Source organism: Takifugu flavidus, chromosome 14 (genome assembly GCF_003711565.1).
Source record: "Takifugu flavidus isolate HTHZ2018 chromosome 14, ASM371156v2, whole genome shotgun sequence".
Lineage (NCBI taxonomy): Eukaryota > Metazoa > Chordata > Actinopteri > Tetraodontiformes > Tetraodontidae > Takifugu > Takifugu flavidus.
The window spans coordinates 831,996-954,316 of record NC_079533.1 but is presented as its reverse complement, the minus strand read 5'-3'; the positions used below and the strand labels follow the sequence as shown (position 1 = coordinate 954,316).

At 49.6% G+C, this 122,321-nt stretch overlaps 4 protein-coding genes and 2 long non-coding RNA genes across 8 annotated transcripts; 4 read left to right on the top strand and 2 right to left on the bottom strand.

Annotated features, from left to right (window-relative positions):
- The first annotated feature begins 745 nt into the window (after positions 1-745).
- Positions 746-6,129, top strand: LOC130537915 (uncharacterized). Its single transcript, XM_057055049.1, has 2 exons — positions 746-3,436; positions 3,497-6,129. Exon 2 carries the CDS (start codon positions 3,790-3,792, stop codon positions 5,929-5,931), a length of 2,142 nt encoding a protein of 713 aa, XP_056911029.1. The 5' UTR covers positions 746-3,436; positions 3,497-3,789; the 3' UTR covers positions 5,932-6,129.
- Positions 6,130-9,141: 3,012 nt separating this feature from the next.
- On the top strand, positions 9,142-12,008 carry LOC130537637 (heat shock factor protein 5-like). The gene is made up of 4 exons (XM_057054559.1): positions 9,142-10,823; positions 10,905-11,126; positions 11,281-11,336; positions 11,553-12,008. The coding sequence occupies exons 1-4, from the start codon at positions 10,352-10,354 to the stop codon at positions 11,790-11,792; spliced, it is 990 nt and encodes a 329-aa protein (XP_056910539.1). The 5' UTR covers positions 9,142-10,351; the 3' UTR covers positions 11,793-12,008.
- Positions 12,009-13,466: 1,458 nt separating this feature from the next.
- Positions 13,467-14,374, bottom strand: LOC130538241 (uncharacterized). Its single transcript, XR_008953827.1, has 2 exons — positions 14,120-14,374; positions 13,467-13,770 (listed from the first exon to the last, which is right to left on the bottom strand). It is a non-coding gene; the product is annotated as an uncharacterized LOC130538241 (long non-coding RNA).
- Positions 14,375-14,513: 139 nt separating this feature from the next.
- Positions 14,514-68,192, top strand: uvrag (UV radiation resistance associated gene). Of its 3 annotated transcripts, XM_057055625.1 has the most exons (16): positions 14,514-14,816; positions 16,311-16,428; positions 16,664-16,698; positions 18,255-18,416; positions 18,504-18,578; positions 18,705-18,790; positions 22,655-22,760; positions 26,506-26,632; positions 29,046-29,130; positions 30,920-31,007; positions 31,299-31,359; positions 34,533-34,698; positions 42,518-42,593; positions 59,369-59,460; positions 66,222-66,365; positions 66,474-68,192. In XM_057055625.1, the coding sequence occupies exons 1-16, from the start codon at positions 14,712-14,714 to the stop codon at positions 66,997-66,999; spliced, it is 2,052 nt and encodes a 683-aa protein (XP_056911605.1). In that variant the 5' UTR covers positions 14,514-14,711; the 3' UTR covers positions 67,000-68,192. The 3 variants fall into 3 exon arrangements, with proteins under 3 accessions (XP_056911605.1, XP_056911604.1, XP_056911606.1); XM_057055624.1 differs by having other exon boundaries at positions 66,222-68,192; XM_057055626.1 differs by lacking the exon at positions 66,474-68,192 and having other exon boundaries at positions 59,369-59,452; positions 66,222-66,425.
- Positions 68,193-96,649: 28,457 nt separating this feature from the next.
- On the bottom strand, positions 96,650-102,944 carry wnt11 (wingless-type MMTV integration site family, member 11). The gene is made up of 6 exons (XM_057055645.1): positions 102,804-102,944; positions 101,388-101,546; positions 100,715-100,959; positions 99,817-100,094; positions 99,439-99,731; positions 96,650-97,496 (listed from the first exon to the last, which is right to left on the bottom strand). Exons 2-6 carry the CDS (start codon positions 101,468-101,470, stop codon positions 97,322-97,324), a joined length of 1,074 nt encoding a protein of 357 aa, XP_056911625.1. The 5' UTR covers positions 101,471-101,546; positions 102,804-102,944; the 3' UTR covers positions 96,650-97,321.
- A 41-nt stretch (positions 102,945-102,985) lies between these two features.
- On the top strand, positions 102,986-104,367 carry LOC130538246 (uncharacterized). The gene is made up of 3 exons (XR_008953832.1): positions 102,986-103,142; positions 103,398-104,126; positions 104,267-104,367. It is a non-coding gene; the product is annotated as an uncharacterized LOC130538246 (long non-coding RNA).
- The last annotated feature ends 17,954 nt before the right edge of the window (positions 104,368-122,321 follow it).

Genomic DNA, 122,321 nt, shown 5'->3' with positions numbered 1-122,321 from the left:
CTCTCCCCCTCCTCTCCCCTCCCCATCTCTCCTCTACCCTCCCCATCTCTCCTCTTCCCTCCTCTACCCCCTCCCCCTCTCTCCTCTACCCTCCCCATCTCTCCCCTCCCTGTCCTCTCCTCTCCTCGCTTCCTCTACCCTCCCCTCTCTCATCTCTCCCTATCTCCTCTACTCCTCACCCTCCTCTAATAATAACCTCCCCCATCTCTCCTCTCCCCTCCTCTACCCTCCCCATCTCCTCTACCCTCCCCAATCTCTCCTCCCTCTCCTCCCTCCCCCCCCCCCCTCCATCCCCATCTCCTCCTCTCCCCTCCTCTTAACCCTCCCCTCTCTCCTCTATCTACCCTCCCCTCATCTCTCCCGCCCTCCCCCTCTCCTCCTCTCTCCATCTATCTAAAACCCTCCCCATCTCTCCTCTAAACCTACCCTCCTCATCTCTCCTCTTCCCTCCTCTATCTCTCCTATACCCTCCCATCTTCTCTCCTCTTCCCTCCTCTAACCCTCCCCATCTCCCCTCTCTCTAAAAACATTTTCATTGTAATAGACGCTGATAAAGATGTTACACATACCAGCTCACAGGAAAGCCAAGCTAACCATAACCTAACCATAACCAGGTCCCTGTGCCCCCCACACTGCACCCAGTGTGGGGGCACAGTTGCAGGGCACTGGAGCGCTGGTAGCAGACTCTAAAGCCTATGTTGCAGAGGTACTGTTGTGACATAGGGAAGTATTGGGATGGGGATTCAAGTATTGGGATGGGGAGTCGCTTGGGTCCAGACCAGCTGAGCTGGTGTCTGGCCACATTGTGCGTGGTCTTCTTAAGACCTCTTGCAGGAGCAGTTTGTGACTTGTTCCACCACTAAAATTAATGTGCAAGATTTTGTTGCCAGTGCCTGGCTCCACCTTCACTGCCCAACTTGTGGCAGAAAAAAGGGTATGAGACACAGATTATGTTGTGTTATTTCCACTCCTGAAAGCAGGAAGACAGGGTTATATCACGCCACACCCCAGAGACACTGTTCAGGTACTGCAGCAAAGCTGGGAGAGCCCTGCTTCTCTTGTGTATGCTCGTGCATGTGGCGATGGACTCAACATGCCCTCTTGTGGCCAAAGGAGTGGTAGGCTCACAAATCCCCTGTTTCTGTCTGATGTTGACTCCCATCTGCCTGATAATCAGTGATGCGATGTGCAAAGTCTGCTCCTTTTATTTCCAGCATGATGTTGATGTGGATGGTGCTGCTCCCATCCTAACCCTAACCCTAACCCTAACCCTATCCTAACCCTATCCTAACAGCACACTTCCCTCACTTCTGTTGTGAAAAGGCTGGTTATGAACGCAAAAGCGGATGATGCGTTAGCCATGCCTAATTACAGTCCCTGGAGTTCACTATGTCTGCTGGCTCTGATGGCACGCTCCGTTTCTGTATTGACTTTAGGAAGGTAGATGCAGTCATGGTGTCTGTTTCCTGTTGCCACTCATTGAAGACTGTGCAGACAGCATTGGTCCTGCTTCCTTCATCACAAAGCTGGACCTCCTTAAAGGGTATTGGGGGGTTTCCTTAATGCCCCCTGTCATCTCAGTTTTTGTGACTCTTGATCAATATAATTTATGCAGTATTGTCACAGCTCCCTCCACCCGTTTCCCTCCTGCCCTCAGTAGTTTTCCACTTTACCTTTCAGCCACTGTTGTAAAATATCATGAATTGCATTTTATGCTATAGCTATTTTAATGAAAGTAGAGCAGTTTCATGGATAATGTGAGATGGATCAACTGGGGTAAACTGGGAAACTTTATGTGAGCTTGTTTGTGAAGAGAACAGAATAACAATGTGTGATATCTGTTTGGGTTAGGGCTCTCAAGGCTGTGCACCTGTGCGCAGGCTGAGGGCCGCTTCGATATAGCCAAAATATGTGCAACGTGACTGAGCTGATGTAAACTATGTAACCATGGAAACGCCTTTTACCGTGTCTTGTGCTGAGTTTAATAAAAGAACCAACTCTGGTGGGGGAGGGGACTCTCTCCGGGACAGCGCGATCAGCAGACGTGTCTGTGACGGAGCGGAGCCCCCCTGTACAAGGTTGAAAAGCAACGTTGGCTTCTGGTCTCAATTTGTGGTGAACTTGGGTCGTGCGCCTGTCTGAGTACACTTCTGAAGATTTTGACGACAATTTGGTGACCCCGACGTGATCTGCTCCAGAGGAGAGTAGGACGTGCGCGCACGTCGAAGGCCCAGATCGACCGGTCCTTGGCATCATCCGGAAAAGGCCTGACTAAAGAGGTGAGCACTGCCTGTTAAACCAAAAGTGCTGAATGATGTCAAGTGAACCGTGTTGATCGGTGAAATTTTAAAAATAAACGGGTAAAGAGAGGCGTTTGGCCGTTTTGACTGAGAAGTAACCACAGATTGGTCCTGGTTACGGACAGATTGGTCCGAATTTGGTTCTGGACAGCTTGATCTGGATTTGGAGGGCGTTGGTCCTGGTTTTTGGACAGATTGGTCCGAATTTGTAGACGTTTCTCTTGGTTCTGGAGGAGCGGTCTGAATTATGGCTGAGGAACAGAACACTGGGGGCGAGGGGCCCTGCGACAGTTGGCTGGATAAACTGTTTAAACGACATTTGGCCAAAACAACGGATGGTGAAAGGGAGGAAGCGATGAAAAAACAAAATGTTTCGGGACAAGTACGGAGACAGATTCTTAGGGCTAGACGATGGCAAAAAAAGTTTACAGACACTGTGGGGGATTGTCACTGGAAATAAACAGGAGAAGAATAAATGTGATGCGGAGTTGACGAGTGCGAGTGTGTGGGACAAGCGTAACTTAAAAGAGAGATGGAGAGTCACAGATGAAATGAAATGCATGGCACAACATCTACGTGATGCTTGTCTGGCTGCACGGGCAGCTGCGGTTGATGAGATGGAGGATCAAGATCAGCAGAGTAAGAGCGCAGGGAAAGAGGAAAAGAATGTACCAAGCGCACCTCCGAGTCATGGTGAAGGAGGCCAAGCAATGTACCCGGTGTTGACAGGAGGAAATATAGTTGCGGCAGGACAAGAGCTGCATTTGGGGGCAGTTGGAGGCAGCAGAGCGCCAGAGGTAGAAAAGGCAATGTCTAAGCAATGTCTAAGCTGACAGTGTTAGAACAGCCGGCGACTTTGTCTTCACTTAACCCGTTCGGACAGGGCGATGGATGGTTGGCTGCGCAGCGGAGCATGATAGAGGAACAAAAGGGTGTAGCGGATGACACGAATCGTCGGATAGTGAGAATTGGCTAAAATCATGAAGGAAACGGGACTAAATTGGGTGGAGCCGCTTCCATTGGCCCTCATGAGAATTAGACACACTGTAAACAGAGCCACCGGGTTTACACCGTTCGAACTCCACCATGGAAGGCCCTTCCCAAGACCAGGACACCCCATGACTGAGGGAGCAGAGGTACACCCCAAGGTAATGTTTAAAATACTTAACTACATGTGTTCAAGCTTTTCTCTCCAGATCCCACCAGAACCGCAGGAGAAACCCGACCTGATAGGGGAGGAGTACCTGTTATTGAAGGTCCTTCAGAGGAAGTGGCAGGAACCGAGGTGGACAGGCCCACATTGAGTCACAGCGCGCACCGACACAGCGGTCCGGTTTGAAGGAAAGGGAGACACCTGGTACCACCTCTCGCATTGTGCCAAAGTACCGAAAACAGCAGAGGGGAAAGGGAGCAGCAGGGGTCTGCGACGTCAGAAACCCCCAACGCGTAACAGGTGAAGTGCTAGTAACCTCTCCCTGCAACGGCAACGATGGATGCGAAGGTGCAGAAATCCTCGATGGAGGAACATCTGGACCCAGGACAACGCTCAGCGGGACGAATGCCGGAGTGGAGACGATCATTGAATGGTTTATTGATAATATGCATGTCTGTTGTAATCTTTGCATCTATATTGATTTATGTGGATGTTTATAGAAGTGAAATGCTAACTCAGAAGAGCAGATCCTTAAGAGAAGGGAACTATCCACGACCCAAGCGAGACACACCACAAGAGTGCCCCGCATCTATCACATTGGAATATACGATGGGGGCCCCTACCTCTTTTCAATTTGACTTATGTGACGTTATTGACTGTCGTGGGACTTCTACCATGTGGAGAGGGTATGATGTTTACTTATGTTATGAACCGGGTCCTATTCAATTCTCATGCTCGCGCCATGGTTACACCAATGGTAAGTGGTGTTCTGATTGGAGTAGTGTCCGAGTACATACAGGAATGGTGGAGCAACCAGCCCCTTTACGATATGCGGGAAGCGACTCCTATGCTAAAGCAGCTCGTAAGAAAGAACACCTATGGAGGGAGCTAAAGCTCCAACGAGATTTCTCCCCAACAAGCAACCCACTGACGTTATCATTACACTGGGATCAGTCCCCAGTCTGGAGGGGCGCAGCTTCCCCTGTATATCTTGTGTTAGGAGTTGACATAACTGGGTATGATCCTATGGGGTTGATCAAAATACACTTAAAAGCCACCACCACCGTACAGGGTAGGGGGGGTGACGAGCCCCCAAAGGATGAGAACATGAGAGAGAGTAACTCCTCCCAACGGGTAAGAACATTGAACTATTCGGCTCTAAAACCAATAGACATAATTCAAATAAGCACAGGAACGGGAACTGACAATGTTTGGCTAGATTGGTTGGCGAGCGAGGCAAAGGATAAGATCGAAGGGGAATGCATTGCATGCGCGGCAGGGCGGCCACATTTGTTCACCGAGCCAGCTCCTCTCCATTTTGATGACACCTGGGGATGTCAGTGCATGATGGCACTAACCAGAGAGAACACTCCAATAAACTGTACACAATTGGCTACAATTTACCCCCCAATTAGCGACAAGTCCACTGTAGGACCTTTCAAACCACGGAGGGGTGAACCAAACAGGTATGTGTGCTTAATTTCAATCACAGGAAGATCGCGGGAATATGGGGAGATTGCGGAGGATTGGTGCAATCAGACAATTAAGGGTGATGCCTCTCAGATAGGGTCATTAGCTAGAGCAGGACTATTTTGGTACTGTGGGCGGGGGTTACATACCAAGATGCAGGCAGGAGCAAACGGAAGGTGTGCGATGGTGAGGCTGGCGACCCCGGTGACACTGATTGGTAACAGGATGAGTATGAATAGTCCCACAACATCATCAGCTTTAACAGCCCGAAGCCGGCGACACATCCTAAGGAAGAGGAGCTCAGCTAGGTTCGACCTGTCTGTAGGATCTCCTACGTATATCGATGCAATAGGGATCCCTAGGGGAGTTCCGGAGGAGTATAAATTGGCTGAAGTGGCGGCTGGGTTTGAGAATCTTCCAATTATTGCAGCACTCTTCCCGATTACACCGAATAAGAATGTGGACCGGATAAATTATGTGCACTATAATGTTCAAAGATTAGCAAATCTGACCAGGGATGCGGTAGAAGGACTGGCTGAGCAACTGTCAGCAACCTCTATGGTAGCAATGCAAAATAGAATGGCCTTAGACATGTTGCTGGCTGAGAAGGAGGGTGTGTGTTATATGTTTGGAGAAATGTGTTGCACCTTTATTCCCAACAGTACGGCTCCGGACGGCTCCGTAACTAAAGCCCTAGAAGGACTGAGGTCCCTCTCTTATGAACTGGCAGAAAACTCAGGTGTGGATCATGGACTTGGCTCTTGGATGTTCCAGATGTTTGGCAGATGGAAAGGGTTGATTTTTTCTATACTTACTTCTTTAGCCGCTTTTACAGCTGCTGTTATGATGTGTGGCTGCTGTTGTATCCCATGTATCCGAACTTTGTGTGTACGCATGATTACTGTTGCTATAGAAAAGGGAACCACCGATCCGAAGATGATAATGCCTCTCCGGTCGGCCCCTAAGGAAGAGGTGGTGGGGAACTGGAAGCGAGATGGATGGATGTGATCTCTACTTAGAGATCAACAGGGGGACTGTTGTAAAATATCACGAATTGCATTTTATGCTATAGCTATTTTAATGAAAGTAGAGTAGTTTCATGGATAATGTGATAAGGATCAACTGGGGTAAACTGGGAAACTTTATGTGAGCTTGTTTGTGAAGAGAACAGAATAACAATGTGTGATATCTGTTTGGGTTAGGGCTCTCAAGCTGTGCACCTGTGCACAGGCTGAGGGCCGCTTCGATATAGCCAAACTATGTAGCTGATGCAAACTATGTAACCATGGAAACGCCTTTTACCGTGTCTTGTGCTGAGTTTAATAAAAGAACCAACTCTGGTGGGGGGACTCTCTCCGGGACAGCGCGACAGCAGACGTGTCTGTAACGGAGCGGAGCCCCCCTGTACAAGGTTGAAAAGCAACGTTGGCTTCTGGTCTCAATTTGTGGTGAACTTGGTTCGTGCGCCTGTCTGAGTACACTTCTGAAGATTTCGACGTCACCACTCCCACCTCATCAGGCCAACTCCACTCACCTGTCAGCTCAGCTGTATCTCATCCCAATTATCACAGCATATAAGCCTCTCCTGCACTCAACTCCTTGCCAGATTGTTCTACAGCTTTGATGCAAGACTTTCCAGCGTTATTTTCCTGCCTGATTTCCTGTTACATACCCTGCCTGTCTTCGTTTTGCCCGCCTCGCCTGTTCCCCGGAAAACCTACCTGCTTTCTGTCTCCGACCACGCACTCTGCCTCTGTCTCCAGCTATAATCTGCTTCCACGGCTTCGACTCCTCTGCGTGGCCTCAATTTGTCTGCCGCTCGCCCCTCATCGGTACCTCTGCCTTGCTACCTGGCTCTGGACCCCTCCCTTTGGCCGTTCCACCAAGAGTAAGCCCATTCCCTTCCCCTAATCCTAAACCCAGAGACTCCTTTTGGGCCACTGGTCTGAAAAAAGGACTGTTTCCTGAAATAGCGGATCACATCCGAGTTTGCTACTGTTATCAAATAAAGACTTTACCAATTGATCCTGAGCTTAAGTGTACTGCTATTGGGTCCATATGCAACCCGTCAATATACTGTGTATTAGAACAGGTTGTCTCAGGACCCAAAAGCAGGCAACACGCAGTGGGGGTCTTTATTCAAGATGCACGAGGCTCTGCTGGATTGTTGGGCCAAGTTAGCCAGGGGACTTCACCCCCTGAAGTGCAGCATCGTTCCAGCCACTCCTGGCCGCGAGGATGCGGAAACGAATTGAATAGTCCGCCACCGAGCTGGAGCCCAGGCGCAGGGACAGGATCTGCGAGGCCGCCTCGCGCTCTGGACCGAATGCTCGAATACCTGCTTCAGCTCGTCCGTGAAAGCTGAATAGCTGGAGGAAGCGGGTGTCAGGTTCCCCAGAACCGCTGTGGCCCACAGTGCCGCTCTCCCAGACAGGAGATTAACCATGAACGTGATCAGAGGCTGGGGGTAGAAGACTAGAGAACATTGAAGCAAAAAACTGGCACATGCACCAGCCTCACCAGAATAGCATTCCAGAAGAGGAACATGCCCCATGTTCCTCCTGAATCCTGTGATATGGCAGTAACTGGTGGAGGAACTGCCCTCGAAGCCTCCGCGGGTGGGGAAGGCAGAGTCTGCTCTGTCCCTCCCGGAGTGAGCAGGGCTGACACGCTGGCATTGAGTGTCTGGAGTGAGGCCCAGATATCTGAGAGGAGTTGGTCATGCTGTCCCAGCAACCTCCCCTGGGCCTCCAACGTGCGGCGCACTGCGTCTTGGTCCGCCAGGTCCATGCTGCTCAGAGTGTTCTGTTAGAACAGGTTGTCCCAAAAGCAGGCAACATGCAGTGCAGAATAGTGTCCTAAAAGAGACTTTATTCGAGATGCACAGGGTTCTGCTGGGTCGTTCGGAGAATCTCTCATTCGGTCCAGCGTGGAGCCAATGCGGAGGATCAGTCCGGCGAGCAGTTCATGTCCGCAGGTAGGCATGGAGACCTCGATCGAGTGACAAAGTTAGCCAGGAAACTCTTTTGAACAAACCAGGAGTCAGGGTTAGAGAGAATGAAACACTCTGACGCTGGCAGACGGGTGCTCTGTTCCTGATGGAAAATTGTCAGCAGGTGCGTCCACCTGCAGCACCAGCTGTGGAGGATTATCGGCTCCTCCACGCCCCCTGCAGGAAGAAACAAGCGACCCGGAACCTTGGAACACTGTGACGTCTTTTGGCTTGAAAAATGGACCTGTCACATTACAGTGCTTGATGCATTGAGTAATGGGTGATGTTCCAATGTAGTGTGCATTTAGATGATGTGGTCATGTATTCTGACACTTGGCCGGACCATGTGTCCCGGTTAAAAACAGTTTCCAATGGCTTGCTGAAGCTAACCTGACTTTTCATCTTGATAAGTGTAAATTCGGGAAACTATGGTTGTTTACCTGGATGAACAGGTGGACAATGGAAGGTCCGTTCAGTGGATTACAAAATTACAGCAATCTTGAACAATCCAGTTACCCACTAGGTAAGAACTATGTTGTTGCTTAAAGCGGACTAGTTAATACCAGTGTTTCTGTAAAAACCTGTTGGTTGTGGGAGCCATCCAGTAAAGTCCCAAGGTCCCCTGTGTGTGGACTGTTGTGTATCTCTTCTTTGGTGTTTTTTTTGCTCAAAGTGGTGGCTGATGAACTATCCCGTGCCTTTGTTCATGTAACCAAAGAATGAGATCCTCTGCTCTATTGTGCTTTTGTCTCTGTTTAACACAATCCCTGTTTCAGTTGTTACTTCCATCAGATTCATCAGGTTTCTGTCATGCTCTTCCTTACTTTTGCAAAAGACTACAATGCCATCTGCTTTGCTGTCACCCTTGAGCCCCTCCAGAATCTGGTCCATTTTGGCCTGAAAGTGACCTTGAGAAGCACAGTCCAAATGTCATTCATTTCCAGCAGTATTTCATTTTGTATTGTTTTTTTTGTTGTTGTTCTATTGTGAAATTCCTGTTTTATTTTGGTTGTTTGGTTTCCTAGTGTTGTGGCTTTTCCTCTCTGTCTATTTACTTAATAAACGTACGCTTTTCCTAAGTCTGAATGCCTATGCCAGTGCCAATGGGTTGAAGCAGGATTGCCACGACGAAGTCGAATAATGAGTCAGGGTCAGCTGGTTCACGGTCCAATGATGGTTTATTGATGATTCACAATTCACCATGCATGAGAGGTAGCCTGGGCTAAGTCTGAAAACTAGCAAGAAATCTCCAGCTTTTATACAATTTGGAGCCTGGGTTTACTCCTCCCCGGGCTCCTCCTTCTCATTATGCAATTTTTCCCGTTTTCCACCGTTATGTATTTTTTATCATTCTTATCAGAGGCTAGATGTACTTTTCCATGTTTTTTTTTTAAACAGACAATCTCTTGTTCAAACAGACAACCTCTTGTCCTCTTACCACGCCTTTGAGACCCCCTGTCTTATCAACATTTTCAGGCCATTAACAACATATTCTGGCCAGTAAGCATAATGGCAAACATTACAATCGTACAGAAAGAGAACAGCAAACATTGATTAGGCACTTAGTCTGGATAATTATTGATCACGGACACTAATCATCAGATGTCCTTGAACATGCCTGAACATGCTTAAACAGGCTTTTAGACACCTTTACCCTTTACTACACTAGTTGTGAGTGGTTTGTTTTAACATTAAGTGGCTGTCTCGTCTGATGTCACGTTTCACTCGAAACCCTCATCCCTATTTAAGCAGCACCTTCTGGTTTTCGAGCTCTCACCTGTTGGGTCCTTGTTTGACTCCCATGTAAGACTGCTTGGTGCCTGTTTGCCTTTTTTTCACCCGGATTAGTTTTTCTGGATTATGATACCTTGGTTCTGTCTTCCTTTTGCACTTGGATCCACACTCCGAGACCTTTCACCTGGCTGTTTTTAAGTGTTCTAACATTGTCACCCTATTAAAGCAACAGCAACGCAATTTTTTTCAAGTGTTTGGGGAAAAAAAAGCAAATACAGAGCATATGATAATTAAGCCAATAACCCATTTTTGTTAAAAAAAAAAACAAACAAAAATCAGGCCTTTATTTAATAGGGAAAGGACATCAAAAATTTCCTGAGAGAATTCCTATTTTCCTTAATGCCAGTAAACTGCAAGGCAAATTAAGCATTGCCAATGATGAAAAACTGTAAAAATATGTCTTTGCTTAGATCCTTTGATCTTTGTAGTTGTGATGAGAGGGCTTTAATGAGCATTATCGTCAAAGGCAAAAGCATATACCAGCACATTGAACTGTGGGAAAAGGTTAAAAAGTAATTCAAATGTAAGCATTTCAACTAACAGGTAATTAGCGGCTTTATCTTGATACTTATTTTGGGTTAATATTCCTTATTCCTTCAATGTTTGTAAATTCATTCATTCTATCTTTCCACTGTACAGAAAATGCAGGTCCAAGAAAGCTCACTCTTAGTCATTCCCAACAACTTTGCCGCTAATCTTTGGCATGTTGTCAATGATCCAGACATCCCTGCCATTGTATGGGACAGCCAGGGTGAGGTTATCATTATAGATAAGTATAGTATTGAGAAGCAGGTCCTGTCTCCCAGTAACAGCACCTTGAACAGTTGCCATGCTTTTGGTACTATGTCTTTCTTAAGTTTTATCCGTAAGCTTTATGCATACGGCTTCAAAAAAGCTCCATATCCACCTGCAATTCAGCCAAACATTTATCAGTTTTTCAATCCTAACTTCAAGAAAAATAATCCAGAACTTCTTTCACTTGTGAGTCGAAGTGCTCCCAAGTATCGGAGAATTCACAAGTCTGACCCGAGAGCCAAATTTCTGCCTAAAGACAGGACTGAAAAAAAAGATGTATGTATCCAATGTGAAGATGGTGAAGAAACTTTGCAGGAAGGTTAGTGTTCAAGATGAAAATGTATGTAAAGTGTCAACAATCACCTTCTGTTGTGATGTGATATTTTTGCTGATTCTGCAGGAGACAAGTTACATCAGCGGCCAATCAAGCCCGTCCTCATCATGACACCAGAAATCCACGGAAGCAACAAAGGAGGAGGCCCTCCTAGAGTCTACAATAGACCCCAAGTACCTCAAGCAAACTATTTTACAAGCTTAGTCCCATATTCAACTCCTGGGCGGTATCCCAACCTGAACGCAGGAGTTCCTAATATGGTCTACCGTCCTGGCCACTTTGTCCCAGGTGAGCACCAAGTTTGCCTTCCTGTCTGCATTTTTGGGTACATTTGTTGTATTATCAGTCGTATTTTTAGACCTGATCAGTGTTTTTCTGTATGATAACTACATTTTAGATCTCAAACTGAGTTTTACTATATGCATTTTTCTTCTCCTTTAAGCTCTTTGTTGGTACCGGCAGGATCCCATAGCTCCAGGTTTCTGCACTTTTTACCAGGTTGGTGAATTTGAATCAATATAATCTGCAGTTGTTAGATGAAAACATGGTTAATCGCAGCCTCTATGTATATAGACGGGTCCATAAATATAGGGACATCGACACGGTTCTCATCATTTTGCCTCTAAAAACCACAAAATCTGCTGTTGTTACATGAATACATGGTTAATTCTACTTATAAAATAATTCAACATTAACCCTAACCCTTTTTTTTAGATGGGATGTCCAGGCAACACAGTTCCACCCATGTATCCCATAGAACCAGTTACTTCATTTGCGCAGAAGATGCCCCGTTCATCCACGAGTGTTTTAAAGATGAATCCACTGAATCGTCCCTGTGCAGTATCACAACATATCTCTATCATTAGCGGTGACGGAGTAGCCTCCATCTGTCCTCCAATCAGTACTGTCGCTGAAGCTGGAGAAAACGTTCAGAATACAACCACAGAGAAATGATAAAATCAGTAGAGTTCATTAATGTAGTTTTATTAAAGCATTTATCTCTGCTCATTCTCAAAAGAGTATGTCCCTGAACTGTTGCCCTCAACCTGTCCGGCAAATTCGGAGTCTTAATTTCAGCCCTCAGGTCAGGTGTAGTCGAAAGCCTGGACCTTTTTTGCCATCTGTCAGGAATGACTAAATAAAGTTTTAAAATCTGTTTCCAGACTCGGAGCTGTAAGTAAATGGTTGTTTGAATGCTCTCTCTCTCTGGTTGCCTTGTGATCTGCTGGCAACTTGTCCCGGGCGCACCCTGCCTCCACCAGAGAACTGTTCCATCTCAAAGTTTTCAACCTGCCAAATACATTCCAAGTTTCCCAGAAGTGAACTTGCTCTGCCTTATTTTATAAAGTGGTTCAGGCAGGACCTTTCTAGACTTAAGATGATGAGGTATTCCACAACTTCAAAATTATCCAAGAGGCTTCTTTAGTTCTAAATTAACTGGTAGGAACCTCAGAGCTAGATGCTGTGTGCATTTACTGAACGCTGACATTAGTGGTTGGTGGTAATTTGCATTATTACAGGGTCACGATGATCACGATGTTGGGTGTGAATGACTATGAAACTTTCCTGGGAGGGAATCTATCGCCTCATTCAGCAATCACTACTCTTGATTAGGTACCTGTAAAATGTGTCAAATAAGAGGGGAAAAAAATAGATCAACTGCTAAAAATAGAAATTGTTGAGAGTGGACGGATCCTCAGCCTGAGTGAACTGCATCATATTTGCCCCAAAAGCAGCAGACACTGGAATGTGCCTGAGCAAATGCAGCTATAATCAGAGAGCCTCTCAATTCCCATGGTCCATGACATCTCTACAGGGGATAAATGGACCAACCATGATCAGCAAACTGGATCTAAAATGTCGATACCATCAGGTATGACTCATACCTGAGTCAAGAGGTACCCGCACAGTCAACCCTTAGCATGAAGGCGTCATCTTTGCTGTTTCCTCCTACAAGCAACAATACCAGCATGACATTGCAACAGCACTGACTGACACTGAGGGGGTTGAGAACATTTCTATGACAACATTGTTCACTGCCCAGACCGGGAAACACACAATTGGCTTCATGCAATCATGAAGAGGTGTGAGCTGTGGGCTGGCATCAAAGAAACACCATGGTCATGGCACCAATTTGTAAGATTTGGAAACTTCATGCAAGGACTTAAAAGAAGCCAGATTGATGGTCAGTAGCTTTAATAACAAAACACCAATGCAAAAATGGGCATGTAAACAAACAGGTCGCAACGTACCATTTAAGCAAAAATCTGGTAGGTCTCCTTTTTTACCTGTCCTGGGGAGTGGTTTTACAGCTTAGGTGCACATCCTGGGTATGAGTAAGGCCAAGTGAACCAATGGAAGATATGGTGAGGAGAAAGATTTGGCCTGTTGTGGCCAATCAGTATTTGTATTTCCCCAACCGACCATGGGGGCATTTGTAGATGCCACTATGTGGTGCTACTCTACCATGAATCTGTGTTTGTGCATGAATATGGATGTCGTGCAGTCATTTGTGGCTGTTGAAGGAAGTTTGGGGGATGGCTATTGCTTCTTTAGGTCCCATTGCAAATTTGGCTGCTTTGATTGGGCCCCAATGCCAATGTATGGAAATGGCAATAAACAGCGAGGTCAAAGGTCAAAGTTTATTACAGTTACAAATAATATAATACAAGAATATGAGAACCGTTTGATAATAGTGACACAATAGTGATCATTCTTCAGTCAGAAAAGCTCCTAAAGGTGGCCTCAGCAGAGGAAACCCTCATTTTAATCTCCAACAGAGCAGAAGAATCACCAGCTTTTGTTCATCACACGTTCTTCACCTCGTTTTGGCTGCTGGGCTTTTCCTCATGGACATTGTTCAAGTCGTGAAACATAAAACAATGTAAAAGAACGTCGGACTCAGATGATCTGGATCATGCCTCATGTGCTCCTGAAAAGAATTTGGTTATTTTTTCGACAACTAGTTGCAGATATTTTGTCTTTGAATGTTCTCACAATTTACCCATAATTCCATGGGGACATTACTGGACAACGTTACTCTTAATGGCAGTTTCCCCTTTTAATGGGATTAAATTAATGTTAACCTTTAGAACCAGTCCCCTAAATATAGTTTCATTGTTTGTTATTGGGCCAGCAGCACAGCGGAACTCGAGTGTTTTAGTCTATAATAATAACAACAACACCACCAACAACAATAATAATATATGAGAAATTTGCAGCTGAATCTCCCCTCTGACATGAATTGACGGTAGCAGCCGTGTAGCGTGTTTCTATCGCACCTTAGTAACGTCATGTTTTGTGCGGGTGGAGTTATTATGGGATGCCCCTCTGATGGATGCACTTTTCCCGAAGCTGAAGCTTCAGTAAGGGGACTCCGAGGCGACCAGGGGTGTTTCCTGTGACCACGCAACACCGTGACCAACTCAAATGTGGTGTTTGTTGGACAGCAGCAACATCAGAACCGGCACAGATCAAAGGAATCGTCTCTAAAGTCACTTTTTATTCACTACGCCACCCTCGTGGGTCACATGCTTCTTCACTTCCTCGTATTTTGCTGTTGTGACAAATCTCCGGGACTGTAACCAATGGCAACGCAGCTATAGTGCACGCGCGCTCGCGTCGGGTTACACCAATTAGCCTCCTCGATTTCGCGCCTCCCACTTGGAGACGGACTTCCGGCTTCCGGTCCCGAGTAGCAACATAGCATACTTTGTTTACGTCGCGCCGCTCGCTGACAGCTGTGGCCGCGCACCGGGGTGCCCGCGGGTCTGAGCCGGTCGCCACCACCACACGAGCGGCAGCTCGGCGTGCTGATGTCGGAGAGGAAGAGTTTTGCTGAGTGAAGGGGAGCCACTAGATGTCTGAAGGAGGATGAACTCCAACATCGGTCGGGTTCTCGCCATCCCCGCCGCCTCTGTCACCAACTCTGCCACCTCTTCTTCCCGAGCTCTGCATGTGGATCTGGCGTCGCAGCAGGTCAGTCCGGGGTGTCCGACCCCCATGAGTGTGGGCACATCGTGGGGCTCGTCTGGGTCCCCACCTTTACAGAGGCTGTTGGAGGGAGCGCATCAGGCCTGCCAGGCTAGCGTTAGCTTGTGCTAGCTCGCAGGGACCCAGCTTCCTGGAAGGCAGCCAGTGGCCAGTAGTTGACTGATGCCGCGGGCTTTAGAAGGTCACTATTCGCTGTCAAATGCTGTCAGATGTCGGTGTGTGTGGAGACTTAAACATGCGGAACTCTGCCCTGATGATGAGTTTGGGACGGATGATTGTAGCAGTGACCCAAGCAAGCGACCATTGTCCTGTTTACTAGCCTCTTAATAGTTCATCTGCTGTTGTTAAAGATAAACTGTCAGGATAATTACGCGGCCCGTTTGAATCCTCAGCCATTCATTCATCTATTCATTCATTCATGAAAGATGTCAGGGGCCACCTGAGCCGCCTTGGCTCTTATATTGAGCTGTATTAATGCTTACTTATGTTTTAGATCATGTTACATTTGTAGGTGACACTCAGTTCACCTGCTTTGCTCAGGTCTGCATTAATTACAGTTTATAATTAAGTTCTTCATTTCAACATACGTCTCCTGCCCCTGTAGTTTATTCTAAAGTTAAAGCATGCGCTCTATTTATTGTAACCGTCACTATAAATACACATAAAAGAAAGGAAAAAGGGATCAGAGACGAACAACGAGGGACCTTGAAGGACTGCGAGGTAGGATTCTTGGTACGTGGCTGCTGGCGATGACGCTGAGACCATTCGCTCAACCAATCCGTGTCTGCAGCACCTTTTAGTGTCTGAAGGTACCAGGAACCAGGTCCGTTTCCTCGGCTTGGTTGTACAGGTGCGGAGCAGCCTCCAGTCCCCAACACCATCGGAAGCCAATGACCTCCTGATGACGCCGAGCCCGTCCGTGGTGTCATCTTGGAGGCTTCCACGTGTGTTTTAGGGTGCGGCAAAAGGTCCGAGAGAAGATGGAGGGTTAGGAGGGGAAAAGGACCGTGCAATTGATGCTAGTTATGTAGACACCACAGGTCAAACACTACCTGGAGCTTCCTAGACAGACATATTCTATATGTGTCGAATCATCTCAGCCTGGGTTCCACTCACACCCACTCACACTCTTCAAGGGTGGGAGAACAATGACTGTTTCTGTCTGGCAGGCAGTTAATCTGGTAGAGGATCCCATGACTTCGATTTAGAGTTAGGAGAGAGGCCCAGCCCACTGGTCAGCTCACTGGTCAGCTCACTGGTCAGCTCACTGGTTATATACTGTATATAGGTACAGGGTTTGGCAGTTGCCACTAGTTGATGCCCATCACATGACCAGTGTAAGACTGAAATTAGAGCGTGTTTCCTGTACTCAGTGTGTGTGTGTGTGTGTGTGTGTGTGTGTGTGTGGTGTGTGTGTGGTGTGTGTGTGGTGTGTGTGTGGTGTGTGTGTGTGTGTGTGTGTCCTCTCTCTGTCTACAGAGACGATTGCGTCACCTCCGGAGCATTGCTGCCAGGAACATTTTGAACAAGAATGGATCCCCGCTGCTGGACACGTTCTTCACCCTGCACCTGTGTGTAGGAGACTGCATATCTCGAGGTGTGTCAGCGGTCCCACCGCCACCGTCACACCCCCCCTCTGGGTTCGTTAGTGGAGGAGACATCGTATCGTTTGTGATCGCTGACTCAGCTGAGCCGCTCGCCGCTCTAACCCGATTATTCTAAATCTGATCTAGAAAACCTTGATTTATTTTTTCTGCCTCAGGGGAACATTTAATCCACTTGTTTGTGCATCTGTCTGCCCTTTTAATCACCATTTGTTTCTGTCATTTTAGATTTTTACAAGAGTGAAGTCATCCGAGACTCGCTGGTAAGTTGATGTATGTGCTGCTCTGGACAGAACCCGTCACAATTGACCTCTTCCTTCTCCTGGAACATGTCGATCACCTGCAAAATGCTTCTGTTACCAGTGTTCTGTTCTCATTTATTATCCACCCCTCGCATCTACAGTTGTAATAAACGTATGTGAACCTTTGGGATGACCTGGATTTCTGCTTAAATTGGTCAGAAAGTATCTTCAGATCTTCATCCAAGTCCCATCACCAGACTAATACAGCACAGAAATGACCCGTTTCTATGGAACCCACCATGGGAACCTCCCAGTGGAGGCTGGAAACGTGTGAGGCCCATGCTAGTGACTCCTCCAAGAGCTAACTGCAGCCAGCCAAGCTGGAGTCCACAAACCAGCTCTCAGAAGATCTTCCCTCAAGAATCGTCGACCCGTGTGAAGCTGGGAAGGCTTCCAAAGTGAAAAATGAGTCCCCAAGTTCCTCCAGACAGTCTGCAAGAAAACCTAAAGACCATCTGTCTGCAAACTGCAGCTCAGCAGAGGCTTGGAGGGGCAACGGGACAAGGACCCGAAGCACTGGAGGAAACCAGCAGCTTCAACAGAGGAAAACCAGCCTTCTGGAGCGGCCCAGTCAGAGTCCTGACCTCAACCCCGCTGAGGTGCTGGGCCATGGCCTCCAGAGGGCCATTCACACCAGACATCCCAGCAATACGGTGGAACTGAAACACTTTGGGACAGAGGAATGGTCTGAAAGTCCTCCTGACCGGTGTGCAGGTCTGAGCTGCATCTACAGGAGACGTTTGGTTGAGGTTCCTGCTGCCAAAGGAGGTCGACCAGTTGTTACGCGCAGAGGCTCTCACACGTTTCCAGCCTCCACTGGGACGTTCCCATGGTGGGTTCCATAAAAACGGGTCATTTTTGTGCTGCATTAGTCTGGTGATGGGACTTGGATGAAGATCTGAAGATACTTTCTGACCAATTTATGCAGAAATCCAGGTCATCCCAAAGGTTCTCTTGCAGTTATCATATCCTAAAGGTCTCTGTCAGTTCAGCCCAACCTTTGACCTAAAGTGGCTGCAGGCCTGAGACCTTGTTCTGCTGAGCTGGGCTCTCAGTCCTGGAGGAGCTGGGCGCCTCTCCTCCACACTGAGACCACGGAGCCCTGCGGGATCTCCCTCTGCTCCTTATCCTCCGTTCTCTGAGACCCTTCCTGGTGCTGCTGAAACATTTCAGCCGGCTCATCCGTCCGTTCTGCTGACTCCACAGTGCGGCTGGAAACTGTCCCGCTCACTTTGTTCCTGTAGCTTCCCTTCGCTGAGCGTTAAGAGGACGGTGAAGTCTTCCTCCATTAGCATTAGAGTCCATAAAGGCCTTCACACGTGGGGACGCTCATTAAGCTCCTGTAAGAACAGAATGAAGCCCAACAGAGGCCAGAATGGTAGCAGAACGTTTTGCTAGAGTGAGGAGCATCCTGACGTTGCCAACACTCTGATCCCCCTGCTGTGTCACCGTCGGCCCCACCAGCCACCTGAGGTCCGTGTTCCAGCTCTCATCTTTGTTCCCTTTTCTGCTGGCAGAACCCAACCTGGAGGAGCCTCGACTTTGGCATGCTACCAGACCTTTTGGACACGTCAGCGTCCTGCTTTGTTGTTAGAATCTGGGGAGGACAGGAGGAGCAGTACACGCTACTTTTAGAGTGGAAGGTCAATTTAGATGGGCTCAGATACACAGGACAGCAGGTCAGCACTTGTGCAACTGTCAGATTTGAAGAGGAAGTGAAATCTCTGAGTGGAGCTCAACTGTCTCCTGCCTAATTCTGTCCACAGATTCGATCCAGGAATCCAAATGAGATCATATTTGGACTGAATGACGGCTACTATGCAGCTGACTTTGATCAGAAGGTACAAGTTTGGCTCCATTTTCCAGAACATTAGCATCAGAGTGGATGGTGTCTTGCTAATCTTGCTATCTGAGCTTTATCCTGCATCATTTTTGAATCTCTTTTGGCTTCTGTTTGGCTGTTCCAGGATCAGTTGGTGCAAAGGAAAAACGGTTCCCTTCAAGTTGACCAGAGTTCGGTCAGGAACTCCTACAGTGTTTTCTCTCTGCTCAGGTGAGAATTGTGTCTTCTGACTGTTTCTCCACTCAGGAACCCTGATGCTGTCACACGTGTACCCAAGCAGAGGACCTTTCTGTGTGTGGAGCTTGTTTTCACTGTCTAGGTGCCTTAAGATCCCCTTAGTAAATGATTGTTTCAGTGCTTTTCCTGGCTTCTTGTGTCTGTAAGATTAGGTTCAATCCTCCAGGAGGAGGTCTTTCATCATGTCACAGGTCATTTCTACCACCTATCTCAGTTGTCTCCTTGATCAACCCACTTTATGCTGACCAGCTAACTTGTGCTAATAGCAGACAGGCAGGCAGGCACGTGTGTTATGGAGCCTTTATATTGGAACGATTCCGTGTTGAATGTTGCTGCTGTTCTCTAAACGGTCTGTCGGTGGACTCGGCAGATCCACAGTCACACTGTAGTCTTCTCCTAAACACATGACAACCTTCCTCATGTTCCTTCAGTCCTTACATGAGGTGCATCAATTGATAAAAGTCAGGGTCACACAGAAATCCAGAGGAAACGGGAGCATCTTTGTCCAATAGGTGGCGCCACAGGAACGCTTTTCTTTCTGGAATCTCCTCTCTTGCGTCGACACCAATGAATTTAATGTAGTCTACGGTGGATGTGTAGAAGCGGTGAAACTGTCTGGCATTCTTATGGAAACGAGAGCCATCTGGGACAGGAATGTTGACGGACTGAGCTGCTTTAATTTGCTCATTAATAGGTGGTGGATGCTGCCGTCAGCAAGAGTTAAACTGACTGTAACCGGGGCCACAGCTGCCACCACGTGGGGAAAGTTCACTCTGAATACGTCCAAACATCCTCTCTTTAGGAACCAACTAGATTTTACATGAAAAAGACTAAAATCGAGCTGAAACGCAGCGATGCCTCTCAGAGGCTGCCAGCTCGGCACATGCTGCCGTTTCTAGCGCTGTGCTTTTGGAGGGACGTCCCAGCTGATCTTCTCCATCAACACTGGTGCTTCAGTTCACACTCGACTTCTCTGCTGCTGTCCAGCTTTGAAGGAGCAGAAGGAGGAATGTACTGGTGTTGGTGGATGCTGGCCATTGGTCACATTCCTGTTTGTGCTGTGAAGTGTGTCTAATGATGATGATGGTGCAGGTGATGCGTGCTCCTTAGCCCAACACATCTGAGATAGAGAGAGGAAGATCTGCAATCAGCCAGGTTGTGTCTGTGCCACAGATCCTCAGTCAGATTGAGACTCGGGCGTAACTCCCAGGATCACGTTATCTGCCTCTTGGACGGTTGCTGAAGCCGTTAATGCTCCAACAGACTCGGTTCCTATTGTAAAGTCTCCCTTTATTCATCTTCTTCTATCAGGCCCAGTCACTGATCAGGTCTCTCGATACACGACGGCCTGCTGAGCAGCAACAGACTCGGTTCTAGCAGGTTCTTCTCCACAGCAATAAACAACGTCCGGAGTTACAGAACTTTCACTAAACAAACGTGTTCTTGCACTTTTGTCGTGATGAGAGTTGCTCCTCCTGTGTAACTGTGAGATATTAGGAGATATTTAAGAGTTCTGGATTATTTGTCTGAAAAATCCTGGAAATTGTGGGAGCGGCTGTGGGACTAGAGCCCATTTTGTGACTGTCCAGCAGGTCCAGGCTCAGAGTTGGAATGGTGGGTTGCTGCCTGACTGGTGTTGATAAGATCCTGATGTCCTCCGCTGGCGCCAGTATAGATGAAAGGGAGGCGTCTGCATCGGCTGTGGGGCCGCCATTAGTGTGGGGAACAGCGTGGCTGAGGGGACCCGGGCCGGGACCTGGGCCGGGACCTGGGCTGGGACCCGGGCCCTGAACCGGCCCCCTTAATGTTGATGTTTCACCCGTAACATTACTGCTGCCTTTCCCTTCATTATTTACACGAGCTGTCAGTGTCTCTCAGCTCCGTCAGTTCCTCTCAGCTCCGTCAGTTCCTCTCAGCTCCGTCAGTTCCTCTCAGCTCTGTCAGTTCCTCTCAGCTCTGTCAGTTCCTCTCAGCTCTGTCAGTTCCTCTCAGTTCTGTCAGTGTCTCTCAGCTCTGTCAGTTCCTCTCAGCTCTGTCAGTGTCTCTCAGCTCTGTCAGTGTCTCTCAGCTCTGTCAGTGTCTCTCAGCTCTGTCAGTTCCTCTCAGTTCTGTCAGTTCTCTCAGCTCCGTCAGTTCCTCTCAGCTCTGTCAGTTCCTCTCAGCTCTGTCAGTTCCTCTCAGCTCCGTCAGTTCCTCTCAGCTCCGTCAGTTCCTCTCAGCTCTGTCAGTTCCTCTCAGCTCCGTCAGTTCCTCTCAGTTCTGTCAGTTCCTCTCAGCTCTGTCAGTTCCTCTCAGCTCCGTCAGTTCCTCTCAGCTCCGTCAGTTCCTCTCAGCTCCGTCAGTTTCTCTCAGCTCCGTCAGTTCCTCTCAGCTCTGTCAGTGTCTCTCAGCTCCGTCAGTTCCTCTCAGCTCCGTCAGTTCCTCTCAGCTCTGTCAGTGTCTCTCAGCTCTGTCAGTGTCTCTCAGCTCCGTCAGTTCCTCTCAGCTCCGTCAGTTCCTCTCAGCTCCGTCAGTTCCTCTCAGCTCTGTCAGTTCCTCTCAGCTCCGTCAGTTCCTCTCAGCTCCGTCAGTTCCTCTCAGCTCTGTCAGTTCCTCTCAGCTCTGTCAGTGTCTCTCAGCTCTGTCAGTTCCTCTCAGCTCTGTCAGTGTCTCTCAGCTCCGTCAGTTCCTCTCAGCTCCGTCAGTTCCTCTCAGCTCTGTCAGTGTCTCTCAGCTCTGTCAGTGTCTCTCAGCTCCGTCAGTTCCTCTCAGCTCCGTCAGTTCCTCTCAGCTCCGTCAGTTCCTCTCAGCTCTGTCAGTTCCTCTCAGCTCCGTCAGTTCCTCTCAGCTCCGTCAGTTCCTCTCAGCTCTGTCAGTTCCTCTCAGCTCTGTCAGTGTCTCTCAGCTCTGTCAGTGTCTCTCAGCTCCGTCAGTTCCTCTCAGCTCCGTCAGTTCCTCTCAGCTCCGTCAGTTCCTCTCAGCTCTGTCAGTTCCTCTCAGCTCCGTCAGTTCCTCTCAGCTCCGTCAGTTCCTCTCAGCTCTGTCAGTTCCTCTCAGCTCTGTCAGTGTCTCTCCTCAGCTCTGTCAGTGTCTCTCAGCTCTGTCAGTTCCTCTCAGCTCTGTCAGTTCCTCTCAGCTCTGTCAGTTCCTCTCAGCTCTGTCAGTGTCTCTCAGCTCCGTCAGTTCCTCTCAGCTCCGTCAGTTCCTCTCAGCTCTGTCAGTGTCTCTCAGCTCTGTCAGTGTCTCTCAGCTCCGTCAGTTCCTCTCAGCTCCGTCAGTTCCTCTCAGCTCCGTCAGTCCTCTCAGCTCTGTCAGTTCCTCTCAGCTCCGTCAGTTCCTCTCAGCTCCGTCAGTTCCTCTCAGCTCTGTCAGTTCCTCTCAGCTCTGTCAGTGTCTCTCAGCTCTGTCAGTGTCTCTCAGCTCTGTCAGTTCCTCTCAGCTCTGTCAGTTCCTCTCAGCTCTGTCAGTTCCTCTCAGCTCTGTCAGTTCCTCTCAGCTCTGTCAGTGTCTCTCAGCTCTGTCAGTGTCTCTCAGCTCTGTCAGTTCCTCTCAGTTCTGTCAGTTCCTCTCAGCTCTGTCAGTTCCTCTCAGCTCCGTCAGTTCCTCTCAGTTCTGTCAGTTCCTCTCAGCTCTGTCAGTTCCTCTCAGCTCTGTCAGTGTCTCTCAGCTCTGTCAGTTCCTCTCAGCTCTGTCAGTGTCTCTCAGCTCTGTCAGTTCCTCTCCACTCATGGATCCACTAAGGGATCCACTCATGGATCCACTCATTTATCCACTAAGAGATCCACTAAGAGATCCACTAATGGACCACATATCACCCTGATTGTCCTGAAGAGTCTTTGTGTCCCCTCACGTCTGCAGACTCCACACAGCACAACGAGCCATCAAGCAGACCCAAGTCACGGTGCAGAAAATTGGGAAGGAGATCGAGGAGAAGCTGCTGACGACAGCCACGTGCACCGGCCGGGTGAGTCCACCTCCCCACCTCCTCCTGGCTCCCTAGCTAATGAGCAGCACCGGCCGGTGAGTCCACCTCCCCCCTCCTCCTGGCTCCCTAGCTAATGAGCAGCACCGGCCGGGTGAGTCCACCTCCCCACCTCCTCCTGGCTCCCTAGCTAATGAGCAGCACCGGCCGGGTGAGTCCACCTCCCCACCTCCTCCTGGCTCCCTAGCTAATGAGCAGCACCGGCCGGGTGAGTCCACCTCCCCACCTCCTCCTGGCTCCCTAGCTAATGAGCAGCACCGGCCGGGTGAGTCCACCTCCCCACCTCCTCCTGGCTCCCTAGCTAATGAGCAGCACGGCCGTGTGAGTCCACCTCCCGACCTCCTCCTGGCTCCCTAGCTAATGAGCAGCACCGGCCGGGTGAGTCCACCTCCACACCTCCTCCTGGCTCCCTAGCTAATGAGCAGCACCGGCCGGGTGAGTCCCCTCCCCACCTCCTCCTGGCTCCCTAGCTAATGAGCAGCACCGCCGGGTGAGTCCACCTCCCCACCTCCTCCTGGCTCCCTAGCTAATGAGCAGCACCGGCCGGTGTGAGTCCACCTCCCCACCTCCTCCTGGCTCCCTAGCTAATGAGCAGCACCGGCCGGTGAGTCCACCTCCACACCTCCTCCTGGCTCCCTAGCTAATGAGCAGCACCGGCCGGGTGAGTCCACCTCCCCACCTCCTCCTGGCTCCCTAGCTAATGAGCAGCACCGGCCGGGTGAGTCCACCCCCTCCCCACCTCCTCCTGGCTCCCTAGCTAATGAGCAGCACCGGCCGGGTGAGTCCACCTCCCAACCTCCTCCTGGCTCCCTAGCTAATGAGCAGCACCGGCCGGTGAGTCCACCTCCACACCTCCTCCTGGCTCCCTAGCTAATGAGCAGCACCGGCCGGGTGAGTCCACCTCCCCACCTATCTCCTGGCTCCCTAGCTAATGAGCAGCACCGGCCGGGTGAGTCCACCTCCACCCTCCTCCTGGCTCCCTAGCTAATGAGCAGCACCGGCCGGGTGAGTCCACCTCCCCACCTATCTCCTGGCTCCCTAGCTAATGAGCAGCACCGGCCGGGTGAGTCCACCTCCCCACCTATCTCCTGGCTCCCTAGCTAATGAGCAGCACCGGCCGGGTGAGTCCACCTCCCCACCTCCTCCTGGCTCCCTAGCTAATGAGCAGCACCGGCCGGGTGAGTCCACCTCCCCCCTCCTCCTGGCTCCCTAGCTAATGAGCAGCACCGGCCGGGTGAGTCCACCTCCCCACCTCCTCCTGGCTCCCTAGCTAATGAGCAGCAACCGGCCGGGTGAGTCCACCCCCCCACCTCCTCCTGGCTCCCTAGCTAATGAGCAGCACCGGCCGGGTGAGTCCACCTCCCCACTCCTCCTGGCTCCCTAGCTAATGAGCAGCACCGGCCGGGTGAGTCCACCTCCCAACCTCCTCCTGGCTCCCTAGCTAATGAGCAGCACCGGCCGGGTGAGTCCACCTCCACACCTCCTCCTGGCTCCCTAGCTAATGAGCAGCACCGGCCGGGTGAGTCCACCTCCCCACCTATCTCCTGGCTCCCTAGCTAATGAGCAGCACCGGCCGGGTGAGTCCACCTCCCCACCTCCTCCTGGCTCCCTAGCTAATGAGCAGCACCGGCCGGGTGAGTCCACCTCCCCACCTATCTCCTGGCTCCCTAGCTAATGAGCAGCACCGGCCGGGTGAGTCCACCTCCCCACCTCCTCCTGGCTCCCTAGCTAATGAGCAGCACCGGCCGGGTGAGTCCACCTCCCCACCTCCTCCTGGCTCCTAGCTAATGAGCAGCACCGGCCGGGTGAGTCCACCTCCCCACTCCTCCTGGCTCCCTAGCTAATGAGCAGCACCGGCCGGGTGAGTCCACCTCCCCACCTCCTCCTGGCTCCCTAGCTAATGAGCAGCACCGGCCGGGTGAGTCCACCTCCCCACCTCCTCCTGGCTCCCTAGCTAATGAGCAGCACCGGCCGGGTGAGTCCACCTCCCCACCTCCTCCTGGCTCCCTAGCTAATGAGCAGCAGCGATTGTTTCTAGACTAACACCCAATGCTGTGAGGTATTTAGCACACAGCAGAAATCAGAGGAGGCCTGCTGGAGAGTCCAGCCCGTTAGTCCGTTAGCCCGTTAGCCCGTTAGCCCCGGGCACCAGCACGGAGGGCTTCCGCTGCTACTTTAGTTTGGCTCCTCTCCACTTTGGCTTCCTTCTAGCTTTATACCCCCCGTGAGCACCACACAGACGCATCGCTAACATGTTTGGAGCCGCACGGCTGTGAAAGCCCGTCTCAGGTCCCGGCTTTATTGTAAACATGAAACGCGTCCTGTCGGCTGTGCTGCTCTGCCGTACTTGGGCCAGTCTCAAGTCCAGTTCAGGTAGCGTCGGGCGGGGTTAAAGCCGGCCGGGGGTGGGTGGGAGACCTCTGCGTCCTGTCTGCTCAGGGCTCCCTAATGAATCTAAAGGTTCCGTTTGTTCATAAATCACCCAATTTGCTGATGACACAGCTGTCCTTCCCTCCTCTTAGATCGCCTCCCCGTGACTTCCCTCAGAACGCCGGGGCTCCGCTCTGTCACCACAAAGGCTCTTTCACAGACCTGGCTTTGATACTTCCCCCCTCCCTCGCTGGAACATTTCTTAAATCCCTTGTCCCAAATCTTATCAGCTATTAAACCACATAATCCTCGTCCCCTCCTCGGTAGCCTGGTTCTAAATGGACTATTGTGTCTCTGTGAGGCCTGTCCAGTCCTCAGCCTACGTCCCAGCAGCATCAATCACGGGGTGGAGGGCACGTCCTCCTCACAGCCTCGCCCACACCCCGTTCTTGCCCCCCACCATGAACACTGCCTATTTACTCAGCTGACCCGCCGCTGCTTGATGTTCCGTGGGAGCACAATAGGCCCGTTAAGGCTGCGGTTGCACGTGCGCTCCGCAGCAGCACTGGGACCGCTGGTCCGCAGCGCACGGCGAAAGTGTCGGATCCTTCGTGCCAAAGCCAGAACGCAGCGAAAAAACATCCTCGCGCGATAAGGTGGAGCGATGGTGGCGTTATCTCCCCTCCTGCCTACATGTGTCACACTCTTTGATGTCCCGAACCTGCGCTTGCTTTGATCCGTCCCGTGATCACTATCTAAGGGTATTTGGGAGATGCCGCTCGCGCACATTCCTTCCTCAGACTCCTCCGCACGTGCACCTTTCTTTGCTCCTTGTTGCCCCGAGGCCGCAACCGACCCCGTGCGTTCAGGGTCAAAGGCCACGTAACCTCTGAAATGTCCTGTTCGCCTTTGAGGGGCCCGAGCGGAGGCGTCCCTGTAGGCGCTGCGTTGGAAACTTTGGCTTCACTCATCGGAAGTTGAGGTGCATCGTAACTAAACCAGCGACTTTAACCATCTACGTCACCGGTTTATGGATGTGGGCGGGTGTTGCCTGGTCTTCCCTAGCATGCACGCTAATTGATAGGTGGGAGCTGCTAATGGCCAGTCTGGGTTTGGGCGTGTACGCGGAACATGGCAGCCCTGAACTGTTCTTTATTGTTTTTCCTCTATTGGGTGGCCTCGTCTGCTGCCGCAGGATCGTGACCTTTAGCCTCCGCGAAGCCTTTTTACCTTCTAGCGTCCCTTCGCTAACTGTAGGCTTGGAAGGTTAATAATTCTCCTATTGAGTCCCTCTCACGCTGGATGATGACGATGGCTGTGCTCTCCTCATGTCTCACCCTGCGTGTGCTGGCAACAGAAGAAGGAGCGCGAGGCCATGCTGCTGCGTATCGCCATGATGCGGAGCGAGCTGCAGCGGCAGAGGAAGGCGCTCGGCCGGGAAATGGAGCTGCGGCAGAAGGAGAGGACTCAGCTCCAGAGGAAAGGTAAATCCTCTCCCTGTCCTGTCCTGGTCCTGCTCTGATGCAGGTCAGAGCCCTTGTTGCATGTGAAGAGTCACTAAATGTGTGTGTTTGATCACAGCCAGCATGGCCAGGGTGCTGCAGCAGGGTGCTGTGATGCTGCTACTGTGTTCTAAGCAGGAATGCCAGTCCTAATGCAGCCCATGTGCTCTCCTGAGGAACCGCTGCCTCTGCCTTTGGGGCCACGGCTGAGCTGCAGAACCAAAGGCAGGGCTGCAAGGGATCAGCAGAGGCTGTTTTATGGCTCCCTCTTTCATTTGTGGCTCTCTCTTTTGCTGAGTTCGACCCGTTCCAGCTCAAGGGTTGTTTGCTTTCCTGTAAAGTCGTAACTCAAAAGGCCCAAACAGCCGCTTGTGAGAGGGCGCCGATTCCGATAGAACGCTGATTGGTGAGAAGAGTCGCGCCAGATGCTCTCTCTCTCTCTCTCTCTCTCTCTCTCTCTCACCCACACACACACTTGGCATTACAGTGTGTGTGACTTGGTGTAGATGTGTTTGCTTTAGTGCTTTAACAGCGTCATCTCTGACCAGCTCACGGTGCGTCTGCTCGTGGTCGACACGCTAACGTGACCTCGGGCTTTGCTTCCAAAGACTTGGCAGCCGCTTTAACTCGTATCCGTGGATTTTCTTGTGCAGCGTATCCTCAGGGCATCTCGCTCAAACTGCTAATCTTCAGTCTTCGTCACGCTCGTGAACGTGAGCTCTTCTCGTCTCTCACGTGGTCAAAAGGCACCATTAGGAAATAACACTTATCAGCCTGTTATTCTCAGGAAACTGGGCCTCTCTCCAAACAAGGGGCCCGCAAACCCCAAACACAGGCTCATGGGTCTGCAGGTGAACGTCTGCACGCACGCACGACAGGCAGATAACAGGAGCAGAAGGTTCACGTGCCCAATGCTAACGCTAATGCTAACGCTAATGCAGCACGAGAACGATCCCAGTGAGCCGGAGAATTCCACGAATGCCACTGAAACTGTAGCCTTGAGTAAGGCTCTGCTTCCTGCTGGTGCTACACACACACACACACACACACACACACACACACAGACATTAACACACACCAGCACGGCTGCTTCTTTGCTTCCTCTGATCTCCTTTAAGCCTTTCCTCTTGCTGCTTGGCTTGCTCTCATTTTCTACCTCTCCTATCACGGACGACATGAATCAGCTCTTTGAATGGCATGTGTTGTCCTCGGCAACGTCTCTCCATCTGTGATGCAGGCGAGGCCTCCACTAATAAATATCCCCGCCGAGCTCTGGAGTGTGACCAAAGCGGCTTCGATACGGAGCTTTGGGTGCCTGGAAGGTCTCATATTGAAGTCATCATTATTAGAGCTCTTTTACAGCATCGCACCTTTAGCCGTGACGCCATTGGCTCGGCTGCCACAATAAACAGGGCTCCAACGCCCTTCAGCGACGTCTATCTGTCCGTCCGTACAGGCCCTTCTGTCTCTCTGGGCTTCAGTATTCTGGGATGAACTGGATGACGGGCTGAGGCCAGGCTGAGCAGATTTAACGGCTTTGGGCGTCCAATAAAGGAAGGGTGGCGTTGGAGGGCCTCACGCTTCGGTGCCCTCGGAGCGCCTGGCGCTCCCTCTCATCTGTCTCTGATGGAGATGGTGGAGTCGTTGATTTCCTCCATCTCTTCTGTCCCGGTGACAGTTCAAGTGGAACCGGTGGAAAAGATGAAAGCGGACAGCAGTGACGTCCCTTTGATGCTTGTGAGGGTCTGGACGGAGAAGCCTTTAAGTTATTGAGACGTCAGGCCTCTTTATGTAATGTGTGCGTCTCCTCACAGCGCCTCACATGTTTCTGAGCGCATGTTTGCTCCCACAATAAAGGAAAACAGGTGCTTTTCCACTTAGTGGGGGGGGGGATGTCTTCGTCCAGCCTTGAATCCATGCGCCGTCTTTGAAGTGATCAAGCATGTTTAGTTTTAAACGGCCTTATTTCAATGATGGGATGCTCTGTTTGGTGGGGAAAAGCTGCCAGTTATTTCAAAAACGTTGCTAACGAGATGTGAACGCAGTTTATTATCTCGAGCTTCGGTGTAGGTCGGCCCTCGTTTATGAGGCTGCGAGAACACGCATTCTTTTCCAAGCCCAAATTATGGGCTGTTTGTGGCTGCGTGGCGCTCACGTGGCTTTGCCAATCGCATTCATCAAATGTGTGTGATTTTATTTACCGGCCGTCATCTGTGTTTACGGTCCCGGATCCTGCCGCTGGAACAAGCGTGTTTGGGTTCTGTGGTGTGAAAAGGAAACGTTCTGTGCTGGATCACAGGGCTGTTTGATGGTGCTGTGTGCTGGAGCGGAGCCAGGGGAGCACCTGGCCGCACACACCTGATCATTTCCTCTCTGCTCTCTCTGTCTCTGCCAGGGGAAGCCTTCTCCGCTCAGTACCAGAGCCTGAAGGAGGAGAACGAAGCCCTGTCCCAGATACAGAAGGAATGCGCCGCCAAGAGGTTTGTTGGACCTGTAATTAGCACGGGCAGCATTTGTAGCAGCACACAGAGGAGGGGGGCAGACGGGAGTGGGGGCTGTGGAGGTGATCGTGTCCAGAGACCTGCCCCCCCCCCCCCCCCCCGTCTGAGCCTGTGCCACAGTTGTTGGTGTTCTCATCTCCCCCCCGGCTCTGTGGGGAGCTGATGCCGGTACCGAGGAGCCGACCCTGGAAACACTTACGTTAGCCTGAGCGGTCCCGGGCTGAATCGGTATTCCAGGAACAGCGAGCGCCGTCTCTGTTGGCCACGGCGGGCCGGGACGGACGGCGAGCAGGAAATGAACACGGACATTTGCACATCTGCCTCGCATCTGCTGCTTGGAAACGGCCCTGTTTTAAAAAGGTTCTGGGTTTATTATCTGAAGGAAATGTCCCCACACGTCCAGTGGCTGCATGTGTGTGTGTGTGCCACACCTTAATGCCTCCTAATGCTGAACACACACTCTTAAAGGTGCCACTTTAGCAGCTCCACCTCTTCAGGTTCTGGTCTGAGCCGCTGATCACGGCTCATTCAGGCTCTGAGGCCTGGTTGTTGGTGCCAGCCCGGCGGGTCTGAGTGGGTCAGAAGCTGCTGAGCCTCTGGGATGTCCACCTCCAGGGTCTCCAGACAATGGTCCCAAACAGGGAGGATACCAGCGGTTGGTTGGATGGAGATGGGGTCAGGGGAGAACGACAGCCTGGTTCAGATGATGGAGAGGCAGCAGGAACTCTAATAACCACGGAATGAAGAACACCCAGCAGGTGGAACCTTGGAGAAGACGGGCTGCAGCAGCAGCAGGAGACCAGATGGTGCCCCCCCACCGTCAGCTCGCCGCAGGAACCCGAGGCCTCACTGCCCTCCCCAAAGCTGGACCAGACTGTAGATATGAGTGGAGCATCGTGAAACCTTGAGATGATTAACAGCAACTTGATTAAACAGCCTTTTATTCATGGATAGCACAACCTTTGGAGATATTAGCTAGTTAAAGGTCGTCGGGCCTGAACCTGTCTCCCATAATATAGAATAAACATCAGAATCCCACCAGATGATCATCCACCTTCTCAGCTGGAGCCCGTCCCTGCTGCCTGGCCGCGGCAGGGCGAACGACCCCGAGAGAGCGCTGAGCACCCCGGTCCCCCGAGGACTCCGAGCCAGAACCATCTAACCACTGTTGTTGCTCCCAGAGAGCTCAGCCTTTCCTATTGTGAAGAGTCAAGCGCGCCAAGTTCACCTCGGCTATCTCCGTGTGATGGACCAGATCCATCTGTTCCAGCCCTGCCCAGAGCTCTGGAGCCCATTAGAGCGTTAGCATTTAGCTGGACCCATGTAGCGTGTGTGACAGAGCTCTCCTTTATCTCCAGGTCAGTCCGCATCATCTGAACTACGCAGTTCAAGCTGGATCTCTTCTCTTTTATGACGTTCGGGCCACGTTCTTGGCTGAGCGCTCCAGCTTTTGTCAGATTTGATTTGTTGGCTCATTTCTTCAGCAGGGGGGGGGGGGGGCGTAGGGGTCTCCGCATGCTTAAATGCCACGAGGGACAGCTTACAGTGCCCTCCCGGGATGCTACCTTTGATGATGGAGATGGAGATAAAAGTGGTGCTGCTAATAAACACTCTTTCTTCTCTGCCCTGCACACTGGTGGAGGAGCAGACCTCTGGCGTTCTTCTGCCTCTGCTCTCCCCAGCTCCACTTTGAGGGTGCCCAGCTCCACTTTGAGGGTGTGCCAGCGGCGCCTTGGAATGTCTCACCTCTGTCCTCTCTGTCTCGCAGGGAGCAGTTCCTCAAGGCTAATGCCCAGCTCACCTTCCGCTGTCGTCAGCTCCTCTACGAGCTCTCCTACATCTATCCCATTGATGTGGTGAGTCCGGGCTACCCGTCCGGTCCTGCACAACACGTTTCTGTCGGCAGCCAACTGCAAAGAATTATCTGGTGTCAAACGAGGGGCTTTGATCCTGCACGCAGGATACACATAGTTGCAGAGCGGTTTTAGTGGGACGCTATTTCTGCGTGACTGTTTGACATTTTGGAACATGTCATACAAAGGAAGCGGTAACTACTAGCACCAGTGGACACGGAGCAGCCCTGACAGCGTTGTCGGTCCCCACAAGTCTGGTTATGTTAATGCAAAGCCTGTCCTTATCATCCACAGACCAATCAGGCGGATTACGTCATCTGTGGCGTGAAGCTGCCAAACTCTGAAGACTTTCAAGGTAATATGCTCCAAAAGAGTGTGTGTGTGTGTGTGTGTCTCTGTGTCTCTGTGTGTGTGTGTGTCTCTCTGTGTCTGTCTGTGTGTGTGTGTGTGTGTGTTTATGAGACCTTCTGCAACCTTCTGCCTATAAGTCTGTGTGTGTGTCTCGGTGTGTGTGTCTCAGTGTGTGTGTCTGTGTGTGTGTGTGTGTCTCAGTATCTGTGTGTGTGTGTGTGTGTTTATGAGACCTTCTGCGACCTCCTGCCTATAAGGGTGCAGGAAGCCAATGCGGAGGTGGCGGTTGCATCTTCTTCTGGTTTAGCCCATGACTGACCCCTGTTATCATTTGTGTGAGGTCTGTCCCAGGAAAAGTCTGATCAAGTCCAGATCCGTCTGGATGCATGTGAGTTGGTCTCAACAGGCCTCCAGGGGAGGATGTTCCCCATTAGAGACCAGGGTCAGGGTTGGTTGAGCCCTAATCCTCTTCAGGTGAAAGAGGAAAAGGGAAGCACTTTGTTGAGCCTATTTAGCTCTTTAAATGAAACTAAACCTTTCCTGTCAGCTCTGACGAGCTGAGGAGACGTCCACCTCTGCCACTTCCCCTCAGGTGGTTTTGGGATTCTATCCATCCGGTGACCTGTTGCTGGATTATTCCAGCATCTAATAGCATCCAGAAGCTCTCTGCAGACCTTTAGAGGAGATAAAAGGCTAAATGACATTAGCTTCAACCAAGTTATAAAAAGGCTTGGAGAGGAGACGAATAAACACCTAAACGGAGAACTCTAAACATCCCATCATGTGATGTGGAGCCACGTCTGTGCCAACGGGAACGCTCTCAGGGAAGCAGAGCCGTGGAGGAGCTCCAAAGGTGGCCCAGGAGACCAGGAGGAGAGCTCTGTTGGAGGCCTTCTGGGCTCACGGAGGGGGAGGGGGGGGGTCCGCTGATTTACACCCCCGACCAGCACGTTACTCAGACGCATCACAGTCGCCACCAACGTGTCCAGGTGGGATAAAGCTCAGGTTTCTCCTCCCAGTGTTGGACCAGCCCAAAGGTCCCAGCTCCACCCAGGCCGAGACAGCGCACGACAGACACACGACAGACACACAACAGACACACGGAAAACACACAACAGACACACGGAAAACACACGACAGACACACGACAGACACACGGAAAACACACAACAGACACACGGAAAACACACGACAGACACACGGAAAACACACGACAGACACACGGAAAACACGACAGACACAGAAAACCCACGACAGACACACGGAAAACACACGACAGACACACGGAAAACACGACAAACACACGACAGACACACGGAAAACACGACAGACACACGGAAAACACGACAGACACAGAAAACACACGACAGACACACGGAAAACACACGACAGACACACGGAAAACACGACAGACACAGAAAACACACGACAGACACACGGAAAACACACGACAGACACACGGAAAACACACGACAGACACACGGAAAACACGACAACACACGACAGACACACGACAGACACACGGAAAACACGACAGACACATGGAAAACACGACAGACACACGGAAAACACACGACAGACACACGGAAAACACACGACAGACACACGGAAAACACGACAGACACAGAAAACACACGACAGACACACGGAAAACACACGACAGACACACGGAAAACACACGACAGACACACGGAAAACACGACAGACACAGAAAACACACGACAGACACACGGAAAACACACGACAGACACACGGAAAACACGACAAACACACGACAGACACACGGAAAACACGACAAACACAGAAAACACACGACAGACACACGAGAGACACACGAGAGACGCCCAACAAAGAGCACAGGTGAGGCCCCAGCTGCGTTAGCTAAGCTGTCAGAAACATCAAGTAAAGGTCGTGAAGTGAGGAAACATCCAAACATTTTGGATGTTTTCACATGTTCACTTCTTCACATGTGGCCAAACGGCCGTTAGGTAGCGCGGCGCTCCTCGGGACCTTCCGCCAGCTCGCCGCCACTCTCACCACGTGTGGGTGCATTCTGAGCTGGTTGTTCTCACACACACACACACACACACACACATCACTACACAGCACAGCACAGAACCCACTCGTATGCAGAGCTTAGTGCCTCCACTCAGAAATGACCCATATTTTTGTGTCTGGGCTCGTTGGAACCAAAAGACTTTCAAATATGTGGCTGCAATATTCTGAGCGATTACGTTAAATGGAGCAGAGAAGAAGAACGCGTTGGGGAGAAACCCTGAGTCAGCGGGAGCAAACCACCGCTTTACGGAGCGCTGAGCCATCTAGAGTTTAGAGGCTGACGTGTGTGAGGTGCCTACAGAAACAGGCGGCACACACACACGGCACACACAGGCGGCACACACGCCTACAGGCGGCACACACACGCAGCACACACACACGGCACACACAGGCGGCACACACGCCTACAGGCGGCACACACACGCCTACAGGCGGCACACACACGCAGCACACACACACGGCACACACAGGCGGCACACACGCCTACAGGCGGCACACACACGCCTACAGGCGGCACACACGCAGCACACACACAGGGCACACACAGGCGGCACACACACGGCACACACAGGGCACACACACGCCTACAGGCGGCACACACACGCCTCCAGGCTTTCTGTGTGACTGTCCAAGGGGTCTTGTGGTGGTTTATCCAGCAAAGGTGGAATCCTGTAATCCTGGCTCCTGTAAACGAGCTTTGTTAATTAGCTAACGAGCTAGCGCAATTAGCACAGCTCAGCTTCAGCTGTTAATCAGCTCCAGGAGGTGAGTGAGGCGCGTCTGACACGATCCGCTTGAGTTCCACCTCATTTTGGTGGTGGTCTCGGATGTTCACAGCTGCTCCAACGCCTGGAGCAGGAAGTCCGTCCGGGTCGGTTTACTTTGATGTGGATGAGACTGCTGATCTCTTATCTCAGCCCCTGATGCTGGTGTAAATACGGGTCCAGTGTGGGTCCAGCAGCCACGCGTGAGTGGCCACTCCAGCAGAGAAGGAAGGTGGTTCCCAGACATTCAGGCAACCTGGGACGGTGTCTTGTTGTTGACCTTTGACCTTTGGATGAAACGCATCTCTGCCTTCCTCTCACAACTTTCCCTTTTTTCATTGTTTTTGTCCTGCAGCAAAGGATGATGGGAGTGTGGCTGTCGCTCTGGGTTACACGTCCCACCTGGTCCTGATGATCTCGTGCTTCCTGCAGATCCCTCTCAGGTATCCCGTGATGCACAAGGGTTCCCGATCCTCCATCAAGGACACCATCACAGACAGGCTGAGCGAGAAGGAGCGAGAGTAAGTTTGTGACGGCCAAGCTAACGCTAATTAGGATTATTAATTAGGATCAAGTGGTGGCTTTGGAAGGAACGGCTCCTCCTAATACCACCATGGCACCAGCAACCACACGTGGACGTGGACGGGGGTTTCCAGCCTGCAGCACTTTAGGTAGTTTTAGGTGAAACCTTGATTTGTTTGTTCTTCTGTGTAAATAGTTGGACTGGCCGAAGAGTTCCCACGTGAAAAAGATTTTATTTATCAAACATCTCAACCACAAGGTTATTATCAGGAAAATGCTAAAATAAACCCACACACTCTTGTGCGGAACACGCTGAGAGCAATTTCCCAGTTTCACTGTTCTCACCGCCAGTGAAAGGCGCTAACGCTATGAGCAGCTAACGGTAGCTGCGGTGAGGGCAAGAGCAGCTAACGGTAGCTTTGCTGAGAGCAAGAGCAGCTAACGGTAGCTGCGGTGAGGGCAAGAGCAGCTAACGGTAGCTTTGCTGAGAGTAAGAGCAGCTAACGGTAGCTGCGCTGAGAGCAAGAGCAGCTAACGGTAGCTGCGCTGAGGGCAAGAGCAGCTAACGCTAGCTGCGCTGAGAGCAAGAGCAGCTAACGCTAGCTTTGCTGAGGGCAGGAGCAGCTAACGGTAGCTGCGCTGAGGGCAAGAGCAGCTAACGCTAGCTTTGCTGAGGGCAAGAGCAGCTAACGGTAGCTTTGCTGAGGGCAAGAGCAGCTCTACAACAACAGGTCCTGAATTTTTCCTGTGGTCAGCCAGTTTTCTCAAGAGTTCTTGCATCACACCGTCTTTAAGAGGGTAAAAAGTCAATATTGGCCTCTGCGTAGGTTCCGTTGGCTGGTATTTACTTTATTCTCCATTCCAGTGGTGGCTTTTTCATCCTTCATGCCTGGTTGCATTCCACACGTGCACAGATCAAGCAGAAGCTTGTCCAAATGTGGGCTTCAGAACCTGTCCTGGTGGCTGCATGAAAGGCTGCTTCCATCTCCGCTCTGGTCCTGCACACATTGGTTTGGTAGCAACTTCCCCCTTTTTACTTCCCTTTGGTGTCAAGAAGTTTTATGGAGTAAATAACAGTCGCAGTACAAACATCTGGGGCTCTTATAACTTTACGATTTCGATCATTTGAATATGTTGGCAAAGAGAGAAAAAGTCGGAACTCGCCTGGAGCAGCTGCAGAGCGTTTGGTGTCATTCCTGATTAGGTCAGACACCATAATCAGAAAATGGCCCAATACCTGAAATTACTGTTTGGAGCTGTTATTCTTCGGTAACTATGCATTAAATTAGCATAAAAAATTCCCTGCTGTAATAGCTCCTCACAATGATATGCTAGGGAGGCAGCGCAGCGGCTGCTGACCTTTAGAAGTTGCGTGTTTGTTTCTGAACCTGCCTCCCCTCATACCTGAGCTTCAGCCGGCTCCTCCTAGCATCCGTTAGCTGCCCTTAGCTTCAGCTAGCTACCAGTTCTGTGGGGTCTTTTAGTAGGGATGTGATACGCCGACGTTGACCGTCAGCTCATTGATGGGATCAGCCTCGCCGATACTGTTGGGGGTGTGTGTGTGTGTGAGCGTGTGTTTAAAGCACTGACAGAGCTCACGGTGCCCTTGAGCAAGGCACTGAACCCCAACCAGCTGTGTCTTTGTATGAATTGAATCGTGTGTAGCCTCTGACTACCTGGGCACTATACAGGGGTGGTTGGATTTGCTGCCAGATGTGGTCTCTAGATGTTCACATCCTGGAGGTGGCTGGAAACAGGAGAGGTGGGCCGGAGGAACCGGTGCTGACACCCAGGCCTTGAGGCTTTTAGATGTTGTTGAGCACTTATTCACCTCTTGATGAACCTGGCAGCAGGCTGTGGCGCACCAACGTCTCTACACGGCGTTAATGGTGACAGGGTGCACAAGGTCCCGCTGCAGAGTAAAGACCAAGAAGATGTGTGCAGGATGCCGAGCACGCTGGCGTCCTCTGCTCCCACCCAGGGGCCCTGCACCACTGCATATTTGGGGATTTTCTCCCTTATTGGATGTGGCGTGTGCACGTCTGGACAGTTTCTGTTGGAGTTCTAGAATTTCCTCTGTTCACACAGAACAAAGGCTGCTCCAAATCTCACACACCCTCACACTCACCCTCACACTCACCCTCACACTCACCGCACACACCCGCACACGCACCGCACACGCACACGCACACGCACACCACCCGCACCCGCACACGCACACCACACGCACCCGCACACGCACACGCACACGCACACCACCCGCACCCGCACACGCACACCACACGCACCCGCACACGCACACGCACACAACACGCACCCGCACACGCACACGCACACGCACACCACACGCACCCGCACACGCACACCACACGCACCCGCACACGCACACCACACGCACCCGCACACGCACACCACACTCACCCTCACACTCACCCTCACCCTCACACTCACACCACACTCACACCACGCACCACTCACCCGCACACGCACCCGCACACCACACTCACCCGACACCACACGCACCCGCAACCACACTCACCCTCACACCACACTCAGTCACACTCACCCTCACACCACACTCACACCACACGCACACCACACGCACACGCACCCGCACACGCACACCACACGCACCCTCACACCACACGCACCCTCACACCACACGCAGGCCACGCCACCGTCACACCACACTCACCCGACACCACACCACAGGCACACCACACGCACCCCACACGCACCCGCACACGCACACCACACGCACACCACGCACACGCACACCACACGCACCCGCACACACTCCACACGCACACCACACGCACCCGCACACGCACCCGCACACGCACACCACACGCACCCGCACACGCACCCGCACACGCACAACAACACCACACGCACACCACACGCACCCGCACCCGCACACGCAGACCACAAGCACCCGCACAACGCACCCGCACACGCACACGCTACCACACAGCACCCGCACACCAACGCACACCACACGCACCCGCACACCACACCCACCCGCACACGCACACGACACCACACGCACCCGCACACAACACGCACAGCACACAACACGCACACCACCCGCACCCGCACCCGAACCCCACACGCACACCACACGCACACCACACGCACCCGCACACGCAACCACACTCACCCGCACCCGCACAACACAGCACCCTCACACTCACACACACAGGCACACCACACGCACACCACACTCACCCCACACCACACTCACCCTCACACCACACTCACACCACATTCACAACACACTCACCCTCACCCTCACACCACACTCACCCTCACACCACACTCACACCACACTCACACCACACTCACACCACACTCACACCACATTCACACCACATTCACACCACACTCACACCGCACTCACACTCACACCGCATTCACACTCACACCGCACTCACACTCACACCGCATTCACAACACACTCACACCACACTCACACTCACACTCACACTCACACTCACACTCACACTCACACTCACACCACACTCACACTCACACTCACACCACATTCACAACACACTCACACTCACACCACCCTCACCCTCACAACACACTCACACCACACTCACCCTCATCCTCACACCACACTCACACTCATCCTCACACCACACTCACACTCACACCCACACCACACTCAGTTATGCTCACACTCACACTCACACTCAGTTATGCTCACACTCAGTTATGCTCACGCTCACGCTCACACTCAAATCCCTGCAGCAGCCATTGTTTGCTCCATTTCTGGTCTGGCCAAACATCTTGCAGTGCTAATTCAGAACTTTGTGTTTTCTATGAAACCCTTTTAGCCAGAACATCAACTGTTGTGTTGATGATGTGTTGACTTTTAGGCTTCTGGAAGGCAAATTTGTTTTGATGTCCTGTTCTTTTGGATTCTAGAGGCAGGAAGCAGATGAATGGTTGGGAGAGAAGATGCAGACCACATGGGGAAGATAAATAAGCTCATTATGGTAGGGCCGGGGCTGGGGCCGGGGCCAGGGTCTTGTCAGGGACAGGGCTAGGGTTAGGGTTAGGGTTAGGGTTAGGTCTGGGTTTAGGTCAGGACCAGGGTTCGGTCTGGCTCTGGGTCAGGGACAGAGCCAGAGCTAGGGTTAGATCTGGGTCTGGCTCAGTCAGCGTCCCAGCAGGCTCCTGAAAAGCAACAAATGAGGTGTTTGGAGATGGAAAACAGCTAGAGAAGCTCTGAAACTGAACAAAAAGGGTCATTGAAGTGTCGTAAACAGGCACCAGGAGGTGATAAGGGAGGTGGGTTAGTCCTGCACAAAGTCTTGTTTTAATCCCAGGTCCAACCAGGTCTGTGGTAGGTTTCAGCTCTGGGTTATTATCATTCTTTGATTTCAAGGAGCTTCAAATAACATCTGTAGCTGCTGCAGCTGTTGCTGCTGCTGCTGCTGTTGCTGCTGCTGCTGTTGCTGCTGCTGCTGCTGTAGCTGCTGTAGCTGTAGCTGCTGCTGCTGCTGCTGTAGCTGCTGCTGCTGTAGCTGCTGCTGTTGCTGTGCTGCTGCTGCTGTAGCTGCTGTAGCTGCTGCTGCTGCTGCTGTAGCTGCTGTTGCTGCTGCTGCTGTAGCTGCTGCTGCTGTAGCTGCTGCTGCTGCTGTAGCTGCTGCTGCTGCTACTGCTGTAGCTGCTGTAGCTGCTGCTGCTGCTGCTGTAGCTGTTGTTGTAGCTGCTGCTGTAGCTGCTGCTGTAGCTGCTGCTGCTACTGCTGTAGCTGCTGTAGCTGCTGCTGCTGTAGCTGTTGTTGTAGCTGCTGCTGTAGCTGCTGCTGTAGCTGCTGCTGTAGCTGCTGCTGTAGCTGTAGCTGCTGCTGCTGCTGTAGCAGTGCCAGAGGGGCCAGCATCATTTATGATCCAGCTCCTGATCCTGACTTTTCTGTTGGAGTTAGTTTCTTGGTAGTTTTGCTGGATTTAGTGATGATGTGAATCCAACGGCTCCTCAGATTGGTGTCCCAGCGGATCCCTCAGGTTCTCCCCACAGCCGAGCAACTTTGTCATCTGAAAGAAAACAACTTTCAGGATTTCGGACCCCAATATTCTTGTTTATAGGCTAAATGTTACGGCCCCGGCAGTGATCCTTGGGGAACCCCACGTCTGAGTGCTGGCCAGTGGAGAATGTGCTGTAGGGATATACTGGTTCTGAGTCCATATGGTTGTTTACACAGTGCATCAGTGGTCCAGTCCTGGATACAGTCCTGACAATAGTGAGGACACGTATCTGCAGGGTAGGACCTGCTCGTCTCTCGAGGGTGATCCAGATTCAGCATGTAAACATCGAGTGTTTGACCAGAAAGGCTCCAAACTAGCGATGGCGATACTCTGGTTTGGTCCGTACTTCAAATGTTCTCCTCAAGTCTTAACTGGCTGAAACTGACCCAACCGTCTAAACGGCCTGGGTGGATTCCAGTGGTTTGACCCGGCCGAACACCCCCTGGTGGAGTCTTGGGTGTGTGCAGGAGACCTCCTCCTGTCATGAGTGAGGGACATGGTAAGAGTAGCGACCATCGGGGGCGGCACCACACCGCCACGTGTAATAATGATGGGATGGAGTCCATAGTTTTGACATTGCTTCAGTTGCCTTTGATCGCCAGAGAATCCTGCTGCTGGATTTCCCCTCCTGCTGCTCCGGCCCGGTGGTGGCCGCCTCGCCACCGGGCCGGAGCTTGACACTGTCCCTGTCAGGTTGTTTGAAAGGAACGTGTTGAGGAGGACGGGTCTGTTTGTGTGCGTTGGCCTTTTCTCCGCTCTGGTCAGATGTGTTCGCTAAAATCAGTGTTCTGAAACATGTTGTGTCCACATTGGGTCCTGTGGTGAGTGCAGCTCCGGTGTTCGTGATTGTATGGGGGAGAACTGGGGAGAACTGGGGGAGATGCAATCCAGATGTTCAGCGTCTGATTGAGACCAGAACAGGACCATGAAGCAGTGCCTGAAAAAGTCATTTGTCTGAAGGAATTTCAGTTTTTTCCTTTTTGCATGAAAACTATTTCTCCATTTTATTTTAATAGCTGATCCAAAGTTACCGATTTCTGGATGTGTACCGTACGATCCGGTGCAGCTTCAAGTGTTAGTGGAAGGACGGGTTAGAGTCCTGGGCCTGGGCCTGGGCATGGGTCTGGGCCTGGTCCTGGTCCTGGTCCTCGGCCTGTTCCTCAACCTGGGCCTGTTCAGGGCCTGGTCCTCAACCTGGGCCTGTTCAGGGCCTGGTCCTCAACCTGGGCCTGTTCAGGGCCTGGTCCTCGGCCTGTTCCTCAACCTGGGCCTGTTCAGGGCCTGGTCCTCAACCTGGGCCTGTTCAGGGCCTGGTCCTCGGCCTGTTCCTCAACCTGGGCCTGTTCAGGGCCTGGTCCTCAACCTGGGCCTGTTCAGGGCCTGGTCCAGCTAAAGCCTGTTGAATTCAGCTAAATCTGTTATTGCCCCCCTGAGAGCTGCAGAGCTGCTGGTGGACCTGGAACCACATGAGTGACGGTCCAAAGTGCTGCATGTGAGGGTTTAAAGCCACATGTGGAGCAATCTGGAGATATTACTGCTCTCATCCTGTAAATGTCTTTTCTGCTCGGTACCCAGTGCTAACGAGCAGCTAACTGAGAGCAGAGAGGAGCAGCACCAAGTTTGGTGGACTTCCTGGGTGGTTGGAACATCTCATTGAAGAGGCAGAACTGCGTTGATGTTCCTGAGCTAAGCTAAAAGCACCTGAATATTTGGTTCCTCTGTTGACCACTAGGAGGCTTCATGCCGTCACTGCCTTACCCGTTAGCCTCATTAGCCTCATTAGCCTCATTAGCACCAGACTGTGACTCAAGGTGAGTGGATTCAGAACAGGGCGCTAACGTGCTAATGTTAACGTGACACTGACTGAGCCGGGCCACAGTTTGACCTCCGGGAGGCTGCAGGTATTATGGGATGGCTGAGGGGGCTTTGCTGTCAGCAGTTCCTATTGCTAAAGGCCCCTGGAGGTCAAGGTAAGAGGGGAGGTACGGGCCTCACACCTTTCAAATGGCGTTAGGAACAGGCCTGACTAGAACGGTGAGGGACCCCCCCCCCACACACACACACACACACACACACGTCACACCTACTGTCACACACACATTTACATGACACACAAGTGGATGTTCACCAGCTGCACGTCCTCATCAGAGTGGACAACCATGAGCTCCTCAACCTCCACGCTGGCCTGCGACCCCGGAACATTCAGGCAAGGCGGCGTTGACCCCCCAGGATAAGGGCCTTTACTGGTCTCTTCTGGTCTTTGGAGGTTGAAAGTTCACTGAGCTGGACTGTGACTGGAGACGTTGCCATGGAAACACTCGAACCACCCTTTGGCCTGTGCCATTTGCTATGAGTCTAACTGGCCTTGAGTCCCGGGTCTGGAAGACCAGAACTGGAAGTCTGTTTACACTCCTGCGTCAGCTGGTCCGATATCGGCATCCAGCCGACGCAGGAGCAGCAGCCCCAGATACCAAGGTGGCCTGTGCCACCGGGCCGAGTAGGGCGGGAACACGCCGCGGCGCTGAGGCTGCTAGCCCACTGGCTAACCTCCTTATGGATCCATGAGGTGTAACATAAAAGGTCAGCCAGTGCGGCCCCACAACAGCCACAACCAAGTAAAACAGATCCGCCCTGGTGGGGGGGAGGGCCTGACCCCCTAAACCCTCTAAACCCCCTACTACTGCAAACTGCAGGTGCACCGACCTGAGTCCTGTCCTCTTGTCCTCCTGTCCTCCTGAGGATGGACCATCCGTCTAATGTGGTTCTTGTCTTTCTCCAGATTCCCTTTGTACTCCAGAGGAGAACGGTTCCATTTTGAATATGGAGTCTACCTGCTCAACAAGAACATCGCCCAGGTAAGAGCTGTAACAGGACTGTCGGGTCCATGAAGACACACGCTATGCTACGCTAAGTTGTTCCTCCCACCCCATCAAAAGGCTTTTTAATCCCTTTAGGCACGAAGTGGTCTGGACCATCTTGTTTATTATTCCTTGAAAGGGTTGGGTATGAGTAGGACCAGGGGTATTGATTCAGGGAGCAGCTAGCACGAACAGAGGGAACAGCTGAGGCCTGTGCTGTTCATTCGAGCCCCTCGTGTGTGCTGATTCTAGCCGTGTCGGCTTTAGCCCACACATCAGGCTAACGCCTTGTGGTAAACACTCATCAATGCAACGTCTGCTAGCATAGAGACTGCACATCTGTCCTGGAGAGAAAGTGCTAAACATGGATTCAATATTGCCTAGATTCTCTTGATCCAGCTGGATTTGTCACGCCACCATTAGTTTCTTCTCAAATAACATTTGACTCCATACTGTGACTCTTAGCCGCATACCGAGAAAATCAAAACCACGAGCAGCAGCCTTTTGTCTTTTGTGTGTCTAATGATTGCATTGGAGAGCATGGCTAGCTTTGCTACTTTACAGCTAGCTTTGCTACTTTACAGCTAGCTTTATTACTTTACAGCTTCTTTTGCTACTTTGCAGGTAGCTTCATTACTTTACAGTTACCTTTACTACTTAACAGCTAGCTTTATTACTTTACAGCTACCTTTGCTACTTTACAGGTAGCTTCATTACTTAACAGTTACCTTTACTACTTAACAGCTAGCTTTATTACGTTACAGCTATCTTTACTACTTAACAGCTGCCTTTACTACTTTACAGCTACCATTGCTACTTTACAGCGACCATTGCTACTTTACAGCTGCCATTGCTACTTTACAGCTAGCTTTATTACTTTACAGTTACCTTTGCTACTTTACAGGTAGCTTCATTACTTTACAGTTACCTTTACTACTTAACAGCTAGCTTCATTACTTTACAGTTACCTTTACTACTTAACAGCTAGCTTATTACTTTACAGCTACCTTTGCTACTTTACAGGTAACGTTATTACTTTACAGCTACCTTTACTACTTAACAGCTACCTTTACTACTTAACAGCTACCTTTGCTACTTTACAGCTAGCTTTACTTTTACTTTTCATCAATAATAAATTCCACTGTGCTTTTTCTGAAATCTTGTCATCCCTTTTGGTGTGTGTTTAGTGGAGGAGACGAGGCTGTTCGGGGGTGTTGGGGGGGCTGTTGGGGCAATGCTGCAGACACCAGTGTGGAGCAGGAGTGAGAGCTGGGGGGGCGAGGGAGACGTGGATGCCTGTAGAGCATTCTAAAGAACAACTTCCTGTTTTTGATTGACCCCTCTGTACCATAGCAGTGTGCCCCCCCCCAGATGAAACCCCAACCCTCCCTGTTCCTCCCTGATGGTGGCAGCAACATTATTACAGCCAAATGAGCAGGTTCCAGTGGTGCCGCTCACACACACACACGGTCAAACACACACACACGCCGCCCTTCGCATTCGGAGGCTTTAGCGTTGACGTGCGTGTGCACGTTTGTGCACGGATGAACTCTTTTCCCTGTTATCTGACCGTCTCCTCTATAAATAACCCTTCAGAGAGGCCTGAACTCTTGACCTCTTCCACTTTATTCGCTTCTATCTAATGAGTTCCTCCCCAGGACACTTAGCGGGCCCTACATTCCTGTCCTAATTCCTCCTAAGGAGGGACGTGGTGAGCCTGTAGAGACGAGCAGGTGGCTCACTTTAAACAGTTGAAGTGATCTCCTGAGGTCCATGGCAGCTGAAGCAGAGGAGACACATCTGGAACACAGCAGCACCGCTGACATAAGGAACCTCCTAAGGAACCAGCTCCTCTGCCCACCCGGGAGAGAACCTGGGACTGAACACGAGCTACCTGCAGCGGCTCTTTCTGAGGCACCTGTGTCACCACTCAGCGCTGCCTCTCCTCTGCTGGGAGCAGCAGGTGAAGCACCTGAGAAGCACCTTTCACCTCCAGCTCCGTCCTCCTCAGCTGCTCTGCTCTCCTGGTTGGAGAGAGTCTCGACTCTTTTTCCTGACATGGTTTTGATCTCCTCCTCTTATCTCGAATCATCTTCGCTTGAGTCAGACTTTATTAGTTAGCTACTTTGCTGTCTGGTTCTGGTTCTGGTTCAGAGTTCTGGTTTTAGGGCAGACTGAACTGCTGGCTGGCGGCTCTGAGCCGAGTGGGTTGCATTAGTTGGACATCTTAAATTTCCCTCTGTGGCCGTGTTTGAAAGTGATCCAGGCACTTGAGTTCAGGATCAGGGCCACAGCGCTCTACGCCGCTTTGATGTGGCAAAGGCAAAAGTTTGCTTTTATTAGGTCTCATGTCATGAGGTCAGGGGCTGCTAGGAGCTAACACCCCCCAGAGGCTGAGAGCTTCTCAAAGTTAGTTTAGCTGCGTTTGTTCTAAAGCACAACGTTAGCTGACGATAGCTTCACTGGGTTGACTTGGCTAAAACAGCCTTTCTTCGTTCCCAGTCAAGGTGGCAGATAGCCGCGTCACGATTAGCTGTGGGTTAGCATCAGGCAGGATGGAGCAGGAACCAAGATTCAAGATTCACAGTGACCACATGTTGCCGTGCGCCACGGCTAACACTAGCTGGTAGCTGTGTAGCGTCAGGTGGCTCAGTGGCCAATATGGGGATGGATCCAAAGCAGCGAAGCCACTCGGTGCTGGTAATTAAGACTGTGTCTGCTGGGCAACACTGGTGCTCCTCCCACTGAAGGTGCCCCTCCCACTGAAGATGCCCCTCCCACTGAAGATGCTCCTCCCTCTGAAGATGCTCCTCCCTCTGAAGATGCTCCTCCCTCTGGAGGTGCTCCTCCCACTGAAAATGCTCGCTCTTATATGTACCAAACCATTTCAGAACGGCTCCATTACTTGATTGGACTTCTGCCTCTAACCTCTAGCCAACTCTAGCCAAGGACCAGTGCAGGTGCAGCAGGCAGGGCCCACACCCCAGAAACCAGCCCAGAGCCTGGACCACCAGGGCGGGAGAACAGGGTCCCGAGATGGGATCCTGGAAGCAGGGGCAGCGTGGCAGTGAGGCAGCGTGGCAGTGAGGCAGCGCGTGGCAGTAAGGTAGCGCGTGGCAGTGAGGCAGCGCGTGGCAGTAAGGTAGCGCGTGGCAGTGAGGCAGCGCGTGGCAGTAAGGTAGCGTGGCAGCGAGGCAGCGCGTGGCAGTGAGGCAGCGCGTGGCAGTAAGGTAGCGCGTGGCAGTAAGGTAGCGTGGCAGCGCGTGGCAGTAAGGTAGCGTGGCAGTAAGGTAGCGTGGCAGTAAGGTAGCGTGGCAGCGCGTGGCAGTAAGGTAGCGCGTGGCAGTGAGGCAGCGCGTGGCAGTAAGGTAGCGCGTGGCAGTGAGGCAGCGCGTGGCAGTAAGGTAGCGCGTGGCAGTAAGGTAGCGTGGCAGCGCGTGGCAGTAAGGTAGCGTGGCAGTAAGGTAGCGTGGCAGTAAGGTAGCGTGGCAGCGCGTGGCAGTAAGGTAGCGTGGCAGTGCGTGGCAGTAAGGTAGCGTGGCAGCACGTGGCAGTAAGGTAGCGTGGCAGTAAGGTAGCGTGGCAGCGCGTGGCAGTAAGGCAGCGTGGCAGTAAGGCAGCGTGGCAGTAAGGTAGCGTGGCAGTAAGGTAGTGTGGCAGCGTGGCAGTGAGGCAGCATGGCAGCGTGGCAGTGTGGCAGCGAGGCAGTGAGGCAGCGTGGCAGTGTGGCAGCGAGGCAGTGAGGCAGCGTGGCAGCGCGTGGCAGCGAGGCAGCATGGCAGCGTGGCAGTGTGGCAGCGTGGCAGTGTGGCAGCGAGGCAGTGAGGCAGCGTGGCAGTGTGGCAGTGAGGCAGTGAGGCAGCGTGGCAGTAGGGTAGCGTGGCAGTAAGGTAGTGAGGCAGTGTGGCAGCGTGGCAGTGAGGCAGCATGGCAGCGTGGCAGCGTGGCAGTGTGGCAGCGAGGCAGTGAGGCAGCATGGCAGCGTGGCAGTGTGGCAGTGAGGCAGCGTGGCAGTGTGGCAGCGTGGCAGCGCGTGGCAGTGAGGCAGCATGGCAGCGTGGCAGTGTGGCAGCATGGCAGCGTGGCAGCGCGGCAGCGTGGCAGTGAGGCAGCGTGGCTGCGTGGCAGTGAGGCAGTGAGGCAGTGTGGCAGCGTGGCAGTAAGGCAGCGTGGCAGTAAGGTAGCGTGGCAGTGTGGCAGCATGGCAGTAAGGCAGCGTGGCGCGTGGCAGCGCGGCAGCGTGGCGCGTGCCACCATGGGTGCCATGACGCCTCTTGTGTTTAGCAGAATTCCTCCAAACAGCAAAACACTCCACGTGGTTTCATTGAGTTTCCACTGTTTGTGGTTCGTACGTGCTGCTTTTGCCACCACCACTAATGGGTGCCAGAGGAGCTGGTTCCCCTCAGTATGAGGGCAGGCGGAGGCCGTCCGTCCGTCTGTCTGCCTGTCTTGGCACGTGCACACAGACACGTGCATGTACGCAGGCTCCTGTCTGAAACCGGGCTCAACGTATTCTGGCACCGTGTCGGATTTCCCACGTGCAGAGTGTGACTGCTTTGAATCTCCAGTGCATGAGGCCCACTTCCGCGTCCACGGAGCGGGTCGGGGGAGTGGGCCTCCGATGAGGGTCGGGTGTTGCTGACGTTCCTTTCCACCCCAACGGAGCTCCGAGGGCCCGAATACACAAACGGCCGAAACGCAACTCGGGGGGGGCTGGGGGCAGCAGCGGGGCCGGCGGGGGGGCAGCGGGGGCAGCTTGTTCACAACAACGGTTGCTCGTTAACCAGGTTGGTTCATTCATTCATTCATGGGAAAGGTGAGTCCATTGGTGATGTTATAACGTCCTCTTATATGAGGCTTCCTCTGGACCCCGTCTGGACCCCGTCTCTCGGGGAAGGACGTCCCGGGAACGTTGTCAGTTTCCTCCCAATCTGCATGTTTAGGAGCGACGTGGGCGCGTTAGCGTCGTCTGGCTGAGGGAAAACTCGTGGGAATTCTGAAAACAAAGACTCTGCTGGGGGTGTTTGGAAGCCTTCCCTTTTTATTTACGTAGGTGGAGTGTGTGTGTGCGTGTGCGTGTTTGTGTGTGCCCAGTGTCCAGTTTCTGAGGCTCATTTGTAGTCTGACTCCATCCCACATTTTTCCTCGAGTCTTGGCGTTCCCGTCTTCCCCACCCTGCGGTACCACTTCAGAACGCGGCCTTTGGCCTCCAGGAGGCACCGCTCCTCTTTTCTGCTGGCCTAAAATGGCCGGTTGCTTCCTTTGATGTCAGTGACGTCACGCTAGCTTTGGGTCGGCGTTCTTTTGGACCACTTTACTCCGTTTTTTGCCGGGGCCTCCTGATCGGCTCCGGTTAGCTTCCAAAGAGCAGGTTTTCTCTCTGCTCCTCCATCAAGTGGTGGCCCCTCTCACGCCGGTGTTTTTGGGATGGAGATATTCAGTAATCGGTGCTGGCCTGGCTGCAGCCCAGTGACATTGAACAGTTGTGGCCCCATCTGGAGGGTGTTTAAAAGCCATCAAGCACCGTGGCCCCGTGCTGGTCCCCCTGTTCAGCTCTGTGCTGCCTCCATGTGCTTCTGATTAAAAGCTCATTCACTGTAGCCAGCCGGCAGCTTCCCGGCCTCAGTTCGCACTCCGCCTTTCACACACTCCTTTCTCTTCTATTCATCAAGGCTGAGAAAAAGGAGCCCCACAGGGCCGGTCTCTGGGCTCTCATTTGATTTTGCTAGGTTAATCACAGGTTTAGCCTCATTCTGCTGGATGTCCGTCACCTCCCTCCCAAAAGGTCTCACCTCATTAGTGCGGCGTGTTGTCTGTCGCCCCACATGTCGGCCTCCATTCCTCTGCCAGAGGGAGCAGATGTGTGTGATGAGCCCAATCATGCTTTCCCAGACCCAGGTCATGAATGGAGAAGGCCGCCAGCTCAGCGTTCCTGCGCATTAGAAGGCCATTATGACGTCGTTAGCCTAACGAAGCAGCGGACCCCTCCTCGCGCTACGTTTCACCTCCTTCCCTTCGTAGAAACCCGTCCTAAAATGGTCCCTGGTCCCCAGCTGTTATTACTGCTCTATTATCATTATGGCAGCTCGTTACTCTTCAGAATCACACTGTTGGCGTCCAGCTCAACTCGGCGTCGCCACGACAACGGACTCTTTAGCTGGGATTTCCTTTTTTCAGTCCCACTCAGGCTCGCTGCCTCTCCAGTGTCTTCTGCTGTCCTCCAAGGTTTTGCTACTGTTGTTGTTCCCATGGAAACGGACTGTTTGGGGTTTTTTTATGCCTGAACACAGGTTGGCTCATGATTGAAGCAGCTGTACCCAACAACAGCTATAAACATGAAGACACGTGCTGTAATTACGTTAGCGTCTGCGTTTTATACGTTTGCCTCCAGACCATCAGCCCCATCCGTCTCCATTTTGTGGTGGGTTCTTCTAAACAGCGGCAGTCGCTCCGGTTTTCCCTTTGGGAGGTGTTGCTAGCATCCAAACCCCTCAGAGCACTCCGTCAGATCCTTTCTCAACTCCATTAATTGTTCCCAAGTGTAGCAGAGGAAAGTGGAGCTGATGGGAAATGGCTTTGATGAGTTGTTCTTTTTTTCTTCGATGAGCTTTGATCTGATCATGCCAGTGATGATCAACTCTTGACCTTTGGAAAGGTGACCCCGGTGGTGCAGTAGGCCTCTTCCAGCGGTGCTCAGTGGCTCAATAGTTCCTTGGTCAAGGAAGGAAAGAAACACGTCCAAACAAAAGCTCTTAGTTCTGGGGTCTCCTTCTGCCGATCTGCTTTGGTTCCTTGATAATTGCTCACATTCAGGACCAATTTCTTCTAACAATCGCTGCATTCATTCAGCTTCCCAGTTCTTACGAAAGCTACTAAAGCCATTAAACGTGGTAATATACATCTGTTAGCTGCAAAAAGCATTTATGCATCTTTAGCTTTTAGCGCCACGCCAAGACCCTGAACACGTAGCGCTCTGCTTTTCCAACCGCTGAAAAGCTGAATCATTCTCACAGAGGCCTATGGGGGGGGGCCTGGACTGTCCCTGGACAGAGGTGTGGGCTGACCTCTGGACGCTGTCAACGTGCTGCACTTGGATCCCCCGGCCCAAGCGCCCGTGGTGCCTTCATCATTCCTCGTGCAACCCAGGATCTGCTTCTCCAAATCAAATATCCCAGCTTGTGTCACTGCAGAGATCCGCCGGTGATTCCAATCAGCTTTACGGTTTAAGAAAATCTCTGGTTATTAAGTGTGTGGAGCTTTTCACTTTCAGTGGAAATGTACTATTGGCAGGTAAAAAAATAGTTTGAGCAGCCTTAACACTACGCAGGGTCACAGCTGATCAAACCCAGATGACCAAAAAATGCTCCAGGCCCTCCAAAATAAACCTGACAAGGCTGCACTCTTCCCATAACATGGCCTGTTTGATACTTGGAGCCTGTTGAAAAGGAAACCAAAGGTTTTCTCTTAGCATTCCATTATGCTGCTTTTGGGTTTTAGCTGGTTCCAGAGGAAATAGTCCGATTTTTACGGCACTGTCTTAGATAACTGTTAGCTAACTGTGAAAGTGCTACTCAGAGCTCCGGACGCTACCTTCACCTACATTTATTCCCAAAGGGAGGGCCACCCTCTAGTTCTGCAGGGTTTCTCATGGTCCCGTCGAGGCCATGATCCTTTCCACTAAAGTCCTCCTCGGGTCTGAATGTGGCTTTAGGACTTTAGTGACCTGATGTTTGCCAGGACAGGAAAACGAGGAGCACGTTGATGACGTTAGCTCTGTGACGCTGGTCACCTGAGGAATTTCCTGTTATCACCTGTAGCCTGAGGGGGGCTGGCCTGAGAAGAGGAGGGGTCTTGGTTCTTGGTTCCAGTCCCAGCACAGACAGACTATGATTGTAGGGGGAGGTGCCAGAACTCCTTCAGAGCACTGCCCAGGTGCCCTTGAGCAAAGCACCAAACCCACAAATGCTCTTACGACCCTAAACCTGAGACGAACTAGGGACTCACCCAGGGGGGGAACCAGCCTTCACCCATATGTGCTTCCTCCCCATGACCCCGCAGGAGATAAACAAAACTTTGGAATGGGACATCCCGTCTGTGGTCCAATTCCCGTGGTAGTGCTCAAGAGTAAGTCCAAAGCCAATGGTCTGACCGTTCATGGTGAACTGAGGGAGGTTCCTGTCAGTGACTCTTTGAGAAGGTTCCTGCAGCAGCGACGCGCATCAGCAGCCCCTAAAATAGCCCGCAGGTGTAGCACTGGAAACACACCTGTGGTTTGTCTCATTTGGCTGTTTTGGATAAATTTACCAACAACTGTCAAAGTGAAACTGTCTCTTCTAAACTGTTCAATAAAACCCTTTGGTGGAACCAAGGTTCTCCCCCCACCAGCTCAGTATTCAGCAGAAGCCTGTGGCTCACAGGTGGGAACAGGCCTTTCCAAGCCAAACCACAACCCTTGAGTGGATTGAGATCTGGGTTTTGGCTCTGCCGCTCCAACACGATTGGGCCGGTTCCTGTTGCTTCCTGATTGTCTCACTGAACAACCAGTCCTCTCAGGTCTCTTGTCTTCAGCAGCCATGAGGCCAGTCCCTCACTCAGTTGAATGAGAACCTCTCGGACCGCCCCTGCTCCTCTCCCCAACCTCAGTGCACCAGGGCCACTAGAGCTACCAGCCTCTATGGTCCCCCGTCAGTCCAGCAACAAGATCCAGCTCCCCTGGGCCCGTCCCAACCACCCTCCTGCAGACAATAGCTTCCATCTTCAGCTCGCCAACCACATGACCAACTGTTCCCTCTCCACCTGTACCTTTCCCTCCACATCCTCAGGTGACACCCCTGCTCATGAAACCCTCCCTAATCTGACCCACGTGGGGAGCTATCACCTGGTCTCACTTCTCACTCTCAGACCAGGTGTCAAACTGCCTCTCAGACATGTCCACGTGGATGCAGGACCACCACCTCCATCTTGACCTTGGGAACGCTCAGCTGCTGGTCTTCCTGGCCAACCGATCCATCACAACATGATATCCACACCCACACCTGGTCTCTGGCTCCTACCAAGGCTCGTGAAACCTGGGAGTCATGATTGATGATCAACTGACTGTTCTGACCTCAGATGGTCCAGAACATAGCAGCAGGTCTGGTCTACACCAGCCTAAGCTGGCCCACGTCTCCCCACTGGCTACCTGGAGCTGCCCCCGTGAACCTCAAGTCCCTGATGCTGACCTTCAGAGGAGCAGCTGGATCTGCTGCCCCTTACCTGAACAATCTTGTCTGAACCATCTACCCAGATGAGGGATATCGTCTGGCGATGCCGCCTGAACAGCCACGGTGATCCAGACTCTTGTCACGCCGTGATCCCTGATGGTGGAGTGACCTCCAGAACCCTGTCAGAGCAGGAACAACCCTGTGTTCCTCTGGAAGACGCAGCTCTTCCTAGAGCTCCTGCTCTGCTAACAGCACTTGTCTTTCTCCTCCTCTTTCATCTCACCTTATGACCCTCTTCACCATCTCCTCTTCACACCATCTCCACAGCTCTGCACTGGTCCGTAGTTACACTAGCACCAGGTAGTTTAAGCTAGTAGTTTATTCAGTTAGCTCTCAGTGGGATTGTGGCTTTGGTCAAAAGGCTCCCCAGTCATAGTTCTCTGCACCTTTCCAAGCCTGTCAGGACCTGCTGCTGAGAAGCTTCCCCAGAGCACGATGCTGCCTCCACCATGCTTCGTGCAGGAGGCGGAGGCCCAAAGGCTCCCATCCTGGAGTCTCCCTCCTGCCTCCGGGTGAATTCCAGGCAAGGTTTCACGCGAGCTTTGTGAGTTGGGAATCTTTTTGTAGTCCGCTCCCCACTGACACTCCTCAACCATCTTCTCTCTGAGCTGCTTGGAATGTTCCTTTGTCTTCAGGTTGTGTTTGTAGTGAGAGTAGTGCGGCCTGGAGCTGCCTGGAGCGGCCTGGAGCGGCCTGGAGCGCGTGCACGCCTCATGGAGCGTTCCAGTGCGAAAGCTCCTGTTCCGTCCTGCCAGGGCCGCTATCAGCTGGGTCCCCCACCCCTGGATCAAACGCGCTGTGGACCGTCTGTGCTGTGGAGACAGGGGGCCCAGGTGCAGCCATAAGAGTCTGGCTGTGCCCCCCTCCCACCGGAGGGCCACCTCACTTCACTTCCTGCTCACTTCACACAGCCTTTGCTTTAATTATGTAAATCTGTTGACTGCATTTGGCAGCAACGTGATACTCAGAAAGGGGAACAGGTAATGCAATAGAGGAACCTGCTTTGAATTAGGATCGGACCGGGGCACCTGTACCGCATTACGGACGGACGGGAGACCGGCGGAGGTTCCAGTCAAAGCATGTTAAATGAATTGGAAGAGCTATGTGCAGTATTAAAAGTGCACGCTTGTTGGAAATGGCACCACAGACAGGAAATACAAAGAATATTACATTTCACCCTTTAAAGCACCACTTCAACATGAAGCACAGACGTCCCACCAGCGCGTCAGAATGAGATTAGGCTCGTTCTTAAACACATCCACTTCTGGTCCTCTGGGCTTTTATGGAGACGTCTAGATGGAGGACTGTTTGGTGGACCACTGCTCCACGTTAGCCTGGTTAGCGCTCATCATTGTGCTTGTTGTGTAGACGCCTTTTAAGTGTTCGCATCGCTCCTCTGGAAGGATTTATGACATCATTGGACTGGATCCCCAGGGTCTGAGGAGGACAGGATGTCTCTGTCGGACGTCCATCTGTTCATTTAGGCTGTTGCCTTTCAAATCAGGAGTGTTTGTGGTACTCCTGAGTAGAACCCATCACAGCAAGGAAATGCTTCATGAGGTGGACTGCTGCTCACAGTCGGAGCCACTTCGAGGGTTAGAAGGCCCCCCAAGAGGTCAGACCTCCCCCAGCAGCTCAGCCTAAAGCATTGTGACACCTACGCTAAGTGTAGACGTACACAGGAGTAACACAAGGCTCCAGAACCTAGTGGGGTGGGGAGACCACAGGCCAACAGCCCCGCAGAATATTCATCAGCTCTTCCTTTAGCATCAACATTTCCTCACAAGTTCTTTAGACTCGGCTCAGAACTGGAGGACCGCCAGAGTCCAGCTGTCAGGTGTGGAGCCAGAGAACGCTCGCCACCGTCTCTGCGTCTGCCTGCGGAGCCTCTTAATGCCGCTGTTTGGCTAGCAGGATCATTATGGGCGAATAAATAACCATCTGAGCCGATTAGATCACCTCAGGCAGGAGGGAAACGTTGGCCCAGTTCTTAAATCGGTCTCCTAAAATAGACCAGGGTGTCAACAATGAATCATTAACCAGGACCAAAATGACCTTGTTAACAGCTAGTTAACTTGGAAGGAATTTTGGGTTCTTCCAGTGTTGAGGTTGGCAGAGTTGATCATGTCAACATGGAACAGACGGCTGGGCTGGAGAGAGGACTCTATCAACGAGGACAAACCGGAAACTCTCGCGTTCTGATGGTCGGGTGTGTGTGTGTGTGTGTGTGTGTGTGTGTGTGTGTGTGTGTGTGTGTGTGTGTGAGTGTGTGTGTGTGTGTGTGTGTGTGTGTGAGAGAGAGAGAGAGAGATAATAGGGGTTGCTAAGGCCTTGAGGCCAGGAACAAAGAAGATCATCCAAAGTTCAAACAAGATGTCTGACTGTGGGGTACTGAGACCATGTGGCTGAGGTCACGTGCACGTGTGTGTGCGCGTGTGCATGTGTACGCGTGATGACGATGTGCCTAGTTAGAGGAAGGATGGTTAGCTTAGCATGTAAGAGCCTCTAAGTCTTTGTATGGCAGCTTAGCTGACAGCAACTTCCCAGTGTCTCAGAACCAGCAGAACCATGACCTGAGTACCAAACGGATCACAAGAACTCACTACGACACAAGTCCAGCATCATTCTGAAGGTCTTCTAGCTTAGCTTAGCCAGACGGCCCAGGTGGTGTTCCCAGTCCTAACCCCGTGTGTTGGGGGCTAATTGAGCTTGTTCTGCAGCATGGGGGGCATTCTTCTGCTGGCTCTGGCGTTGCTGTGGTGAGGAAGCTACTTTTGTTAGCAGGCTGCTGAGACAGTTAGCTGCAGCTCTCAGCTGGGGGGCCCAGAGAGTGCTGGAGAAGAGCCCAAGAACAAAGGCTGGGCAGAGGCTTTCTATGACCCCGTGACCTCAGAGTCACATGCCACAGTCAACCAGCGGCAACTGCTGGATACGGTTTTTACACCTGGAGGATTGTAGGACATTTGGGGTCTCCAAGACAAAGAAAGCCACGTGGTGGCTTGGTTATGAGCCTCCCGCCCACAGGTCCAGGTCCCGACATCACAAAGGTTTTGAGAGGCCTCTCAGAGCTCCTAACTTAGCCAGTCCTATCAAGGAGTCAAAGCCTAAGGCAGCAAGTTTCTGAGAGCAAGGGGGGGGATTTCTCTTAGAGGGGAGGTGTGGTTGACCCCGTTGCTAGGGGACGTAGTCTTCTAAAACTGTGGTTGGTTGTTACAAAAAGGAGAAAGGACAAATGTTCTCCCAGTAACGAATGGACTTCTAAAACTTATCAAACTTATCAGGAACGTCCTTCATGTGTTCACAAATGTGTAATCGTGAAAATAGTTTGATGTCATGATAATGAAACTCGACAAAAACAAAGGAATTGTTAAAACTGTGTTTCACCTGATTCACGTCCTGGCTCACGTGCACGCCTGCTGGATTTGTCAGCCGTTCCGGTGATGGGGGAGGTGTAGCTCCCAGTCAGGCTGACCTGGCTCCCCTGGATAGGAATCATGGTATGGATGTTATGGAACTGGGTGTGTTCCGTCACTGGACCGGGGGGGCACCAGCGTCACGGACGCGTGTCTGGAAGTGAACAAGTCCTCAGAGCTCCACTGGGGCATTTCCCGCTCCAGCGATGGGCTTCAGTGCTGTAGGGGCCTTCATCTGGGGAGGGTGGTGGTGTTACTACGCTGGGGGGACACCTGAGCTCGCCAAGCAGGAGCCCTGCACGAGCAACCTTGTAGTATCTCGATCTGGAGTCCTGGGCTGAGTCCAGGGCTGAGTCCAGGGCTGAGTCCATGGCTGAGTCCATGGCTGAGTCCAGGGCTGAGTCCAGGGCTGAGTCCATGGCTGAGTCCATGGCTGAGTCCATGGCTGAGTCCGGGCTGAGTCCAGGGCTGAGTCCAGGCTGAGTCCATGGCTGAGTCCTGGGCTGAGTCCTGGGCTGAGTCCTGGGCTGAGTCCTGGGCTGAGTCCTGGGCTGAGTCCTGGGCTGAGTCCAGGGCTGAGTCCAGGGCTGAGTCCAGGGCTGAGTCCATGGCTGAGTCCATGGCTGAGTCCATGGCTGAGTCCATGGCTGAGTCCATGGCTGAGTCCATGGCTGAGTCCAGGGCTGAGTCCAGGGCTGGCTGGTGTATGTTCAGGCATGTAGAGCGCCTGCACACTGGTCGGTTGGTTGAGGAGCAGCATATCATCTCTAAAAGTTTGCCTTTGAAGATGAAGGGAGAACTTTGAAGGGCCTCCTGGTCACCTCGTGTCCATCCGCCACTCTGCTTCTTCCCACCACAGCATCATTCATTGTTTACCTGTTTATTTCATATCACCTGTTTATTTGGGCTCTTTATACCTACGCCCACGCTCTGATGCCAAAGGTTTGTTCTTACTGCATCTTCATCATGTCACCTTCAGCGGAGGCGTAACAGAAGTTAAAGCTATTAAAGCTTCAGGATTCCCTAAATACTGGTGGAACGACGTTTTCAGTTCAGAACAGGCTCTTCCTGTCCGTGAGCGCTTCCTCGGGGACGTAGGCCTTTGATGTGAGGGACTCAGCACCTAGACCGAGGCGGCTCTGGGTCTCGAGGCGCATCAGGGGCTTCAGCGAGGCTGGACTCCACGAGGAACCATGAGGCTGCTGCCCTCCGTGCTGCTACCCTCTGTGCTGCTGCCCACCGTGCCGCTGCCCTCCGGGCCGCTGCCCTCCGTGCCGCTGCCCTCAGTGCCGCTGCCCTCCGTGCCGCTGCCCTCAGTGCCGCTGCCCTCAGTGCCGCTACCCTCCGTGCTGCTGCCCTCCGTGCCGCTGCCCTCCGTGCCGCTGCCCTCCGTGCCGCTGCCCTCCGTGCCGCTGCCCTCCGTGCCGCTGCCCTCAGTGCCGCTGCCCTCCATGCTGCTACCCTCCGTGCTGCTACCCTCCGTGCTGCTACCCTCAGTGCTGCTCCACTGAGGTTCAGTGCCGCCGAGTTGAGAGGATGAAATGGGATGTAGGGACACGCGCCACCGTGGCCCAGTAGAGTGGGATCGTGTTGGTCCTGGGAGAACTGGGCCAGATGTCCCACCCGTCCTAACCCGGACTATTACTGTCACCATAGTGATAACAGCAGAATTCCTGACTGTCCGCGTTATTAAGGAGGCCTGTTTGGATCAGCTCGAACCGGACCAGCACCCAGGTTCCACAGCAGAGGCCTGATAGCTGGAGGCTCAGCCACAATCCTATTTTTGGATATTTTAGGAAGCACATGCAGCACTGGATCGCTGAGCGGCGTCAGCGCACGACTGTGATTCATGTCGTGGAATCTGGTCACGGTGAGGTCATGGTGAGCAGGATGGGATGAAGTTCCTGGTGTTTGAGGACGACACCGGGAACAAGAACCGGCTGCAGTCCAGCTAATCAACAGCATCTGAACCGAGTCAGAGATGTTCTATTTTTAGATAGGTACTTTTTAATCATCCCTCTTTCAACTGATTGAATGATACTGTCCCACGGCCAAACACCCAAACATCTGAATAATTGGAGCGCCGACTTTGTTTGTCTGAAAGAGTCAGAAAGTGTTTTAACATAAGAGAATTTTTTGTCTAAACACTTGAGATTCTGAACCACAAGACGATGAAATCTGGATTGGCCGCCTTGCCACAAACCATAGCAACGGTGCTAGGCCAGGGGAGCTGTTTATGGGATGGTCCAAACAAGGGATCAGCCAGAGCGTCTTGGAAGAGTTGCATCCCATCACCCAGGCCTTTCTCAGAGGGTCCCATTTCAAACGTTGCAGCAGCACGTTTGCTTCAGAAGGGTTTAAGCAACAGCGCTTCCAGGTGGAAGCAGGAACTCGCAGGAACTCATGGGGTCACTTGGCCATGAGGAGACCTCAGAGGCTTCTCCTCTCCTGGGTTCACTCAAACGCCGTATGAAACAAAGATTATAAAGATCAGACTCCTGTCCTGTCCACAAGTGTGGTCAGATGGGACGTGATGTGTTGGAAGGGTGGCACGTGGTGTTAGCTGGAAGGCTATTGCCACGCCTGCCTGGTGGAGTGTGTTATCTGTATGTGGTCCTGGCTCCGGCGGGCCGGGCTGGGATCCACTGCTGCGTCTTAAATGTCATCCGTCAGTCTGTCACGATCTGTCACCAGACCGGGTCCTTATTGTTGAGGAAGTTACCGGGCAGGGAGTGTCCAGACAAGAGGAGCGTTAGCAACGATGAGGAGATTCTGCTGGATCAGTTTCATTATGTCATGTAAAAGAGCCTCAGTGGGTGCCCCTGCTACACCACCTTCTCCTCATACTCCTCTCACCTTTCAGCCATCCTCAATGGACCCTGGGACTTTCTCACCATGATCTGATTAGTCCCATTACAAAGAGCTCCAAGGCCTGGTTACCCTACCCTCTGTCCTTTACAACAAATGGGTTCACATCAGCTTCCCAGTGAGCAGTTTGAGCTAATAGATCAGAAGCTAAGGCTGTTCTCAGATCTCCATCTTTGTCACACCTGGATGCTTCCTCACATCTGGGCTTTATGCTTTACTTTCAGTGAAAACTCCATTTCTCTCTTCCAGCATTCCAGTATGGTTGTAAAGCAGCTCCAAACCTTGTGATACTGTTTCCAATAGCGAGCTCTCATCGCTAAGCTAAAACAAAAGAAGTCCCATTTTGAATTGGAGCACCGTTGCCTAATTTCTAATTCAGCTCATGTAAATCTGAACGCAGGTTTGTGCTTGAGCCCCTGAACGCGGAGCAGCAAGTCCCCTCTCCAGGTCTTGAGCTTTTCCTTCTTGTGTTCCTTCAGTATTGGTCTTGACCAGTTGTTGAAACCTATTTGCATTTAGCTAAACCTGAAGAAAATGATTGAGCTGGATGTGTTGTAAAGTTACATTAGTTGACCCGGTCCAGTAAATTTGTGAGCCATGTGATACAGCTAATAACCCCCCCCCCCCCCCCCCCCCCCCCCAACCTGGAGCTAACGTGCTAAAACATGGTTAAACATCTTGAGTGTTGATGTAACTGGCACCGGAACAGGAGATCCTAGGTGGCCCTCCTGTTTTTCTCTAGTGGATTCTGTTCCTTTTGCATTGTGGTAGATGGGAGAACATTCAAGGCCAGGTTGAGGAGCTGGCTTACCAAAGACAGGATGAGAGTCCATGGGAGAGTGTAGTGGGGTTGCTGGTGTGCTTTTTTGCCTCATTTCGTCCAGATGTTTTAACACCAAGTTTAGTTTTCTAGCCACCCACATCACTTCCCCCATCTCTCCACACATCTTGGACATAAGTGCCTGCTATCAGTGAAGCTTACCCATTGTGAGTCCAGAAGAGCAACGGGACTACTGGAGGGACCTTTGTCACTTTAAAAGAATGTCGATTTCAGACCTTTCCAGTAAATGCTATTTCTATTTCTCCAAACAACATCTAAACATGGAGAATGTGTGCAGAACCTGTGGAGTAATGCTGGTCCAACACACACCGTATGTGGGTGTGCAGGATATGAGATGTGGGCGGTTGCATGAGCTTAATTATACTCTATGGTCTCCCTTTCTTGCAGCTGAGATATCAACATGGCCTGACCACCCCGGACCTGCAGCAGACACTACCCAACCTAAAGAACTTTTTGGAACATGGGCTGATGGTAAGATGGTAAGAATCATAAAAATGCTTCAAAATTAATTTGTATCAGAGTTTCTCAAAGTGACATAAATATTTTAGTAGGCAGGCTGTTCCTGAGAATCAGCACTGCTAAAAATGACGTTCACATTTCTTTGTTAAAGCAAAGGCTAATTAGTGTTTGGCTAATATGTGTCAGAAAAACTGTTTAACATCAGATCTGATGGTAGGATGAGTGTAGGATGAGTGTAGGCTGATGGTAGGATGAGTGTAGGCTGATGGTAGGATGAGTGGAGGATGATGGTTGGATGATGGTAGGATGAGTGTAGGCTGATGGTTGGATGAGTGTAGGCTGATGGTAGGATGAGTGGAGGCTGATGGTTGGATGAGTGGAGGCTGATGGTAGGATGAGTGTAGGCTGATGGTAGGATGAGTGGAGGATGATGGTTGGATGATGGTAGGATGAGTGTAGGCTGATGGTTGGATGAGTGTAGGCTGATGGTAGGATGAGTGTAGGCTGATGGTTGGATGAGTGTAGGCTGATGGTAGGATGAGTGTAGGCTGATGGTAGGATGAGTGTAGGCTGATGGTGGATGAGTGTAGGCTGATGGTTGATGAGTGTAGGCTGATGGTTGGATGAGTGGAGGATGATGGTAGGATGAGTGTAGGATGAGTGTAGGATGATGGTAGGATGAGTGTAGGCTGATGGTAGGATGAGTGTAGGCTGATGGTTGGATGAGTGTAGGCTGATGGTTGGATGAGTGTAGGCTGATGGTAGGATGAGTGTAGGCTGATGGTTGGATGAGTGTAGGCTGATGGTAGGATGATGGTTGGGTGAGTGTAGGCTGATGGTGGATGAGTGTAGGCTGATGGTAGGATGATGTAGGATGAGTGTAGGCTGATGGTTGGATGAGTGTCGGCTGATGGTAGGATGAGTGTAGCTGATGGTTAGATGAGTGTAGGCTGATGGTAGGATGAGTGTAGGCTGATGGTTAGATGAGTGTAGGCTGATGGTAGGATGAGTGTAGGCGGATGGTAGGATGAGTGTAGACTGATTGTTGGATGAGTGTAGGCTGATGGTAGGATGAGGGAGGATGATGGTAGGATGAGTGTAGGCTGATGGTAGGATGAGTGTAGGCTGATGGTAGGATGATGTAGGCTGATGGTAGGATGAGTGTAGGCTGATGGTAGGATGATGGTAGGATGAGTGTAGGCTGATGGTAGGATGAGTGTAGGCTGATGGTAGGATGAGTGTAGGCTGATGGTTAGATGAGTGTAGGCGGATGGTAGGATGAGTGTAGACTGATGGTTGGATGAGTGTAGGCTGATGGTAGGATGAGTGTAGGCGGATGGTAGGATGAGTGTAGACTGATTGTTGGATGAGTGTAGGCTGATGGTAGGATGATGGTAGGATGAGTGTAGGCGGATGGTAGGATGAGTGTAGGCGGATGGTAGGATGAGTGTAGGCTGATGGTAGGATGATGTAGGATGATGGTGGATGAGTGTAGGCTGATGGTAGGATGAGTGTAGGCTGATGGTAGGATGAGTGTAGGCTGATGGTAGGATGAGTGTAGGCTGATGGTTAGATGAGTGTAGGCGGATGGTAGGATGATGTAGACTGATGGTTGGATGAGTGTAGGCTGATGGTAGGATGAGTGTAGGCTGATGGTAGGATGAGTGTAGGCTGATGGTTGGATGAGTGTAGGATGATGGTAGGATGAGTGTAGACTGATGGTTGGATGAGTGTAGGCTGATGGTAGGATGAGTGTAGGCTGATGGTAGGATGAGTGTAGGCTGATGGTTGGATGAGTGTAGGATGATGGTTGGATGAGTGTAGGCTGATGGTAGGATGAGTGTAGGCTGATGGTAGGATGAGTGTAGGCTGATGGTAGGATGAGTGTAGGCTGATGGTAGGATGAGTGGAGGCTGATGGTAGGATGAGTGGAGGCTGATGGTTGGATGGGTGGAGGATGATGGTTGGATGAGTGTAGGCTGATGGTAGGATGAGTGTAGGCTGATGGTAGGATGAGTGTAGGCTGATGGTTGGATGAGTGTAGGCTGATGGTTAGATAAGTGTAGGCTGATGGTTGGATGAATGTAGGCTGATGGTTGGATGAGTGTAGGCTGATGGTTAGATGAGTGTAGGATGATGGTTGGATGAGTGTAGGATGATGGTTAGATGAGTGTAGGATGATGGTTAGATAAGTGTAGGCTGATGGTTGGATGAGTGTAGGCTGATGTTGGATGAGTGTAGGCTGATGGTTAGATAAGTGTAGGCTGATGGTTGGATGAGTGTAGGCTGATGGTTAGATGAGTGTAGGATGATGGTTGGATGAGTGTAGGATGATGGTTAGATGAGTGTAGGATGATGGTTAGATGAGTGTAGGATGATGGTTGGATAAGTGTCAGCTGATGGTAGGATGAGTGTAGGCTGATGGTTGGATGAGTGTAGGCTGATGGTTAGATGAGTGTAGGATGATGGTTGGATGAGTGTAGGATGATGGTAGGATGAGTGTCAGCTGATGGTTGGATGAGTGTAGGATGATGGTGGATGAGTGTAGGATGATGGTTGGATGAGTGTAGGCTGATGGTTGGATGAGTGTAGGCTGATGGTAGGATGAGTGTAGGCTGATGGTTGGATGAGTGTAGGCTGATGGTTGGATGAGTGTAGGCTGATGGTAGGATGAGTGTGTAGGCTGATGGTAGGATGAGTGTAGGCTGATGGTTGGTCTTCCCCTTTTATGGTTGCACAGTATTTCATTTCGTTTTAACCCCTGAAGACTAGGAAACAGAAATGTGTGTCAGGATTTTGTTTCGATCCAGAGTGGTGCAGGGACACACTGTGGTGGCTGTGCTGCTCTCTCTATTTTAGGAGTATTATGGATGTGATGTTCTGGTCATTTGGTAACAGATGTTACAGCACTGAGAAGGTATCATGGCATGAGAAGGTGTGTATTTTTGAAGCTGCATTTTGCCACGACCCTTTGAGCTTGTGTGAGGTTTTGCTGTTCTTCCATGAGGCCACCTTCACAGCTCTCTGAAGGTTCTCATGAACAGTGAAACCCTCTCAACCTGTCTGAGGACTGGACAGAGGTGGAAGCCCTGAAAACTTCCAACTCAGCCTGAAATGTTGGATGCTAGCTTAACGTAGCAGAGCAAGGTCGTGTTTAGAAGAAGGTCGGTTCCTCACGTTCTTTAGAAGAGCTTTAAAGAGCCTGAGTAACCAACCAGTCTTTCCACCTACGTTTGTTATTTTCCCCTTCGGGTGGAACGGTTGAGGGGGGCTGCATCTACGTAGGGTTGCCAACATTCTGAAGAGTTTGGGGGAGTATGTAACAAAATGAAATCCAACATAATTCTTTTTAAAATAGACATTTATGCTATTGTAGCTGTAAATAAAATGGTAAATGTCTTTTACTACAGTGCTGTTGGAGAGAACATTAAATACCTGCTGAACAATAACCGTCCTGTTCCTCTGGTTCCTCTGTGGTTCCTCCTGACTGATGGTTGGTAGAGGAGCACTTGGCTTTGTAACGATCATCACTCACCTTTTCCTGCCCTTCCTGCTTATTTTCCCCTTCTCTTCTCTACTTCTTTGATCTTTCTTTGTCACCATACTTGTCTGGGGAGCATCGGGCATCAGCCACATCTCTGAGTGGAGCTTATCTGGGCAGCACCGACATCTTATCTTAGCACAGCTCTTTCTATCGGTCAAGACATCCGTGAGCCACGCGCGGCGTCTCATGGGTGGACAGGTGGAGGCAGCAGCCACAGCCACGACCACCAGAACGTCCCCGTGTGATTATAATAAAGGGACATGGACCTTCCTGCGTCTGTCCCTAACCCTCAACTTCTATGTATAACTGTATATAACACTTACGGTTGTAATTTGGCTTCATTAATTTCCAAGTTCTTGTGGTTTTAGTGGGGTGGGGGGAGGGGTTAGGGGGGGTGGGGGGGCAGTGGAAAAGGCACCCAGAACTAGACGGTTCCACAGAGTTTGGGACTCTGGTCTGTCCCCACCCGCCCCAACACATGCAATCGTGTGAACTTTGGTGGAACATTTTTAAGTGTTGTAGGAGACTAATCAGGAATCAGTGTTGTCACCAGTTCCTGCCAGGAGCAGCCTGTTTTCCAACGCCTGTCTGAACCGGGGGGGCGTTAAAAGGTGCTTGAATTTTCCTGGTATTAGATTAGAGACCCGAGCGGTTAAAAAACGAAGCATTTTAATAGTTTCCAACTGATTTTCCACGCTCAATAAAACATGGGAGTTAATGGGAGTGGAGACCAAGCTCATTTCACACAGCACTGGTTAATTTAATGTTTCAAAAGTGACCTTTGTAGTGGGGGCCTGAGCCTACAAAAGGGTGTATTTTCATTATGTTCTGAGCCGAGTTATCAGCAAAGATTTAAAGTGATTTTCCAGCCTGCTCCACTCTGGCTCACGTGCTCCCCGTCCTGCCTCTCCCATGGACACCAATGTTAAATGAGAGTTGGGAGGGAAATTCCATGCCTCAAACAAATGCCCCCCCAGGGGGCACCTTTAGACCCAGGACTGCGAGGTTTGACATGGTGGATTAAGACCACTGCAGCTACAGTTTTAAGTTTGAGCGGTTTTTCTAGGTGAAGGTATGGCGAAGCTGCGGGCCCTTGAACAGGGGTTAAACCGCGTGACCTTTCGGAGGTTTATCCCAACAACAGAACATTCAACTCAGAGACGTGAACCTCGTGTCAAGAGATGCTGTAAAAACATTCACATCTCGGGAGACAAATGTCCCCAAACTGAGCAATCAGGCAACAAGAAGCCCGCCGAGGGAGGCCAAGACACCTAGAACCACCGTGAAGGAGTTATAAGATCCACTTAGTGTGTTTCCATGCGCACAAGGAACCAACCCGGCGCCGCCATGTGCTACTGGAACAACACGGGCATGTTCCTGTGCTGGGGTATCTAAAATATTGAGTTCCTTCCAAGTTCAGGGAAGAGCTCCAAAACCAAAATGGAGATTTATTTTCAATGTCCATTGCTGCCATTGGTTTAGCTGTGGCTGCTACCTCGCTGGCTAACTCCTTTATGGATGGTTGTGGTGTGATGGTAAAGGTCAACTGGAGGGGCCCAACGGCAACAAAGGAAAACAGTGCAAATCAACACTGGGGGGGCTTGACTCCACTCCTCCGGCTAATGCAAACTGCTTTGTTGCAAAGACAAATTCCGGTTGCAGCACTCACGGTCGCGGGTCAAGAGTAGGCCAGTTTTGACGTGCATGTAAACACACTTAGTGACGGGAGAGGCGGCGTCCAGCAGTGGTTCCCCTGGGTTCTTCACCCGGCAGAGCTGAGGGCCAGATCACAGGAGCCTCAGCATACCTGGGAGGGTTACCCCTTTTCTGAAGAAGGGATGAATTTGAGACAGTAACACCATACCGGTATTTGGCTACTAGAATGTTGTGGTGGTGGTGGAGGTCATTCCATCGCCCGCTCCGCTCCTCTCAGACCAGGCGCAGCTCAGGCAGCTTTCATTGCTCAGGGCCTCAGAACTCGGGACCGTGCATGTTCACCTGGTCTTCACGTGCACTTTCTACTCACAGTGAAACAAAGAAAGTTCCAAAAACATGGAGACAGCAGAAGCAGAAGATAACAAGTCATGGTGGTCCACCTGTTTTCCTCGACCCAATCAGTCGACTGCTGTACGTAGAGGACTAACGCTTGATCACCTTTATTGGATCAAAATTCTCTTTGATCTGCTCTTCTGTGCCACCACATCTGTTCCGGTCGGGACTCGTTTCACAAGCTGTGAGGTGTAACGGGAGCTCTGTCCACGGGACCAGACCTTTAATATGTCTCGTTAATATGGAGCAGGAGGGAGGCAGCAAGAGCTCTGCTTGAGACCCAACACCAACAGGGCTCTGCTCCTCTGGCCTGGAGGTAAAACAGAAGGAAATAGTCCTCTCCTCAGAATTATGGCTGCGGAGTCCCGATCCGTGAGTCTATTACCTGTTCCAGGGATGGATGTCTGTCATACTTTGTGGACACCTGCTGATTGCTGAAGAGCTGCAGCTGTTGTTCCTCCCAGATCAAAGGGGAAAGGTCAGGCTGGAGGGCTGCGCTACATTATGGTTCTCCCAGGCTTTGTTCTTAGTTTACAGTACTGTGAAAACCTTTGAGACAAGTGTGTAAAACTGTCTCCAAAGAGAGGAGATAAGGTTATTTGTGTTGATCAGCAGTGCAGAGGAATCCAAATCAAAGCAGTATTGGTTGGACTCCGCCTTCCTCATCACTGACGTGACTGAGTTTACGGAGGAGCTCAGTAGATGGTCCAAACATCTTGAAGAAGTCTTCTGTAGATGCTGGCTTCCTTAAACTCAGTCTTTTGATGTCAACCCAGATGCACCCAATAGTACTGAAACCTGCAAGGAGCCTCCACAATGTTTCACTTATTATTGCACCACTTGTGCTCCAGCCAAATACTTCACATTTGGACTCTTTGGGCCAGAGCACCTGCTGCCATTTTACTGCCCCCCCACGGTCTGATCCTTGGGCTTCTTGACAACAGCTTGAGCGGCATGTGAAACTGATGATCATCGGGATTCGGTTGGCATCATATCCTGATCGTATCGGTGAGCCGAACCCTCGGGAATCCCTGACTTTGGATGAGTGTATCCAATGGTTTAAGAGTGGTGCGAGCCGATACTGGTGGTTCTTTGTGGTCACTCGCTCAGACCTGTATATTCCAAATGCTTGAATTTGATGCCTGACTAAAGAGTTCCTTTCATCTGCTTTGTCCCTGTTCTTTTCAGTGATAGACACTCGGGCTCGATCCCCATCCCAGCCAAGTCCCGGGCCGGCCTGCCTGCCACCCCAGATACAGGCTACTCCTGTCACACCGGTTTGCCAGACCAAGACATCCGGAGAAAAGTCAGCTCTGGGGAAGAAAGCACCAGGTACCAACCAGCTCCTCCACCCAGCTACGAGACCATCATGGATGATGAGCCGCCACCAGCTAGTTTAACAGTACCTTCATCTCAACACTCATCTTCCTCACTTGAAAGGATGGCCTCAGGCACCCTGGCTGGAAGGACGGATGCCAGGGACGAGGTGAACGTGAAGGACAAGACAGAAGTAGTGGATCTGAAGACACCCCAAAGTCAGGAACAAGAGGAGCTTCAGTCTGCCGGGCAACCAGCGCCCAGCGCAGACGAATCAAACTCTTCTTCGGTGCCGGACGCTGGCCTGGCCGATGGACCCCATGGGGGAGTCATGAACGGATCTCTGGTCTCAGGACTAGAATCTGTGGTTCCAGAGGTCCACTGTCCTGTGGAACAGGCTGAGGAGATCATGGGCACAGAGGCCACCAGTTTAGGACTAGGATTTGGGATAGGATTAAGGCTACCGGACGAGGCCCAGCTAGAAGATTACCGCTGCATCCCTGTGGACCACGCCGTGGCTGTGGAATGTGATGAGCAGGTCCTGGGCGAGCTGGACGTGGCTGGATTTGAGGAGTTCTCCAGGCGCATCTACGCACTAAACGAGAACATGTCCAGTTTCCGACGGCCGCGTAAGGGCTCCGATAAGTGAGGGTCTACGGAGAGAGGGAGCCAGCACACCTACTTGGACACGAGGAGTGGACACGTGGAGCAGGACGTGGACTAGGGACGTGATAGCGGTTCCTCGTTTCAGCAGCAGGAATCAAAGGAGCTGTTGTGCAATAAGAGGAAGCGGCACTTGTTGTTAGACGTGAACAGGGAGCGGTTTTAAGGTTTCGGGAGAGGAGGAATCGTGGAGACGACGCCCTACTTTTGCTTTTGGACAGCAGAATTCTACTTTTTACAAAGAAACAGTGACACGTTTTTTAGACCCAGTCCTGATCAGAAACACCTTCCCTCTCTCTCGGCGTGGTGTCCCTGGGCATCATTTGTTCCGGACCGCCTCGGATCCAACCGCTAGGACCTGATCAGTCAGGACGAGGGTCTTGGGACTGTGACGTACCAAATACGTGATGTATCGCGTAGCTACCGTCGCTACAGTAGCCTCTAGCTATAACGAGCCCCCGAATTCCTTCCTTTCCAGGTCAACATTTCCCTCATTAAAACATCACCGTTGGTTTGATTACTTTTGACTTTATTCCTTGATATTGAGTTTGTGGAATATTTGCGAACTTCCGCTTTGGAATCAATGTTCATCATGTAAGTGAATCAACTCAAATTCCCGAAGGCTGGAAGCTCCCGATGCTACCTGGTCCTACCTGGTCCTACCTGGTCCTACCTGCACCTTTGATTCTGTTGGTCTGCTTGAACCGGATTTCACGGCTGATGAGACCGGTTTTGTCTGGGATCCTGTCGGGATGAACTGTGCCCGTGGTGGAGCGCTCACCGTAGCCACAAGCTTCCAGCCACTTCCTGTTTGTCTGTTCCTGAGTCTCCCATTCACAACATGTAAAGTTACTTTTCCCTGTCCGCCGTCGGAACCTCGAGCTCCGGCTCTACGACTGCAAATGTTAATAAATATCTAAAGGCAGGTTTTCTGCCGTCCTCCTTTTAGCTTGTAAAACTATTGACTTGTCAGGAAAATGATCTTTGCTTTGTTTTAAAGGAGCTCTGTCGTGATTCACTGGGGTTCCACCTGTATCTACTGTTGGAAGTTACGATCTATCCGAAAATAAGAGTCGGGATTCCACCCTGTCAAAGTGACCGGTGAGAAATGCTGAGAAATATTGTATTTAAAGTCAAATCTGATCCGCAGTCATCGATTAAACTGTTTGACAAATCCCAGACTCTGTCCGTATCAGTTTCTTCTTAAAAACCTTCCAGTGCAACAGTGCGGATGTTCTCTGGACGGGAGGGGAGACCCGCAGGGTGCGTTGAGCCGTTAGCTCGGGCCTGAGATGGAGCCCGTCTGGTAGCGGCGTCTGCACACGTCACGCGGGTCATGTGACCTCAGATGCTCGAGCAGCCTCAGGTCGGGCCTGTTCAGAGGTCCAGCGGCCTGATTTCTCACGTTATCTCCCGACTGAATATGCTAATAGAATGAAATGGAAACCAGATTAGCTTAGCCAGTATAAATGTTCACTCTGCACATTTTTCCAAGCCCAGATGGTGTGTATGTTCACTTTTATGTCCTAAATGTTGTTTTTCAAAACAGCGATGTAAAATGTGAAATGATCCCCATAAATCCTGCCTTGAGTGTGAGCACCGCCGTATTTTGCTTTGAAATAACTTCCTTGGTTCCCAGATTTCTTGCTTCGGTGTGAACAATGTTCCAGGCAGCTCGCGATGTTTTCAGCGACAGGCCTGCGTTTCTCATCAGCTACTGCGTAAAATCCACTTTTCTGGTTTTCCTGGGCCACTTTATGGGCTCCACGTTCACACTGAGGGAGCGCAGCGGGGTGAAAAGGGCTCATGTGCTGTCAAACATCTCCATGGTTGTGCCGACACCAAGGACGGTCTCCTCCATTCCTGGCTTCCTTCAGACCCGTGTGAGACAGAGAAGCTACACATGCACCCAAGCCTCAACTGGACTAACGGGAAAGTCACTTTTCTGCACTTTTGTTTAAGGTTGTTTCGTTTTAGCAGTTATTCCATAATCATTTGCCATCAAAATTGTCAAATCTTTGAGCTAATAATCAGTCTTTGTTGCTAAGCTACCAAAACCTTTTCCTGACTAGCTTCACACGCATCCGCAGCGCTAATATACCAACATTTAGCCTTAATGAGCAGGATTTTTCTCATCAGCTTCCAGAGTTCAAAATGATTTGGGGTTTAGTGTCTTTGCCAGAGACGCCTCCAGGTGTCTGGGAGTCGCGGGGGTCTGGCATCAAACCAGCAACCTTTGCAGCACACATGCTAGCAGCCGGTCAGCTCTTATTGCTTTAGTGATTGAGGCCTCAGACGGGGACACCGACGGTTTTCAGGTGACTCGTAGACACGGTCGGGTGTGTGGAGGACCTGGGGATCCGTCCTGGCGCCGAGACCCGGCTCAGCTGCTTAAACCATCGCAGCAACACGACCGTCTGCCTGGACGACATTCAAGTCCGGAATTTTTGGCAGTCGAACCCGACTTTTTTGCAGTTGCCTGTCTTCCCGTTTTATGGAGAAGAATAATTCTCCCCATTCAGTCCGGTTGCACAACCTCCTGACGTGCACAGTGTCCATGTCGGCTTGGGGGAAACGTGCGCTACGCTCACCAGAGTTGGGTGAGTGACCAGGCGACGCTGTTATGGGATGTAGGTGGTGCGACGGTCACCTGACGGACAGGTGACGGGATGGTGGCGAGTGTAGAACAACGAGCAGCAGCAACCAGCGTCCTGTCTTCTGGCCACCATTTAAAGTGTTTCTCTCTTTCTTGGAGCCATTTTCTTTACGCTGGAGAGCTTTAGGGACATAAACAGCAACACACACACACACACACACACACACCACACACACACACACACACAGGGGCAGGCTGAGCTAGTTTGGGCTCAAAAATTCCGATTCCAGAGGAGAAAAGTCTCCTGGAGACACGGATTCCTGAGTGAACAGTGAGTCGGATGAAGAGTGTTTGGACTGAAAGCTGAACCACGGTCACATCTTTTCTGTGTAAAACCTGGTCATGTGATAATTGGACACACATGGTTGTGACTGGGAATCACGTCCAGCGAGGAAATCCTCAAGGTTGCTAAATTGACTCAAGCTCCTTATTTCCTCAGTTCTCTCTCACGTGTCTGATTGTCTCATCTTTCATCGTTTTTAACTTTTTAGATCCTGCAGTAACCACAAACGTACACACATCTGACGCTCATTTGATCTGCCCAGTGAGACCAGTAACAGTGAAGGGGCAGGAGGGACGAGGGTGAGACACGTTGGTGTTATATAGCAGAGGTAAAAATGCCCCCAGCAGGTAAAACAGTCCTGCTGGAGGATTTATGAGACCTGGTGGTCACGGCCAGGAAACGCTGTGGGAGGGGGAGATATACGTATATATACTATAGATACAGTTGCTGCTCCCAGTGCTGTACTGGGATCCCTCCCTAGGGACACGGACGGTCACATGACCAGGGCGACCCCCCTTCGTAGAGCGGATTACCACCCGACAGCTTCAGTAAACCAGTACAGTGTTTGGACCTCTGGGGTCTCACCAGTTCCACCAGTCCAGTTGAACCCTCTGGGGTCCGAGGTCTCTTGGACCTGGACGAGCGAGAACATCAGTTGTCCCCGACAGAGCAGCAGCGCTGATGCCAGCAGGCGTTAGCAACCTCAGCTGTAGCAACGGTTGGGCTAAATGCTAATAAAAGTCCTTTACAGTCCAAACCGGAGGAGGAAAAGCACGTGCACGTGAAGCTTTCCAGACTGCAGCAATATCAGAACCTGTGCAGCAAAACCAGGACCTAGCTGTGGCTAACCCAAAGGTATACTTTTCAGTTATAAATGGAGGGATCCGAAATAGCCGGGCTGCTGCTACAGAGCTCTCATTCAGGCTCGATAAGCAAAGTAACACGAGCCGAATATATCTGACACGCTAATATTGGACAGCTTCAGTCAGATTCCCCCTAAATATTCCGAGTTCCTTATTTCAGAGACAGGAGGCTCTATCTCAGAGGTTAGCTGGGTAAAGGCCTCTTTAATTGGACCAGCAGAACAATCTCGAGAGATCAAGGCCGACTGAGCCACAGAGGTCGGTGAGGACAGTGAACCAGAACCAGAGGTCTGGACTGGACCCCCCTCCCCAGGGTCACAACCCCGGTGGTAAAGCAGTAATGACCAGTGTCGAACCTGATCGTCACTCAAATTCTGAAGGCGAGAAGATGAAAGTGGACTTTGTTAACGACGGAGCCCTGACGAGTTTATGTCAGAGACATGAGGACAGTCTCACCTGAGGTCGTCTCATCCACCAAACGCTTGAACATGAAAAGTATAAAGAAAGGATTAAAGCAGAATCGATACTGGAAGTCATGCCGCGGCTAATAGCTTGTAGCATGCTAGCAGCACGGCTGCTTCTGCCCCGATCATCTAATCTTCTGTAGAAGTTCCATTTTGTTGGTCTTCACTGAAGCGGCTCAGATCAGAGGTGAAACATCGAACAGGATGACTGACGTCCACTTGCCCTGGACCGGTGCTCTGGCCTAGGAGAGGAGACGACTGTGATCACACACGAGACATGAAGCTACACATGAACGTGAACATACATGCGCAACCATTAAAGTAGAGGTAGAGGGTTAGAGGGTTAGGGTTAGGGTTAGGGTTAGGGGTTAGGGTTAGGGTTAGGGTTAGGGGTTAGAGGGTTAGGGTAGAGGGTTAGAGGGTTAGGGGTTAGAGGGTTAGAGTGGTTAGGGTAGAGGGTTAGGGTTAGAGGGTTAGGGTTAGGGTTAGAGGATTAGGGTTAGAGGGTTAGGGTTAGAGGGTTAGGATTAGGGGGTTAGGGTTAGAGGGTTAGGGTTAGAGAGTTAGGGTTAGAGGGTTAGGGTTAGGGTTAGAGTTAGGGTTAGAGGGTTAGGGTTAGGGTTAGAGGGTTAGGGGTGAAAGGGTTAGAGTTAGAGGGTTAGGGTTAGGGTTAGGGTTAGGGTTAGGGTGTTGAAAGGGTAGAGTTAGAGGGTTAGGGTTAGAGGGTAGGGTTGGTGAAAGGGTTAGGGTTAGAGGGTTAGGGTTAGAGGGTTAGGGTTAGAGGGTTAGGATTAGGGGGTTAGGGTTAGGGTTAGGGTGTGAAGGTTAGAGGGTTAGGGTTAGAGTTAGGGGGTTAGAGGGTTAGGGTTAGAGGGTTAGAGGTTAGAGGGTTAGAGGGTTAGAGGGTTAAGGTTAGAGGGTTAGAGGGTTAGGGTTAGGGTTAGAGGTTTAGGATTAGAGAGTTAGGGTTAGAGGGTAGGGTTAGAGCGTTAGGGTTAGGGTTAGGGTTAGGGTAGAGAGTTAGGTTAGGGTTAGAGGGTTAGGGTTAGAGGTTAGGGTTAGAGGTTAGGGTTAGAGGGTTAGGGTTAGAGAGTTAGGGTTAGGGTTAGAGGGTTAGGGGTTTGGAGGGTTAGGGTTTAGGTTAGAGGGTTAGGGTTAGAGTTAGGGTTAGGGTTAGGGTTAGGGTTAGAGGGTTAGGGTGAAAGGGTTAGAGTTAGAGGGTTAGGGTTAGAGGTTAGGGGTGAAAGGGTTAGAGTTCGAGGGTAGGGTTAGAGGGTTAGGGTTAGGGTTAGGGTTAGAGGGTTAGGATTAGGGGGTTAGGGTTAGAGGGTTAGGGTGAAAGGGTTAGAGGGTTAGGGTTAGAGTTAGGGGGTTAGAGGGTTAGGGTTAGAGGGTTAGGGGTTAAGGTTAGAGGGTTAGAGGGTAGGGTTAGGTTAGAGGTTTAGGATTAGAGAGTTAGGGCGAGGGTTAGGGTTAGAGAGTTAGGGTTAGGGTTAGAGGGTTAGGGTTAGAGAGTTAGGGTTAGAGGGTTCGAGGGTTAGGGTTTTAGAGGGTTAGGGTTGGTTAGGGTTAGGGTTAGAGGGTTAGAGGGTTAGGGTTAGGGTTAGAGGGTTAGGGTTAGAGGGTTAGGGTTAGGGTTAGAGGGTTAGGGTTCGACGTTAGATGGTCTGAGGTTAGATATTCGCTGTTTTGATTACATGAATTATCAGTTCAATGAGATCAATTTAAATTATTTATGAGAAATTTGTGACACAAAAGATGAGAAAAAAATCTTTCTGACCTTGGATAATCATCACAAAGACCTGGAATTTTTATCAGGAGCAAATTGAGGAATCTCAATTTCTGGTGTTTTTGGATTAAACCCTGTCGACTTCACCTCCCCCTTTAACAGAACCTACAAGAGAAGCTCAGTGTGAAGGGTAATTCCCAAAACCTTTGAAACCATTAGTGCCAGTTCTTCCAGTAAGTTTTTGTTGTCCTGCCAGTGATGTCTTTAACCATCACAGATGGTCCAGGAGTCCACTTTCAACTGCACTGATGTCCACGCTCCTCCCATCCTTTACTAATATTGACGTTAGCAGATTCTATCTCTCTTCTGATGGTTGCTAGGTAGCACTAGCATTGTCAACTTTGACCTCAATTTCCCGCCACGTCTTATTGAAGACATATGTGGCTGTATGATCAGAAGTGGCAGCTCTTCCCCCACATTCTTCAACAGTTCAAGGTGAGCTGAATTAGCAGGAATGTTCAGGAGTTTGATGACTTTAACTCTGAACTGGAGCTGCAGGTCTTCATCTCAGACTGCTCAGATTGATTCAATTCACTGAACAAATTAAACTTATTGCTACACATGTTCTAATAAACGTTTGTTAAGATTGAATCAATTATACAAGCAGAATATCCCTGAAAAGATCCACCAGATCCACAAGTGCATCATGAGATCTTTTGCTTTTATAGGGCATCATTATCTGGAGGAGAGGAACATTGAGCAGCCGCTGGCTGTTTTATACGACTCAGGCTCGCTAGTGAAGACAGGAAGAGGAGAACCTCCATGTTTGTTGCACGCACGTATTATATTACAGGTGAACAAATACACACAGTCCAGATGTTTGGAGTGGGGTCGTCAGGTCAGACGACTCTGGACTGGAACAATATCCCAGCCCGTCGCAGCACTGAGGATCTCAGTGGGCTCTGACCCAAACACTCCTCTAGCAGCAGGTTTCATCTCCTCAACATTCACCACTTCTTCCTCTTCACCTCTTCAGCTTCATAACAAGTCGCACGCAGCAACGCTGCACAACATTTCTCAAACTGGATTTTGCCTCAAAAACCCCTTAAAGAGAGTTGGGGGGAGGCAATCAGGGTCCAGCCAGCATGAGAAGGTCAGACACTCAGAATCAGGAACTTCTTCTGAGGTTCTTCAAGACTCGTTGCAGCAAAGTAACGATGAAGGAAAGAGTGTCGACTTGTAATGGATGGATGGATGGATGGATGGATGGATGGATGATGGATGGATGAGGGATGGATGGATGGATGATGGATGGGTGGATGGATGAGGGATGGATGGATGGATGGATGGATGGGTGGATGGATGGATGGGATGGATGGATGGATGGATGGATGGATGGATGATGAGGGATGGATGGATGGATGGATGGATGAGGAATGGATGGATGGATGAGGGATGGATGGATGGGTGGATGGATGAGGGATGGATGGATGGATGGATGGATGGATGGATGAGGGATGGATGGATGGATGGATGATGGATGGATGGATGGACAGATGGATGGATGAGGGATGAATGGATGGGTGGATGGATGAGGAATGGATGGATGGATGGATGAGGGATGGATGGAGGATGGATGGATGGATGGATGGATGGATGGATGGATGGATGGAGGATGGATGGATGGACGGATGGATGGATGGAGGGTGGATGGATGGATGGATGGGTGGATGGATGAGGGATGGATGGATGGTTGATGGATGGATGGATGGGTGGGTGGGTGGATGGATGAGGGATGGATGGATGGATGGATGATGGATGGATGGATGGATGGATGGATGGATGAGGGATGGATGGATGGGTGATGGATGGGTGGATGGATGATGGATGGATGGATGGATGGACAGATGGATGGATGAGGGATGGATGGATGGAGGGTGGATGGATGGATGGATGGATGGATGGATGGATGGATGGATGGATGGAGATGGATGGATGGATGGATGGATGATGGTGGATGGATGATGGATGGATGGATGGATGGATGGATGGATGAGGGAGGATGGATGGATGGAGGGTGGATGGATGGAGGATGAGGGATGGATGATGGATGGATGGATGGATGGATGATGGATGGATGGATGGATGGGTGGATGGATGGATGGATGATGGGTGGATGGATGGATGGATGGATGGGATGGATGGATGGATGATGAGGGATGGATGGATGGATGGATGATGATGGATGGATGGATGGATGGATGGGTGGATGGATGGATGGATGATGGATGGATGGATGGATGGACAGATGGATGGATGAGGGATGGATGGATGGGTGGATGGATGGATGGATGGATGGATGGATGGATGGATGGACAGATGGATGGATGAGGATGGATGGATGGATGAGGATGGATGGATGGGTGGATGGATGGATGGATGGATGATGGATGGATGGATGGAGGATGGGTGGATGGATGATGGATGGATGGATGGATGGACAGATGGATGGATGAGGGAGGATGGATGGATGAGGGATGGATCCAGTCTTCTCCAGTGGGCCCCGGTGGTCCTGGACCTTCACCCCTCCAGACTCAGCAGCATAAATTATATATTGTCCGTCTGTTTTTCCTGTATCAAAGTTTCTCTCACTCTTTGGACACACGGTGAGATGAGAGGTTCCAGTGTTACACACACACACACCACACACACACACACACACACACACACACACACACACACACACCCGCCCACACCCCCCCCCACACACACACACACCCACACACACACACACACACACACCACACACACACACACACCCTCCCCCCACCCACACACACACACACACACCCACCCACACTCACAGACACACACACACTGTAACTTGGCTGACTCGTCCTCTGACCATTGTGCGACTGGTCCTTGTCCCCAGGCAACAGTTGCTGTAGTTGCTTTCAACCACACAATGGGCAACATGTCACCAGAATCCCAGCAACACCAGAGCTAAGAATAGAACTAACGTGGACACCTGAGCTGGGGACGAACAATGCTGGGGGAGGACAAAATGATGGCTCTTGAATAGAGATCCTGTGCACCACCTGGACACCCTGCTGAGCTTCCCTCGCCGACATGTTGCCGCTGGACACATCCAGACTCTCTTGTGTCTCCTAAAGGATCAGAAGATCAGGTGACAGTGAGGAGGCTCTTCTCTTCCTGGGACACCTTGGGTGCACCAGAACAGGCAGCCAGGGGGGACGGAGGCCGATTATGAAGCCAACTTCTCGTCTTGAGGTGGGCACCAGAGGAAAGAGCCTCTTCCAAAGTCTGACCTGATTAGTTCCCACGATGCCAAGAGAATTTCAGGAGATGAATCCTCCTATTTGTTCGGAATCAAATCTCTTTTTTCAGGTGAATTATCAGGTCAAGAAAATGTTTCTCTCCCTTTAGGAAGGTTTGGCTCTTAAACAAATGACTCCCAAGTATTCGAGCAGGACATTATATTCAATGTTCTGTTTTCTCTGCTCAGGAACATGTGCTCCAACTTAGGGCAGATAATAAATCAGCCTATATGAGGGGAAGGAGGAGGTGCTCGTATTAACCCCAGAGTACCTTGTGCTCACACAGGATCTCCCTCAAGCTGCACGGATAAATAACGTCCAGGGAGAACCATAAACTCTCTCACAGTCCAAGATTTATTCCTGTCAAGTTCCTCTGGCCAAATGGTAACAAGATCAACTGTATTTTGTTGGGATTGAGGGAGGACCATCAGGACAGCAGTGGTGTGGTGTGGTGTGTTTGTGCACCAGCCAGGACCCTCCCCTTCCCTAGTGCCCCATCATTCAAGATGACACGTCTTTCAGCTCCAGCCGGTGGTAAATATGGGGGGGGGCAACGCAACAGCGTCGTTGTGATAAACAACGTAGAGAAGACAAGTGAAGCAGAACATGACGTGAGCGACCGACTCCTGTCACGGCTATGCTAACAATGAATCATTACACATTATTATTGCACTTGTTCCCACCCAGAAACCCAGGAGCCCAGGAACCCAGAAACCCAGGACCCCAGGAGCCCAGAAACCCAGGACCCCAGAAACCCAGGAGCCCAGAACCCAGGAGCCCAGGAACCCAGGACCCCAGAAACCCACGAGCCCAGGAACCCAGGAACCCAGGAGCCCAGAAAGCCAGGAGCCCAGAAACTCAGGAGCCCAGAAACCCAGGAGCCCAGAAACCCAGGAGCCCAGAAACTCAGGAGCCCAGAAACCCAGGAGCCCAGAAACCCAGGAGCCCAGAAACCCAGGAGCCCAGAAACCCCAACCCTGGGGAACCACAGGGTGTGCACGGGGCTGCTCTGGACACAGGTCTTGCCACTGGTGTGATGTGGGAACATCTGAAGCTGCCTTGCCTGATCATGAGGGAGGTGTTCCGGCACAAGTTCTAGGCCAACCTCTGTTCTCACGCCTCATTTCTACTGGCCAGGTCCACTAGACCAAGGCCCAGAATGCAGAGTGGTCCTTCCAGACCCTCTTTTCTATCTGTTGTGTTGAACTCCAGTGTCCCAGCAGCCCTGCTGCTCTGGAGCCCATCACAGCCTTGTCATGCAGCTGCATCGGCCTCCTCACTGACGGCTATCGCCTTACAGAGCCAACGGGGCTTTTCTCTGCTCGACGCCCATGGCCAGAAGACCTGGAGGAGAGCATGATAGAATGATGATGAGAAAGAAATGAAGTCTCCTGGGAGAAAGAGCAGACGGGGAAGTCTGAGAGAAAGAGGGAGGAGCTCTGTTTGAGGAGAAGCTAGCTCGAGGAAAGCGCAGTGCTGAGGGAATTTTAGTTTGTTTGAGCAATCAGCGCTTCACCAGTCTGCAACCAGTTTGTTATAGGAGGCCTGGAAGCCCCAGAGCTGCTCCTCAGCCCCACAGTGCTGGGTGGGCTAGCTAGGTTCATTAGCAACGGTGCTAATAAGGCTACTCAGAGCGTCCCAGGCTGCTAATATTAGCATCAATAACTGGGAGCAGCACAGAAGCTGAAATCTGCTGCTGAGTCTCTTCTCACAGAAGCTGAGCAGCTGTCATATAGACTACCTTCAACACACACACCCACACACCCACACACACACACATACCCCCCCCCCCCCACACCAACACACACACACCCCGCCTCCTTCTCTTGGCAGCCTGATCATGGGAGCCATAAATTAGACAACCTGGTCAGATGTCCAGATCTGTCCAGATTAGCCCCAAATTGCTCCGTCCTCCTCTAAACTGACACCTTCCCAAGCTGTTTAACACCTACCGCGTCATACACATCAGAGAGGGAGAGGAGTTGAAGACGACCTTCAACACACCCACAGAGCACAATGAACTGCTCAAGATGCCTTTCGGCCAAGGACATGCTCAACCAGTTCACCTGTGTCCATCCTGATCTTCCCGACATGGAAAGACCACATTCTTCCGTCCGTTGTCCACAGCCTTGGGAACCCTCTTCCTTCTCGGTATACATATTTTAGACCATATTTCAGATGTCTCAATGAAAATGTCCATGTCTAAATGGCATCTACAGGAAGAGGGGAACTGATATTTCTGGCCTTTGGTGTCAGTTCAGCTCTGGGTCCAGCCTCTAGATGCCCGACCCACAGTTCCAGTTTGCTATATCTTTATTTATCAAATCAAATCAAATCAATCTTTATTTATATAGCGTCTTATACAATCAAAATTGTTTCAAGGCGCTTTCCAGAATCCCAGGGCCTGACCCCAGACAAGCAACAGTGGCAAGGAAAAACTCCCCTTTAACAGGAAGAAACCTTGAGCAGGACCAGGCTCATGTAGGGGGACCCTCCTGCTGATGGGGGGCTGGGTAGAGAGAGAGGAGAGGAGAGGAGAGGAGAGGAGAGGAGAGAAGAGGAGAGGAAACCATGACCCAGTGGGGTGACGGAGGCCTGTCTATGATAATAACTGGAACTACAGAATTAAATGCTCGGCCCCACATTCTACCCCTAGACTCTGGGGACCACAAATAGACCAGCATTCTGAGAGCGGAGCGGTCTATTGGGCTGGTAAGGTGTCACTAGCTCCTCCAGGTAGGATGGAGCTAGGCCTCTGAGGACCTTGTAGGTCAAAAGAAGGGTTTTAAAAATTATTCTAAATTTAACGGGCAGCCAATGAAGAGACACCGGGTACAGGTGTGGAGGTGGAGACCTTTGATAAGGGGTTTGGGTCTGTTGTGGCCCAGCCCTCTGAACTGTGCATCCGGTACTTCACCATGTCTGCATGAACGTCACTATTCTGGAGGGACTTCTGCAGTCTGTGGTGAGCCCCGTCTAGCTTCCATCCTCAGAGAACCACTGAGACCAAACCTGAACAAGGACATGGACACGTCCATCCAGAGCCTGGTTTTGTGAAGCCCCCATCTTCGGCCCAACAGCTCTTGTGGGTGGAGTATGTCCATAATTTCTCCCCAGTCGAAAAATGACATTGATATTTGATTTGCGCTGACAATTTTTGTAAACTTTTTTTAAATTAGTATTTTTAGTAATATAGGGTGACAATCATCTTGCCATCGTATTTGTTGAACTAAACAGTTCCTGGAGAAGCTGGATCAGCTGATCCATAATGCTGCAGTTGCTGCAGTTCTGGTAGTGTTTAGAAACTGTTTAGAAACTCTTCTTCTGATCTACCAGGTCCTCAGAGGCCTAGCTCCATCCTACCTGGAGGAGCTAGTGACACCTTACCAGCCCAATAGACCGCTCCGCTCTCAGAATGCTGGTCTACTGGTGGTCCCCAGAGTCTCTAGGAGTATGGGGGGCCGAGCATTTAGCTATCAGGCGTTCCAATGTTCCTGATTTTGGATGGACTTTGATCTTTTTTTTATTTCAAAGGGCTTTGATCCCAGAGCAACCTACTATGGGTGTAAGTCCCAATATGGGGAACCGACTTGCTCGGTGGTCTGCGCTCTGCAAGATGCAAGCGTTTACAGCGTTCCGTATGTGTCTAAAAACAGCCTGAGATGGTGAACGACTACACTACCAGCCAAGCCACAGTCGCCCCCAAATTTAATCAGCAGGATACAGATTATGGCAAAATCACAACTGAACACACCTTTTATTTAGCCTAAATTAACCAAATTTAATTTAGCCTGGGCTAAATGAACTCAGGTAGAAGTCTGTACACCTAAGCCCTGGATCCAGAAAGCATGTGATGGTATTTTAATTAAAGATGGGTGTTTAACCCTCCATTCCCCAACACGTGCCTCTCACGTGGTGACCTGAGGTGCCAGTCTGAGATCATGTTTCTAGCAGCTCATAAGGGCGCCTGCAGTGAAGACAACCCCTACACACTGCACGCTCCTTTAGATCTCATTACAACAAAACTAAGCCCACCATGTGTTCCAACAGTGGGAAAAGCTGCTGCTCTGAGGACACGTTGAAAAAACCCAACTTTATTCTGGTTCCTATTGAGTCAGAAACCCCATTGCAAGCTCAGAGGGGTATCACCGCTCCCCTTCCAAATGCTGGGGGCTCTAGGGCTTCATCCCATCACTCAGCAGGATAAGATCATGATAAAAAGGGTTATGAAAAAACAACAGGTGAGTTATTCTGTGAATAAACTCACACAGGAGGTGAATAACCGCAGTGTTATAACAAGACAAGGCAGGCCTCATTAATTCACCTCACCCTTCAGTCTCCACATCGCTATTTTTAAAGTAAATGAGGAGCAGCTCATTCAGCAGCTGTAATCCATGTGGGACGAGTGTGCACATGTGTGCACGTGTGTGCACGTGTGTGTGTATGTTTGCAGATGAATATATATGGTTTTATTAGGGTGAATCCTGATTACCTCAGGAGAGGAGAGGAGAGGAGAGGAGAGGAGAGGAGAGGAGGGGAGGGGAGGGGAGGGGAGGGGAGAGGAGAGGAGAGGAGAGGAGAGGAGAGGAGAGGAGAGGAGAGGAGGGGAGAGGAGAGGAGGGGAGAGGAGGAGAGGAGAGAGGAGAGGAGAGGAGAGGAGAGGAGGGGAGGGGAGGGGAGAGGAGAGGAGGAGACAGGAGTCCAGGGTTCTGTTGCTAAAGAACCACAGATTCAGGCCTGATTATTTTAACTGTTATGATCCTATTAATGAATAAACTCCTGCACGGTGACCTTCAACCAGTCCGCCTACATTAGTTAAAAGAAAGCTGGCGTTGTTCTTGGTTTGGACTCCAATATCCAGAACCATGAATTTGAGGGTGACTTGTGAGGAGCAGGTTTTGAGGGAACACGGACACATCACACACATTAAACAAGACCCAGATCCTGGGTGTGATTAAACCCATGAGACCGTTCGTGTATAGATTAGAACGATGCTCTATTCATCTCCAAGAGGAAGTCAAATTCCTGCAGCTCAACAGGATGGAAACACACCTGCAGGGTTGGTAAAAGGTACCAACAGAGTGTCCTAATAACCCCAACCCAGTATAGAGGATATACCTCAGAGGAATACCAGGGTGGAACTAGGAGTGTATAGGAGAGGGTGAGAAAAAGGAGCCACGTAGCATCACAGCAGCAGCAGGGCATGTGATAGCCACTTAGCTCGTAGCATAGCGCCGCCGCTCCAGCCTTGGCATGGCTTCCTGACATCCACAGGTAAAATCACAAGCACACCGACGTTGGCCAACGGCCAGGTGCAACATTTTTACGAGGACTGGAACACTGAGGATTTAGACTAATGTTCACTTCATTTCACTGTCTTGAGGACATCAGGGTCGTGTGTAGTCACCTGTGGAATGTTATCGTCCCAGGATACGCCAGTATCACGCTACATCATTTACAGGTGAGGCAGGTCAAAGCATCCATCCTACACACAAGCCCATAATGTGGGACTGAACCAATCGGTTCCATCACTGCCAGTAAAACTGCTACTAGCTTTAACTGGTGACCTCACTGACCCTTTTGTTTTCATTCTGTATCCCTGTAAATCTGCCGTTTAGCAAAAATGTCCAGAGAATGTCCAACCTAGGAGGATTGGAGGAGTTGTGAGGCACTGCTGGGGTCATGAATGAAGGCAGGAAGTTGTGTTAGTGGAGATGCTTGCTGACCTCGCCTCTACGCTGTAATGCTGCTCCTGGCAGCATGTGTCCACGGTTTGACCCCAGCACAAATTCCTACAGAGATGAAAGGTCATTATCATTCATCTACTCAGGCTTCTTCCTTCTCATCTTCCTGTGACCACTTCGGTCCAGCAGATGGGTCTCAATTATCACCTTTCAAGTCCACGCTGTGGGACCTCTGAAGGAAAATGTGACAAGAGACTGGGAATATACTTCCAAACCCTTCAAATGAAGGGATGTGTGGTGTGTGTGTGTGTGTGGTGTGTGTGTGTGTGTGTGTGTGTGTAAGAAAGAGAGAGGGAGACCCTTATAAGTATACAACATCCTGTATGTATAGAAATCTATTTTTAGCATGTAAAACTCCAGCAGGCTGAGACCACTGAATGAGATGAATTGGAAACTTTAACCAAAAATATTATAAATATATACTGTATGTCCCTATACAAAAATCTAAACTAGACAGATTGATAACCGTGATATGTTAACACAGCAACGTTTTCAACATTGTCTCAGTTGTAGATAGAAGAACCAGTTTAGCATCTATCTTTGGGTGGTATCACCACCGTAAAGTGTAGGCAGGAATTCAGAGGAGCCTCATTCTTCTGTTCTGGTGAGAACCAGAAAATGTTCCACCATGTACCCATGTTGAGTCCACTCGCCTTCCTTGGCTCAACACGGAGAACGCCACGGTGACCCAACCTGCGAATGACCTCAAAACACAAAATCATTTTTGCTGACAGGTTCAGAACCGGGTCTAGGCTTCCAAATCACCATGTGTTCCGGTGTGAGGTTCCACTTGGGACTTTACTGCCTCTGACCTGTTGGTGTCAGACTGGACCATCGTCTCTGCCCGCTGGCGTGAGGGCCACCAGGCCTGAGGGCCGTCTGGACCGAATCTGCACCTGACTTGTGTCTCCAAACTGGCCCCTTTTCTCTTCATTGTGTGTCTCCATACCTGGTTACACATCCCGATTGTGTTGTGAGAGAGTCCAAGACTACACAGGTGGGTCCTGGTTAGAGCTCAACTGCTAATGACAGGACTAGTAATTAGTACCGTAATTTCTGGACTATAGAGCGCACCTGATTATAAGCCGCATAATCTAATTTTAGAAAGAAAATCAATTTTGTACTTATACAAGCCGCACCGGATTTTAGGCCGCAGGAATCCCACGTAGTAATATGAAAAATTAGATCGAAAACATTCAGTACCGGTATATGTTTTTATTACCGTAAGAGACGAGTCACTGACGAGTGACAGACAGACAGGTCAGAAACAACAGCCACTCTTTTCACTTGTATGTTTATACAGAGACCTTAAATCCAGTTTTCATCCGTCAGGATTTTTAACTTTTCTTTTAATTTAATCCGCTTAGCAACATAAATATATTGTACCGTTTTCGAACAGTGTCTGTAACGCAGCTACCTTGAAATATACGTCTGTATTAGCTACACACAAATTACGTTGTTTATGCTTTTTTACTCCAACAATGAACAATCTAAAAACCCCCGATGGCCCACCTTTTCATCACGGTGGCGATTGCTTTTGCCTTCCGTCTGATTTGTACAGCGGAAAAACCGCGGCCGCCTGCTCTTTGTGTGTTGACCCAGTCTTCCAGAACCTTCTCAAGCTCGGGCCACCTGCGATGTTTACGTCTAAAAGCTTTTGTTGTCTTTTTGCTTTGGATCAGTTCTTTATGCTGGCGTCTCCACCTTCTCGCCATTGGTTACCGTAACGTATGCCAAGATTACGCGCGACAGCTCGATTTCCTTCTTCAACCGCCAGAGTGATCGCTTTTAACTTAAAAGTCGCATCATAAGCTTTTCTTCTAGTATTTTCCTTGTTGATTAGGTTTAGTAAAAATGACTGATTCACAATAGTTGTGATAGTGCGCCACGAAAAAAAAACATAAATAAGCCGCACCGTAGAATAAGCCACCGGGTTTTAAGTGTAGGAAAACAGTAGCGGCTTATAGTCCGGAAATTACGGTAATCGGATGATGTGCTTTAATTGTTTTTGTTCAGCCAAATCCTTGAAAAACAAACCATGTTTTCCACACATATTTCACGATAATCTGTTAAGTCTTAAGGGTGTCTGCACTCATTGGGGACCAGGACAGCAGGAAGTTCCCTTTCGGGGCCTCACAATAGCCAGACAACAAACGACATAAATACACCAGACATCACTTTCACTCAAATATGGAGAACTGAGATTGATTGTGTTTAATATGCCTAGTTGTTGCTAAAGTAGCAGCTATTAATCAATCAAACGTAACGTACACATCGTTAAATTTCTCACCATCATGCCGGGAGTGACTCGGCTGGTTATTCATTATCATAAGATCAGGTTTCACTAACTGGTAAACCAGACATGTGACCTCTGCAGAAATGCATTCTTTACCTCCCCCAAACTGTAAGTGATTACATGTAGTAACCTTCCAATCACCTGGGGTGGCACCTGAGCTGTCCAATCAGGTTTCAGAGGTGGTCCAAACACCGCTCATCCCTCTAGCTTTGCTCCTGAGGACGCTAATGCCACCGCTGCAGTCCTGGTGACAAAGCTATTTCTGTTCACTCCATATATCACTGATGTTAATGGTGATGTTGCCTCAGTCCGTGTGGCACCTACTGCACATCTGTCCGTCCCAGGGTTCTTCTTTTCCCAAAATGGGAAGGTTTTCCTGATCTGGTGTGAGGGCCTTGGAGCCTTTATAAGCCCTTAAGGCAACAAAGTGGAGCAGGTGGCAGAGGCCACCAAAGTGCTGCGCACCTGTCTGAGACAGCAACAAGTCAACGATCGGAAGTCCAGGTCGAGGAACAAAGCACGTATATTCAGGATGAGGTTGAGGGGAGGCCAAGGGAAACTCAGGAACACGGATTATTGAAAGATTCCTCAGCAGTGAACTGCCAATACCAAGACCTCAACCTCAGAGTGGGCTCATGGATCACTGGTGTCCTCAGCCCCCAAGACAGATCAACCTCCAGGAGTTCACAACAAAGGGAATGGTGCTGGGAGGAGGAGGGAAATACAGTTTCTTCACCGCGACCATGATTACACACTGGAGGATGCATAAACAACCACAAGTAATGTGCCAGGATAAAGAAGACTCAATTCAGATTCAAATGGGACATGCGGGTCCAACCATACGCCAGTGCCCTGAAAGCACGATGGAAGGCGAGATGCCGGTGTTGGGACCTGGACCTGTGGGCGGGAGGCTCACCTAGCATAACCAAGCGGCCACATGGCTTTCTTTGTCTTGGAGACCCCAAATGTCCTACAATCCTCCAGGTGTAAAACGTGGATCCAGCAGTTGCTGCTGGTTGACTGTAGCATGTGACTCTGAGGTCATGGGGTCATAGAAAGGCTCTGCTCTTACAACTACCTTTACTGTTCTCACCACTCTTGGGACCCCCAGCTGCTGAGCTCAGGCAACCTACTAAAAAAGCAGCTCCACTGTCCCTCCTCACCACAACAATAGAGATACTGTGAAAAATTAATTCAATTAGCCAGCAAACACATCCAGCTAGCTAGCACCGAGCTGCAAACAGGCTACCTCAAAGGACCTTAAAGGAGCAACCAGTTTTCCTCCGACCTCCCTCCTTTAACCTGGCACCTCATTAAACACACACACCTTATCACATTTCATACGTGCACGTCTAAACAACACGTAAGTACCGCTCTGGTCAGAGATGCAGAGAAGGTTTGACAGAGTGGTCGAGAGGATGGGTTTTAATAAACACTCCATTCATTACTTACAATCTTTATACAAACACCTCTTGGTTCATCTTGACTTCTTCCCTTTATCTGGGACAAGGTCGGAGAGGCAGCAGCCCAAGCAGTGATGGCCAGACTTCCCTCGCCCCAGATCACTTCCTCCAGCTCTTCCAGGAGTATTCTGAAGTGCTCCCAGGCCAGCTCAGAGACACGGGTGTCCTGGGTCCACCTCGGAGCCTGGTGGGACATGCCTAGAACCCCCCCCCCCCCCCCCCCCCCCAACTGGGGTTTGTTTGAAAAGCAAGAGATTAACCTTTTTGGTCAAGGTGTCTTCACACGACACATCAGTTCCTCCCCTTTAGTCTAAACATGTCGCTGGAAAATTAAGTTTTATTTTATATGTTGGAATTTAGCTCGTACTGTGTTTGTCTAACATGTTTAACGTGGATGAGGCCAAACACTTCCTGGATACCAGTGCAATGATTTTGAGTCAGAACTACAAAGGGGAGTTAGGGCTCGAACGCCCACCCTACCAGGAACGAGCAAACCCTTTCATGGGAGCCACGTGAAGCACACTTTTAGTCCATCTATGTGTTATGGGCCGAGGTGCCCTTGAGCAAGACACCAAAGCCACAAATTAGGAGACATTCTTAAAGCTCAAGTCTTGGATTTCAAGTCTTGGAGAAATAGATCCTGCAGGTGTTGTTTTTCTCTTGGTCCTTTTAGATTTGGTGGTTAACGACACATTTGATGTAATATTCATGACAAAGAACCTAATGTTAACAGCTGTTACTGGAAAAGTAAAAACATATAATTTCCTGAGAATGACAGGACCTCTCCCAGGAGCAGGACCGTTCATGCATGTGCAAATGTCAACAAAAGGATGGAGGACTCTGTTCTCAGCTACAAAATTGTGTTTTAATGGTTGATGAACAGGGCAGCTATGGAGCACAAACCATCAGCTGAGGCCTCCTGATGGCAACATCCTGCTCCAGCATGAGAACTCCAACCAGGAACTCACTGAGCCCCAGGGACAGATCAGGCTGCTCAACCTCTTCGTTGTTGTTCACAGAGGATCAACGGGTGTAACACAAAAGGAAGGACAATGTGTTACTGACAGTGTTAACCAGTGTTGCTCAGTGGAGAAGCTTCTTATGGACATCACATCTCCATGGATTCACCTGTGCAGGACTGAAGACAGCTGCCTACACACCTGCCAACCTCTGATGCTCACAGGAGCCTCCATGGACTTGTGATTCACAGACAGGTCTTCAGCTGCCGATGTGCTGAGGGACGCCACTGGAGGACACCACTGGAAGACACCATTGGAGGAAACTACTGGAGGACACCACTGGAGGACACCACTGGAGGACACCACTGGAGGAAACTGCTAAAGGACACTACTGGAGGACACCACTGGAAAAAACTGCTAAAGGGCACCACTGGAGGACACTACTGAAGGAAACTACTGGAGGACACCACTGGAGGACACTACTGGAGGACACCACTGGAGGACACTACTGGAGGAAACTACTGGAGGACACCACTGGAGGACACCACTGGAGGACACCACTGGAGGACACCACTGGAGGACACTACTGGAGGACACCACTGGAGGACACTACTGGAGGACACCACTGGAGGACACCACTGGAGGACACTACTGGAGGACACCACTGGAGGACACTACTGGAGGACACCACTGAGGGAAAATGATCCATCCATCCATCCATCCATCCATCCATCCATCCATCCATCCATCCATCCATCCATCCATCCACCCATCATCCACCCATCCACCCATCATCCATCCATCCATTTATTATTATATATTTTAATATCATATTTTAATTAATACAATGTATTTCTGTATGTATTCTCTATGCTATACCTATTCTCTCTCTCCTCTCCTCTCCTCTCCTCTCCTCTCTCTCCTCTCTCTCTACCCCCCCCCATCAGCAGGAGGGTCCCCCTACATGAGCCTGGTCCTGCTCAAGGTTTCTTCCTGTTAAAAGGGAGTTTTTCCTGCCACTGTTGCTTGTTGGGGTCAGGCCCTGGGATTCTGGAAAGTGCCTTGAAACAATTTTGATTGTATAAGACGCTATATAAATAAAGATTGATTGATTGATTGATTGATTGATTGATTGATTGATTGAAGTCAGGTGTTACACATATTGAACAAATATGTTCCTCAGCATGATTCATAATTACAGTGGTATGAGAAAGTTTGGGCACCCCCTCTGAGGTTGTGTAATCAGGGACTCTTACTTGTCCTTCATTTGCCCATAAAAACCAAGTGTTAGCTTGATTTCCAAACACAAATTTTAAGTATTCATAGTATGAAATTAAATCAAATGTAAAAAATAGGCTGTGCAAAAATGTGGGCACCCTTGTCATTTTGTTGCTTTGATGGCCTGTAACTAATCATCACAAGATAATTGGACACACAAAGTTGGTTTGGTGAGTTCGTTAAGCCTGAACTTAATTGACAGGTGCATAAAATAAAGGCAAAAGGTATTTAAGGTGGCCAAATGCCAGTTCTCATTCTGTTTGACGCTCCTCTGAAGAGCTGCAACATGGGAGCCTCAAACAAGCCAATATCCATTTGGAATAAGATACTGTGGACTGATGAAACAAAAATTGTTTGGTCACAACAAGAGGCGATATGCATGGCGGCAAAAGAACACAGAATTCCAAGATAAACACCTGCTTCCCACAGTAAAATTTGGTGGAGGTTCCATCTTGCTGTGGGGCTGTGTGGCCGGTGCTGGTACTGGGAAAATGTGGTGGAGGTTCCATCATGCTGTGGGGCTGTGTGGCCAGTGCTGGTATTGGGAAAATTTGGTGGAGGTTCCATCCTGCTGTGGGCTGTGTGGCCGGTGCTGGTACTGGGAAAAATTGGTGGAGGTTCCATCCTGCTGTGGGGCTGTGTGGCCAGTGCTGGTACTGGGAAAATTTGGTGGAGGTTCCATCCTGCTGTGGGGCTGTGTGGCCAGTGCTGGTACTGGGAAAATTTGGTGGAGGTTCCATCTTGCTGTGGGGCTGTGTGGCCGGTGCTGGTACTGGGAAAATGTGGTGGAGGTTCCATCATGCTGTGGGGCTGTGTGGCCAGTGCTGGTACTGGGAAAAATTGGTGGAGGTTCCATCCTGCTGTGGGGCTGTGTGGCCAGTGCTGGTACTGGGAAAATTTGGTGGAGGTTCCATCCTGCTGTGGGCTGTGTGGCCAGTGCTGGTACTGGGAAAATTTGGTGGAGGTTCCATCTTGCTGTGGGGCTGTGTGGCCGGTGCTGGTACTGGGAAAATGTGGTGGAGGTTCCATCATGCTGTGGGGCTGTGTGGCCAGTGCTGGTACTGGAAAATTTGGTGGAGGTTCCATCTTGCTGTGGGGCTGTGTGGCCAGTGCTGGTACTGGGAAAAATTGGTGGAGGTTCCATCCTGCTGTGGGCTGTGTGGCCGGTGCTGGTACTGGGAATCTTGTTAAAATTGAGGGTCGCATGGATTCCACTCAGTATCAGCAGATCCTTGAGAATAATGTTCAAGAGTCTGTCACAAAGTTGAAGTTGTGCCGGGGACGGGTGTTTCAACAAGACAATGACCCCAAACATTGCTCAAAATCTCCCCGAGCATTCATGCAGAGGAACAAGAGCAGTGTTTTGGAATGGCCATCCCAGTCCCCAGATTTGAATATCATGGAGAATCTGTGGGATGACTTGAAGCAGGCTGTCCATGCTTGGAATCCTTCAAACATCACTGAACTGCAGAGGTTTTGCCAGGTGGAATGGGCCAAAATACCATCATCCAGGATCCAGACACTCATCCAGGCTGTTATTTTTGCTCTACTAAACACTAATATGATTTTTCTATTAAGGTGCCCAAATTCATGCACAGGCCTTTTTTTGTTTTGGGGCATATTGCACATTTTCTGTTAACCCAATAAACCTCATTTCACTGCTGAAATATGATTGTGTTCATCAGTTATTTGATATATCAAAATTAAGTTGTGAATTAAAACACCCAATGATTGGTGAATAAAAATAATGCCAATTGTCAAGGGTGCCCAAACTTTCTCATAGCACTGTAGCATCTCCTCCTTTATTGTTATGACAGGAAACTCAGCATTTGCCCCCTCAGTTCACACTTGTAATGGTTTCTGGGGTTCATTAGTGTGTGTTGAGCAGCTGATTGTGTGAAAGAGCAGCAGCAGAAGAAGAAGAGAGTAAATATTGAATCCATCTTTCCTCTGCTGTGGCTGCTTGTCATTACAAACAGGGTGGAAATAAAAGCTCACGACTCTCAACGATACAATATCATCATGTGAGGAATAAAATCTGGTTTTAATCAGCACAAAGGACAAAAATGAGCTGTGAAAGAATAAGTGTTTATTGCTGCTGTTGCCATCAGCGATGGTTGACAATGTTTACATTCGCTGATGACCCAATCTTCATTGTAGAAGGTTTCACTGAAAATAAACACACGTGTTGGAACAAACCTCCGTTACTGAAGATGAAACCACTTGGAATCAGGAACATCTGATCATATCTATGTAGCATTAGCATTGCTAATGAAAATACACTTTCTACCAGGATCCCATGCTCTATTCTACTGAATCTGCTTAAAGGTACAAAAAACAGGTTTTAGCTATTAAACATTTTCTGTTCATAATCAGTGTTTATTGATGGTTTGATTTTGCATTAATAGCAGCAAAACGGATGGTTACCTCATGGATTTATGCTTTTCTGATGCAAGTGATGAAGGTGGTTTTTCATAGGATAAGTATGAGACAGCTCTCTCAGCAGACTCATGTCTCTGACTTGAGTACACACACACACACACGCACATGCACGCACACACACACACACACACACACACACACACACACACACACATACCCTTGGACCTATATCTTTGTAAGCACTTTCATACACATAATGCATTCCTCAGGCCCTAGCCCTGACCCCCTGACCCCCTGACCCCTGACCTAAACCCAACCTCAACCATGTTTCAACCCTGAAACAGGCCTTTGAGGTCGTGAGGACCAGCAAAAATGTCCTTACCTCCCCACTTGCTACATATTAGGTACTAAAAATACTCATTCTATTATTTTAGTATGTAATATGTAGCAAGTACAGGAAGACACACACTCACACACACACACAGATGCACACAGACAACCAGTTTTTGGACTTGATGATGATGGTGACAGTGATGATGATGATGGTGATGATGATGCTGGTGATGATGATGATTATGGTGATGATGATGCTAGTGATGATGATTATGGTGATGATGATGCTAGTGGTGATGATGATGATAGTGATGATGATGATGATAGTGGTGATGATGATAGTGATAGTGATGCTGGTGATGGTGTTAATGATGATTATGGTGGTGGTGATGATGATGATGATGGTGATGATGGTGATGATGATGATGGTGGTGATGATGAGGATAATGGTGATGGTAATGATGATGATGGTGGTGTTGATGGTGATGATGATGATGATGGTGGTGGTGATGATGGTGGTGATGATGAGGAAAATGATGATGGTAATGATGATGATGGTGGTGGTGGTGGTGGTGGTGATGATGATGATGGTAATGATGATGATGGTGGTGTTGATGGTGATGATGATGATGATGATGTGATGATGATGGTGGTGATGATGATGGTGGTGGTGGTGGTGGTGATGATGATGGTGGTGATGAAGAAGATGATGATGCTGATGATAATAAAAACCATAATAACCACCCTCCATCCATAATAACCGCCCTCCAGCCCATAATAACCACCCTCCACCCTACAATAACCACCCTCCCCCCCATAATAACCACCCTCCATCCCATAATAACCACCCTCCAGCCTACAATAACTACCCTCCCCCCCATAATAACCACCCTCCATCCCATAACAACCACCCTCCATCCCTTAATAACCACCTTCCAGTCCATAATAACCACCCTCCACCCCATAATAACCACCCTCCCCCCCATAATAACCACCCTCCAGCCCATAATAACCACCCTCCACCCTACAATAACCACCCTCCATCCCATAATACCCACCCTCCAGCCCATAATAACCACCCTCCATCCCATAATAACCGCCCTCCATCCCATAATAACCACTCTCCAGCCCATAATAACCACCCTCCAGCCCATAATAATCACCCTCCATCCCATAATAACCGCCCTCCAGCCCATAATAACCACTTCATCAGGTCACTCCCACTTTAGCTCCTCCCCAGCTGAATGGTGCCTCCCTGCTGGCTGTGGAGGTGGTGTTTCCCATGTTAAAGGTGGGTTTAACCCACTGGTTTAGGTCGTTAGCATAATGAGAGTGAGGGGATCATCCAGCAGTAACATGCTGCTCTGCTGCCAGAGTGAGCAGAGGGATTAGAGCCTCTGTCAGCCACAGAAAGCACAGGGGGGGGCACAGGAAGTGCCCGGGGCCCCCGGAGCCCACTGCTGCCAGTCCAGCTGCTGGAAGCCACAAGCAAGGTCAGTAGTGCACTCAGACAAAAATGCACGACTGTGGTGAGTGGTCATGTGGACAGGATCAAACAACCATGACTCAACTAACTGTGGAGGCGTTTAGCTTAACGATTCACCTGTTGGGGGCTGGGGCCCACCGAGCCATGCGTGATACATCTTCTGTGCTGGATGTACACATTGCTCAGGCATGTGGACGAGTAAAATGTGCACTTGTTGGGATTCAAGTGTTTTCTGCCCAGATGAGTCCGACAGGTAGCAGATCAGGTGTTCAGTCTGTGCGTGAGGACCCAGGCACCAAGAACCAAGACTAGAACCAAGCCTCCTGACGTCCTGTCGTAGCGTGTCCATGCTAGCGTCTCAGAGCTGGTCATCATAACAGCATTCCCCCGGAACTACTAATGAACCAGCGTTCCCCCGGAACTACTGATGAACCAGCGTTCCCCCGGAACCACTCATGAACCAGCGTTCCCCCGGAACCACTGATGAACCAGCGTTCCCCCAGAACCACAATGAACCAGCGTTCCCCCAGAACCAGGAACCCAGGAACACCGAGGCCTCATCCATCCTCTCTCGTTGCCTCCATGAGTCTAGTTGTACTCTGGAACAGGTCCCCTGTCATCGGGTGCAGGGCAGAACTGGAGATTTAAGTTGGGCTTCTATTTACTCTCTATTGTATTCAGCTCATCAAGGGGGGGTTGGCCCCCTGGTCTTCACCTCCGCAGGATCAACATGTGAGGGGGTTCATGTCAGAGCGGGTCAGATTTGGACTGAACAATCCTTGTGCAGGCTCAGTTCTCATCCCACACATCAAAGCTGAAGGCCTTCTCATTCACCTTTGATAGTTTACTGTGCAGGACCATAAAAGCTTTGTGGTGCCCTGAAGTCAACACTTGGACTTAGTGAACCTAGAACACAGGTGCAGAACTAGGAAAGACTTCTGTGTATGATGTCAGACACCTGAGCCGTCGTTGTCCTCTGGGCCGGATCGTGGCCATGCCTCCAGCCAGCCATCGTTGCCCTGTTGCTACCAAAGGCTAGCTCAAACCCCCGTCATGCTGGAATGTTGGCACCTCCGTATGCTTGGGCGTCTGAGTCCAGAAGAGACTCAGCCGTGTGATGCAGAGGAATTCTGAAGGTTGCTGGTGGGTTGGATTGTCACCGACTGGAGAAGAGAAGCCAGTGCAGCAGGTTTGTGGTGAACATGTGTCCTGCAGCCAGCAGCTCATCCTGGAACCTGATCCCCAGTTGGCAGGTTGGGAAGTCATCTGTGCTGAAGAGGCCTTTGAAGCTCTTTGAAGTGCTTTGTTTTCCTCCTGTCAGGACTTGTGAGGGTAGCAGGGAAGCATGTAAACACCCGTTCTTCTGGAGATGATCCAGGAACGTGGCTGGTTGGAATGGAGTCTTGTCACATGTATTCACAGTTCCCTCTTTAGGAAGTTGGGCTGGAATATTCAAAAACGTTCTGTCTTCTTGGTGGTCTGTAGACCTGCTGGGAGGCAGGTCCCCCCTCAGCTTAGATGGTCCCAAATCCACGACGGCAGTCTTTCGTTCCTGTGTGGACGTGCAGAAGATGACAGCAGCAGGTAGACCGAGCTGCTCCAGCTCAGGGACCGAGATCTGATGCTCGGCGCCCAGGAACCTCAGGGCCGTACCCAGAGCTCATGCAGGACCCCTGGGACGTGCACAGTTCTCTGTCCTCTGCCTGTTTACAGAGACGTGCACACAGAGCAGCGCAGTATAAATGAGGCCCGAGCTAACGGTCGCTAATGGCCTCTGAGTTCAAAGAGTTTGTCCGTCAGCAACCGTCGTCAATCACAAAACTGCTCAGCGTGTTTGTTTTCTTGGGCAGAACAAATGAAGACAGGAGTCCTGGACACCTCTGCACAGCTGCCGGGACGTCCCGGACGTCCTGCTGCTCCTGCTGTGGACGTCCAACACGCAGATATAAGACCTTGTCCCTCTGAGCTGTTCCCTGTCCGAGGAACCAGGCTTTAGGCCTGCTAACGTCTCGTGTCTCCTCTCATCATCATCTCGTTATCTGTGTCAGTCGTCCTGGACCTTAGTTCCCATGTCCTGAGTCACGTCTGGTCCACGTCATGGACTCACACTGTGAACGCACCAGTTGGGTCAGATTTCCCATTAACTTAAAAAGTAAACACTGTCAACACAAGAGGTGGAAGGCAGGAGGCCTGCTGGCTGCTCTCTTCTGTTACCATAGCAACTAAAGACTCAACAGACGGACTCCATGTTCAACATCCAACGTTCATGTGACTGATCAAAGAAGTGAAACTCTGGACGAGCAAACCAGCTTCAAACCAGCAACCCTCAACTCACACAGAGACTGAGAGGGACGCATGCATGGTGGGGGGGGTGCTGTCTCCTAGCAACGAGACTGAGGACACACACACGCACACACACGCACACACACGCACACACACACATACAGAAAGTGGCCTTTAACGGCTTACACTGCTTGGTTAGGGTTATTTAAAGGTTGCAGGCCAGGGTAGGGGGTAGGGGTTGGGGGTAGGGGATTGGTGGTAGGGGGCAGGGGGGTAGGGGGTTGGTGGTAGGGGGTAGGGGGTAGGGGATTGGTGGTAGGGGGCAGGGGGGTAGGGGGTTGGTGGTAGGGGGTAGGGGGTAGGGGGTAGGGGGTTGGTGGTAGGGGGTAGGGGCAGGGGGTTGGGTCCTGGGTCCACAAAAGTCCATTTACAGTACGGGTCAGTACATTTGAATGTCTTTACTGCTGCAGCCAAATTCTTTGACTCTGTCATTCACAGGCAGTTATGTCGACCGCAGCATCACAAAGGCAGTCGGTGGTGGTGGCGTTAACCCCTGATGCTGCCCCTCACTGGTGCAGAGTCCTGCTGCAGATCTCTGGGGTAGATCCCTGGTGTAGATCCCTGGTGTATGGGCCACGGAGGTCAAGCACACAGCCAGAGTTTTAGCAAGAGTTTTAGAAAGAAAGAAAGAAAGAAAAAAGAAAGAAAGAAAGAAAGAAAGAAAGAAAAAAGAAAGAAAGAAAGAAAGAGGGCTGAGCGATATCTTGTGGTCTCTCCATAACTTCACTCTCTGTGTTGCTCCTGTGTGACAGCATTGGTGGTAACAAAGAGCTCAGATATTCCTGGAGGTTAGACAGGAGTCAGTCACGTCCGATGATAACCAGGGTTTCTAGAGGGTCACAAGTTTCCACCCACAGTGCGAGGGTATTCGCTTCTTGATGGTCTGCTGAGTCTCGATACTGATGTGGGACAATAATTGTTCAACAACAGGCAGCAAAGTCTCACGACTCTGAGACGTCCTGGAACACAGTTAAAGGATCAAATGACTTTTTAAACAATTTGACCCTCACAGAAACTTAGCCTAGCCTAGCCTAGTGTACCCTAGCCTATCCTGTGCTATATTATACTACCCAATCAATCAGTCTTGTCAGCATCTGTTACAATCAAAATTCTCCCTAGACCCTTTTCAGAATCCCAGGGCCTGACCCCCAACCAGCGCCAGTGGCAGGAAAAACTCCCCTTTACCAGGAAGAAACCTGGAGCAGAACCAGGCTCATGTGGGGGACCCTCCTGCTGATGGACTGATGGGTAGAGAGAGGGGAGAAGGGTGCGATGTTTCTCAGGTGATAGAAGGCCCTTCTAGAGACTATTTTCATGGGAGTTAAAGGTCAGATCTGGGTCAAAAGGAGATCCTATCTAGAGTGATCATGTGATCTGATCTGTCCCTCAGAGGTTCAGGACCATGTGGCTGAATTAAGAGAAGGACATTTGAGGACCTCCAGGACTTTATGTCTTTAAGACAAACCTGGAGCTTCACTAACTGCGGTTTCATGGACAAATATAGCTGAGTGAAAAGGATTGGTCCAAGTCCAGAACCTTGTGGCTAACGCTACTGTATGAAGAAACAGACACAGGAGGCTATCCTATGCTACGCTAGCCCATGCTATGCTAGCCTGCTGTACCGTCAGCTCATTGTTGCCTCAGCTCCCAGCTGAGCACCTGCTGGTTCCACTTTGGTTTCCAGTCAGAATTAGCCTCAATCACTGAAGCCTTTCCTCTCGAACCTCCAGGTAGGAGAATTGTCCATGACTGGAGAGTCCTTTAGGCCAAGTTGGACACGTGTGCAGACCCAGACCCCCACCCAGACCACCACAGCTCCTTCCTGCCCCTATTGTTCAGCCCGCACTCAACAATCTTTGTTTTAAAGTTACTTTAAAGTCTCCTATTGTGTGAAACACACATTTAGATCTTAACCCCCCCCCCCCCACACACACACACACACACACACATATAACCTTTATATCTACCTCAAATGTTTGTCCTTGATCAATCCTGACAATCAGACAATTCTGGACCATGTTGGCTGAAAAGTACCTTTTTTATTTGTGTGAAAGGTCAGAGATGAGGACCTGAAGGGAAACGGTGCATTTAGGAAGAAAACCTCAATGCACAGCTTGTCCAGTCATAAATACACCTTTCTTTATTTCCGTATACAAAATAACACTATTTACAGCCACATAAGTGGTTTCACTGAGCTCACGTCGCCATGACGACAGCACCGATGTGAAGAGCTGACAGGAACCCAAAACCTTTAACCGTGTTTGATCGAGCACGAGGACGCAGCCGACACGTGTGGAGTTACAAAGCAACATTTAAAGCTTCTGTTCATAAAGTACCAAAAGAACCCACTATAAGTCATGTGTCGGGTCCATCGATGTTCTACTAGGATGTAAAGACTTCAGGATAAAAATCAGTCTTTTATTTGGCTAAAGCTATGACGGAACAAAGATCGCCCTCTGAGGGGGCCTAGGAGCTGTTCATAAACAATAAAATGTCCGGGGGGGGGCACTGCAGCTGGCTAGCATGTCCGTCACCTGCGTCCACGTCCAGGCTTGTGACGGGCTGATGGGCCCAGCTGGGAGTTTACAGATCCAATAATGATGCAGAGGGAAAGCTAAAGCTTGAACCCGAGCGGAGCCCTTCTGCGCGCCTGGATGGGGGCGGGGCTGGGGTGGGGGGGGCAGCGCCAGCTCATTTGCAGACGTATCGCTCCACCAGGCGCTCGCACTTCTTGCAGGTGACGTAGCAGCACCAGTGGTATTTGCAGTGGCAGCGTTCTAGCAGCTTCTCTGTGTAGGAGTTGTACCCACGGTCGCAGCACATCATGTCGCAGCTGTCGCTGCCCGCTGACGTCTTGTTGCACTGCCTGCCAAGGAGCAAAGAACACCACGTTAGTCCTGCCCCACGCCGAAAGGCCCGTCCAGAAGAAACCAGCTTCCAGTCTGAGAAGCTGCTGAATTTACCGGTCACGTCTGTGGTCAACGGTCAGTTCAAAAACCAGACCTGGTTCTGAAGGAAGGAGCTTCTACTGGGGAGGACGTGTGAGGCGAACAATAGAACTTTGCTCTGTCTGTTATAATGTGAGTCTAAAATAGTCACACATCCTTGTGGTACACATGTATACATATACTGTACACACACACACACAGCATATTTAATGTGTTCTGTGACGGTGCTGCGCACTAAAGGGGGTCCACCGGCCTCTTTATGGTTGCTAATGCTAATGAGCGCTTGTTGGAATCAGTGTAGGGGCCACACATGGAAACGCTGTAGCCACGTGTGCGCGCTGACACACGTCCCACTTCAACACCCTGCTGGAGTGGTGACACCAGTGGACCGGGCCTCTGGACCCCCCCCCCCCCCCCCGCGAGCAACTGCTCAGCTGTCACTCGTGCTGCAGCAAGTGTCCATGACAACACGCATGTGTTTCATGTGCAACACGTGATGAGACGGTCGTACAACACACGGAAGAGCATCAACCACGGATGGAGCGCACACCGAGCGTGAAAGATGCGGCCGCTAAGATTCCCTCGGCTCCAGGGGCCAAAGAGGCGCCAGCGTCGGCCTGCCAGCTGTTTGTCACTCGTCCAGACCAAACTACACAAGCTGCTAGCCACTAGCTGCTAGCCACTACCTGCTAGTCACAAGCTGCTAGCCACTAAGTGCTACCCACTAGCTGCTAGTCACAAGCTGCTAGCCACTAGCTGCTAGCTACTAGCTGCTAGCCATTAGCTGCTAGCCGCGAGCACACATGAGACACAGGTGATCTGGACCACTTTTACCAGGTAACTCACAAATCGCTTGGATGACTTCATCACCTCATATTAGCTGTTATTTCAAAAAGTTGTTGAGCAAAATCGAAAGACAAATGAACAAATGGGTGGATTGTTCTGGTATAAAAGGGAAAGGTGAGATCAGGCGCTCCGCTTGGTTCTGAGCCAGGGAGACTCAACTCTGGACCCTCAGGGGTCTCCACCCAGCTGGGGCCTCCTCACAAACACCCACAGCTTTAGTGGATCACAGCGTGGGGCTGGAGAGCGCCCCTGAGCTGAGCTCTCATGAGTGTTCAAGAAGTCATGTATTCTTAAGAAGGACCTCCAGGTCATGTGACAGCCAGCGTAAATAACAACAATAAGCTAGCAACGGGTATTAGCAGGAAGTGCGAACTTGGCTTTGATCTGCTTTTCCCTTTTAGGGCGTCCGTCCCAACTTGTGGACGAATGAGCTGCCGGCTAACGTCTGAGCCCTCCGGACGTCTTGTTTCTTATCTCATGCGATTATGGGATTTTTGACCGATCTCTCAATGCCGCCGTCCTGCTGACTGACCTAGATGTCGCTGATAAGTGGGGCTCGCTGTGACCACGTGTTTGTAATGTGGGTCACAGGAATGCCTGACCTTGGCTTCCAAAAACAGCACTTCCAGAAGTTGAGGAGAGCCCAGAGCGGGCCCAGAGCGGGCCCAGAGCGGGCCTGGGTAACTAGTCCCTTATATTTGTGTGGGCGGTATCAGCAGCCTGAAATAGAACCGTGATAGCAATTGTTTGAGACGTGTGTTGCGATAGTGGAACAATGACTCCAGTCGCAACGGTTTTTAGAGCGGCCTCAGACAGAACCTCTCAGGGGCTCTTGGTTGTTATCAGTCAGCCTTCCAACTAAATGGTTCCACCAGGCAGAGCGAGACTTTTATCAGAACCAACATCCTGGGGGAGCCGGTGTTAGCGGCCAATAGCTTCCTGTGGTTTGACCGCTAACCCTCCACCAGACTGTTGCCGTTAGATACCAGCGCCAGTCAAAGACGACGTTCTCACCTGTCACGTGTTCCAACAGAACCCAGCTTTTCATTCTCGCTGCAGAAGTTTGGGGAATTCTGTAGGTAGACGAGTTCCTTCTCCCTCACTGGGCGGATGTCAATGTCCTTCGGGACCAGCTGCTTGCGTGTCCCCATGGGCCTGTGGACCACTTTGGTGGCTGACAGGTACATGTTCTTGAGGTCAACGGCGATCTCCCTCAGATCCTGGAGGCCTCTCCAGCAGGTTCTGACGGAGCAGGAGCCAGATACTCCGTGGCACTTACACTTCATCACCAGGGCCTCTTTCAGCACCTGCGCACAACAAGCGAGACGTCAGATTACAAAGCTTGGACAAGTCCACCTGGCCCGAGACCGCGAAGCGGACGGTGCTGCTCACCTGTCTCCCCACCTCACTGTTGTGTAAGTGCATCAGTTTGTTAGCGTGAGATCCTGCACGCTTCATCTTCAGAGGAGCATCTGCAAACTTTGAGCCCATCATCAGGCCGTAGTGCAGGTTATCAGCACAGCCGCCCCAGCGGTACCCCGGCTCCAGAACCTGAGAGGGGATAGGAGCACAGGAGCAGAGGCGCAGGTCTCCAGAGGTGCAGGCCTGGGCGATGGTGTGGCTGATGGCTGCCGCCGACAGAGCGTAGACGAATGCAGCCTCTCTGGTTCCTGTGGAAACCATACGGACACCAAAGGTTCCTGTTAGCTGGGACGGCCCCCCTTTGTTAGCAAAACAGCTCTAATGGGTTTAGTGGCATGCTCAGGGGCTGGTGATAATGGACCAAGAAAGACCCCATTAAATGTCGGTGATGTCCTGGATTGTGGACCAGAGACCGTCCGCTCTACAGTTGTTCCACTAACCTCTGTGTGGGCGGAGCCAATTAAATGAGTGACTAAACAAACAAATGTTAATCTCTCCTGGATTATCACAGGTAACTAATAAAACACTAATAGAACTTTGGGACAACAGCAGCGTCAGCAGGGCTGAGCTTGGTTCTGGTCTTGGATCGGTTCTCTGAACATCTAGATAACCCTCATCCAGTGAGGGACTCTGGATCAGCACAGTCAAGGTCAAGGAAAAGCTGTGTGTTCTACTTTCTATTGGACCGCGGAACCTTTTTGTTGGTGTGTTCTGAACTTTAAAGTTCTTTTGTCTCTGACAGGAAGTAAAGGTAGTTTCCATCCTAGTGGCCGTAGTGGTGACGTCCCAGAAAACCTCGTCAAACGCGTGATTAATTTGTCTAAATGTCGCCATGGAAACGGTGTTGGATGATGGTTTGGGATCGCACCTCGGTCGAGGTCGGGCCGGTACTTGGGGGCGTCCACGGGGATCTCGATGGACGAGCAGTTCCAGCGCATGTCCCCAAAGGTCTTCTGGCAGGTTTTTTTGACCTCGCGGGCTGCTTGTATTATGGTCTGCATCAGCTCCAGGTTGCTGCGACACAGCTGAGCCTGTGACGACACCAGGCCGGGCAGCAGCTTGCAGTGTTGGGTCTGGTTGATGTGCAACGATGAGGGCGAGTGGGACAGAACTCTGTGGACAAAAGATTCAGCCGTCACTTCTCACTACCTGCAGGAGCCCGAGGCCAGGGGAGTCTGGCCCAGGTCCCAGGGACCCCAGAGGGGTCTGCTGGTTTCTGGCGGCCGTAAACACCTGTGGCAACCAGGTGTTTACGGCCGCAGCTCGACAGTCGGCCTCTCGCTCCGGTTGAACCCGAGCTGTTAACGACCGTGTGTGAGACCTCCTGCTGTGTTCCTGAAGACACGAGCCCACCATGTTGATTCTCTGAACACACCCAGCCTGCCCACCGTCCCACAGCGGCCCCCCAGGACCCGCTTCCCTCGTCTGTCCAGGAGACATTCGTTTATGCTCTTCAACCCAACCCTTCCGTCTGGACTCACATTTGGATCAGCGCAGACGGACTCTGTGAGTCCGGCGGTCCTGCCCTGAAGGTTACTTACAGCCATTTGATGCCAGAGCAGAGCTGAGACAGCAGCAGAGCCGTGAGGACGCCGACGGGGACCACGTGAGAGCGGAGCCTCATGGTTGGACTCCACAGCAGACCACAACGCTACAAAGGGCCGCAGCAGCCTACAGTCGTACCACAACCGCCGGAATCGCTGGAGAAGATACAGACACAAGGGCTGTTAATGGCCCAGTTTCCCTTTTATGGGGTCCTGCAGATGAAACAGATCTAAACGAAATCAGATTCAACAGAATTAGCAAAAGACCCAGAACGAAGATGATGTCATCCCAGATCATCAAAGGATCCTCAGACAAAGGAAAATTCACCCTGATCAAAGGGCGGCCTGCTTCATAAACACAGCAGCAACAACAGCAGCAAACAAACAAACAACAGCAGCAATAAACAACTGTAACAACAGCAGCAAATAACAGCAACAAACAAACAACACCAGCAACAAACAATTGTAACAACAGCAGCAACAAATAACAGCAAAAACAACAGCAAGCTAATAAACAACAGTAACAACAAACAACAGTAACAAACAACAACAAGCAAACAAAAAACAGTAACAATAAACAAACAACAGCAACAACAAACAACTGTAATACCAGCAGCAACAAACAACAGCAAGCAAAGAAACAACAACAGTAACAACAAACAACAACAGTAACATCAAACAAATAACAGCAATAAAAAACAAGCAACAGCAACAACAAATAGCAGTAACAACAAACAAACAACAGCAGCATCAAACAAACAACAACAACCTCCAGCTTTGAGCCCGTGATTGACCCAGTTTCCATCATCTCTGTGGAAAGAATGTGGTGCTGCTGCTGCAGCTTCCATCAGAGCAACATCAGCTAAGATCTGCTGATAGGAGCCTTTGAAGAGCTCTGGGGGGTCCGTTAGGCTCCGGGAGGGGGGTCCGGGGGGTCGGAGCGCGTCAGGACGCTGATTGGCGGAGACGCCCAAGAAAGCAGGGAAATCACGAACAGACAGATTGAAATCTTTGAGCTGCAGCTGCTTGATCGAGTTCACTCTTTAGACCACTTTCATTTCTGACTTTACGGATTTCCAACACCTTCTTTTTTGCGTTGCTGACTTTTAAAATTTACTTTTGACTTGAGCGTTCAGGGAGACGGCAACACACACACACACACACACACACACGCACGCACGCACGCACGCACGCACACACACACACACACACACACGTCTAAAGTGGCTGCGGCGGGTTTCTGTTCGTTCCCTACAAAGACCGAGCGAGAACTTTCCAGCAGCAGAACCCAAACGGACCGGATCCTGCTCCTGAAAGGAACAGGTCCTGCTGTCGGTCCGGCAGCAGGACCTGGACGGACCGGACCGACAGCAGGACCTGGACGGACCGGGTCCTCCAGGCAGCGCAGCTCACCTCAGTTCACCATCACCCGGCGGTTCTGGGTTCCTCGGGACGGGTTCAGCCAGACGTGTAAATAAAATCCAGCCGCTGGGGGACAGGTACGCATACTGTGTGCTGTCCGGTGCGTGTGTGAGTGTGTGTGAGAGCCAGAAGCCCGAGTGAGGCCGTGGGGGCAGGATCAGCTCTTTTACTCTCGCCCACTCCTCACTGCTGATGTCACATCATTAGCATGAGAAAGATGGTTTCAGCCCTGGACCTGCTCGGCTCGGCTGGGCCACTCTGACAGGAACGAGACCAGATTAGACCAGAACCAGGAGAAGGTCCAGAGCTTCTCTCTGCTGGACACCACAGGTGAGGAAGGAACCATTCAGCTGGTGTTGGAACACTTTCATTCTTGACGGTCCAACAGGATCAAAGGCAAAGTTGCTTTGATGCTTTGATTTGATCTATTACTCATTTGAAACGCTTTGTTGGAACATTTCACACTGAAATTGATCTAAATAAAGCCCCAGATACCTGAAGTAATAATTAATAACAGATCCAAGACTGAAAATATGGCAGAACTGCCAACACGGCTTCAAATATCTCACTTCCTGTTGGGTTTAGGAAGTGGACCCAGGAGGACCAAGTTTCACAAACGGGTCAGAGGTAGTCCAGGGGCTGCTTCTTCGAAGGTATCCAGGTGGCGCTATCACCCACGAAAAATTGAAAATCAGGCAGAATTCTGGTCAAACACGAAGTCTGAAGACAGCAAACGTTCGCCTTGCCGCCCCGGCCTCCGAGGGAAAGCGAGAAGCTTTGGAGGTTAGTCCGAGTCTCTGGATCTGGATTTGACCTCTGGATCAGACCCAGCCGACATGGAGACGATTGATAAAAGCGCAAGGATTCAAAATGGCTGACTTCCTGTTTCTTCCTGTTACACGCTGAGTCATGACAGAACTCCGCCCGTACCCCCGTGTATCGATGAAACCTTTCTGGGGCCCCTCTGAACGCGTAGGGGTGTAGGTGGCGCCGTAGAGCCGTTCCTTTAAATATGAGGTGTGGGACCCAGTAAATGTGTCATCTTTACCGGACCTGCTGCACCTGCAAAGGTTCCTGGGGTTTCGGCCCCAACGCGTTGATGGATGTTGTGAGGACATGAAGACCGGCCTGCGTCCTTCCCTCGTGGACCTGGTTCCTGTTGTCTCTATTGTATTGGGACAGAGCACTGTCTTATGGCACATGCCTGGAGTACTTCATGTCCTCTGGGACACCTCGGCACCCACAGTAGAAGTAGGTTAAAGCTGAATCTGTTAGCAGGAACATCTGAGGTGGCTCAGGAGCAACACAACTCAGGTGACTACATCCTGTTGAAGTGGACTTCAGTCTCCTTCTGATCCATAATCTTATATAATCTACGTCTGTGGAAAACACAACATCTGCTCATCATGTCAAATAAGCTACTGTCCATCTGTCTGTCTTCTCTGCTTGTCCAGGTCTAAGTCACATGTGGAGGTCCACAGCTACAGCAGCTACAGCAGCTACAGCAGCTACAGCAGCTACAGCAGCAGCAGCTACAGCAGCTACAGCTACAGCAGCTACAGCTACAGCAGCAGCTACAGCAGCTACAGCAGCAACTACAGCAGCTAAAGCAGCAGCTACAGCAGCAGCAGCTACAGCAGCAGCTACAGCAGCTACAGTAGCAGCAGTAGTTGTAGCAGCTGCTGCTGCAGCAGTTTTAGTAGCTACAACAGCAGCTACAGCAGCTACAGCTACTACATCAGCTACATCAGCTACAGCTACAGCAGCAGCTACAACTGCAGCAGCTACAGCAGCTACAGCAGCTAAAGCAGCAGCTACAGCAGCTACAGCAGCAGCTACAGCAGCAGCTACAGCAGCAGCTGCAGCAGCTACAGCAGCTAAAGCAGCAGCTACAGCAGCAGCTACAGCAGCTAAAGCAGCAGCTACAGCAGCTACAGCAGCTAAAGCAGCAGCAGCTACAACAGCTACAGCAGCAGTAGTTGTAGCGGCTACAGCAGCTAAAGCAGCAGCTACAGCAGCAGCTACAGTAGCTAAAGCAGCAGCTACAGCAGCAGCAGCTACAGCAGCAGCTACAGCAGCAGCAGCAGCTACAACAGCTTCAGCAGCAGTAGTTGTAGCAGCTACAGCAGCAGCAGCTACAGCAGCAGCTACAGCAGCAGCTACAGCAGCTACAGCAGCTACAGCAGCAGTAGTTGTAGTGGCTACAGCAGCAGCTACTGCAGCTGTTGGTTGAGGACTCCAGGGCGTGGATGGTCCGGGCCGGTCAGTTCTGATCACCTGTGGTTCTGGTGTGCTGGTTCAGCAGGGCCAGAGGAACCTTTGACACGGGGCCCAGCAGCAACAATCAGGGTTTTGTCTCCAGACGCTGCTGCACCTTCAACCCACAGCTTCGTTTCAGAAGCTAAATTGTAAAGAAATGCTATTTTATCGCACAAATGAAAGCAATTTAATTAATTTATATTTATCATATATATCATTATTGTCTGATATATATTGTATAATAATATATATTATAGATTTACTTGTACGTGCTTCTTAAAATTGTTCAGCATTTTAGCCTTGATGCATTATTGACACTTCTTATAACTCGGCTGAGCTGTTTCACTGTCTCCTCAGACACACACACACACACTCTCTCTCACACACACTCTCTCTCTCAGACACACACACACACACACACACACACACACACACACACACAGCCTCAGCAGCAGGGAGGTCAGAGGACGGTTCGTTACATGGAGGATGATAATTAGTCTCTATCTGGAAGAGGACGGGAGCCACGTGCCACTCTTCCGGTCTCTGCTGGCCAATGACGGCGCCAGTCTGCCCCCTTGTGGCTCCGCCCTGACATTACAACCGACGACAGCGTGCGTGAGCAAGCGGTGCTCGTGCAAGGCCATAAGAAAGACATAAAGCATGAACTCTTTTGGGAGGGTTTTATTTATTTTTTGGACAAATATATGTCGATTTTCCATCATTTGGTCACCATCTTTCACCTAGGGGCCCTCACTCTCACTCACTCATTTTCTACCGCTTGTTCCTCCACTGAGGGTCGCGGGGGGGCTGGAGCCTATCCCAGCACAGTGGGCGGAGGCAGGGTACACCCTGGACTGGACGCCAGTCAATCGCAGGGCTAACACATATAGACAAACAACCATTCTCTCTCACACTCACACCTACGGGCAATTTTAGAGTTTCCAATTAGCCTAATCCCCAATCATGCATGTCTTTGGACTGTGGGAGGAAGCCGGAGTACCCGGAGAGAACCCACGCAGGCACAGGGAGAACATGCAAACTCCACACAGAAAGTCCCCAATCGATCCCAACCGGGGATCGAACCCGGGGCCTTCTTGCTGTGAGGCAGCAGTGCTAACCACCACACCACCGTGCCGACCTAGGGGCCCTTGTTTTCCAAAATACACACATTAAAACGACTTTGCTCCGGTTGTCCACTTCTGTGTCCTCCATCTTCGGCAGCAGTTTATTCTTTTATGCCTTTATCGGTGGTTTTCTTCACCCATGCTTGAAATACTGTACATGCCTTCGAACTGTAAATGTTGGGATTTCTTTTGTTGTCCCATTCTGATTCTGTAGGCTTCATCATGGGGGACACATTTTAAATGTAATAAGCACACTGTTGATCATAATCCAGTGATGAGCTGGTTCAACCTGTGATTTAATATTTTACTTTTAGATTCCATAAGCCAGTATGATATGACAGCAGGGGGGGGTCTGTATTTCCCAGCGCAGCCTCTTGCTCATCAAATGTTGCGTTTGGCATTTGCGCTAAAATTTGATTTTTATTTACTTTTTTAACAGGCTGGTATGTAAATGCAAGTGTGCAACATGGGTTTTCCTTCAAAAACACAATACAGTATAATGTGTCAGTCCTTGAGGTCCGAGCTTACTACAGAAAAGACGTATGTTGACCCAAATATTGACAGGACCTTAAGCGCAGCCCGTTTGACATTGGGCTATTTTTCCATTGGCACACTTTTCCAGAACCCAATGGCTCCTTCCCTTAAAGCAGGTTTCAGTTGGTCCTCCTCACAAAGATCGATCATCTCCAACTCAGCTGCAGCCTCATCTGTGACCAGCGGGGCTTTAATACAGTGCGGCTCCACATTAAAAGGGTCAGCGAGGGATGCGATCTGTGGCCTTTTCAGTTGTGGATCACGGAACCGAGTCACGAAGCTTTCGTGCAGGTTTTCCTGCCATTTTGAAGGCGAACTTGACACTAATTGTTTACTCAAGAGATCTTCTCCCTACTGAGAAACTTTGTGCTATTTTCATCTAACGCGCATGTGCTTTTGGCGAAAGTACCGTATTGAACTCGTGTGAAGCGAACACGCACATTAAAAAAGCACAAACCCAAACTTCGATATGAACGTTAGAGCCGCATGAAACCAGGCAAAGAGCCGTGGGTTGGCCAGGCCTGATCTAAGGAAAGAAAAGTTCTCACCTCCTGTGAAGTTGGTTCGGCCACGTCTGTAGGCCAGTCGAGTGCTGTGGCGACACATTAAATAACACTAAAGCTTGAATCGCCCTTGGATTCCCAAAATACTGGCATGAAGGAGATATTTCTGCTCACATCAAGACCTTGAGTTCTGCAGCCTGTTTGGGGAGGTGCTGATTTTCCTGATACAGGATTCACATACACACAAAATACAGGCAAAGGCACATTGACCAATTTCTGTATGTAACATGCTTTTAGTCTCAGCCTCTGGTCTCAGCCTCTGGTCTCAGCTTCTAGACTCAGCCTCTAGTCTCAGCCTTTAGACTCAGCCTCTGGTCTCAGCCTCTGGTCTCAGCCTCTAGACTCAGCCTCTAGACTCAGCCTCTAGTCTCAGCCTCTAGTCTCAGCCTCTGGTCTCAGCTTCTAGACTCAGCTTCTAGACTCAGCCTCTGGTCTCAGCCTCTAGTCTCAGCCTCTGGTCTCAGCCTCTAGACTCAGCCTCTAGTCTCAGCCTCTAGTCTCAGCCTTTGACGTAAAACGTAAATTTGGTAAAGTTATTATTCACGTCGGAGCCAACGACACCCGGCTTCGTCAGTCGGAGGTCACCAAAATTAACTTGAAGTCGGTGTGTAACTACGCAAAAACGATGTGGGACTCCGTAGCATTCTCTGGTCCCCTCCCCAATCTGGCCAGCGAGGAGATGTTAGCCGCATGTCGTCGCTGTCACGGTGGTGCCCGATACCAGGTAGCCTTTATAGACAATTGGAGCACCTTTTGGGGAAAACCTGGTCTGATTAGGAGAGACGGTGTCCATCCCACACGGGATGGTGCCTCTCTCATTCTAGTAATCTGGCTAATTTTATTAGACCAAAGTGACCTGACAACCCAGGGTCCAGACCAGGATGCAGAGTTGTGGTCTTACACACCTCTCTGCTGCTCCTTAGAACCCTCATCCACCAACAATAACTTATTTAACACTATAGAGGTAGTCTCTGTTCCACGGTTAAAAGTTCACCAAGCACAGAGCAGGGGAGCGGTCAATCACCATAATCTTATTAAAATTAATACCAAAGCACAAGTTGGAGAAACTAATATCACAATTAAGTGTGGACTGTTAAATATTAGATCACTTTTGTGTAAATCCCTGTTAGTGCACGACCTGACAGCGGATCATCACATTGATTTATTTTGTCTTACTGAGACCTGGCTTCAGGAGGAGGAGTATGTTAGCTTAAATGAATCTACTCCTCCTACCCATCTTAATTATCATATTCCACGTGTTACTGGTCGAGGAGGGGGAGTGGCAGCAATCTATCACTACAAGTTATTAATTAATCCTAGACCAAAATATGCTCCAGTTCATTTGAAAGCCTGACTCTTGGCATCACTCATCTGAACTGGAGGACAGAAAAGCCACTTCTGTTTGTAGTTGTATATCGGCCCCCTGCTGGGCCACATTCAGAGTTCCTGTCTGAGTTCTCTGATTTCTTATCTGACTTGGTCCTTAGAACGGACAAAGTCATTATCATTGGAGACTTTAATATCCATGCAGACGTTGTAAATAACAGCTTTAGAAATGGCTTCATCTCATTACTTGAGTCAGTTGGTTTCCTCCAGCAGATAAACCAACCAATATAGCTTCAACCACACCTAGATCTAGTTCTGACTTATGGTGTTGAGGTAGAACATGTCTCAGTGTTCCCTCAGAACCCAGTCCTGTCAGACCATTCTTTGATCACTTTTACATTTATGATTAAGGATTCTTCTATGCTCAGAACAAAGTCTTACTATAGCAGATGTCTTTCAGATAATGCTGTAGCTAAGGAAGTGATCCCTGTGCTGATCCCAGGACCACCGTGTGTTCCCCAGGGAATCATCATTATAATCTTAGCCCTGCTGAGGTTGACTCTATTGCTGAAGGTGCAGCAACCTCACTGAGAATCACCTTGATTCTGTTGCCCCCCTGAAAAGAAAATAGTAAATCAGAGGAGGTGTGCCCCCTGGTATAATTCACATATCAGGACCCTCAAGCAGAAAGTGCGAAGACTGGAAAGGAAGTGGCATTCTTGTAAAATAGACAGCTATCATGTAGCCAGGAAAGACTGTCTATTAGTTTACAAAAAGGCCCTCGCAAGGCTAGAACAGCTTATTTTTCTTCTTTAATGAGGAGGAAAATAAGAGCAACCCCAGGTTTCTTTCAGCACTGTGGCCAAATTAACCAAGAGTCACAGTGTTTTAGATCCAGGTATCCCTTCTTCCCTTAGTGGTGAAGACTTCATGAGCTTCTTCACTGATTAAGTTCTAGCTATCAGAGAGAAAGCTAACCAGGCCATCCCAACAACTGGACCATCACCAGATGTGCCGACTGTGGGAACATACAGGGTCTCCAACGAGCCCTTAAACTCCTTCAGCCCTATATATTTTTCTGAGGTGTCATTGCTAATTCAGAAATCAAGTCCCCACGTGTCCTTAGATCCCATCCCAACACACCTGTTGAAGGATGTTTACCATTGATAGGCAGTTCTATCCTGGACCAGATCAGTTGTTCTTTCGTGACAGGTTATGTACCCCGGTCCTACAAGGTGGCAGTGATTAAGCCGTTGCTTAAAAAACCATCACTGGATCCTGATGTCTTAGCTAATTATAGGCCAATATCCAACCTTCCTTTTATCTCTAAAGTTCTAGAGAAGGTGGTGGTGACTCAGTTACTGGAGCACCTGCAGAGGAACAGCCTGTTTGAGATGTTTCAGTCAGGCTTTAGAGCTCACACAGCACAGAAGACAGAAACAGCACTTCTTAAAGTCACTAATGATCTTCTCATAGCTTCCGATCATGGACTGGTCTCTATGCTGGTTCTGCTGGACCTCAGTGCTGCTTTTGATCCAGTTGATCACAGCATCCGTTACAGAGACTGGAACATGTGATTGGGACTAAAGGACAGCACTAGACTGGTTTAGATCATACTTATCTGATAGATACCAGTTTGCCCATGTCCATGGTGTTCCCTCCTCATACAGTAGGGTTAGCCATGGAGTTCCTCAAGGTTCTGGTACTTGGACCAATCCTCTTCACCTTGTACATGCTTCCCTTAGGGAACATTATTCGGCAGCATGGGATAAATTTTCATGTTATGCTGATGACACTCAGCTTATTTATCCATGAAACCCGAAGAGACAGAGAAGTTAGTGAAGCTCCAGACCTGTCTTAAAGACATAAAGTCCTGGATGTCTTCAAATGTCCTCCTCCTTAACTCAGGAAAAACTGAGGTCATGGTGTTTGGTCCTGAACCTCTCTGGCATAGATTCGATCACATAATCACTCTAGATGGTATCTCATTAACATCTAGTCTCTCTGTGAGGAATCTAGGAGTAACTTTTGATCAAAATCTCTCCTTCAACTCACACATTAAATAGTCTCTAGAAGTGCCTTTTTTCACCTGAGGAACATCTCAAAGATCAGGAAGCTACTGATGCAGCGTGATGCTGAAAGGTAATTCATGCTATTGTTACTTCCAGGCTGGACTATTGTAATTCTTATTATCAGGTGTCCAAACAACTCTTTAAGAAGCCTCCAGTTGATCCAAAATGCTGCAGCCAGAGTACTGACAGGTATTGACCACAGAGGTCACATGACTCATGTAATTGCGTCTCTTCATTGGCTGCCCGTTAAATTTAGAATCATTTTTTAAAACCCTTCTTTTGACCTACAAGGTCCTCAGAGGCCTAGCTCCATCCTACCTGGAGGAGCTAGTGATACCTTATCAGCCCAATAGACCGCTCCGCTCTCAGAATGTTGGTCTACTTGTGGTTCCCAGAGTTTCCAGGGAGTAGAATGGGGGGCCTAGCATTTAGCTACCAGGCCCCCCCTGCTATGGAACCAGCTCCCTGTCCAGGCCCCCCTGCTATGGAACCAGCTGCCTGTCCAGGTAGGGAGGACTGACTCCATCGCTACTTTTAAGATCAGGCTTAAAACCTTCCTCTTTGAAAAAGCGTATATTGTTACTAATCTGTAGTTTCCAGTTACTATCATAGACAGACAAATTATCATACTTAGGGGGTCGTCTAATCGTTAGGTCACATCTTAGCTGTGCTGTTATAGGCCGAGGGCTGCCGGGGTCCAGAAACATGATCACCTGACAGGCCTCTGTCACCCCACTGGGTCATTGTTTCCTCTCCTCTCCTTCTCCCTCTCCTCTCCTCTCCTCCTCTCCTCTCCTCTCCCTCTCCTCCCCTCCTCACTCCTCTCCCTCTTCTCCTCTCCTCTCCTCTCCTCTCCCATCAGCAGGAGCATCCGCCTACATGAGCCTGGTCCTGCTCAAGGATTCTTCCTGTTAAAGGGGAGTTTTTCCCTGCCACTGTTGCTTGTCTGGGGTTAGGCCCTGGGATTCTGGAAAGCACCTTGAAACAATTTTGATTGTAAAAGATGCTCTATAAATAAAGAGTGATTGATTGATTGATTGATTGATTGATTGATTGATTGATTGATTGATTGAGAAGGTCTGGCTCTCAACAAAGGACTTTCCCTTACAAGTGGACTCTCAGAAACTGGCTTCTCATTTTGTTGGACCCGTTGAAATCGTCTCTTGTGTGAAGCCAGTAGCTGAGTCGGATCTAGTCCCTGCATTGCCCCCCGGTCATAGAGGGTGGTTCTCCCTACGCGGTTCAGCAACTTCTGGATGTCTGCCAGTGTGGATGTGGTCTCTAATTCTTGTTCTCTACAGTATCTACATCTATCTACAGCTACAGAATATTTCAATAGAACTCTTCCTATGAAAGAAAACCTGATCCTATCTTTAATGGGCTCCTTCTAAAGAAAGAAAACAAGAACCTACCTGAGTAAAATGGAGTTTACCTTTAAGTTTATTTCCCCCCAAAAAGTTGCATGCATATTTTATAATTGTTCAAGTTGATGGATTTGTTTTCTAAAGGTCACCATTTTACATGTCTGTCATAGGAGTAAGATCGGCTGGTGTGGGCTGTATAAAAGGATCCCCAATCACAATGATTAGCCACAGGTGAGGTCAACACGAGGTGGAAAACAGGTCAACCACCCCCTCCCCAATGAAAACAAAGAGCAATTACTAGAGAAGCAGTTAACACAGGATCGTGAGAATTCCCCCTCAACGGGCGCCTCCTTTTGCCTTACCCGGCTTTTTTGGATGATTCCGATAAAAGTCTCTGAACACTTCATCATTGAGGATGTGACAACAAGGAACCCACAACCACTCTTGGGGACCGTAACCCTCCCACCCAACCAAGGATTGGAGGCCAAATCCTCGCCGCCAGACGGCCATGTAAGTCATGTAACATTATTACTAATGCCCGAATATTCTATATGTCAGGAAATTACCTCCTTGGTGGAGGACTGAGCTCTCCAAGTGATTGTTTTCTAGTTTAATATTAATCTTGACAGAGATTGCAGATTATGTCAAAAGATTTTTTTATGAAGAGGCATGAAGAGCTTTTTTATCATAGTCGCATTAATGTGTTAACTTGACAAGTTTTATACAGAATGTCATATATTTCCTTAAAACACGACAGGCAACAGTTGTACAATCATAAGTTGTTCAATTGTGACATTTGGACAGTGGTAAATATTCAATTCCAATGTTCGAATGTCTTTGTTCTGATTCTTTCTTCCTGAAGCGTACTCTCCAGCTTCTCCTCAAATGTTCTCAGTCGTTTCTGAAGGATATTCTTGTCCTCCTTAATCTTCCCTGTGATGTGTTCATATCGAGAATAAAAGCGTTTGACATCCAAAAGCTGCTTTCGAAGATCCTTCAGTCTGCACTTAGCCTCACGTTTCTGTATTCTGAGGATGCCCATCTCCATTTCTTCTTTTGCTGGTGCTAGCCCCAACCATCTACACATTCTTTGGCTCAACGAAGGACTAATTTTCAGCAGCCTGTCATCAAGCCACTTTATTGTTTCCTCAAGTTCATCAACCTCCATCTGAATCTTCTCAAACATGATCCTAAAGATGCTATAGATGTATTTTGCCCTGTCCAGCTGCTCTTTGAGGTCTTCAATGCTGTCCCGTGCCAAACGCCTCTGGCTAATTAGAAGACTGATCTCTGCTTGATGCTTCTTCCACTTTGGACTGAAGAAGTTGAAATTACTTTTGTATAGTGAGGTCTGATTATCCTCTAATTTTTCCACAAGCTTTTTCACAGTGCTACGGAGGGCAGACGTTTCTTTACAGTAATTCTTAATGATGTTTTGTAAATAAAGAACAGGCGTTGGGTCTTTTTCAGCTGTCCATTTAAGTCATCACCCCTGTTGATCTCTTCAGACAACTGCTGGTTAATACCATTGATGTTTTCTTCCCAAACTTCAGTTTCCAAAACAAGTTTGTTCTCCTTTTCAACTTGCTCTAATGGAGTACTGCACGCTTCCCTTTCCTGAAGGATTTTGACTCTTTCACGTAGCTTATCCACGTCCTCTGTAAGTTCTTCAATGAGGTTCTCATTGATGCGTTGATGGTTTTGTGTAAACTGTAGCTGCTCTTTTATTTTATTGTGGCTCTCCAGAAGTTTCTGGGTTTCAGTATCCAGTCCAATATTGGGGAGGAGGTTCTTCTCATTCTGACAATCAAATATATTTTGAAGGTTTGAAGGTACTGTTTTATTCAGATCCTTGAAATGTTCCTCCAGGGTCACAATGTCTTCCTGTATGTGGCTAATCAATGCATAAATCTGACTATTGGCCTCCTGCAGGTCCTGAATGGCCTGAGAGGGAGTTTTAGTTTGGTCAGTGTTTATTTGTGGAGGACGCTTATCATACTTCATGGAAATATTTTTGTAGAAATGATTTAACTCCTCTTTGTCCATCCGCTCCATTAGTCTTTTCAGATTATGAAACAAGACACTTTTCTTATGGTTGTATCTGAAAAGAAGATTCTGATGTTCAGAAAGTAGATGTTCAAGGAATATTTGTGATTCCATTTCTTGAATATGTATTATCTTAGTGTTTAAATTGCTAATGTCAGCAGCTATTTCAACAGCACAGTATAAAGTATTTTCAGTTACATCAACAACTGCAGTTTTTTAAGTAGAGGATAAAAGATTTAAAGCTTTAATGTTTGTCTTTGAAGTGCTAAACCAAAGCGGGACCTCATTCAGCTCAGTTTATGTAAAAATGGCTCTTCTCTTAAGACTACTACAGTACTCGTGGTTGGACTTTTGAAGGGTTAAAGTTAGCGTTAGTGTTAGGTTAACCTAACCCTAACTCTAGGTTTGTAACGCTAAATTTATGCAAGTTAAAATGCTGTGTCCAAAACCACACACTCTTTCCCTATTCACTACTCACTACATTGGGGACGTGGATTGAGTGAATTACGTAGTGGACTGAGTTTAAAATGATCGTTCGGACACTACGGTGCACATAAAATGACGTCATTGTGTCACATAATAATTACGAACCAGTCGCCAGTAAAAGTGGCCAGGTCCATTTAATTGTTTTAACCCTTTTAAAAGATTTAAAGCTTTAATGATTTGTCTTTGAAGTGTAAACCAAAGCGGGACCTCATTCAGCTCAGTTTATGTAAAGATGGCTCTCTCTTAAGACTACTACAGTACTCGTGGTTGGTCTATTGAAGGTGCCTGAACAAATGACGTGGTCCAAATGTCCATGGAGCTTCTCCCCAAACAGGCTGCAGGACTCAAGGTTTTGAGCTTCTCATACATCCAGGCCATATTTATCCATAAAGCTCTCTGTAGGTCAACTGAACTGATGAAAGTAACTGGAAGATTTTGGCTTCTCATCTGAAGAGCTTCTTCACTTCTGACACGTTTGGTGGAAGAAAAAACTATCTCAGCTTCTGTAGCATCAAGGGCCAAACGCCCATCATGGTGGGTTAGGTTTCATGAGTTCCCTTCCATTCAGGCACATTGGTGAAACAAAGGCCCATAGAAACCAGTTGATAGTGGTGCCTATCAGGAGAGTCATTGTGGTCACGTGGCCCAGGTGAGAGTGGAGTGTTTACAGGTGTGTGAAGAGGTGTTTACCTGGTTGGAGAGAGATCTCAGCACTGTTATAGGCGGACAAAAGCTTAACCTTAAACTAGAGCTCATGGGAGACGGGTCCAAATGCACCTGGGCCAGACGGGAGTTAGAATATATAAAAAAAGATTTTACTACATGAAAAAACATTTCAACAATAGGCCAGTGGCGATCTTCAAATCTTTGATATTAACACACTTCAACCACCTGTTTTTATATCCATTAATGAGATCAAACTCCAAAGACAAATTACATAATTATCTGAAATTAACAAACGACATTAAATGACATCCAACACATTAGTAAGAAAACAAAACGAGTGCTCTCTATTTCTGTTTAACCTTTTGGGGTTTGAAGAAATTTTGGTCATAAGTGACAACAGGGCTCTTGCAGCTATACACACTGCTGGTATTGCCTGTCTTAGCGACAGTAACTAGACAATTCACCAGAAGTGTTGTGAGGGTGTGCCTCACCCTCTGGCCCGGTCCCTGCCCCCACTTTCATATTGCCTGTTGCCCCCCCCCTTCCCCAGGACTAATTACAAGAAAAGATATATGCCAAACTTTTTGATGGGAAAAAAAGAGGATAACAAAGGGTGGCCTCCTCTATAGGAGGCACACCCAATTAAAAAGCCACTTCCAGTTAGGTGTAAGAATGGAGGAAGTTGAGGTTTTTTGGGGATTGCTCGGGCGTTGTTGTAGTTACGGTCTTGATTCCATAGAGTAAAATCCGCTGTGCACATTTCAGTGTTTGGTTCATGAGCGTGCGACCTGCGGTTCCCAAATGATTCCACTTTTTGTGCAGGAGCTTGTAGGATAGTTACAGGTGCGCCTAGGAGGCACACCCAATTAAATCACTACAGAAATGTGCTAAATGCTGCAGCTTACAAACAAGGAAATAAGTAAAAAGGATTTAAAGGAATTTTACAGCATATATAGATAAACAGATGGTCAGAATAAAAGGCAGCATTGATGTTCAGTTCAATTTGAATGTAAAGTTAAATTTGAATAGATGCGTCTTCCGTTTTGATTTCAAAGCCTTCGTATTTCACTAGCGAGTACAGGCTAAATCTTTGCAAATAAAGGTTGCGATGCTTCTCCTGTTGTTATGGCCCACGAGAAGCGGCTGGTACTGTTACCGAGGCCCAGGCGCCTTGTCAGAAGCTAAAGTTTGCGCCTCGCGATATTTTTGAAATTTAAAAAAACTTGAGCGAGTCATTTTCAGGGACTACTTTAACACTCAACAAGTCAAAGCATTTAAGAATGAGAATTTATGCATGGATTCAGGTCCAAACTAGTTTTTTTTTTTTATCAATCAATCAATCAATCTTATTTATATAGCGTCTTATACAATCAAAATCGTTTCAAGGCGCTTTCCAGAATCCCAGGACCTGACCCCAGACAAGCAACAGTGGCAGGAAAAACTCCCCTTTATGAAACTGACCCAGAGGTACTGGGACTTGTCACTTGTTTTCAGGAAACCAGGAAATACAAATGTGCTAAATCTTGGGGATCGAAAGTCGATCCTACTGTCGCATGTGTCTTCGCGACCCGCTCCTTCAGCCCCTCTGTTCCAACATGAGGACCGCGCCACAGAACTCAGCCCAGGAAAAAACAGCAGAATCTCTGGAAGATGTTTGTTTCTGGATGTCCCAAGAGTTTTTTGGCAATACGACCATTTGTTCTTCAATGATGACTCCTCTGAGTACTTCAGTAGGACAGGACCTCGTTCGGATTGCCCAGCTTTTTACAGGCTTTGTGGATTATTTTGTCCATCTTGTTAAATGATCCTCTGTCAGACTTAGATTGCATCTGTTAGGTTCAAACAACCTGAAACACACGAGAACACAAATGAGCAAAGACAACAGTTGGAATTTACTTGCAAGGAGAACGGAGAGATGTGCTCAGTTACAGATCTCCAACACGTTCTGACGCACACCTCCCGCCATCCTTGTTTTATTGAAATTAGGAGGTTCCTAGTTACAGAAGTCAAATGTGTCTAAGGGAGGGGGAAAACACAAGATAGCAGGTCCCAAACAAAGCAAAAGACTGTGAGTCATAATGGTGAGATTATACGTAGGCCTTCACTGATTTGATTAGCTTAGCACACAGACAGCACATTCTCTATATCAGACAGATTAAAAGAACAGCTCCGTGCTCTGCAGCTCTGTCTCCAGTCAAGGCCACTTCTCCAACAGCCGCCGCATTTCTGTCGCCCTCGACCAGAGAAGTTCGAGTTGACATATCAAGCATCATGAACATTAAGCATTAGCAAATATAAGAAAATAAGTAATGAGAGACATATAACAAGAATAAGGAATATAACAAGGTAAAAGCAAATAAAGAGATAACTTCAATATAATGGATCTAACATTTCCCTCCTGTTTATCACATATTTGCTTCAATTCTCAGTCATTTAACAATCTCTTCCAGTAGATTTTCAAAGTCAAAAATTAGCTCAATTCACTCGTAGTCCTCAGAGTCTGTAGTCAAATCCAGCTCTTGTCTGCTGATTAAGGGATACAAACTCGGCCATATGATTTTCCATGGGAGCGATAGCTGTGGTGATAAGGCGGTTAATAAGAGAGAACGCAGGCAGGGAATACAACAACATCCACACAAGGTAAGGATTGCAGCAAAAATTAGAATAGATGTAACCAATGTCTTATACTTCCCAAACACATTCATCCACTCGTCCCACATCGCAGTCTTTGCTCCTGAGTGCTCCTTCATCTTGCTGTTCAGGGGGTGAAGGCCTTCTATGGCCAGTGTGAGACTCCCATCCGACGCAGTGTTGTTAGGCATGAAGGTGCAACATTGATCTCCGAACACAGCACACACACACACACACACACACACACACCACCTTTCTCAGCCAACAACATATCCACTGCGATCCTGTTCTGGAATGCCCATAAGGGAAGTAGCCGACAGTTGGCTATGAACAGCCTCAAAACCGCTCTGAGTCCAATTTTCTAAACGTTTGATTGTAATGGATGTAGTTGATTCTGTTCGTTACGTTTCTTTATTGTTACACAACACACCAACAGATCGAAGATTCAAAACCAGCAGCTACTTGATCACTAATTTATACTCATCTGGAACACCGCGTGGAACACCGATAGCATCAATACATGTAGGAACATTATACGTAGGAACATTTTCAGATTGCCATGCAGATCTTTTGTTACGACGTCACTGTTCAGGAATAAATCCATGCCCTGTGAGTGACTAATGATCAGCTGACGACTAGGGAACACAGAAATTAGCATAAGCCAGTGTTACTAAGCACATAGTCCTGTAGCTCATAGGCAATGTATCAAACAGTCTCTCATCCCCCACACCACCAGAAATAAAATAAATAACAGGACACAACTTCAGAACACTATAATGCATGCATGAACAGCAGGGCGCAACAAATGAACTTTCCAACAGACAAAAAAACATACATCATTTTTACAGTAAGAACAGTTTTTGTTTTGCATTGAAAATTGTATCAGAGCTACTTTCAGAACGAACAAGCGATTAAAGAGGTGTTAAAGAAGTGAAGCTGAAATAATGGAGCTGGTGAGCTTCAGGTGAATGAAAAGTTACAGGTCAAATACAGCATAAGAGCTGACCTGCTGTTGCCACATGGTCCTTTAGTGTTGTTATTGCGCTTCGCTTGCCAGGCCGTTATTTTGGTAATGTTCAATCTTAAACCTGGGGGTTTCCAGAGGTATCATACAAATAAAAAACACGCATATTAAGAAAAAACACACACTCCAAACATTTAATTGCATTCTGTAGCCACTGGGAATCATTTGAACTTATTCGGTTTCAACTGAGTTGGAGACTTTGTATAGCTATTGTGATTATCAGGAATACTTATGATTACAGTTAGCACCGAGGCTAGCATACTACAGCTTTAGCCAATCTTCTGTATTTCTCTCCTTTTTTTTTTTTTTTTTTTTCTTCTTTCTTCCCGTATTATCTTTTGTTTATTTTACCCGCTGCTGCTTGTGATGTTTATGAAATCGGCACACTATTTATGGACCATAACCTGTTGAAGTAGCCTCCCTAAATGAGTCGCGGCTCTTAAAACTTCACTGACTTTCGGGGTATACCCAGACTCTATTCGTCTAAGTCCACCCTATTATCAGACTTGCATCACCTTCCCGGTTGGAGTTTTCAACAGAAATGACCTTCTTGCAATGAGTGAGGTGTACCCAGTTGATCTTTCAGCTATTTTAGCAGCAGTAGGTGTAGACAAAAGAAACTTGGTCAGGTCCTTCCCACTTAGGTGAATACCAGTGTTATTTTTATTTATTTTTTTCTTACGCTTCTCACTAGGACCCAGTCTCCTGGCTCCACCGGTTGGAATTTCTGTTGGGAGACAGAGGGCGTCTCAGTTTCATGACCTGCTTTTGTTTTTCCCAACATTCATGTAATCATGCTAGATTAGACTCATCATTTGTCTCCCAGTAGTTTTGAACTGAGGAAGCCTGTACGGTCTTCCAAATAAGATCTCATAAGGAGTTAGGCCTGCGGTGCTTGTAATGTTATGTAGAGCTTAGCCAAATCGACCATTGTGTCATGCATTCTTCAGTCTGTTTTTAATAGTGCCGTTAGTTCTTTCAACTAAGCCTGCGCTCTGAGGATGATAGGAGCAATGGTGTTTTAAATCAATATGAAACATAACACTGATCTTTTTAACAACTGGTTTACAAAATGAGAGTACCGTTATCAGAGTAAATTTTTTCTGGGATACCATATCTGGGTATGATATCTTTGCAGAGTGCTTTAGCAACTGTTAGCGCATCTGGGTTTTTTGTTGGAAATAGTTCTATCATTTTGAAAATGCATCTATTATGACTAGACAGTATTTCTTCCTTCACTTTTATTAATTCTATGAAGTCCATATGATATAGTTTGGAATGGATATTTGGGGAGCAGGAAATTTTCCTCTCCTGGGTCTCAGATTTCCCGTGAATGTGTTTCGCACACGTCAGACGTGTTCTACAATTTTTTTGAATAAGAATTGAATCCATAGGTGTATAATGCTGCTGTATCTGTCCTACTGTCCTCCTGTTGAGACATGTGTTACACCATGGCTCAATATAGCAGCATATTTACACAGATTTTCTGGTAGGATAGATTTCCTGCTGGTCATACATAGATTCTTCTTTTAAGGTTGCTCATTTTTCTTTGATGAGCCGTTCTACAAACAAAATGCTCCAGCTTTTAAAGGTGATCTAAATCACTTCTACTTTTTGCAGTTTGTTCAGCTAATTCTTGGCAGTCAAGTGGTTCTCCGTCATCTGTTTTGTGCCTTCCTATGTCTTTCCTATGGCTATATCTCTCAACTTACTTTGTTTTCTTATGAGGCAAAATAATAAAACACAGGACTAGCAGAGTTTCCTATCAACTCTTTCAATGGCTTAGTCCTCCATTCACACACAAACACAATTTCCTATTTTCTTAACTTAATTATGGCTAAGTTATAACCTACTTAATTAATGGCTAAGTATAAACAACACTATAGAAGCACTCGTTTCCACAGCCATAGATGCTGCGATTACAGCTTTCACACAGTGTGGAAGAGCACATGCTACAGGGTCAAGTTTAGACGAGAAATATGCTATTGGTTCATTTTAGTCCCACATTGTTGAGCTAAGACCGAGGTCATAAAATGTCCTTTGCAATCAACCATCTGAACCAAAGGTTTGCTGTAATCTAAGGCTAAAGCTAAAGCTGTGCTCAACACTAAAGCTTCTTCATGTCACGGAAGGCCTTTGCTGCGTTTTCAGTCCATTTTAGTGAAGAAGTCATTTTTAAATCTTCATACATCATTTTTTTTGCAACGGTGCTGTAATTTCAGCATAATTTGGCACCCAGTTGCGGCAATAATTAGTTAGTCCTAAAAAGGGAATCATTTGCTTTTTAGTTTGTGGTTTTGGAGCTTGCAGAATAGCTGTTTATGGCCTTCTATGATAGTTCTTCCTCCTGCACTCAGGTTGTGACCCAAGTACTTTACTTCAGTTTTGCACATCTGTAGTTTACTTTTGCTTACTTATGGCCTCTTCTGCTAAATGTTTAAGAAGTGCTATGGTGTCTATTTTACATGCTCTAAGGTTTCAGATGCTAATAAAACATCATCTAAATAAATCAATACTTGACTCCTACTGGGAGGGGTGAAATTTAGCCATACTTGCTGTCTCATCATCTGAGAATAAATAGTTGGGCTTTCACAATAACCTTGGGGTAATGGGTGTAAGTGTAATGTTTGAATCATCCAGTGTGCATGTGGACATGTTAATGTTATGCCGCTCTACCCATCCACGAATAGGCTCTCTGGAGCCTGCATGGAGGGCATTTTTCAACTGTTGTCTATATGCACCTGCATCTGTGTTGTCATCATGCAGTCCGCTGTTTGTTCTGAAAACTTTAGTCATTCTGGCCTGATATTCTTCGAAAAGCTCATCCTCTCTTTTTTAACACGGTTAATTTCCACATAATTTGCTCTCTTAGCAAAACAATTTCGAGTTCTTAATACAAGAGCATTGACTCTGTTGTCAATTCACCATCATCATGTTTCAGCACCTCATTATTTTATTTTGGATTCCAGTCTCCTCTACATGAGTCCAGTTAGAACCCAGAGCTGTCATCCAGATCTGTTGAACCTCTGCACCATTAAGGTGATAGGCTCTTCTCACATTTTCCATACCTTCTATAAAGAGTTCTATGTCTTCCTTATGGGAAGGCACACCTTCTATGGCTTTTTAACATCCTCCATTGTCCAAGTTCTATAGACTAGCATTACCGGTTGGTTTGTTTCAGCATTTGGATTAGCTACTTCAATCATGGGGTACATATCTTCCATTGGAGGAGTGCTCATTTCACTTAGATTATTCAATTTTGGGACTGCTGGAGTCAGTGCTTGTCCTAATGCTTTTGACCACGCATACCAAAGGGCTGCGCTGAGCGTGTAATTCTAAGTGTATCAGTGGGTGGAGGGTCTAATGTCTGTAGTGTATATGTTGGTGGCAATGCACACGATTCACGAAGGTCAG

Coding starts and splice junctions, on each gene's coding strand:
- LOC130537915 (XM_057055049.1), top strand. CDS start 3,790: ATGGATGCGAAGGTGCAGAAATCCTCGATGGAGGAACATCTGGACCCA.
- LOC130537637 (XM_057054559.1), top strand. CDS start 10,352: ATGCAGGTCCAAGAAAGCTCACTCTTAGTCATTCCCAACAACTTTGCC. Junction 10,824..10,904: donor TGAAGAAACTTTGCAGGAAG/GTTAGTGTTCAA, acceptor CTGATTCTGCAG/GAGACAAGTTACATCAGCGG. Junction 11,337..11,552: donor GTTTCTGCACTTTTTACCAG/GTTGGTGAATTT, acceptor CCTTTTTTTTAG/ATGGGATGTCCAGGCAACAC.
- uvrag (XM_057055624.1), top strand. CDS start 14,712: ATGAACTCCAACATCGGTCGGGTTCTCGCCATCCCCGCCGCCTCTGTC. Junction 16,699..18,254: donor AAGTCATCCGAGACTCGCTG/GTAAGTTGATGT, acceptor TTCTGCTGGCAG/AACCCAACCTGGAGGAGCCT. Junction 34,699..42,517: donor CTGAGCGAGAAGGAGCGAGA/GTAAGTTTGTGA, acceptor GTCTTTCTCCAG/ATTCCCTTTGTACTCCAGAG.
- wnt11 (XM_057055645.1), bottom strand. CDS start 101,470: ATGAGGCTCCGCTCTCACGTGGTCCCCGTCGGCGTCCTCACGGCTCTG. Junction 100,095..100,714: donor CCGGCCCGACCTCGACCGAG/GTGCGATCCCAA, acceptor TGGTTTCCACAG/GAACCAGAGAGGCTGCATTC. Junction 99,732..99,816: donor ACAGTGAGGTGGGGAGACAG/GTGAGCAGCACC, acceptor TGTTGTGCGCAG/GTGCTGAAAGAGGCCCTGGT.